Raw genomic sequence first — 136,425 nt, forward strand, 5'->3', positions numbered from 1 at the left:
TAGTTATTGTCGGCTTGACTTGATAATAGCTTGCTCTAAGCTGTGTTTATCGCGCGTACCGTAACCCTTTATTACTGTAATGTATTATTAATTTCGCTTAATTTTAAGCTCTGTTATTTAAATTAATTGAAAAATTAAAGGGACCTGAAATAAAAATTATGCGGTACTTAATAGTAAATATAATATTATTACTATGCTTCCTAAATGATAAAGTACTTTTATAAAGAGCAAAGTACATTAGATGTTTTTGTTTGTTGTAAAGAAGAAGAAATTTAGTTAATAATATCTTATATAATAAATGTTAACTAATTATCTATAAAAAGTTTATAGAACTTCTAAATTATTCAGATAAATTGTATTTACTTTGTAAACATTTCAGAGTATAAAAAACTATATTGCTCTACCTTCTACCAATGATAATTATTAAGACATCGACAACTCCACGTACCTAGTTAGTTTCATGTTTTTAAGAAATTAAAATGTGCCAATGCACCGAACCGTCCAAATTCTTATCACCTAAACTCCTGCAGCTCATAGCATACGCAGCCTCAAACACATTCGCTACATTACAAAAATTACATCATCTGAAAATATTTTGGCGGTCAACAACCGGGTCTCGGTCGACGTGCTCTACAAGAACTATATTACTTTCACTTCTCCCAATTGCGATTTTAAAATCAATAGTAGGTACGTGATTGGTGTGATGTGTGTCTGACCGTACGTTACTACGCTCATCAGCAGGAAACAATTTCAATGAAGATAATGCGCCATCTGTTATCAAGTAGGGAAATTCTTGCGGTAAACTTCTCGGGCTCTAAAATATTATAGGTACTTTAAGTTTTTTTAATATTTTAAACTATAAATACTTTATAATGGCAAAATCCGATCCACCTCAGAAGTTTTTCAGACAGTTTTTGCTAGGACCAATAATTATTAATTATTAGATGAAGTATCCAGGAAAAAAATATCTTTGTTCAGGAGACTAATTTGAATGTTATTAATTTACTTACTCCGTATTTAAATTAATAATATGACAATAATTAAGTAAATTAAATAATTTAATTTGAATTAATCTATTTTAAATTCAATTATTCAATATAAAATAATTGACTACCTAGTAAACTTTAACGGATCATTAATTTAGCATCATTACGATATGTCAGGATGGCCGAGCGGTCTAAGGCGCTGCGTTCAGGTCGCAGTCCACTTCTGTGGGCGTGGGTTCGAATCCCACTTCTGACAAGAACTTTTTGTCTGTGTATTATACCGAACGTACTGTACATTTCCCTATTTTCACGTTTGACTTAATGCTTAGTTTTGAATTTAATTCATGAGGCCGCAAGCGGTCACACCGCGATAACAATAGATAAGCTATTGTGTCTCGTTTTTCCGCAATCCAAAGGCTTTTCAAACTTTACTTAAATAATATCTCTATAACCATCTACACGAATTTATACATTTACTCCATGCTATCACGGAGTAAAATTTTACTCCGTGCTCTCTGACTGAAAAAATATGTTATTTACTCTGTCAAGAAAGTGAAGAAATTAAAAAGTGGCAACATCGTGGCAACAAATCAATCTAAAGTTGTTATTGAAGAATCATGATGTGAATCATAATATGATTCATTTTTCTAAAATCGCAAAATGCAATTCTGCTTGCAATTCATTTCTGTATTTTTGTACTGATTTGACATTTGTCACTTTGACAGTTTTGACAATTCATTTGCTGAATTGATTGAGAGGAATTGCTAAATGTGACCATTTTAGCCCTGCTGAACTCCTGACTGACTAAATCAGTGTTGCCAGATGGTTTCAACCTTTTATTGTATTAAAGTCTACGAATAATAAAAACTAAGGGATCGTAACTCCCATACTATTACCGTTTTAAATTTGGTTCCTTTTGATCTGTCATGTAACGTCAGCCCAGTACCGCTCAAGGTCACCTAAATTTTTTTTTTTTTTTTTTTTTTAATGAAATAAGGGGGCAAACGAGCAAACGGGTCACCTGATGGAAAGCAACTTCCGTCGCCCATGGACACTCGCAGCATCAGAGAAGAGCTGCAAGTGCGTTGCCGGCCTTTTAAGAGGGAATAGGTTAATAGGGTAAGGAAGGGAAGGGAATAGGGGAGGGTAGGGAAGGGAAGGGAATAGGGGAGGGTAGATAGGGGAATAGGGTAGGGGATTGGGCCTCCGGTAAACTCACTCACTCGTCGAAACACAGCGCAAGCGCTGTTTCACGCCGGTTTTCTGTGAGAACGTGGTATTTCTCCGGTCGAGCCGGCCCATTCGTGCCGAAGCATGGCTCTCCCACGTATTGCAAATGTATTGAAATGTGTACCTAAAGTACACTTTTTTGACAAGTATTGTGGAGCATGTATTTTGATGGAGTTACTTTTCCTATAGTTTTTATTATTCGTAGATTAAAGTCAATATATATATGGCATCCATTCGTAGGCAATTTCTAAAGTCTGCTGGTTCCAAGTTCCAAGTAGTTCAGAAAGTTCATAATTCATAATTTTTCGTGGAGCAAAAATTCTTTCAACCATCTTTTTCGCCTTTTATTTATTTTGATTTTCATTGAGCCAACAGCTCTAAGACTATGAGAAGACCAATTTTTTGTTGCTTTGACATTTGGAGCCATTAAGAAGACGGCTGGCCAAAATCGCCGCATCGTAACAACTGATTTAGTTACTAAATTATTACAAGTGGATTAAGATTTTAAGAAGCTTCTAATTAATCTTCTTTTTAGGATTCTAATTAGAATTTCTAAATTCAGTCAAATGGAATAGGTAACAACTTTAGAAAAAAGGGATAAACTACGATGTTGCCACTTTTTAATTTCTTCACTTTCTTGACGGACTATATTTTGTAGCTGTTCTATGCTGTGCACATAAAAAAAAACATCTGTGGACTGTCACTGCTGACAGTGACTTTGACAGTGTCAAAGATCAAAACACCGTTGTTCACATTCCAAATTCCAACTTGGATAATAAATTTATTTAATTACTTCCAGTTTAAATTGCATTTACCTTATCTTTTCTAGTACTTAATATAAAAGTATGACGATTATCAAAGTATCAAATGAGCAAGAAATTATTAAGAAGTTATCATCTTACATAGAAAAAATTGCGAATGACTCTATACTCAACCGGGGGAAATTTTACGTTGGACTTTCAGGTACAAAATAACATTGTTATTTTATGTAAAGATCATACAAACTTGTAAATTAATTTACTGCACCCAAAGGCCAAAACTATGACTGAAACTATAGCAGATCATTCCCGTTTCTTATATTTTATTTTTTGTTCTTGGCTGAATTTGCTTAATTTTAATAGTTCTAGAAGGACGAAGAAAGGTTAAATGGTGATAATATTGAGGACACTATTAAATATACGGTATCAAATTAATTTTAAATTCTACTTCCTATTTAATACTTACTAATTTTATAAAATTAGTGTTAAATTTTATGATATATCATAAAATTTAGTTTTTTAAAATAGGAGTTTGGGAAAAGTTGTTTGACATTATTAATTTCCAGGTGGTTCTGTTGTGAAATACCTCTGTGAAGGATTACCAGAATTGGAAACAGACTGGTCCAAATGGGTGCTTGCATTTTGTGATGAGAGAGTGGTGCCAGAAGATAGTGAGGACTCAACATTTGGCACTTACTGCAAACAGCTAATACCAAAGACACCGCTGGATAAAAGTCAATTTATTGCCATCAAGCAGGGAGTCTCAGGTAATGCTTTTTATAAATTATAATATAATATCACTGTTAATCACAACTCATGCATGATTTTGTGGTGGATTAGAAAAATCTATTTATTGGTTGTGTTTGGTTTTATTGCTGATGATAGGAATAATATATTTTTTAATCTTACAGCTGCAGAAGCTGCAGTTGATTACACTGACAAATTAGAAAAGGCCTTTGGAAGTCAAGAGTTCAAATTTGACCTACTGCTATTGGGGATGGGTCCAGATGGTCATACCTGCTCGCTATTCCCTGGGCATGAGCTACTCAGTGAGACCAATTTGAAGGTGGCTCCCATCACCGACTCACCAAAACCACCACCAGAGAGAGTCACTCTCACCTTCCCAGTCATAAACAATGCTAGAAACTGTATATTCGCTGCTAGTGGGTCGGGCAAAGCAGATATGATAAAAGTGAGAGCTAGTATTCTTTTAAAATTACTGTACTCATTGACATTAACCAATTCCTGTGACGCACCTAGTGCGACATAAAGAAACCTTAAGGGCATAAACTGCGTTAAGCGGGCACCCGCGCGGTTTCATACAAAAGTGACCCGTCGCGGGAAGCCGCGCGGCGAACCGTCGCGGGCAGGCGGGCCCCGCGCCCGCGCAACGGAGCCCGTCTCCCCGCGCGACGGTTCCCGTTGCGGGGGCAGGCGCGGGGCGCGCCGAAAGGAGCACGCGCGGGCTAGTTCAGTTAATGACGCTATACGTTACGCCTACGGGCCGCACGCGCTTAGTAGCATATTATGCTTTCAGTTCTTAAAACAACCCCGAAACCCCCAAACATGTATCTTCAAGGAGGTTGGAGTTCTGTTCACCGCCTTCGGACCATGGTATAATAAATCTTGGTGCAAAATCTTACTTTTTGGTAAGATTTACTTGGAATACTTCATTATTTATCCAAAATCACTATAAGTTTCCATTTGAAATACTTACTTCAGATTATGAATCGAAATCACAATATCAGCCAGATAAATATGCGGTTTTAGTAAAGATAGCGAGGAATTCCCTCAATTACTTATGGATCCCATCATGAAGTCACCTTTTTTATGAACATAGTACCAAATTCGGGTTAAACCCGATACAATAGCGAAAAAATCTTGAAAATCGGTCCACAATCGGCGAAGTGATCGTTGATCATACAAAAAAATAACATATAACCTCCTCCTCCTTTATGGAAGTCGGTTAAAAAAATACAAATAAATAATCGGCCAAGTGCGAGTCGGACTCGCGCACGAAGTGTTCAGTACCGCTACATAGCAAAAATATGCCAAAAATTGTGATGAGGGGGGAGCCCCCTTAGTTTTTTATTTTATTATAATATTATTATTAATTAATTAAGTACACATATAATTAAGGCCTTGGCGAAAATTTCAAGTGCCTACCTGTTGCCATTATTGAGATAGAGCAAAAAAAGCCAAAAAATCACGTTTATTGTATGGGGCCCGCGCGGCGCAGTTGTGATATGACGTCACACCGTAACCGGGCTCCCGCGTCGTACAGTTACAACTTATTTTGCTTATAAATCAGAAACTAAAGTAATTCTTTCACTATATTTATTTTTTCTTTCACTATTCTTTATTTTTGACAGAGAATGTGGACTGATAATAATCAAAATTAGGTAACATTCTCCATTGACTTAAACTTTACAACAAATTCAACGCATAGCAACCTAGATTCAACGAAAGAGCTCACTGGTTGTCTTTTTTTTGCTAGTCGTCGTTTTGCTAAGTAATAATATATTAAGTTCTCCATCAATACGACTGTACATGCACAATGTTAAAATTAAACTGGAGACACTGCGTAAGTCGGGTCTCCGCGACGGGTCCCGCGACGGGGACCGCTGCGTGTTCACGCGCGTGTTCAAGCGACGTGCGCCCGTCGCGGGTGCCCGCTTAACGCAGTTTATGCCCTTAAGACCAACTCGCGCGGGCGCACGCCTCGCGTGTGTATAATGAAAAATAGTATGAGCAGCGCAGGCGCGTGCGGCGGTCGACGGAGCGCGGACGCGGGCAACGGACTGTCACACCTTGACCTTAATAACCTAGTATTCAAAAGAGAAATTACAAAGTGGTTTGCAGAAAAAAGTTTTTATAGTATCCAAGAATATATGAATTATAATTGAATTTATTACTGTAATTTTGACATTATTTTGACTTCTAATGGATAATTATAATTGAATTTATTACTGTAATTTTGACATTTTGCTACTTATTTTTTATGAATTTTACTTATTTTGACTTCTAATGGATATTTTAATGCTAATTTAATAATTACGAACTTCGTTTTGTAATCGATTCTAATTTTGTAATTCTATAAATTAATTTTCAATATTATATTAAATGTTTACTTTGACTTTTGCACGCCACCGTTGTTTAGAACAGTATTTTTAATTTGAAGACCTATGTAATGTACTACATTCTTGCAATAAATATATTTCATATTTCATTTCATATTTCACACGCTCGACGGACGGGCGGGCACACGGCGTGGGCGCACGGTTTTCGCAATCGACATTGTTTCCGTTGACGTCCTTTTTACCAAATAATAAATAATACATGGTAATCTACTGGACACAATTGTACACGCTCGAGATAAAAATTATACTAGCAGCGCTAAATGAGATGGACGCACGCGACGGGTGCCCGCCCGTCCGTCGAGCGTGTGACAGTCCGTTGCCCGCGTCCGCGCTCCGTCGACCGCCGCACGCGCCTGCGCTGCTCATACTATTTTTCATTATACACATGCGAGGCGTGCGCCCGCGCGAGTTGACCTTAAAGGTTTCTTTATGTCGCACTAGGTGCGTCACAGGAATTGGTTAACGCCCGCCCGTTTATTCGATTTTAACCAAAAATCCGTTTATTTTATATAAAAAATAACACATCAGAGGCATAGCATCAGTGGCCACGTGATTAATTTAGAAAGTTAAATTGTCAGGTATCTTCAACCATATTATAGTATATTTGTTTATTCATTCATCCATAAAATTATTCACACACTAAAATATTAAAAATGTCTAATAAAATGCCATCTACCGAGCTCCTTTATAGTGCATATTTATTTTAATTCAAAATGCATAAATAATTTGTGACAATAATAATATAACCAATTTACTAAAATATTTACTACATGCAATAATATTTAGCTCATCAAGTTCAAGAACTAATAATCGGGGTTCTAGAATTTTTTCCTGCCCAAAAAAGGTATATTAAATTATTGTCGATTTTTTAAAATAAAATGGAGAACACTTCTCTTGTACTATCTTTAGCAGTGCAGGGGTGGTCAGCTCCCTACTTTAGCCTATCACGAAACGGGGGCTAGACCTGGGATGCCAATGTAATGGAATATATTTTCGTTTTCTTATACCGTTTTTAATTATTGGGGCCGGGGCGAATAGGCTCGAAAAATAAAGGTGGCAAGGAATCGGTTAACAGTAACAGCACAGCAATGAAGTACACTAGTACAGTCACAGCAAAATATATCTTTAGGATACTCAGGTTACAAGTTTTAAAACGCCTTTTGTAGTACTATACACATAATATTATATTCTGACTTTTTAATAGAAAATTTTTCAGGATCATGGAAAGTGTAATAAATAATAATTGTATTATATTTGATTTTAGCGCATACTCAAAGACAAGGAAGATCTCCCAGCAGCCAGGGTCAAGCCAGAAGGTGCTCTCTTTTGGATACTGGATGAAGCCTCAGCGAAACTCTTATAAGACTAAGAAAATGCCCAGTTACTTGATAAAAAAGTGTAATTTTATATTTATAATGCTCAATTTTAAATAATTATACACAACAAAATGTGCGTGCTAATCAAGTATTCAAAAGAAATTCCAACACTGAAAAAGATAAGTGATTCATCTTAAACTATGTTTTGCAACGAATTATAGTTAGAATAAATGGAAAATTACATAATATTATTTAAATTGTTTATAAATAACTCAGTTTGTAGCATTTTTTTATATTTTTATTTATTTAAAAGTTTAGATGGCTACACAAAATATTATGTGTGTGTATAGCACAAAACGCAATTAATGATTTTTTAATTGTTTTTGAATTATACTACTTAAGTTTTATAAATTAAATATTTTATAAATTTGAACTATTAAATGTTTTTGATTGGTGAATAGAGCAAACCCCTAAATAAACTTTTCCATGTTCATTCCAATAATGTAAAAAGTACATTTAATGTTTTATATATATTATATTTTATTAAAAGAACCTGCTTTTTATTTACACCATAAAAACAACCATATTATTAAACAGCACGAGTGGTAAAAATATACATTTAATAGATTATTGTAGGGTCTTATAAGTCAGCTGCAGCCTGCAGCCAATGGCTGTAGCAAACTCAAGGCTAAGAGCCTGTCCATGAGGCGTTTTACGCGCTAGTGAGCGATTCTCGCGTAACCGAGATGCCTACGCGCGTTTTCTTACTCGCGCGTAAAACGCTTGCAATGAGCGGAACTCTCGACTCACCCGTAAAACGCGCGAGTCCAGATACTTGGGTGCCATTGCAGCGCCCAGAACTACGCGCGAGTCCGTTGCGAATGGTCGTATTTGATTGGAGCGTGATAACTTCGAGTCCATGTTTGTAGCGTAATAACGCGCCTAAAACGCGGTATTTGGATGCAATAGAAATTGAAACGCGCGTCTGAACTTCTCGCATAAAATCCTCATCTGGACAGGCACTAACTATATTCTGCATAAGCGAGCTGAAAAGTAGCGTAAAGAAAGAAAAGCCCAAATATTTTTTCGAATGTGTGTATTTTTTCCCACGTACGTAACGCCAAGGATCTCAGCATTCATTCACAATAAAGACAGTCGACGGTTCAGTACAAATAACTAACATCATAATTATTTACTTTCTTTTAATTAATGTAATTACAAAAGTTCGACAACTAAATACAAAATATCCGGCGCGCATAGCGTACCAAATGCTTACATACATAAACATATTTATAATATATATATTAATGTAAAAGTAGCACTAGTTAATTTAAACCAATATCGAACTTAACTGACCTACGAGAGTTTCGGGGCGAAGCGAGGTGTGTCTATACAGTAACGAGCGGCCAGCACCGCCAAATAATTACTACCTAACCTAATCTTGCGAGTCAACGCTTCCGAAATGCAGCACCCCGACGCTATACACTATTCAATTTCTCTTTAAAAAACATAAAAATAAATTTATTAACAAATTTATCTTTAATTTAACGAGTTCCGTTTAATTTTTACATGTTACAAGTTAAATAGATACAGACAATATGTATATTGTAGACGCGCAATCGACCGGCCAGCGCCGCCGAACGTCGCGCGGCCTTATCTAAATACGAATATAAAAAGGGGGAGACATTTACAAATTTACTATACACTAACATTATGTATGCAATTATTTCGTTACAAATTGACACGTTCGACGGACGAGGCGCCGGTGCGGTTCATGTATTTACAGTATCCGTAAACACGACACCGGGTGCAATACTGGTCCGATATCACTTGGTGGCCGGGGGCCGAGAGCAGAGTGCGTGGTGGGGAACGGTCGCCGCGCTATGTACAGCTGACTACTGACGCGAGCCGAGAACCTGCAAACGATAATACCTCTTATTAGGTACATACTAGTTACAAATGCTTATCGTTAAAAATTTAGTCAAAAAAATTAAATAGCTAAGAGTGAAATAAAATGTATTATCTAATCACTAAATTACATGTATGTTGCTTTCTATTCTCATTTAGAAATAGAAGTAAATGACTCATATTTATTGAGAAAAGATGGTAAGGCTCATATTCGTAATGCAGTTATTTCATTAAATCTTTTAGTTTGGTTACTCTATGAAGAATGTTACAATATCTCAGATTAATTTTGCACATGCACTTGTAGCAAAAACAGCCGATGATGTTAGTTGGCAATAAAACATATTAATTTCAAACTTTCCCTTATCAAGTGATGTATAAAGCGAATATACCCCAAAATCTGCTTCACCAGTATACGCAAGGTGCGAGCCAGATATGAAGCGTCCCCGATGTCTTATATTCCACAAATTTATTTCTATACTTAATGAATGACTAACATTGTTTCTTCTGACAGTTCCAGATTTAAATAGTGTTTTTTCCTATCTATCTGAAAACTTTTCTTTCTTACTAACGCGTCTGTCCTAACTCCTAGATAGCTATAATATGTATGTAGTGTCCTATACCATAGTGTGTATCGTAGATATCTTGTTGGTATTAACTCACAGCGTGCGGAGCTAGTTGGGGGTCCAGTATGACTGCGAGTAGGCGGGCTTGGAGTTGGCCGGCTTGGCCGCAGACCGCGACCCGCTGCCGCTCTCCTGCGGGACACACTCACTGTACCCACTAACGCTCGTCTAACTCATTGCCTCCACTACGCTCGTCCTCATTGAGTCCACTAAAGTCATCTAACTCAGGGCTGACCAAGCCGAGGTACACAAAATCTTTTGTCTTTAATTAGTTTAAAGGAAATCTTTTAGAGAGGATAATTATTATTTTTGTTGTGTTTCTTATCCCAAATAAGTTAATGAGTCAATTTTCTCTCCTGGCAACAAAATTTAAATGACAAACTAAAAATTTGTATTGAACTATAAATTTAATGATATCAAATATTCACATTTTTCCTGTTTTATTTTTTAATAGACTACAGAGTCTCCAACATACTCTGAGTTCTGACAGACTATTACTTCTACATTTATTGATTGAATATACAATCTAGTTTGGGCAGCCCTGGGGGGCTAAAATGGTCGCTTTGGAGAATCATATTATGAATCATAATATGATTCATTTCTTTAAAATCGCAAAATGCAAGCCTGCTTGCAATTCATGTTTACAGCTCGACAAGGCTTTAAATGAACGTGGCGAAAAAAGGAACTAACGATGCCATCATACAAAAACGTCATTTTTGACAGTTCCCCTTCTTCAGCAGCGCCCCCGCCCACGTTCATTTAAAGCCTTGTCGCACTTTAGTAATTCGTACCAATTTCACATTTATCAGATTGACAGTTTTGACATTTCATTTGCTGAATTGATTGAGAGGAATTGCTATGTGACCATTTTAGCCCCGCTGGTCTCACTCGACGAGTTCACTACACTCGTCGTTTAACTCGTTGCGGTCGCTACACTATTGCTGTAGCCGCTACATAATATCATGGTGTGGAATAGAGTGCGAGCCGAGTAACGAAAGAAACATCAGGCCGTGAGCGCTAGAGTGAAATAACTGATACCCCCACTTCAATTTTTTATTTGAACCTGTATCGACATTATTTTTTTAAACCCTTACCGATACTATCTCTTAGCGAAAACCTAGACAGTTTATTTTTCAGGTTATCGTTAAACAGTTAGTCCACACACTCACTCAAGGCCCAATGGTTAATTTCACTTAGTTCTTTTGTATTAGTATTACTAAAATGAAAGTATTTTGCCAAAAAAATAAATGAATAGTTTCGGTATAACAAAGTTCTAACTAGGAAAAGATTGACTTTGTCGTGTGAGAAAGCTATCTAGCATAATATATTTTACTAGCATGGGGGGAGCATTAGCAAAGTAGTCATAACCAGTTAATGTGCACTTAATTTGTTATTCTTCATAAGTAGGTACATAGTGGTTTTGATAAGCAATATGCGGAAGCAAATTCTATACCAATTAATTTCACGATTAACAACCTTTATGCTGTCAATAAAACAATTTTACAAAGTGTTAAGGGTAATCGTTTCTAGAATAAAGCTTTTAAGTTGCATACATAGAGTGTTTATAAGATTATTGCAAGCTTATAACAGAAGAAATGTGTGATTAGTGATTACCACCCTGTTGCAACTTGGGTAGAGTTTTTGTTTGGATGGTGGTAGTTAGAATTTATAAAAATTATAATTACCAATAAGTTGTTTCGATTATTTCTCCCTAAAGATTCTATTGATTTGTTATTGTCATACAAAATATTTTACCTAAGAGAATATACCAATGCGTTGATAAAAGCATTATATAATTAACGCAAAAATCATGCACAGTTGCACACACTGGCGGGTAAAGCGTATAAACATACACATATAGATATATGAATGTAATACATACGATGTAATACATACATAGATATGGCACAACATAAAAACGCCGTGATAAACATATTATGTCACTCACCCGCCTATTATGACTACTGTTCACCCGACCATCCATCTACAAACGAAAGCAAACTCTAAGAATGTAAAAATAAAATTCAAACTCGTCCGACATGCTCTCGGTGTGATCGCTATAGGCCGTACATGATCACATACTAATGCCAAAAAACTAGATCCATGATGAAGTGAACCATGGATTCGCCTTAAATATTACTGTGTGTGCATTCTCTGTGGTGTTCGTGTAATTTGTGGGGTTGGGTGAATATTTTTTTTATTTTTTAAGCTGCTCTAATGGTGTTAAATGTTAATATTTGTTATTATATTATTGTTTGTAATAAAAAGATTTTTTTAACATTTACATTAACACCTTTACCTCTCAACAATAACTATGATTAAACTTATTAGTCATTTTATACCAACAGGCTAACATTTATTTTCTAAATATACTCACTGACTACTTCCAAAGTAATATTATTATATTAGTCTGAAAATTTAGTCAACATGCAGTCATTTTGATGAATCATTTTAATGTTTGAGCAGAAACTTACCACAATTTCGTACACAAATAATTGCTACTTGTCTCAATGGATTGATGCTGTGCTTTTTTGTATGTTTTTAAAAAGCTAATAGGCTTACTTGAGGTCTTTTTCCTTAAGGCTTAGAAAGCTTAGAATCTATGCTATCGAGTACCATAAAATTTTGTTTTACATTTTTTTTTTTAAGATATAGTCTCAGCGCTAAGTTGCGCAGTGTTTTAGTGTGTGGTAGTGACTCGTGTAGTTGTAACCTTTGCGTGGTTGACATTTATAGTAGTTACGGGTGTCATGTGGTTCTATTGGCTGGTGGTGGTGGCATGTAGCAGTGGTGAGTATGGTTGTGGTGGTGGCGCTCACCTGGTGCTGCTGATGATGGTGGGGATGGTGGTGGGGCGGCGCGGGGATGTAGAGGTGTGAGCCGGCGCCAAATGGCGGCGGTGTCCCGCTGTGGAAGCCCGCCTTCTCGTAGCTCTGCACATGCACACACGCTGTAGTCTCATGCTCACCACGATATATGGCTTGTCAAAAAAGAGTAGACGCCGAACACTATTTTAAAATTACATAAAATATTGAAAAACTTTATGAAACCAAATATAAACCGTGCCAGAATTAAGATATTTCAAGTGTAAAAACGTTGTCAGTGAGAATACGAGGCGAAAAAACCACCATTCGATACTGACAACGGTTAGAAAATTTAGTTCAGCGTCTACTCTTTTTTGACCGACTGTAATATGCATAAAATACATAATACACTATCAGGGTGTTTGATCTTAGCGAGCAGATTGTAGGAATGTATGTAGTCACTACTACAGTGTATTTATTGTCACTGAAATAAAGTAAAATTATTATAGTCTATTCGAGTTTACAAAATCGCGAGTTCGCTACTAATTAAATTACATATTATGTTGGTGAACATACATCATTGTTGCATTAATTTTGAATAGAAATGATGTCATGGAATTTAGAACATTTTTACCACTATCTCTCGTTTCAATGCTATAAAATTGGTAGTAAACCTCTACACGCAGAGTAACATTGGCAATTTATATTATATATTGTGTAATGTTTAAAAACATACAAAGAGTTTTCGGTCTTACACAGACAGAAAAGTACTTACGGTTATTTGATACTGAACCAAATGATCAATCTGCTAAAAGATCAACCCTGACAGTACAATAAACTAAAATAGATAAAACTAAATAAGTAAATAAACTAAAAAAAAACTACAATAATAAAATATTGCATACATCTACGTAAAATCGACACAGTAATTAGTAATACACAACTTTTATAAATGTAAAGCGAAAACATTCTTGATTATGTTAACCTAGGACACAGACATATTTTACCTACATTCGCTGCGCAAACTGCAGAAAGTGCAGCATAGACTGTCTTTTCGATATAAAAATTATTTAGCTTATTATGTCTTTCTTAACATAATATAGATGAAGTAGTTTAGGAATATGCGTGGCGGCCGCAAAGGAAAATCTTAAAAACCGAGCGAGATGATACATGCTCGGTCTGGTCGAAGCTCGCTGATGTGTGTGATTACAGACATTCTATATAACTTGTCGTTCTCAGAAACTTTGATAGCGCGAGGAGTTGCGGTTACTGCCACAGTAGTATCTGCCTAGGTAGCTATACTCCACTCGGTTTATCTTGTTGCTAGCGGTCATTAACTCCCTGTCAAAAACTTGTCATTTTCCATATAAAACCACGATTGGCAATATCTGACACTTCATTGTCAATCGCGGTTTATATGGAAAATGACAAGTTTTTGACAGGGAGTCAACGACCGCTAGCGACAAGTTAGACCGAGTGGAGTATAGACCACTCTACGCGAGAATAGAAATAGGGACGGTAGTAAGGATAAAAGGTATTCATCCTGTCATTTTGTCTCAATTTCCGTAGGCAGAAACCATTTCATAGGGGGAGCAAGAGGGGATTTCGCAACATGCTCGAGCGTGTCAGAATAAGCTTGTATAGGCTTCAGACATGTGTCTATTTATCAGGATATAGAAATCAGATTTCTCACATGATGGGATAAATAATAAGTTATTTTCGAGTATTGAAATTTCATCGGATCTGTCAGATTAAAATAGGGGATTTAAGTTGACCCCAAAGAATCTTTCACATAAAGCACTGATGATTTAAAGGTTAGGTGAGCCTGTAGGGACATTTTAAAATATAAAAAAATAAAGCTTCATAGTTTCCTAACTAAGCTTCGCAAATATTTTATGTTGCACTAAACTAAATGATTTAGTCCTTGCTGTCTATAATCTGGTTATAATTTACCTAAATAAGCAATTTTCTGAATATATTTTCTTTATCATAACTTTAAAATGGCTGCAGTTTCTAAACTCACCGCTAAAATAAAAAACGCTCTTATTAACCTAACGTAAAAACCTACTAGGTCTCCATTACGCTCGAGTAACTACACGACTAGCACTCTGGGTTCCTCTACTACATGGCTATATCGCGGTATTATAGTCTGTGGGGGTGTACTTACATTAACCTTGTTGAGCGTGACGTGAGTCTTGGCGTACATGGCGCTGGTGAGATCGGCCGCCGCGGCGCCGCCGGCCTTGCTACCGGTGCCCGTGTACGCGCCGCCTGCTAGAAATTGTATGCCTTTGTTTGTATTGACCGATTAAATAAAATTATCCCTATACTTGTGTGTTTGTTCAATGAAGCCCACCTAATTCACAATGCGTAATTCGACTCGGATTCGGAAACTTCATCACATAAACGTTTGCCGACGGCGGGCGAGTCGCCGCGCTAGGCATTGACCAGTGACCGCACGGTTCCGAATTCGTGTCGAACGGTAATCGTGAATCGCCCTGCAGATCAGCGACGAACGAGTAATTTTATATTGGCGAAATGTACACTTTACATAAGTAGACTTTATCTACCCTGACTTATAACAAACGTAATAAAGTAGGCAGCATTTAAAGCTTTTACAATCTCCTAAAAATGGTGACAAACCGTTTATCCGGGAATTAACAACAAGTTGCAACTCTCATGCTCCAAAACTCTGCAATAATCTAATCGTTCAGAAATGTATTCTGCAATGTCTCGAAACGGCATAATCCTGCATTCTATGATAAAACAGTGAGACCTAAAATGAAACCTTTTTGCTTAACTTGAACAATTTTCTTCACTTTGCTTCTACACAACTACATAGCTGTAAAACTTGAAGGTAACCTACCCGTCTTGTATGTGTCCTGAGCGTCGTATGGCGGCTGCGTCTGCTGCGAGTATCCCGACACCTTGCCACCGCCCACGCCGCCGACTCCGCCCACTCCGCCCACGTTTGAGCCGCCTCCGTACTGTAAGAGATTGGTGCCGTATGATATTATTTGCATTAATGTTATGATATAGTTGTGGTCGCCCGATTCTCGTCAAGTGTTTGACAATCATAATGTTTCATAAATCACCATACATTTCCGATAAAAAGCGATCGTTGTGCTGTACTGTGTGTTTAAAAGTGCGCTCTCCCAAATATTTTTTTTAATCAAAAAGTTTAGGATACACTCTAATTTTAATAAACGTGAATATTTACCGTAGGATAGACGCCATACTGATAGGTGGTGGGTGGTGGCTGGTAGAAGTACGCGTAGCCGGGGGGTAACGCGGCAGGCACCTGAAACATTTATCAGCATTATGAATCAACCTTATGGACTCCCGCAACTTCGTTGCGCTAAAACTCGTTTATCGCGCGGAAACCGTATATTTTCCGGGATAAAAAGTATCCTATGTCCTTTCCCGGGACTCAGTCGGAACTTTGAACAGAACGAAACTTTGGCATGGGGTAAAGTAAAATCGGTTCAGTGGTTTGGGGGCGATGAGGTAACAGACATTTATAATTCATCGCATTTATAATATTAGTGTGGAAGTATGGATAAATATCCAAACCATAATTGGTTGGGCTAATTGTGCCACGAAAATATTCTTTGAGATTATCAGTGAGATCACCAGCACTTATTCAATAGTGTAAAGCGAGAAAAAAGTGATAAAGGAGAAAATTGTTATGTATTCAATACCTACCTACACTATTATTATAAAATATTATGTGAATGAATATGTGTCTGATATGTCTGATACCTCTTCATAATTAAGCCAATGAACCGATTTGGATGACATTCAATATTATGTCCTGGTGAGGGACACAACTACACAAGACAGCTGTTTATGTCCACAAAATATTTACAGTTCATGTGCGCGATAAACGTATTTTCCCGCAACAAAGTTACATGCAACATGTATCACATGACAATTTACCTGTTGCGGTGAGGCGGCGTCTGTCCGGCCGAACCTCTCGCCCGCGCCCAGGCCGAATGTGCCCTCCCTCGCGCCGTACCCGACTTCGTAGTATCCACCCTGAAGTAAGAAGAGAAATAAGTTTATTATGCAACATTCGTTTTGCAATTCATATATTTTATCCCAATGGGCAGCATCTTTTTTCATTAGACATCTCACCAATAATACCACAACGCTAATTGCGCTTGATTGGCTGATAAGCGAAGATAAACTTAGTTTCTTACAAATCAGAAATATTATTGACACATTACTGTGACGGACTGTCACCACTGCATCGCGTTATCCAAGTTTTCATATTACGGCCATATATTATTATATACGACAACTGAAATTAATATAGTGCAGCCTTTCCCAAAGTGGGCACCCCCTTGTGGGCGATGAAGGTCTGAAGGAGGGCGGTGTGGGACCCAGAAAAAAATGGGGGCGTTGTGTAGAGGCTTGGGGGTGATTTGTTTCATCAGGATGCATTTTAAATTGAAACGAAGGGGGCGCTAAAATATAATTTGTTCTCCAAGTGGCCAGTAGACAAAATAAGTTTGGGAACCTCTGATATAGTGGGCCGATACCACTTCACTCTGACGAAAGATCTTCTGTTAGTAAGTTAGATGTCCCCTTTATACTAGTAGTAGCAGTAAGTTAGATGTCCCCTTTATGCTAGTAATGGGAATTTAATGCTATTTTCTATTAGTTTCATTCACATGCTAATTTTCATGACATAGCATACTACGTGCTATTGCTTGGCTATTTGCTAAAATCGCGGCATCGTGAACTCTCGGTTCGCATGGCACCGCTCGCGTCGAGTATTATTTCGCATCGAGTGAAATATAGCAAGTTCAATAGCAATTAGCGCTGCGGTACGTAACAGCGCGGACGTTTTTTCATATTTTTTTTTTATCATCGCAGACTATTGCTGCGCACGATAATATTAGCAATCGTATTTTTTAGCAAGTACGAATAATTTAACTAATACTAATGGGCATTTAAATATTATATACCGTACTGACCATGTGGTGGGGTAGCGTGCCCCGCATGAGCTGCTCGTCGTACGCGTACGCGCCGCCGTAGAGCGCGCCGCCCGCGTACCCGCCGCCAGCCCCGCCCGCTGCGGTCGCGCTCGTCGACGCCGCGCCAGCCGCGCCCGCCGCTCCGGCGTTCACGCCGCCGCTTACTGATTATATAAAATATATTTTGTTACACGTAATGCGGATATAGTGGGAGTGCCTCCGCTGCCGGCGCCGTTTTCCGAAGTTTGCCGAAGTCACGTGATGTTTGCCGAATAGGCAGGCTTCCGGCGCCTATTCGGAAAACATCGCTTGTCAAAAGACAGAATAATGATCAAAAACATCAGTCTTGAGATAAAGGACTATGAAAAGTATCAATAATAAATCATTATCACTATCATTAAAATGCATATTTTAATGGTAGTGATAATGATGATAATTAATGTGATCTGCATAGTAGCATATTTATTACCTTTGTTTCTTTAAGCAACGCTGAACCTCTCAAACATGTATGAAGAGTCTGAAGTTCTGTTCAGCACCTTCGGAACCGTGGTATACTGTGTTGCAAAATCTTACTTTTTGGTAGAATTTGATCAAAATGCATCACAAAAAACTCAAATATCCACAGCCGAACATATTACCTCCACCTTTGGAAGTTGGTTAAAAAGTCGAATATTTGAGGTTAAGTATATGTATTTCTTTTTAAAATTTGTTTACCGGCACTGGAATCCAGCGTTTTACGCATTTTCACCGGTTCCCATTTTGAGTGCCAACGCCGGCAGCCGTTGTTTTATATCTCGGCTGCCAGCAGTATACTTACCGCCGGGTCCCATTACTGATATTTTTGGGAGCCGACGCCGGCAGTCGGGTAACAAAATAATTACCTGTGGTTGTTGTGACTTTGGCAGTGGAGGTCTGTGTGGTGGACGTGCTCGTTAGACTGTTGCTGGCCGCTACCGAGCTGTCGTACTGGAACAACGGAAACAAACGTAAATATCTCAATGTTTATTTTCATTCCGAAAAGTGATGGCAATAATAGTAAGTTGTTTAACTTTGCGTTTTTAATCTTCCGAACGAAACAAGAACGAAATGCCTTCTTAACTCTGTGTGTTTGGGTCAGTTTAGTGTTTACAATGCAACGCGACAAGGCGATGCGATAGCCTTTTCGTGCTTTTAAAATCAAACTTTAACTTCACATTAAATTTTCAAGACTTGCCGCATGTAGGGTTGTCTATTTCAATTTTAAAGGATCTTTAAAAAATCGCGTTGCAATATAAATTACTTTTGTCTCTTACACCTGTAATCTGACCTATCGGAGCAATATCGATCCGTCCGATAAGATTGGTGTTCTCTGACCAAGATCCGTCAGTTTCCCGAGTAGTAGCTGCCGTATGAGTCCTAGGCCCAATTCCAAAATTCTAGTCACATCGTGACGCAAAACAGCATATCGGTTGCTACCTGTGCGTCCTTGTGTGGTTTGGCGGGCTGCGGTGCGGGCTGGTAGGGCGCGGTGTACGGCGCCGCCGTGTATAACGCGCTACCACCGTATACGCCACCCGATGACGACGTCTGCTGCACAACACATCATAATATTAATTAAATGCTTTAGCACACCTCGAGCCACACAATAGGAGAAGAAATTCACGGAGACGGTATGAAAAATACTAATGCTAATTCATAGTATAATTTTTTTTATAAGTACCTGGTATGAGTTGATCATGGGTTGGTACTGAGTGAGCGTGACGCTGGACGGGTACGCTGTTGCGGTCATCGCCGACGCGCCCGTAAGCGACGCGTTCGTCGAGTTCACCTAAGGAAATATACGTGATAAATAATTTATTAAAAATAAGCATAAATTTTTAATACTGAATGCATAGCGAAAATTGCCAGATGTTAAAAACTACTAGACGTAGTTTTGATTGGTAGTAAAATATTATGCATTCTTGTCGGTTAACTTTTCATCTGGCGTTTTTTTATGTTAAACTTATAATAATTTGTCTGGAATGTGACATTTCCAGAGCGACTCCAAAAATAACTTTAGTAATAATAATAATAAACAATAATTAAACAATATTAAGAATGTATGACTAGTACATCTCCGCCGCTTCAAGCAAAGCAGTAGACCGGGGGAACTCAGAACTAAAAATTTATTTCGCTCGTTCGTGCGTCAACTTCGGTACCACACCTCGTTGCTTTAGCAACGATCGTTCGAGCAAAATTGTAACACAATTTTAAAAGTTTTGCTCCCAGGACGTGATTCCAAGTAGATTTTGACAAAAAATATAACGGTTTAGTTCTCAAAGTAACAACAATATTAAAATAGAATTTACCTGTGGCGCGTAGACATTAGCTCCGTATACTGGTGGGTGGTGTGATGCAGGATGGTGCGTCGCGTACACATTCTGCTGCTGACCGACTGTCTGTGAATATTTATTACGAGTATTAGTATCGACGCATAGTAAAAGTGGCATTGAAAATAAAACAGTAGGTTGATTTTTGTGTAATGCATTGGAACATTGTGTGATACACAACATTGTGTCGCCGTTGACCAGATGTCGCCGTTAAACAGAGAGAATTGTTTAATATGAACAATATGTAGTCGTTTCGCATACTAAATTTTTTGTAGTAAAGAACAAGTAGTGGATACTCCATATCTACATCTTAGATTCGTACACACGCACACTGTGAATACTGACTTTAATCATATATTTTACAGTTAAGGCGATAACGTTATGTGTCAAAATATTTTTAGTCATCAAGTCGAAAAGATAAAGCTCTTTACATCAATTAACCACACATAAAATTCCTCTGACCGTGTTCTGCCTCTCATTAACAAAACACTTATTTCCTAAGCTGAAAGACCATAAAGAGCAAGAACTGAATGCATACAAGCACGAGACGGTTTACCTTGGGTCGGTGGTGGGCGTAATGGTGGTGCGGCTGCGGCTGCGGCGCGCTGTCCGCAGTCGTTGCGGCCGCGGACACCGCCGCCGTGACGCCGCTCACCGCCGACACGCCTGAAACGCCGAGTTGCTTCATCGACGCCGACAACTTGTCTAGTGCTGTAATGTACCGTCATTTATTAAGTATAGTTCTAGTCCACAAAATTCGAAAGAGACTAGAACCTAACCTTTTAAATTCATATTAATCTAATTCTGTAATCAAAGCTCAGAATTGGCTAATATAAGGCTACAAATATATACCGCGAAAAAATGGCACTCAAAATTATTGAGTTCAATGTAACAGCTGAAAATTGATTGTAGTTTAAAAAAAACTTCAACAAGACATCTATCACCTTACGGCCGTTTTCAATATCCTATCTATAATACTTGCTACTAAAATACTTGCTACTAAAGATAGGCAAATCTATATTTTTGTCCATACTTGCATATTAATAACGTACTGGTCTGACAGATAGCATTACCCATCCCAGTTGCCTATCTATCGGCGGGAGGACGGATAGTGTCCTATCGTTGATTGTGAAACGCAAATTACGGATAGACAGCAGCTTACTGTTGATCGAGGATAGCTATCTATCTACAGTGTAGATACGTTATTGAAAACGGCCGTTAGTCCATCCGTGACCAAGGTCGATGCAAAGTAGTCGAAACATCGGGAACAACAGCGCTCCTCGAAACATTCCGATGTTTACTCGCCTTCCCTGCCCAACAGGGCTGAATATAAACGACGCATAAGTTATAAAAGCTACCCAAGTTGTACCAAAATGTCTGATCTACGTGGTAATAAATATTATAATATATACTTACATGTGGTGTTATTTGTGACGGTGGCCTCGGACGTGACGATCGGTTGACTCGTCGGCGTTGGCTCCACCGCAGTTAAGTTTTCATTGAGCTGGGGAACAAAAGATAAACAGTCTCAATAATGTTACATCAAAATTCAGAGAAATTCAGAACAAATTTTTCATATTATATTTTGTTATTTTTTAAACTATATTCGTATTTTAGGGCTTCATAATATTGCAAAATTGTAAAACTGAAATGGTTATAAATTGTAATTGAAATAATATACTATATGGGGAAGGTAGATTAAAGATACTTACCATACTGTTTGTGTTAGCATAATTACTACTAGGAGTTTCTGTGGCAGTCTCATGGTTGTTCGCTACAGGCGTCGTCTCCGCTTGAGTCGTCGGCTACAATTAAACAATATTAATTACAAATATTATTAATGTGTCTACTTCTCGCTATGTTTTCACTAACTGCCGCACTCAGAGACAAATATTAATTAAATAATTGTAATTAAGTAAATATAAAAAAAGCTCACCTGCTTGGCCTGTGGCATTGGATGGTGAGCGGGTTGGTGCGTCTGATGCGTCTGGTGCGTCTGATGCGTCTGGTGCGTCTGATGCGGCTGATGCGGCTGGTGAGTCTGATGCGGCTGGTGGGTCTGATGGGGCTGATGCGTCTGGTGCGGCGTATGCGGCTGATGCGGCGTATGCGGCTGCGTCTGGTGCGGCGTGTGCGGCTGGTGCTGCGGCGGCGTGTCGTCGGGGTCGAGCGCGCCGAACTGCACGTCCAGGAACATGCCGCCGCCGCCCTCCGCGCCGCCCGGCATCTCCACCGCCGATGACGGAATCTAACAACACCACCATAATTAGTAGCAACTGTATAAAGTTATTTAGACTGCTTATTTAAGCCGTTAAAAAACTGATTTGTTTACATGTTTACCGGTTCATTTTGTTTACGTGTTTAGTTGTTTTGTGTTTATTGTGGTACATGCTCGAGCCTCCTAGAAAGTTCCAACGCTTGTTTACCTGTTTACATGTATCGGGAACTTTCTGGAATTCGTCTCGCCATATAAAAAGCCGCAGGTAAACGGCCCGACAGTTCAGTTCGGTTCGCGCGATCATCAAGGCGATTTCGGAGTGACAACAAGACGTGATCAATAGTGAGTGAACCAGTGAAACCTTCGACTTGGCTACGACCTAGGACAGTGATTGGACCTAGTGATTAGTGTTTGGACTTAGTGCTAAGTGTTGTGACCTAGTGTGTGCTTGTGTGACCTAGACTTAGTGAATAAAGTCTTCAAGAGAGTCAGCAGGTCTTTCTCTCCAAATCCTTCGAACCCTAGCACGTAACATTAACATACCTTGGACGGAGGCGGTACCCGGACCCTCTGCGTCTTCCTCTGAGTCGTCATGTCGGACGAGCCGTACACACCGTAGTTACTAGTATATACACCTGGTGACAAATGAAATTTTATATAGTAATTACTTAAACATCGTATTTTATGCAATAGGGAAGATGCGATATTTTTATTTATGTGTTTATTTTAAAGAACTCAATGTAGAATAGACCACAAATATATAAAAAAATTAAAATACTGGAATTTACTGCAAAAAATGCAGTTTAAAATTGTCAAAATTTTGTCGCCAAAACGGATCCCGGTTTTGATCGTTTTAACGCTAAATGGAACGCGGGGATAGCAGCTGTGACGTCACTGAACGCTGTTTAGTGTTTTGAAAAAAAAATCCGTTTCAAGTTACATACTTTCAATTCGTATTTTTTGGAAAAAAAAACAATATTTTATAAAATTCTAGCTGTCCCGGCAACGTTTCTTTGCCATATAAAGTATTTCACCCGTATTATTTTATTGAAGACGTGACTAAATAAGTATGTCACGCTAACGGCTATCGCTATCCCGTCGCACAAACAATGGTCGCCGTCAGTCTCGAGTTGTAATAATTTACTATTATTTATACAACAAATGCACTTATCAATATAAAAAGTACCCAGTAGCCGATTGTCAGACCCACTGAATATGCTTATAAAATTTGGTTAAAATCAGTAAAGCCGTTTCGGAGGAGTACGCGGACTAACATTGTGACACGAAAATTTTATATATAAGATTAAGCTTACTGTGGCCCTTCTTTTATTTATATTTTTACAATTTTTTATAGCAAAATTTTCATAAATATTATATTTGCATGTTCCCTATTGCGTGCTTGTTTCAAGTTTCTCTTTCATTCAATGATGTACATCAGGAAAAAGTTTGTGTGAGACAGTACCTGTTTTCCTATTGTAGAACTAGAGTACATTTTGCGCCATAATGATTAACGTTTAACGTTTTTAACTTAAGTTAATTAACTTAAGCTTAGGCACGCTTCGGCACTAAGTCGCATTGTGCTTTGCACTACTAATTGGAAAACAAGTGGTAGTAATATCAACTACGTATTTTCGGGCTGCGGTATCAGTGTAAGAGAACTCACTGGTGTCGTGTCGCTGCGCCTGCTGCGTCAACTGCGACAAATACTGAGACTGTGCCGCGCTCAGGCTGCCCGACATACCCATCGGCTGAAACAAACATTGGAATATTAATCTAGATTCTATATCTAGATAATATAGAGTAAAGATTTCTCACCTGTTGATAAGTTAGATATTTAAGGGGGTATCAAAGTTTGAAATACCAAATTATTATATACAAAAAGGACAGCCAAGTGCGAGTTGGTCTCGCGCACCAAGGGTTCCGTACTATTATATAGCAAAAATAGGTTAAAAGTGTATATTTTTGTATGGGATCCCCCCTTAATTTATTTTATTTAAATTTTTATATTATTATTATATTATCAATACAATTGAGTATTTTGTGAACATTTCAGTGCCTACCTATTTCTATTATTGATATCGAGCAAAAAATAGCAAAAAAAAATACGTGTTGTATGGGAGCCCCCTTAAATATTTAATTTATTTTGTTTTTAGTATTTGTTCAGATATACACAACGTGTGAAAATTTCAATCTAGCTATAGCCATTCTTAAGATACAGACAGACAGACAGACAGACAGACATCGAAGTCTTAGTAATAGGATCACGTTTTTACCCTTTGGGTACGGAACCCTAAAAAATATCCACAGCCGAACATATTATAACCTTCTCCTTTTTGGAAGTCGGTTAAAAATAAAAAAACAGCATAGCATAATAACCTACGAAAAATAAAGTTTGGATAGTGACATAACACTAGCACCTAGCGAACATTATAATAATTATAATTATTATTATATTAGCAACGAGCTTTTGCCCGCGGCTTCGCTCGCGTTAAGAACTATTATAATATACAAACTTCCATCCCCTATTTGAACCCCTTGGGGTCGGAATTTATCAAAATCCTTTCTTAGCGGATGCCTACGTCATAACATCTACCTTCATGCCAAATTTCAGCCCGATCGGTCCAGTAGTTTGGGCTGTGCGTTGATAGATCACTATGTCAATCAGTCAGTCAGTCACCTTTGAGTTTTATATATATAGATATTATACTATGTATTTCATATTATGGCTTCTTTAACTGTTTTTTTTTAAATCAGTAAGTTCTCCAAAAAATTAATAAAATATAATGAAAGCATAATAGATTCTATCTTAAAATAAAAATGATATAAATTTAGTTTTCCTCGTTAATGAGTGTAACAATATTTAAAAGTCTACACTCTACAGTTCCAGAGCGTCTACACTCTACAGCGAGTGCCGCCGCATCAGCTTACCTGGGTGTTAGGAAGCGGTGCATGGTGGGCCAGCTGGTGGTAATCCGGAGTGGGCTCGGTCTTGGCCGCCGCGGGGGGAGACGCGCCCGCCGCCCCCGCGACTCCGCCCACACCCGCGACGCCTGCGACGCCCGCCGCGCCGCCCATCTGCTGTAATGTAGTCGAGTTAAAGTAATACTTTGAAAGCAGATCCTGTGCTAAGGTTTTTTTATTATAAAATACGGGGGCAAACGAGCAATCGGTTCACCTGATAGAAAGCAACTACCGTCGCTCATGGACACTCGCAACATTAAAAGAGCTGCTGGTGCGATGCCGGCCTTTTAAGAGGGAATACGCTCTCTTCTTGAAGGTTTGCCGGCAGTATCATACTGAGCAGCTGGATCAAGAACGCAGCTTAGCAGCTAAGGGTGAATTTCTACTAAAAGCTGCATTGCGAAAAAAGTGTTTTTGAGAACCATTACAATCGCTTCACTTATAGTCGTACTCCTCACAACGTCGCTCCGATGGAAACGCAACTAAATCCTATGTTTAAATGTTATCTGTTAATTTGTATACTAAAACTATGGTATGGTTATATTACAAGACAAGTCATACTGCAAGAGTACTTTGGGGTGTGGCCAAAATCAAATCTCTTCTAAAGAATTTCACTTGAGATGATAACTTCACTACCACACCCTCCTGTCCATCTTATACCAACTCAAAAAGTCCATGCAGGACTGTGCCTCACCTCTAGGATGGAAGGATGATGGTGCTGCTGGGTGTTGTGGTAGGTGTATGTGGGGATGTGCTCCGCGGGGCCGTTCGCCTCCGTCGGCGCGTCCCAGTCCTCCTGTACATTATAATTTATTTTACACAACATTAAACGACTAATAACTAATGCTGCTAACATACTAGGCGATCATACGCGAGTCGCGACCCTGTCAATATCCTTAGATTCGGCCGATATCCAATAACAAAAATTGACGTCATCAAATCGAGGAGGCGGCAACAAAATGACGTCAAGTCTCAAGATAATGGGACAATGTGACGTCAAGTCTTAAGATATTTAATTTTGTAGTGACAATAATAAACTCACCGCAGCAGCGGGGGCGGAGTCCGCGGGGGCGGCGGCGGCGCTGGGCGTGAACACCTGCGGGACCACCATCTACAGTTACACGTCACACTCACACATACAGCATCATTAGTCTCGTTATTATTGTTAGTGTGACACTGTCCACTCCGATTTTTAATCTCAGTACAACAGCCAAAGATATTAGATTGGCTAATGAAAAATAAAGAAATTAAAGCTTTTATTGGCCGAGATTATAAATCAGAGTACATAATAATAAGAGAGATTAATAAGCTGTAGCTTTTATTGGTAAGTCAATGTCAGTTATAGTAAAGAGTACTTTGCTTAATTAAAAAAAATACGAACACAAAAAATAACAGAGAAACTCTTCTTCAAGGTACTATAATTTCATTATATGGCATAACTACTACTATAACTAAAAATTATAGAATGGATTGAAATGACTTTTAAAATTTATTTGTAAGTAAGAAATATCATTTAGGTTTAGGCTGCCTTTCCACCAGAGCTGAGTGGAGCTGTGTTGCGAGGAATGTGTTTTTGAAAACCAATAGAATCGCTTCAATGACGTGACTTTGCCATGACATCGCTCAGCGCGGCGATGCTATTGGTTCTCAAAAACACAATCCTCGCAGCACAGCTCCGCTCAGCTCTGGTGGAAACGCAGCCTTAACCTGAAGCAAAAAAGATCCACACTGTGACACATATGGTAATGTGACACACAATATGCTGGCTCATAGATTCGCTCGCTGTACATTGAACGTTAAGCTCACATTGTTTAAAGCATATTGCCAAAGCTTTTACACGAGTGGTCTATGGGTCAACTATACACAGAGAACCTATAATGCACTCAGAGTGCAATATAATAACATTTTCAGGGCGTTGGTGCGATTACCCCGGTACTGTAGTGCCTCAGGCATGTTTGCAGATGCTCACATTGATGATTTTTATGGTATCATGAGGAAGAAAAGTTAAGGGGTAGTTGCAACATCATCCTGGAAATGATAGCAGGGAGGCTGGACTCAGCAGTTTTGGGTCGTTTCACTGAGTTGCATGTGAGAGGTGCAACTGGGTGACTTGACTCACCTGAGTCGTCTCTGGTCTTTTTGTTTTCCTTTTTATTTAAAATCTTAACTAACATAGGATAAGTTTTATGCTACCCACTAACAAATATGGACTGTAATTGTCTGAAATAAATAAATTTTAATAATTTAATAATATATTCTCCTCATTTGTCCATGTCCTCATTTTTGAGTATATTACACAAAGGACAAAACAAAATATTATGTACAACAATATAACGTCTGCACTATACCAGGCCTGTCTCACTCGTGCGTGTAGGTATCTTACTGTAAGTACCACCCGCAGGTGGCAAAACATAGGGGGCTCACAAGCGAGCGGTGACGCACGCGCAAGATTTTTTGTCGCGTATTTACTGTTTACTGATTATAGAGGAATTTAATTCATGATACTGATTTAACCGCTGTGAGAAAATCGTTATAAATCTTATAAAAATGAACAATTAAAAAAGGCCAATGAAATATGTATTTGAATAAGGTATTTAAATACAAAAAGTAAATAAAAACTATACAAACATAGCAAATAAACCAATTTCATACGAACAAACACACAAACTACACAGAAATAAACACAAGTTACTATGTTTAAATTGTAAAATTTTCCTGCACTATAATAAAATATATGAAACTACTATAAAATATAGGTTGGATTACTAAAATTTATATTACTATAAAAAGGTTGGCTATTCGTACCAATAGTAATAAAAAAAATATATTTTGTTTTCTAAAAGGCGAAAACCTTGATTTCGTCAGAAAAGGTACGAGTTATGCGATAGAAAGACAGCGGACATGTAGGTAAATATAATTGTAGGCACCTAGCACTGCGCGATCGGAATTAGAACTTTATGGTATGGTAGCATGAGTCGTTATTTCTTTAAACGGGTTTCGCTAGTGGGAATTCTGTTGGTACTACTAATCTATATTCTGTGACTATACAGTGTGGATCTTTTGTTCATTCATGTGATAAAGCCATTTAAATCTTACCTTGGTGTCTGAAAGAGAGCCTGACCATTCCTCATTATCCCAATCTTCTGTGGCGGGGAAGTTGTCGGTACCACCTGAAAAATATTGTAAATGTAAATAAAAGGAACTTATGTACTATTTAAGCTCACTTTATAAAAATGGTAAATTAAATAAATTGTAGGAATTAAAATAACTAAAAATACTAGTAATTATATAGTAATGGTTACATTTAATCGAAACACAGTAAAAATGTAAAATTAAAACAAAGTTAACTACTAATATAATTTTCTCTATTCCTATTTTAATTTCTATACTGAATGCACCAGCTACAGGTAAAAAACCGGCCAAGTGCGAGTTGCACTCGCCCATGAAGGGGTCCACAGCAGCAATACGGTTTATTTTTATGAAATTAAAAGGTTTTTGATTTATTTTTATATTTCAGTTGATTTAATGAAAGTTAAATTAATGTTTACCATCTATCTATACTAATATTACTAGCTGTTTGAGACTCGGTATCCGATGAAAATGACATTTTCTAGAAATGATTCCTAGCTAGATCGATTTATCGCCCCCGAAACCCCCTATATACTATATATATATATATATATATATATATATATATATATATATATATATATATATATATATATATATACTAGATGTCCCGCGCGGCTTCGCCCGCGTAAATTTGAAATTTTACAGAATCCGTAGGTACATTTTCCCATAAAAAATATTTCCCCCGTTTTTCCCACATTTTCCTGAGTTTCTTCTGTCGTATTAGTCTTAGAGTAATAATATAATATAACCTTCTCGATAAATGATGAGTCTTACTCGATAAATGATCTATCTAACACTGAGATAAGTTTTTAAATCGGACCTGTAGTTTCTGAGATTGACGCGTTCAAGCAAACATACTCTTCAGGTTTATAATATTAGGTAGATATAGATTTTTTTTAAGTATCGCTTGACAAACTCGAGTCTCGATCTAAAAGACTATGAAATGGTATAATATGGTAGTGATGATGATGATGATGATGATGAAGAATGTAATTTGCATAGTAGCATATGCTTTCTGTTCTTAAAACAACGCCGAAACTCCCAAACTTGTATCTATAAAGAATCAGGAGTTCTCTCAGCACCTTCCGAACCACGGTATACCAGGTATATCTCGGTGCAAAATCTTACTTGTTGGTAGCATATGCTTAGAATACTTCTCACGAAACCGAAGTCACCATATGTTTCCCTATAAGTTTTGAGGAGTTCCCTCGATTACTTATGGATCCTTCATCAGATCACCACTTTTCTGAATATAATACCAAATTGGGACGATACCCTATATACCAAAAGAAAAATTTTGAAAATCGGTTAACAAACGGCGGAGTAATCGTTGAATATAAGAAAACGAACATAACACCTCCCCCATTTTGAAAGTCGGTTAAAATTGTAGCCTATGTGTTATTTATTTAATATTTTAATCAGCACATGAATTGAATAACAAAATTTTTTTCAAATTAATCGTAGCACCATCTGTCAGGACAAACTAAAATTGAAATAGAATAATATTGAATGCGATGATAGCGCCGTCCGCCGGATCTAATGTAAAACATTCCAAAATCAACAACTCCTTATAAATAAGAAATTCATTAAAAAAACATTTTCCAGTAGACCAAACTGTAAATCTAAACCATTCTCGAATCTCCACGAACACACACAAAAAATTTCATCAAAATTGGTCCAGTCGTTTAGGAGGAGTTCAGTCACATACACACGCACACAAGAAATATATATATTAAGATATATATATATATATATATATATATATATATATATATATATATATATATATATATATATATATATATATATATATATATATATATATATATATATATATATATATATATATATATATATATATATATAACAGAAAAAATATAGAAACAGTTATAGCTCAAAAGTTTGATATTCTTTTAAGATTTTATTAATTGATCTAAACAGTGTCTTAAAAGCCCTACGATAACGAAAAACATCCAGGCTTTATTTGTTCAAGATAACGTATTTATGACTGATTTTGTAAGTTTATGTTTTAATTTTTTTTACGCCATGTCTTTTCATATTTGGATTTGAAACTAAGACTGAAATATTCTTTTTATTGTTACTTATAACCCAAAAAAATGGGATCTAAATGAGGCGGGGCACTGGAGTTATTCAATTTTATATTATTTTGGATAGCGTTGTTACCGTATAGTTGAATAATATTTGAAGTAGGTTTTTATATTATGCTCATTTTTCTAATGAAGTTCATAACTTCAACAAAACAAATGTAAGTCATTTTTTACTTACTAGCTACTGCCCCCGACTACGCCCGCGTAAAAATTCATTATGTTATCCACAGTTTACATTTTCTTCGCGTTATACTTAACTACTCTGCTCACCTTTGCTTCAATGCTGTTCCACTCTTTATATTGAGTTTTGAAGTCAGTCAAAAAATCTAACATAGTAACATGCCATGAATATACTTAAATACTTAATATAAATAAGTATAAATATATTGTCTTGTTTGCATGTACTAGTCGAAACACTGTGTGTTTGGTAGAGTATTATTTCAGGAATTTCAAGTGAAAACATAGTTTTATTCAATTACCTAGTTGTTGCGCGCGGCTTCGCTCGCGTGACATTCAATTTCTCTGGATCTTAATTTGATCGTTTTGGTATCACAAACAGACACTTATTTTTGTAATACTAAAGATTTATTTTAAGTCCAATGAAAGTATGATAATTTTTTATATTTTCTATACAAATTATTATTAGGCGTCGTCGTAAATACCTAATATTTTACTTGTTATAATACGTTACCCAATAAAATTATTTAAAATGTTCATTTTTTTTAATTGGAACCCGGACACCTGGTTCACGTGACAAAACATTCAAAAAAAAGGACCAGAATAAAATCCGAAACCGGAACCGGCTACCTATTAAACAATAAATTTCCGGTTATAGTTAAATCTATATGAGACCATTTTATACCGGAAATATAATTATGAAAGATTTTAAATGTCTCACCATGTATACATTAGAAAAGTTTTAATTTGTAAAAAAATTCAAGTTAGTATAATATATTGTAGGATTCAAATTAATATGAAAACTGCAAAGCTTTTGTAATAGCATATTGCTTTACTGAAGTATTTTTATATTTAAAAACTACAATAAAAGTAACCGTTTTAAGCTATCGCGTTGCATTATAATTAAAACTTACTAATCGGGACTTACTACTAGAATAAGTCGCGTTAAGTCCCGATTAATAAGTTTTGAAAAGTAGCCGTTTTTTTTTGTTTCTGCTCAAAAATATTTCATGGCATTAATAAAATATTTTCTCGATTTATCCAGTTACTTTAGTGACTCAATGTAGTTTCTCTAACCTTCTGTTTAATATGAGACAGGAAAAAAAAAATTCAAATGAATAAAAAATTTGGTATAGAAATATTGATAACCCTAAAACCATAGTTACCATAGAAAACTTTGGAAACCTCTAACTTCGGTGCCCTTTATTATTTGGATCAAATTTTTTTTAAAACGAATTCTAGTACATTTAAGTAACAATTCTGTATAAAAATGAAATCCAAATAATTATAAATACGTTCATAAAAAATTAAAGAAAAAAAAACATAAATCGTAAATAAGTCTTTAAAAACTTGTTTGAGAAATATGTAAATTTGGTTAAATTGTGTGTTTTTTTATTATTCTCGATCAGAATAATCAAGAAGACAATTAAGTAAATGTTTAAAAAGTTATGGCCATTTTTAACTTTTTTGAAAAAAATAATTAAAGTGAATTTTTATTGTTCATAATAAGAAATTAATGCATGTAAATACTAATAAATTATTTACATAACATTTCTGTATGAGATTTCCAAAAAAAAAAGGCATGGCCAATTTTTTGGACAAAAAATACACTGTGCAGTATTAGCATCAGTTTCAGCATCTATACTGTACTCGGCGAAACATGGCGGTAGCGGTCATTGACCTTTTTAGGCGAGGCGCTAAATGAAAAATGCTCGCACTATATTTAAAATATTTAAATATTTTGACCTCTTATAAAGACACAGATTATTACAGATTTATCGGAAAACCTCTAGGTAACTCTTGGAATGATAATCTCTAACTCTTTATGAGTTCTAAGTGATATGCGTCATATTCAGTTCACATCGAGTATGTAAAAACGATATCGCCCTTTACTAGGAACATCTATACTTCATTGTCAATTGCGGTTTATATAGAAAATGACAAGTTTTTGACAGGGAGTCAATAACCGCAGACCGCAGTACTGTCTCGATTAGCAGCACTATCATCAGTAGCATTATCACTACCAGCAGTCCCTACAATCCTCACCGGTATCAGGATCGGCGCTGTTGGTCCAGTCGTTGTTGTCCCGCTCCAGCGGGGGGCGGGGCGGGCCGCGACGCGCGCCGCGACCGCCGCCCCGCCCACCGCGCCCGCCTCCCCGTCCGCGCCCGCCGCCGCGACCGCGACCGCCCTCGCCTTCACCGCGTCCTAAACAACGAAACGTATAGACTATAGAGGGTGAATTTTATAGTACAACACGTGCAAGATTAACTGTGCAGTGTGCACTCTGCTGGAATTTTTGCAAACGGTACCAGACAACACAGCACGAGGTGTACAGTTAACTCGCACGTGTCGTACAGGATTCACCCTGCACTATAAAACTCTTTACAACTATACAATTCATTGCCTAGTTATAAAGAATGAATTGTTAAAAAAGTCAGGCGACATCAAAAACCATATTATCATAATGTCTTGAAACTAAAAAGAGTATGCAATAGTATGTACTTACTGGGTCTGGGGCCAGAGCGAGAGCGCGTGTGTTCGCGGTCTCTCTCCCTATCCACCTCGCCGTTGCCGGCACTGGCAGCTGGCTTCTTGTTCTTTTTCTTCTCCGTAGTCTGCCATTGGCCCTATAAAATTAAATGTTTAATTCTACGTAATATCAGATTCTGTCTTCACCCCTACCATAAACATAAACGCTGAAAAAGCGTTATCGAAACGCGCGTACACAAACATGTAAATTGCTCTGCCATGTTTGTTCTCCTTTCCACCACTTTCTTTGCTTTTTGGGGTGTCATATGGCTCAGAACTTGTGTCTTAAGGCTGACCTCACATTAGGCGTGCGCGTTCTTCGAGCGTACGAGCGAAGCGCACGCCGCATGCGGTGGTCTTTCGTTCACACGCCCGAGGAATGCGCACGCCTAATGTGGGGGACGCCTTATGTCACAGTAGGCATGGTGACTATTTTTTTTTATATTGGTAATTAAAAGACCTCTCAAATATAGAAACGACTTTGATATGACTACTAGAATGACTTTGATAGCTTAAATATTCTTCAAGATATGACAATTCAAAAATCACGTAAAACAGACCTTCGAACGTTTGCTCCATACAAAGTTCCTAGTAGGTATTAGATTCACGATCGGATTATATGCACGATTAAAGTGCCGAAATATGCATGCAAATATGGCGAAATATGCACGAAAAATGGCCAAAATATGCACAAAATATGCACAATCAAGAGTCACTTATTATTAAAAGTCGGGAGACCGCGACGCTGCCGCTATTCATGCGGTGCCAACGAAGCGCGGTCAGTCGCGCCCAGTGCCCACACGTCCACCCCGCCGCCTAAAATTGACAACTTAGGGTTGTCAATTTTAGGCGGCGGGCGGGACAGTAGGTTATTATATCGCGGATTGGGCCGGAGTTAACCTACTTCCCCTCCTTTAACCTTTTACCATGCAAAGGCTTTATATTTAATACCCGTGATAAGCCGGGGCGGGTCGCTAGTAATTTAAAAAAAGAACTGCTAATGTTTGACGTTGTCAAATCCCAGTTACCTGTGTCCGCAGCGTGTCCTCGAGCAGCAGGTTACAGGCGAGCTCGACGTCGTTGTCAGCGTCGTGCAGCGCCGAGCACACCTCCTCTTCCGTGCGGTGCGTTGTCTCCATGAGGGTTGTCACCTGCAGGCACAGAGGGGGATAAACTGTTAGGAGCAGGACTTCCCAACCACTGAACCAGAAACTTGAAATTTGTCATACATGGTCCTTTATCAGAATAAAGGATAAAGTAGGCATCCACAAAAGATTTTTTTTTTAATTCTACCCCTCAGGGGTAGAATTACAAAAAAATCCATGGGCGCCGGCAAAAATAATTTCCAAGGGGTGCAGATTTTAGTTTTCTTTCTTTTCTTTTTACTTTTTACGAACAAAAGTGACTGTCTATTTACGTCCACAGAAAACACTTAGTGTAGAAACATTACGAACTTGCCTTGTACGGCATGGTAATAGTGTTACAAAATGCTTTTTATTTCAATAATTCCTGGTGATCCCGAGATTCCCAAGGGGTGCAAGCGCACCCCCTGGCACCCCCCTGCCGGCGCCCATGCCTGAGGCCTCAGCCTCGAATTTTGCGGGCAGCGGGGCAGGAGGAACGCGCCTTTATTATACATATAAACTTCTTTTGCAGCAGTAAAGAATTTTATTTTTTGTTACGTTTTAATTTATTATCTGTAATAATTGATAAGTATTGTTGTTAAAACACACGCTATCAGTGACGTGAGTTGAGTCAGAGCAACAACCTTCACATGTAAACAAACTGCATAATGACACAAACATCAACTTCAACCTAAAACTTTCATGATACCCTTAGTTTTAAAATATATCTCATACTCGCTACTTATTATTGATAATGTAAGTATAGAAAAACAATTGAATACGACCAGATTAAACTATAAAAGGAGTTATTGAAGAATTACTTACCTTCTTTCGCACATCAGAGATATCTTCACTCGGACGGTCAATCATGTTTGCCATACGCAGCTGTTCAGTTGTGGCCTAGGGACAAAAAAACCAATGATATTATTTGATATTCTACAACAGAAATATACGACTATTTTCTAATATGAACCTCATTTGGCTCTTCACTGAAGATATAATTAGCTGTTTGACCGAGCTTCGCTCGGTATCCAAAGAAAATGTCATATATATATATATATATATATATATATATATATATATAATATATATATATATATATATATATATATATATATATATACACAAGAATTGCTCGTTTAAAGATATAAGATATTTAAGAAATAACTGTTTCTTAATTTTTTTACCTGTGGTTTTGTTTTCTCTTTAGGTTGTGGTTTTTCTGTTGTTTTACCCTTCTCCTGCTTCCCCTCCTTACCCTTCGCACCACCCTTGGTGGCGCGCGCACCCAAACTCATATTTATCTGCTAATATTTACAGCCTCTATTTACAAGCAGCTGAAACAAAAAAAAAATTGGATGTTAGCCATCATTGATAAGAATAAGATGGCAATATTAAGGTGTGCCATCTCTTTCTGTCAATCCAGACAGCGCAAGGCGCGTAAGCGCCTTTATCAGCGAATTTTTAACAATTTAAAGTTTATAAAAAACTAAATAAAACTACTAAGCTCTCTATAATTATTAGTGTCCGAAGCTTCGGCTTCGGCCGCCTTCGGCCAAAAAAACCACCTTCGGCGAAACCTTCGGCTTCGGCCTAAAACCCGGCCGAAGGCAAAGCCGAACTTCGGCTTTGCCGAAGGTCCGATCAACCGTCGAAATTGAACGAAGGACTGAGTGACTCGTGAGAGAGCGACGGACCGGTCGTGTATGCAGAGGCCACTGGGACTCACTGTCAAATACAATAAACAAACACTAACTTCTTAATCGACTTCCGGTTCGGCTTCTGTCAAGTAACATCGTGTCGTAACTTCAGTGCGGGATTTAAACTAATTTCTGTGAAAATACCGCTGTAAACCACAAGGACTAAACAAAAGTGCAGTGCAAGAACCCGTGAAAAGGATAAGCCATAAGTTTTAACTATTCTCGTATGATTTCGAGCATAAAACAGTGAAATAAGGACGAAAGCATATATACGTATACATATATAGCTACCTACAAAGCGCCAACGTTTTCATACGTCAAATTGACAACTTATAAACGTCAAGTCAACCGACGTTTTCCGGTACAGTGACAGTTGACAGACAGAGCGGCAACCTAAAGGTGATACGGTAAACATGGAAAAACAAATGGAAGATTTTATAAAAGATATCGGCGTAAAGATGAACGAAACGATAAAGGAAATTAAGAACGAGTTTAAACGGCAAACAACAATTCTGACGGAAAATTTTGCTAAATCTATGGCACTTACGATTGATGAGAAATTGAAACCTTTCTTCGAAGAAAAAAAGAAACTCCAAGAAGAAGTGAACATGTTAAAACAGAAAGTTCGACACCTAGAGAAAAGCAATAGAAAGAATAATATCATACTTCACGGGATCGAAGAGAAAGAACAAAAAAGAACAGACTTACTGGACTTAGTGTTAGAAGTCTTAAATACAATGGCAGAACAAGCAGACATCACCAGCTTTGACAAATGGGAAATCAGCGAAGTCCATAGACTGGGCAATAAGAACATCAACAAAACTAGACCTATCCTAATAAGACTTACCCTGGAATGCAGAAAATACGACATTCTACAAAATAACAAGAAATTTATAACACCTACTTACGCCACTGAGGATTACCCACCTGAAGTTTTGAAAACGAGAAAAGAACTGAAAAGCAGACAGAAAGAAGAAAACGAGAAAGGTAATGTAGCTATAATTAAATATGATAAACTCATAATAAAGCCACGGGTAAACCAGAAAACTGGCAATGACAAAAGAAAACGGTCCCCATCAAAAACACCATCAAAAAATCTAGACCAATCTGGCAGCAGCAACACAGCTACAAAAATAAATAAAACTAACGCATTTCAAAACATGAACCGCGCAAGAACAAATGTCGCCTCCAATAGCAACCAACTATGTTTTTAAATACTAAGAGAAAAGGTCTCAATCCGGTTGGTCCCCGTGAGACGTCAGACCATCACCCTTCAACGAACAAGAAAAGATGCAAAAGTCTCCAAATTAAAACTTTGAACACTAGAACTCTTTAGAATATTATAGTATTTGTAGGAATCACTGACATACTAGAACTTAGCAATCCTTCTACAATCAAAAATTGTCACAGGCTGTCAGAGAAACACAGACATACACATATTATCTTACTTACGAGAGAATTTAAAACACAAACTGGAGACAGCTTCCAAAAGAATTAAAATAGTTAAAGTCGTTGAAGGAGGCCTATGCCGCGAGGCACACTGTGTTAAATCTAATAAATCAAACTTTTGACACTGATTATATATTTTGATGTGAACAATTAAACCAAAAAACTTGTAAAGAAAACTTGTAAACACAGAATAAAGGGCTATTTTATTCATTTATTTATTTAACTTCTTAATAAATCATTTAATTATTATTTATACGTGGGAGAGCCATGCTTCGGCACGAATGGGCCGGCTCGACCGAATAAATACCACATTCTCACAGAAAACCGGCGTGAAACAGCGATTGCGCTGTGTTTCGCCGAGTGAGTGAGTCTACCGGAGGCCCAATTCCCTTCCCGATCCTCCCCTTTTCCCTTCCCTTCCCATCCCTACCCTCCCCTATTACCCTATTCCCTCGTAAAAGGCCGGCAACGCACCTGCAGCTCTTCTGATGCTGCGAGTGTCCATGGGCGACGGAAGTTGCTTTCCATCAGGTGACCCGTTTGCTCGTTTGCCCCCTTATTTCATAAAAAAAATTTATTAAGAAGTTTCAAGTTAGTATTTGTTTATTTTATTTATTACTCTAGTTTTGGTCTAGTCGACTAAAACAAAGACTGATTGATTGGTCTAATTATTGTTATTTGTGAAATAACTATGAAATTATTATTTTTTACAATAGTTCAGTCAATAAAGTAGTTGTAGAATGCGTGAGCGGGAACCTAAGAGATTTCTGCTGGAACTTATTCAGGGTGCTTAGGGACAAAACATACTAAAAGTCCTGAAGTCTAGGAGGTGAGCTGGAGTGAGGGGAGAGTGACAAAAGTCTCAATTGTAGGTTTTTGGCCAAAAAACTAAAAAACGATGCGTTGTAGCAAAAAACATTCTGAGATGAAAAAAAAAACTTATTAAATTCTCTATAATTTTGATTCTATTTTCACTTCATTCATTTTTTCCGAATTCTCATCCGTTTTCGAACTACACATTGAGTCATTCCTTAAACTTAATTATTTGCAATCCACAAATTATTAAGTAACAGATAAATCACGAAATCACAAACTTTTATTACCATCTCTAAAGCAACTTCTCTATGAGACAGTCAATATTATATTAGTAAACCTTCATTATTGAAGTACTTAATTAATTGTAGCTTGTAGGCATATTGAATATAACTGTATTTTAAAAAGACAAAACCGACTTCAAAATTATATGTTATTGAGAATTAAAACTCCGTATCTCCCAAACTACTGAAGCGATTTTGATTAAACTTACATTATTCCCTAAGTAGAACAATACCTAGTACAACAAAAAAAGAATTACTGAAATCGGAATGGTAGTTCCGGAGACATGCGAACACAAACATAGAAACATACATACATACATACACTTGTAATTTGGCACATTTGTTCAAACACTGATACATATTACAGACTAACATATACGAAAATTGGGCAGTTCTGAAAATATTACATACATATGTGTCGAATTGATAACCTCCTTTTTTTAAGTCGGTTAAAAATTAATTACTGAGAATCGTGCGATTAAGATTATAAACCTTCGGCTTCGGCTTCGGCCGAAGGTTGTAGCGATTGCCGATTAATCGGCTTCGGCTTTGGCCAAAAATAGACCTTCAGTCGGACACTATTAATTATTATGAAAATGTTAACCTTAATAATTAAGGTACTCTGTTAATTATTAACAGAGTACTCTTTGTGGAGAAAGCAAAGACTTTGTCTTAGGGGGATATTAGATTATCATATATATTGGATCCGAGATCATTGAGTCAATGATTTTGGATAATGTAATTTAGACATATGATTCATTTCTTCCTTGATCATAGATTTTTGACATTTGCTGAGAGATTGGATCCAATACGGTCATAGAAATAGGTGTTGCCAGTTATTTAATATAAAAAAGAGTTTTTAATTTCTTGTTCGTTAATATGTTTCAAATAATGTAATGTAATTATTTTTCTAATTATATACTTGGATAATCTTGCTGAAATAACAAAAAACAAGCCATATTAAAAATGACGATGTCTATTGACACATCGAATTCTCTGAGATCTAGTAACCCTGACGTCAATACCTTTCAGCGTTAGAGCTCTCCATTGGCTTTTGAAACCACATATGACGTAAAATAGGATCAATGAAATATGATAATGTAATACGCAGATATGATCAAATGATCATATATATTGGATCCTATATATGATCATAGAAATGATCCAATATAAATGATAATGTAATACCCCCCTTATGAAAAAACATTACTACAATCAGCTGTTTGAAGTCAATGACCATCAAATTAGCAGCACTACGCTTATCTTACCTAAAAACACTTGCTACTTTCTGAAAAGGGGGAAACGTAAAATGGAAATTTAAGGTTTCGTTTTTTAGTATTTCCTTATTGCGGTTCTATAGCTACCTAAACTGAACTGAGGAACATTTACATGGATAATTAGAGTATGAGGCCCTTCTCATTCAAGAACTAATGCAATAAAAGATGATGTAAGTAAAAGTTTTACAAACACTTAATTTTATTTCTAATAATTTTCGTTAAGATTTCGTTAGATAAAATAGAAGAATTAGGGAACCTAAGGAAGCAACTTATGAATTCCTACCTAATAAAATGTTATGAACAATCAAGACAGTTTACTAGATCATTTTTCCAAAATAACTGAGCCAAATCAGCTGAGCCAAAATAACAGAAAACAAAAGGCGTGAAAGAACAACACAGCATAAATATATTAAAAGATACAATCTGTAGACTAGTTCATAGAAGAGAGCTTACTGACCAAAAGACATTAGATTTATAACCCTTTGAGAACTAATTAACAACTAACAAGCTTGCTTTGGCAAAATAAGAACAAAACCATAATATCAAAATTTATCATTTTGATATTATGGTTTTGTTCTTATTTTCTTTCTTTCTTTCTGAGATTTAGGAACCATGAAACGAGGAGTTCCAAAAGAAGATGCATAAGTTTTTACTTATTGTGTATTAGAATGTAAATGTTTATGTAATTATTAGACATAGGTATATTATTAGAATACTAGAGATCGCCCAATGGTCGAAATTCGACCTTAGTTTCAACGGCATTAGGACTACTACATATATTTTGTAAAAAATATTGACTTCAATTTTTTTTCAACTCTTGTCTCTGTGACTTAGCTGATCTCAGACTGGCCGTGTAAGCATTGTCTAATAATATCTTAGATTCAATAAAAAAAACTATAATCCAATTTCAATTTGTCACCTTGTTGTCAACAGACTTCAACCATAAATAAAAGAGTATAATTCGTATGTATAGGCTTGTCACTCAAAAATCTGTCATTTCTCATGTGTGTATGTTGTAGTGTGTGTAATGTTTTATTTGTTAAAAAAATGTATGATAAAAGCATAATTTCAAAATAATATTAGTTCGATGCACTCCTTCACCATATGAACTATAACCAGAGTAGACAGAATGATAGAGTATGCCGACTTAGAACTGATGTTAAAATTTTTAAATTTGACGTATTATGACGAAAATCGTCGCTAGGGTTGTTAACTTGTTACCTACGAATTTAAAAATATGACATATTCGCTGGACGTGTTCCTCTTTGGTCGCATTGTTGTTTGTGTTTTGGCACATACGATTAAAATTGTCAGAATCCAATTTTGAAATCTTTATTTTAAATATTTAAAAATAAATTATATCAGCCAGCGCGAGGCACATTCCGTTCATAATCCTAGTGAAACCCGACGAATTTGACAGATATTAAAACCTGTCCGTTTCTTTGCAGTCGAACTACTGGTCGTTATGTCTATTGTGCTATAACTGTGCAAAATTTCATACACCTGCATTTTTCGTAAAAAGGGTTACAAAGTTTTTCGTTCGCGTATTAATATTATGATAAGTTAAGTAGTTGTTAAGTTTCAATACTTATAGTTTTTATTAGTGCACAGTATACCCTAAGTTAATTATTATTGTACCCCTATAGATACCAAAGGTTGCTTGGAAGAAATTGCTCAATAGCATGCTTTATTGCTATTAAGCAATGTCTTCCAAGCTTTTTTTAATTTAAGTATGTATTGTACAATGTCTTAAACGCAATAAAGTATATTCTATTCTATTCTAACATGGATATATTATACTTGGTGGTGTAACATAATAATAATATTATATAGGTGGTAAATAAACTTTAAAAAATTACAAGGCAATGCTGATAGTTAAATGTCAATAATAAAATCAAGAAATGAGGTTATTTAATGATGATTAAGAAATTTTTAAATTTAAGTTAACCTAGAAGAAAATATAGAACTTAAAAGTTTAAACGCCTGCCACAAAAAGCTACAAATAGTCTATTTAATCTTAGAAGAATTGTTCTCACAGCTCAAGCTAAACAATTGTGTGAAAGTAGTTGATGTTAATAACTGTAATTTTATGGCATTACTGAATCCAAATTTGTTAGTTATATTTTTTAATACTGTATAATATTGTGCATTATGTATAATGTGTATAACATGCTTAACATTTTTATTTATTTATGATTTTTATGCTTAGGTTTACTATATTAGTAACTCTGATTTGAAGTATTGGCAATACTAAAAAAATCTAATACATCAGCCTACTAGCAATTTATAATTTTAATGCTATTTATTACACATCATCTGCAGGTGGTGCATGGTCACCATAAAAAGGTTTATTCTTATGGTAAAGTAGAAAAAGTGATAGAGTAACAAAGAAAAGCTGTCAGTTTCTTTGCAAAACTGTCAGCGTTTCTATTCTTTTGCATTTCTACTGTGGCCATGCTTAGCCTGCTGGTCCGTTTGTCATGACTGACACTTAATACAGAGCTGATAATCATTTTTATTTAAAAATAGAAAGGTTTGTATGTTGCATTTGCATTAAAGTATTATTTGCCATTTATACTAGGTTATGAGTATGTTATGGTGACAAAATTACTCATATTTTGCATTGGAACTATCACTCGCATACAAAAATAGATAGTAGGTATATATTTACTAGCTTTTAACCTAAGACGGTATTCCAATTAGATTTTTTATAATTTCTTCTAATACCCTCACTGTAAACATTACCGCATTATACGGTCAATGGGCCTTCAATAACAATACTCGTCATTTTAAACGATGCAAACGGAAGCGCTGATTGCACTGATTAACGGAAAACAGGTAAACAAAACATTAGTCTACTTGCTAAGGAAAACATATTTAAGTCGTAACGCAAAGGAAGTTGAATTATAACGAATAAATGTGTACTACATTTTTTAAGATTTAAAATCATACTTTCTCGTAATTTTGCACAAACGGAGACAATGAATCACTACAGCAAATCGGAACACTAGATTCAATCGGAACTCGAAAACGGCTTGGGTTTCGGAAGAAAACGTTGGAGATATACGAAAATGCACATCCTCACGTACAGACCGCGGTAACGTCATCAATTCTACGTGCATTATAGCCAGGCGAAATTCAATAGGCGGCACATGTGGGGGACGCCATTCTTGAAGCACCCTTCTTGGTATCAAAATGACAGTCTTTGTTATCGAATTATTCGAAAAGAACACAAACTCACAAACTGCTTTTAAACACCCCAGCACTCGATTTTTAAAGAGACTTAATTTTTACCTTAAAACTATTGAATTATCCAAATTTAAACACTATTTCAATTGGAATTTACTAATTTCCATACCTGTGAATGCGCTCTCAAACGCAAGCTGGTCACGTGACCTGACAGACAAAATGTTGCCAACATAGTTGCCAAATTTTAATGAAGAATTTTATTTAAAAAAAAAAGTGGAAATGAAAGGTGCCTCTTACACGGCCAAATCTTTGATATAATATAATATAAGCTTGTCAAGAAAGCGAAGAAAGTAAAAAGTGGCAACATCGTAGTGTCGTCCGTTTCAAATCAAAAAGGAAAAAGGAATGACACTACGATGTTGCCACTTTTTAATTTCTTCACTTTCTTGACAGACTATACCTAGGTCACTGACTTTTATAGAGTAGACTAGGCATAATGGTCTATAGAGTCTGGCTAGATACCAAATCAAAATACTGTGGCCGGTCCGCCATTTTATGATTCGGTTCTCCAAGGTACATAAACTGTCAAAATGTCGTATTATTAAACTAAAATAGATGATTATTGGAAATTTCATAGATATTTCTGTTTAATTCTTGTATACAGGGTTACCTCGTAAGTCGACCTAGATCCTTTAAGGGGCTATAATTTAGATCATTTCTGACTGATTTGACTATGAAACACCCTATCCTAAATCCAATGGTTTTCGAGATAAACTAATTTTAAGTATTTTTCATAAAAAGTCCATTTTTTGCCTTTTGTTGTATCTCCTTTTTGTAATCTGAGGCTCTGGTATGTTTGTTTATACGTTTTATTTTAGAAGATAAATTGCTTTATCCATTACAATAAAAAAAAAATACAATTGCAGAATAAAATGAGTCGTAAAAGATGGAGAAAAGTGATAAATCAAACAAGAAAAAAACCTAAGATGTGTCTTTCTTTAAGCGATACTTAAAAAAAATCTATGGAAGTCTGTTTGCAGATGAGCTTAAAAACATCTCCGTTTTGTCAGCTATCCAAAAAGGTATAACATTATAGGGTAATAGCAGTTTTTATTACAAAAAACTCAGATGATAGCCTCCCCGGGCATTGAAATAAAAATATTAGTTAGTTCTAAAAATTAAACAAAAAAATGTAAACAGTAAATATTTATTAAATTTTGTTTTTACAGTTCATTTTCTACGTGTCCGCCTCTGTTTCGGACACAAATTCGCATTCTTTTTCTCAAAGCACTTTTAACTACTCCAGTTGTTAGTGTAGTTCGCATTTTATCGGCTGCATCAATAATCTTTTGGCGTAAAACTTCTACACTCGTTATGGGATTGGGGTCGTCATACACCAAAGTCTTCATGTGTCCCCATACGTAATAGTCCATGGGGGTTAAGTCGGGACTTCTGGCTGGCCATGGTGTAGGTCCACCTCTCCCAATCCACTTATTGGGATACGTCGTATCTAGCAATTGTCGGACTGATCTTCGGTAATGTGCAGGACAACCGTCGTGTTGAAACCACATATTTTGGGTGATTTCCGCCGGTAAGTCCTGCAATAGTTGTGGTAATTCTTCAGTCAAAAAGTTTTCATATGTTTCTCCATTTAAATTTTCGGGTAGAAAATATGGGCCAATTAAATGGTTACAAACTATACCCATCCACACATTCAAACTAAATCGCCTCTGGGATCCCTTTGCTCTTTTCTTTTTTGGATTTCCGTCTGCCTTTGAGGCCCAATAGTGAGCATTGTGGTAATTTGTTATACCATCTTTGTCAAATTTGGACTCATCAGTCCACAAAATGCGTTTAAAAAAATTTGGGTCTTCTAAATCGGCATGCAGCATAAATCTGCAGAAATCCAATCTCCTCACAGGATCGCCTTCTTCGATGACTTGTACGGGCGTGTAATGGTATGGGTATAAGCCAGCTGTATGGACGGTGGACCACACTTTCCACTGCGAGCATCCAAGATCTCGGGCAACAACACTCGTTGTTGTAGTTGGATCTGATCTAAATCGTTGTACTATATCGTTATCTTGTTCGTCGTCATCATTAACACGTGGACGACCCAGGTCAGACCGTCGTCTTGAAACTGAACCAGTCTCTCTAATTCGTCGGTAAACTCCATCAAACACACTGACATCTGGGGCGCGGCGGTTAGGAAACCGTCGTGTGTATTCGGCACGAGCTCTTGATGATACACCATCGCAATATCCGTAACACAATAACATGTCAGCATATTGTCCACAAAGCAAGCACAGGTAGTCACGAAGATAAAACGGGATCAGTCCAGAAATACAAGCCGAGTCAAAAAACAGAGAGAGCACAGAGCAAGAATCGCATCTACCACGGACGAATCGCATGAGCAGACTAAGCTAAATCTTTTGTTTAGTCATCCAAACTCCAAAGTAACTCAAACTATCTTTTTTCTCACTCCCACATACACAAAACGTATCTCATCTCGCTCGCACGTATCCTATTTCAAACAAGGATACTTAACAAAAGACCGGAATTTTTGCTACCTGTGGGCCTTTTAACAAAGTTTTTTTTATGAGGTTTTGATGTTACCCTATAATGTTATACCTTTTTGGATAGCTGACAAAATGGAGATGTTTTTAAGCTTATCTGCAAACAGACTTCCATAGATTTTTTTTAAGTATCGCTTAAAGAAAGACACATCTTAGGTTTTATTTTTGTTTGATTTTTCACTTTTCACCATCTTTTACGACTCATTTTATTCTGAAATTGTATTTTTTTTTATTGTTATGGATAGAGCAATTCATTTTCTAAAATAAAACGTATAAACAAACATACCAGAGCCTCAGAATAAAAAAAGGAGATACAACAAAAGGCAAAAAATAGACTGTTTATGAAAAATACTTAAAATTAGATTATCTCGAAAACCATTGGATTTAGGATAGGGTGTTTCATAGTCAAATCAGTCAGAAATTATCTTAACTATAGCCCCTTAAAGGATCTAGGTCGACTTACGAGGTAACCCTGTATAGTGATTACGGACAAGAAAATACATAATGCCTAAGTGCATGTTGTTGAATGTGGCTCAAGAAAAACGGAAAACCAAAAAAGTTTGTCCATGAATCGGTATGTTTATATTTTTACTAAAATGTTTGTTATATTACTGATGGCTTGACTTTGTATGTGCTAATTTAGTTAATAATTAGATTATTTAGATATTAAATAAGATTTGTGACAGAATAGAATATAACATGGCTTGATTTTCGATATTTAATCAACATAGAAATTAGTAGATTTGACGTTTAGTGATGTACTTTTTATCGAATTAAAAAAAATATAAGATGAAGAATCTGATCATTTATTTTAAAAGATTTAAGATTTTAACCTTAATCCGCCTCTTATCTGTTTGACAACACATAATCATAACAAAATCAATGTAATTTCAATAGTCACTTTGTTTTCATTCTAATAATAATTTTACTCATGTAAACATCAAACTTCTATAACCCAAATTAAAAGTGATGCAGCAGTTTATTTAAAGCATCGCTGTACTATAGTGTTTGATGTTAATTATTACTAGCTATTTGACCGAGCTTTGCTCGGTATTCGATAAAACACGAATAAAATGATATTTTCTAAAAATTATTCCTAGCAATCATACATCCATTTATCGCCCCCGAAACCCCCTATATACTAAATTTCATGAAATATATATACATTTATATATAAAAATGTAACTTCACTTTGAATGCAGATTAAAACTTCATAAAAAATAAAAATCTTGTTTACAGAAACGAACTCAAATCAAGAAGTTAGAGAAAAAGTGTCTTAAAAGTAAAATAAGGACATGGAATGAAAAAGTTCGCGGGCAAAAGTAATAAAAAAAATAGCAAATTTTAAAAATATTATAAAAGATTTGCAGGAGAGATTTGATGAATAATGAAAATTTCTGGAAGCATGTGCGGATCCTGCGCGTTGTTGAGTGACCTAAATTAAGTGCAGTGTGCCCAAATACCCGTTAGATTTCGAGGCTAAGAAAGTGACTGAAGCTAAGTTCGATTCCATGTTCTCGTTTATAATTTTCTATTTTTAATTTTAAATAAATTTGTTTTTTTTATATTTATCTTTTATTTATCTCCACATTCATTTTATCTTTATTGTAAAAATATAAAGAAAAGTTCAGTACCCAAAGAGTAAAACGGGACCCTATTACTGACTTCGATGTCTGTCTATCCAGGCAGTATCTTATTAACCACTATAGATAGACTTCTGAAATGTTCACAAATTGTGTAAATCTATTCCCGCTATAACAAAAAATACTTAAAACAAAATAAATTAAATATTTAAGGGAGCCCCAAAATAAGCGTGATTTTTTGCTATTTTTTGCTTGATATCAGTAATGCCAAAAGGTAGGAACTTGAAATGTTCACAAAATACTCACTATACATACTTTAATAACAATAATAATTGATGGTAAAATTAAAGTAAACTGTAAACCCTTCGTGCGCGAGTACAACTCGTATTTGTCCGATTTTTTGGTAATTTTTGCCCGATATCAATAATGGCAACTTAAATAATAATTAATAAACTTAAAATAAATTAAATAGTTTTATTAAAATTAAGGAGGCTCCTATATAAAAAACCATATTTGCCTATTTTTAACCCCCGACAAAAAAGAGGGGTGTTATAAGTTTGACGTGTCTGTCTGTCGGTCGGTCTGTCTGTCTGTCTGTCTGTGGCATCGTAGCATCCAAACGGGTGGACCGATTTTGATCTAGTTTTTTTTGTTTGAAAGCTGACTTAATTGAGAGTGTTCTTAGCTATAGTTCATCATCATCAGCCTGCTCCATGCTGAAAAATCGTGGTTCACCTGGTTCGTGAAAGGCTGATTAGCAACTTGCAGTCGTTTGGTGGATTTTATTGCATTCTTGTTTGTGACATTTATGAATATTTACACATTAATGGAAAGTTGACCTGGTGCTGCAGCATCACCTGGTAATCAATAGAATACCCAACTCCTCACCAACTTAGAGCAATGGTTTCGTGTTTGGGCTCATTTTAATTGCGACAACTAGTAAGATGTAGATAACCAATAAATGTTTGCATGCTGCTGCTGCAGTATCACCTGGATTCTATAGGAGCCAAGCTCTATATGAACCCAAAGTGGATGTTTCATGTTTGGACTCATATTGACGGACTCATCTAAAAGGACATTCCAAGATGGTATTCATTGGAATATAATATGATCCTGTTGATAGGAATTATTCTGCACTATTACCAACACAAATTTAAAAAGCATGAAATAAAATTAAATTAAGAAATTTAAAAAAACCCCGCCAAACAACTTTAAAAAGTAATGAAATAATATATTTTACTGACTTTAAGGGTCAGTTTTCAGCGAACCAAATCAAGAAATAATCAGTGATATGGCGATACAAAATGCAAAAGACACTGTTGGCGGTCCCCCGACACACCGTGAGAACTTTACACTTTACACTTAGGAATTATTTAAACTAAAAGTCAGTAAAATATATTATTTCATTACTTTTTAAAGTTGTTTGGCGGGGTTTTTTTTTTAATTTCTTAATGTCTCTATGTACATGCTATGTACTATAATACATAGAGACAATCCCCGCGTTCCAGATGACGTTAGAAACGCTCACGCTCAAGACCGTAGTTTTTCCCGTTCCACTAGCATGTGAGCGTCAGTGATACAAACCCAAGTGGAACGGATTATGGGTCGTTTTGAGCGTTTTGAGAAAAGTTTAAAAAAAGAACTATTTATTTTTATACATAGGTACATTGAACCGAACTTGGATATTACGATCCTTTTCTTCAAGTCGTAAATAAAATTAATTTTATTGTTTATAGTTACATTTATTTTACAAATAAAATACATAATATTATATTTGTTTCGTTTTTAGTATTACATTTTTTTTACTTAAGTAATCATATTTTAATATACTTAGATAAACTTTTATTATATTTGAGTTTTCATATTGAATCATATTTTAATAACAAAACCACATACTTTGAATATTGACTATTGTCACAATATACATGTAAACGTTAGGTAACAGTACCGCTTAATGCTTAGTCAAGTACGAGTAAGTCAACAGGTATATGAGAGATGAAAATTAATATTAATTATTATATTTTATAAGAAATCATTTGACCTTTCATTTAAAACAATTTATTTGCCAATCAAAATATTTCATTAAGTGTTATTTAATTTATTTAATTAAAATATTATTTGTAATGAAATAATATTATAAAGTTTTTTTGTCTCTACTCTCTCCTGAACACTTTCCGAACATGGCTTTCGCGATATAGTTACGTTAAAATTAAAAAAACAAAACTAGAACGCCCACTTTGACCCATCTTCGTCAAGGGTCGTTTTGAGCGAAAATGATGACGTCATGAGTGACGTCATAGCCGCGATCAAAACGACCCCGGTCGCCAAAGGGAACGGCAGAAGGGGACGTTTTGAGCGTTTTGGTCAAAATTAACGTCATCTGGAACGCAGCCAAAATAGGCAAAAATGATTTTTTTATATAATATAAAATCCCATCAAAAACATCCTGTAAAAAAACCAAGTCTCGCAATTCAGTTTTTATACCGTAAAAATTTATGAGATCCATGCAATACCAAGTCGGTTAATTTATTCAGCCCCTACCTAGGGGACCTTCTATCTCAAGTTATTACGTAAGTTATTGTCATATCAATATTAAAAATATTACGTTTTAAATAAATAGATCAACTTAGACATCGCATGGGGCGCAATAGACTAAGCAATCTATAATAATTATAATAATTATGTATTTAAATTGTAAGATACATTGTGTTTACATGCGATGTCATAGTCGATCTATTTATTTAGATCTGTGAGTTGTGACTCCAGAGGGGTTAGTGCGAGTTTTATTCGATCATACGCATCGAGCACGTTAACGCGAATTTATATGGAATCAAAGCAGCGCCATCTACTGGCTGATGTGGATACTGCTTAGATCTATAGTGATGGGACACTCGGTTGATATTTGTCGAGGACATCGATAAACTAACATGTTATAAGTGAGCGTCCTGTTATATTATATACTAGCTGTTACCCGCGACTTCGTCCGCATCAACAAAATGTAAAATACATAGGTAAAAAATAAAAAAGTAAAAATATGTCCTCCTCCTTTTTGGAAGTCGGTTAAAAAGTAGCCTAAGTTACTCCTTATTACATCAGCTTATTACATCAGCATACGTGGGAGAGCCATGCTTCGGCACGAATGGGCCGGCCCGACCGGATAAATACCACGTTCTCACAGAAAACCGGCGTGAAATAGTGCTTGCGCTGTGTTTCGCCGAGTGAGTGAGTTTACCGGAGGCCCAATCCCCTAACCCCTACCCTATTCCCTTCCCTACCCTCAACTATTCCCTTCCCTACCCTCCCCTATTAATCTATTCCCTCTTAAAAGGCCGGCAACGCACTTGCAGCTCTTCTGATGCTGCGAGTGTCCATGGGCGACGGAAGTTGCTTTCCATCAGGTGACCCATTTGCTCGTTTGCCCCCTTATTTCATAAAAAAAAAGCTATCTGCCAATAAAAGTCCCGTCAAAATCGGTCCAGCCATTTCGGAGATTAGCCAGAACAAACAGACAGACATACAGACAGACAAAAATTCTAAAAATTGTAATTTTGATGTAAGTACCGTCTAAATATTCATATGCATGTAGTAAAAAACGGTTATTTTAATATTACAAACAGACACTCCAATTTTATTTATATTGATATCAAAATTTTTTTTTTATCTATACATATAAATAAAATTGAAGACGTGTCTGTTTGTAACATTGAAAGAACCGTTTTTTACTACATTCATATGAATGTACTTACGATACATATACCAAAATAGCATTTTTTACAATTTTTGTCTGTCTGTATGTCTGTCTGTTTGTTCCGGCTAATCTCCGAAACGGCTGGGGCGATTTTGACGGGACTTTTTTTGGCAGATAGCTGATGTAATAAGGAGTAACTTAGGCTACTTTTTAACAGACTTTCAATAAAGGAGGAGGATATATTTTATTTTTTTATATATTTTGTTCGGAAAAATTCTCTCTTTTTTATAATCTTCATCATCACATTTTGCTGACGCGGACGAAGTCGCGGGCAACAGCTAGTATTATATAAAAATATCATTTTTGCCTATTTTGTCTCTATGTATTATAGTACATAGAGACAAAATAGGCAAATATGGTTTTTTTTATATAGGAGCCTCCTTAATTTTAATAAAACTATTTAATTTATTTTAAGTTTATTAATTATTATTTAAGTTGCCATTATTGATATCGGGCAAAAATTACCAAAAAATCGGACAAATACTAGTTGTATTCGCGCACGAAGTGTTTACAGTTTATTTTAATTTTACCATCAATTATTATTATTATTAAAGTAAGTATGTATCATCATCATCATCATCATATCAGCCTATAGTCGTCCACTGCTGGACATAGGCCTCTCTCAATGAACGCCAAGATGACGCTTCTGCTACTCGCATCCAACATGGGCCTGCAACTAAGCGGAGATCGTCGTCCGTTGTACGTCGCCAGGTCCAGTTGGTGGTAGCGATCCGTAGCCCGGAGATTCTTAGCACCCCTCGCAGTGCCGTTACCATGGCCGCTACCGTGGCCAGGAATAGTACCGCTAACGGGAACTAGGGGCCATCTTTTTCTGGTGCGTTTCATAAGAGGCAATTGCTCATAATTGCCACGCGGAGCACGCGGATTGGCAATCTGACATGGGGCCAATGAATCAAACCATCAATGCTGCAGCCCATTGATGACCATGGATTTCTTCACTGGCCCTATCGTTGATGGTTTTACCGCCATCCTTCGGTTGACTAACTGCGCTTGATGTTAAATCCATCCCACACTAATTATTGTGAGACAGAACTACCATCAGGCGGGCGGTGGGGTCGTCACATCCCTACGCCTACAAATATATGTATACAACTGAGTATTTTGTGAACATTTCAAGTGGCTATTTTTTTCGCGATATATAGAGACCGATATTGATATATTTTTCAAATATCGATGTATCGATATATCGATATTTTCTTTCAATTTCGACATCCCTATAATACGACACTCTGACAGTATAAGTACCTCGGAGAACCGGAACATAAAATGGCGGACCGGCCACAGTATTTTGATTTGGTAGAGACCATTATAATGCCGAGTCCACTTATAAAAGTCAATGCTCCAGTATATAATAAAGTACTCTGTGTACACAGATTACTAGTATATATGCTCTGTGTATAATAAAGTACCAGTACTCTGTGGTTGTGACGTTGCTGACAAATGACAGTGCACAAAAATTATTAACCGCCAAAAATATTTTGTTTTATGTTTTGGTTGATTTTTGTTGATTTTTTAAATTAAGTTTTTCTGATTTCTCAACCAGCAAGCAAGTATATTAAAATAAACAAATATATAACTGTACCGGGTTCAGTTCGTTTGGCTCAGTGCAGGAAATTACGCTTGGTATAGCTGTATAGTTATCGAAGTAAAATTCTGCCTATTTATTATTGTTTCTTTATTATTTTCTATAAAGTATAATGTCATTATTGGAAGATATATTTTTGGGAGATGAGGCAAATGAAGCTCAAGAACTGGAAAGAGTTATAGAGGGTGAAGAGTTTGAAGAAAGGGCACGATCAGACAGCGACGACAACAGTGAGAAAGAAGATGAAGCTGGTATGTTAAATATTTGTTTTCTATATAAACCCTAAACTCTTGACTTTGAATCTGACGACCTCTGTGGCTCAGTGGTGAGCGCGTCGGTAGCTCAAGCCGGGGGTCGCGGGTTCGAATCCCGCCGACGGAACAAAAAGTTTTCAATGTTCCCGGGTCTGGATGTGTATTAAATATATGTATGATATAATAAAAATCTTAAATATATGTATAGTATAAAGTATTAAATATATTTCCGTTGTCTGGTACCTGTAACACAAGTCCTTTAGGTACTTAGCACGGGGCCAGACTGACGTGGTGTGAAGCGTCCATAGATATTATATTATTATTATTATTATAATGTTTTTACTTTGCCGGCTTCTAACTTTCACTTTACTATTACAAAACATTTAATTGTCGAGTTGTTAACTGGCTAATTAATTCATAATATATGCAATAGTGGCTACTTCTTATACCAAAATTTAATCGTTATTACAGAGGAAGATATAAGAAGAGTTGATCCTAACACCACTAAAACAAAGCGAGTTGTGAGAAACCCCCGGTTTGTACTAAATCCAGCCCGCCTCACTGGACCACGGGGCATACAAGTTATACCAGAACATTTTAAAGATTTTAAGTTTAAAGGTAAATAGTAATGATTTCTATACACTATACATCTAAACTTATATAATGAAACTTACTGTGAATTAGATAAACATGTCATTATAATACGCTACTTACTAATAAAAACATATATTTTCTTTAGGTAAAGGACATGAAAAAGAAGACTTAGATTTAATATTGAAGAAGCTAGAGCACTGGGCCTACAGGCTTTATCCAAAATTTCAGTTTGAAGATTGTTTGAAGAAAATCGAAACTCTTGGAAAGAAAAGGCCAGTTATGGTATGAGTACTTCATATTTAAAAAAAAAAATATTTTGTGAATCAGATAAAGTTCACTATATTATACCAAACTAACATATTTTCAGGTTCATCTTACAAAAATAAGATCAGGTCAGCTGTTATTGGATGAAACAGTTGTGCAGAAGGATTCCAGTGATGAAGAGACTCCAGCCGCTGAACCAGAAGAGGATGAGTTTGACAGGCTCCTGCAGCAGCAGATAGAGCTGGCTCGTGCAACTCCCGCACCCAACTCTGCTAAGAAACCTCCTCCAATTCATAGTCCAATTGAAAACAGGTAAACAATACTCAGTTATGAACATTTTGTCCATTTCTTGAATATCTTTGTGGAAATAAATTGCTGTTTCTTCATAAGATAATATAATGTAACCTAACATTTTGTGTTATATTTCACCAGGCTAGTAACAATACCAAAAGCAACATCATCACCATCCATAAATGAAGAACAGAGGGAAAGAATGCTAAGAAGTAAAAAGTTAGCAGAAGAGAAAAGACTTGCAAGATTGAAGAATAAGTCAATGGAATCTGCTGAAGCTACAATAATTGTTAATAACGTGATTGATGATAAAGAAGAAAGTGTACCTATTAATGATAAAGAAATTATTGAAGTTGATGATACAGAAATAGGAAAAATAAAGAGGCACAATAAATTTAATGTAATTGATAGCTCTGATGAAGAAGATGCTGCTGTGACTTGTGTAAATGAATCGATAACTGTGGATATACATTCTAATCATGAAATTAAACAAAAAGAATATAATGCTAAGGAAAAAGAAAATGTAGAAGAAAATACAATAAATGATATAGAAGTGATGGGGGATATTGAAGGTGATAGAGACAATTTAGAGAATCGTTATAATGTTGTGACAGAGCACCTAAAAGAAGTGAGCAATACTAATGATAACATTGATAAAGAAAGTGAAATGGTAGAAGCAGAAAGTGACATTGAAGATTATAATAGACATGGTTTAGAGAATCCTAATGTTGTGACAGACCACCCAACAGTAGTGAGCAATACTAATGATAACATTGATAAAGAAAGTGAAATGGTAGAAGCAGAAAGTGACATTGAAGATAATAGACATGGTTTAGAGAATCCTAATGTTGTGACAGAGCACCCAACAGTAGTGAGCAATACTAATGATAACATTGATAAAGAAAGTGAAATGGTAGAAGCAGAAAATTGTAATGATCATGGTAAAGGCCCAGCACTAGAAGAAACAAACACAAATTATGTAGGCATAGAAGAAAGTGAAGGAAACAAAAGCCAGGAAGTTATTGACAAAGAGACAGACAATTCTGAAGTAAGCAAAACTGTTCACTGTGTTGTAGATGGGGATATGGCAAATGATAAAATAGGTAATAAAGAACAAAATGGTTCAGAAGTCTGTGAAATGATGGATGTTGATTTTAGTGAAGACTTTTAATTTATGTTTTAAATTTTATTAGGTTAAAGCAGGCTTTTATTATAGAACAAATTTGCTAACACATTTGATATAGGCAGTCTTGTCTTCTGTGATAAACTCACTTAACTCGCGCACGAAGGGTTCCGTACCATTATAGAGCAAAAATAGTGAAAAATGTGCTTTTGCCCCCCTGAATTATTTATTTTATTTAAATTTTATTATTAATTATTAAAGTATAAATACAGCTGAGTATGTTGTACATACATTCCAAGTGCCTACCTATTGTCATCATTGATACCGAGCAAAAAATGTTTGAAAAATCTCGTTTGTTGAATGGGAGCATTCTTAAAATATATTTAATTTATTATTTGTTTTTAGTATTTGTTGTTATAGCGGCAACAGAAATACATAATCTGTGAAAATTTCAACTCTCTAGCTATTACCGTTCTTGAGTTACAGCCTGGAGACGGACAGATATTGAAGTCTCAGTAACAGGGTCCCATTTTTACCCTTTGGGTACAGAACCCTAAAACAGTAAGAAATGAAAAATATTGTTAAATCCGCTGTGAAATATCGTTCAACTGTTTCTGATCAGAAATGTACAATGTGCGGCCGGTCTAAAAGTAAGCGTCCACAGGTCGGTATCGTACGCGGCTCTTATAGAATTTTCGGCGCAAGTGAAAGAGCTAAGTAGGCGACAGGTCAAAAGTCTATGTACGGTATTTGGTACATAAAGAAATGAAGGCAAATACTTCATTTCGTTTCTTCATAAATGTATTACATGCTAAGTGGTTTTAAATTATATGGAAAATATTGAAATACAGTTTATCAATAGTTTATTTAAGATGCAACCAAAACACTATCTTATCACAGTAAATTATATGTCTAATATAACTAGCTTTACAAAATGCATGAATCTTTGTATGAACTCTAATGATAGAAACAATCCCCACCTTGCCACCAAGAAGACACCAAATTTTAGTAACAACAAATAAAATCTATCAAATAAAAACAATGTATAAAGGAATATTTCCTTTTAAACGTAGTTTAAAAGGAAATATTCCTTTATACTTAATAGTCAGGAGTCAGGACCATTAATACTTATGACTTCAAGCAAGTAAGACCTTGTATAAAATAATACAAAATCCAGTTACATTCAGGAAATACAAACTTATTCCAGAAATAGTATATGTAGGTAGGTAATTTTGTTGACCTTCTATATTTCATACATATTTAAATATATTGTACGGTTGAGAAAAATAATGTTTAGCAATTCCATAACTCAGTCTTTATGAATCATATTAGGCCTGGAGATACTGACACCAACTGACACAAAATTCTTGGTCATTTGTACCAGTATGACGGTTCTACAGGGGTATAATTACGTAAAGGCAAAAAGGAAAATGATGGTCATAGCGCTCGCACCGACAGCCCAAACGCGTGGGCGTTAATCGAACGTTGTCGGATAAATAAAGAGTGTCGAACGATTTGTTCCACAAAAATGCTTGTATTTTCAGATAGTCTAAAAAAAAATAGGTAGGCGAAATCGTAATGCGATACTTGTCGGGTCCGGCTTACAGCCCGCCATACCGACGCGAATACGTTAATTTTAATAAGAAAATTGAACCATTTGTACAAGGCTAATTTTTGCATAGCCAATCATCGTCGAGTAGCCATTCACGAAAATCACCTTACCATACTTTTCGACAGGTCCCAATGGCTGCCATACCACTGCAAATGTGTAATTTTTTTCTTCGCCAAACGTAATTATACCCCTGTTTTTGCCTTTACGTAATTTTATACCACTGTAGAACCGCCATACTGGCACAAATAACCAAGAATTTTGTGTCAGTATCTCCAGGCCTATAATATTATTATGTTCGTAATAAAATAAACGTAGCGTTATTGTCGTCAGTCCATATCTGCTGGAATGTAGCTCAAGTCAATTTCTGTAGCATGTCAAATTGCTAAACATTAATTTTCCTCGAGTATACCGCAACAAAATTGGCAAGATCTATTAACGTAAAATTTTCATATTTGCAGAGTAATACTAAGTTATTAGAAAGTTTGACACAATACTCCGTATTATATCAAGTAGAGTTCGCGTACAACTTAAAGATTTAACAAAGGGAAAACTTTGAAAAGGCGGTGCACGCACTCTATCGGTAGAGATGGTTCCTTGTTGGTAAATCGCGATTAAACACGTTGCGATACATGCGCCTATCCCTTCCGTTATGCAAACATCTTAAAATTGTGCGCGACCCATACAGAACCTTTGTTATAGACCATACACTATACATCAATTTCCTAATACAACAAGACAGGTAAATTCTGTCCACAATTTTTTAACTTTTAAACTCTAAATATTTACAATTAGTATTTGGTTTAACACTGGATTCATATAACATTTAAAATCCATTAATCTGAGAATCTATATTAATACATTTACTAATCACATTAATATGAGTTGTAACATTAAAAAAAGTATATTGTTTTCATCTGGATTGTTGTGACATTTACAAGATTTTCCATAAAGAATTATTTGGGTATCAGTAAATTACTATGTACCATTATACCAGAAAAAATAATTCATAGGCAGATGACGGACCACTTTTTTTTTGTCAGACTATGTCAAGTCTGATATTCCAACCAAATAGCAGTGACATTTTATAAATCAAATTTTGTGATAGTACCTCTTATCAATTATACTTTATACAGTAGGGCCTCGGTAATCCGGACTCCCGCTTGTTCGGTGATTGCAGTAATCCCGCTGGCCGGAGCTTTAAACGCTGCTTTAAAATGGGCTGAAGATAACGAATTTGATAGCCACGAAGTTATGTTTTTCCGTCAACTTAGAGACTGGGCTTTCGTAATGAAATGCGAAAATCATAAATATAGTTGTAATAATTATTATGAACATATACATTTTGTCTTTTTGTTATAATTTAAAAATTGATTAAAGAAATTAAGTTTAAACACATATTGTGTTTTATTGACATTAAATTTTGCATACTATAATCCAGACGCCTCGATAATTCGAAAAGGGTCTTGTTTTGCCTCTCTGGATTAACGAGACCCTACTGTAGTCCCTAACACATTCAAATACATAATTACCTTTTGCCCCTCTGCAACCCAAGAATTTAATTTTCTTTTGTAAATAATTAAAGAAAACAATGTGAAACATGAAAAATCTTAAATATATGTATTAAATATATTTCCGGTGTCTGGTACCTGTAACACAAGTTCTTCAGGTACTTAGCACGGGGCCAAACTGACGTGGTGTGAAGGGTCCATAGATATTATTAAAAAATAAATAAATAATAATGTGACCTAATTTTATAGCCTCTATCTAAGAGAGGTACTGCCAAATACCCTGGCATGGTACATTCTTATGAACATAATAAGAAAATATGGTAAATGTAAACACCAATCATGATAACACAGTGTGTTTTGCAGGAACTTATAGAAGCATTTTATTTACAAAATGATGACCCACAAATTTGCATTTGGACATGTTGTAACAGCAGCATATTTATGGCTTTTACATTTAGTTTGTATCTGGTATTAACGAGGTAAAAAATGTCGTAAATATCATCCATGTGACAGCGAGTAGAGAGGGCTGGTCGTTTTCGTTGGCAGGTTCATTTGTTTGTTGCTCCTGTCTGTTGCCATTTTGTTCGGCGCGGGGCTCCTCATTACCGTCATTGTCGGGCTGGTCATTACGTTCGCCTGCGTTCTGCGCCTCATTGCGAGCGTCATTGTTAGCGAGGTTGCGTAGATCGCGGAAGAATCCAACTTGATGTCTGAAACATACATTTAATGTAATAAAAATAGTATTTTACGTGGGAGAGCCATGCTTCGGCACGAATGGGCCGGCTCGACCGGAGAAATACTACGGCCTCACAGAAAACCGGCGTGAAACAGCGCTTGCGCTGTGTTTCGCCGAGTGAGTGAGTTTACCGGAGGCCCAATCCCCTACCCTTTTCCCTTCTCTACCCTCTCCTATTTCCTTCCCTACCCTCCCCTATTCCCTTTTAAAAGGCCGGCAACGCACCTGCAGCTCTTCTGATGCTGCGAGTGTCCATGGGCGACGGAAGTTGCTTTCCATCAGGTGACCCGTTTGCTGCCCTTTACATAAAAAAAAAAAAAAAATATGACTACAGCTGGGTGTTGCCCACTTCTTTGTAGCCCAGCAATTATTCCCTATTTAAATTATTAGTAGAGTTAGTCTAAAGAAACAGAATAATTTCGCATTCACATTATTAGTATGAATAATACATTCTTATTATAGAAATAATAACTCATTTTTTTAACTTACAAGTAGGCCATTGCAGCTAGAATGATAACCAGGAGCAGTCTAGCCGGGCTGCCGTACACGTACAGCAGTGAGATCAATATTGCGAATCGTGAGGCGGAGTATATGTGGTCCAGCCAATCCCTGGCCTGTCGTCCTTCATCTGCCTCGGGTTCTCGAACCGGGGCTGGTTGTGGTGGTGTCTCTACCGGTGGTGGAGTGGCCGCTGCTTCAGCTGTTGCTTGCCACCTGAAAAGGGCCAAAGTAGAACAAAAATCAGCTTTAAGAAGTGTCTGTGCTTGATGTATTATAACAATATCAGGAGCCTATTTCAGCAGGGAGAAAACAGGGTAGTAAAATCATCAAAAATGTTCAACGGATTATATGATGGATGCCTTAACACATAATTGTAGACCTGTGTAAGCATATTAAATATAATTAATATACTTTGAATAAATAGCTGTAGATTTAAGTATGTGCACTTTACTGAAGTATCAGAACAAACATTGACATAGTTAGCACAGGAAATATTATGTTTGTGTGTTCTGATAACTATTATCCTCCACAAATATTAACTTACATGTTAGCATACTGCTGCATGTACTGCATGTAGGCCTGCTGCATCATCATCATGTGGTTTGCCATCGAAGCAGGATCACTAGGCACCGGCAGATAACCCTGGCCCAGGTTATAATTAGGGTAGGGAGGAACTCTCCCATAGTTGTTCACGAACGAACTGAGATAGTTCTGCATTTCAACTGTATGATTTTGATCATTCTGTCGCACTTCAGGACGAGCGGGTTCTGGCGGGTTTGGGTTTTCTCCCACATTCCTGTGCCTTATCCCGTCTGTGTTGGGTTCGGTTTTCTCAGCCTCATTCCTTTTCTCAGTCATAATATTTCTCTTTGGTGCACAAACTAAGTGCATAGTATGTGTGAACTGGTCTTCATAATTTCGAAGGATGTCTTTGATGACAGCATTGTCGTCTAACAGTCGGCCAGAGTAAATTATTTTCTGTTCCTCTTTAGTCTGCAAAAATAAAATATTATTTGAGATAAAAACCAAATGCTGTGTTTTCCTGTTAAAACATCTATTTAACAGGAAAGTACAGTTAGAAACATATAAGGAATTTTTTTTATATTTATTTATTTATTTAAATCAGGCTACCTAGGCTATGATAGTATTCAAGTAAATACTATACTACTGTAATGAAAAGCTTATGTTTAATGACCCTGAACTTAGCAGACAAAATAAAATTTCAGATAAGGATATGTAGCAGCGTTGCCAGATTTTGTTTGTGTGTGATATCATCTTTAGACAACCAAAAATTGAGCATATTTGTAAATTTTTATAAAATTTCAACAATAAAAATTGCTTGAGAGCTTCCCAAAATTTTATTTTTAAAATAGAAAAATTTTCAGAACTTAAAAATTTTTTTGTTTAGTATCACCTGTAGACAATTCAGCGACAAACAATTCCCATTTTGTTAAATTAAAAAAAAAAAATTTAGCTCGTACATATCGTTAACTGAAGTTTTATTTTGTCTGCTGTCTGCTAAGTTCAGGGTTATTAAACATAAGCTTTTCATTATATTATATAAACCTATTTTTAACTCCCGACAAAAAAGAGGGGTGTTATAAGTTTGACGTGTCTGTCTGTCGGTCTGTCTATCTGTCTGTCTGTCTGTGGCATCGTAGCATCCAAACGGGTGGACCGATTTTGATCTAGTTTTTTTTGTTTGAAAGCTGACTTAATTGAGAGTGTTCTTAGCTATAGTTCATCATCATCAGCCTGCTCCGTGCTGAAAAATCGCAGTTCATCTGGTTCGTGAAGGGCCGATTAGCAACTTGCAGTCGTTTGTTGGGCTTTATTGCATTCTAGGTCGTGACATTCATGAATATTTACACATTAAGGGAAAGTTGACCTGGTGCTGCAGTATCACCTGGTAATCAATAGAATACCCAACTTAGAGCAATGGTTTCGTGTTTGGGCTCATTTTAATTGCGACAATTAGTAAGACGTAGATAAAATTTTTGCATGCTGCTGCTGCAGCATCACCTGGGTTGTATAGGAACCCAAAGTGGAGGTTTCATGTTTGGACTCATATTGACGCGTGACGGCCTCATCCAAAAGGACATTCCTAGATGGTATTCATTGGGATATAATATGATCCTGTTGATAGGAATTATTTTGCACTATAACTTTATTTTACTGACTTTAAGTTTAAATAATTCCTAAGTGATATTTTAGTCCATTAGTGTTGTCAAGGTGTGTCGGGGGATCGCTAATGTAGATGTTTGATTTCACAAAACATTATAGTATCGAGACAATCAGTGACATGGCGATACAAAATGCAAAAGACACTGTTGGCGGTCCCCCGACACACCGTGACAACAATTATTATGGGCTAAAATATCACTTTACACTTAGGAATTATTTAAACTTGAAGTCAGTAAAATATATTATTTCATTACTTTTTAAAGTTATTTGGCGGGGGTTTTTTTAAATTTCTTAATTTTATTATTTATAAAAAGGATTTTGGTATTATATTTCTATACAGAGATACTATTATCTTTCCTGTTATTTATGTTATTGTCATAATTATCTGTTAATAACATAATATTCAGGCTACAAAGTTTATTAGCACTTTTAAAACAGCATCCAAAATGAATCCTCAAGTCTAACAATATTGATATGAGCAAATAAAATGAACATTTACATCATAAAAGTGAAATGTACAAACTGTTAAAATTGTTAATTGGCAGTTACTGCTATAAGATAAAGTATAATGGACTATAGGTGTCCCGCGCGGCTTCGCCCGCGTAAATTAGGAATTTTACAGAAACCGTACATTTTCCCATAAAAAATAGCTTATATCTGTGCTTAATATTGCCATAAAAATTGCTCCAGTAATTGGTAATTTCTTATATTTCCTCCGTTTTTCCCACATTTTCCTGAGTTTATTCGGTTGTATTAGTCTTAGCGTGATAATATTTAGCCTATAGTCTTACTCGATAAATGAGCTATCTAACACTGAAATAAGTTTTTAAATCGGACCTGTAGTTCCTGAGATTAACGCGTTCAAGCAAACATACTCTTGAGTTTTATAATATTAGGTAGGTATAGATTTTTTTTTAATTATCGCTTGACAAACTCGAGTCTCCATCTAGAAGACTATGAAAAGTACCAATAACAGGGTCATTATAGGCTCATAAGTCATAACCATGGGACGATGCATGGTATAATATGGTAGTGATGATGATGATGATGATTAATGTAATTTGCATAGTAGCATATGCTTTCCGTTCTTAAAACAACGCCGAAACTCCCAAACTTGTATCTATAAAGAATCAGGAGTTCTCTCAGCACCTTCCGAACTACGGTATACCTCGGTGCAAAATCTTACTTGTTGGTAGCATATGCTTAGAATACTTTTCACGAAACCGAAGTCACCACATGTTTCCCTATAAATTTTGAGGAGTTCCCTCGATTACTTATTATGGATCCTTCATCAGATCACCACTTTTGTGAATATAATACCAAATTGGGATGATACCCTGGCCTATATAAGTAAATGAAATATAACCAAAACAAAAATTTTGAAAATCGGTTAATCGGTAACATAAGAAAACGAACATAACACCTTCCCCATTTTGAAAGTCGGTTAAAATTGTAGCCTATGTGTTATTCTGATGTATAAGCTATATTGTTGTAAAGTTTCTTTAAAATCCGTTCAATAGTTTTTGCGTGAAAGAGTAACAAACATCCATACATCCACACATCCATACATATATGCATCCAAACAAACATACTCTTCGTTCTTACAATTTTCGTGACTCTTACAGAAAGGGAATTTTATTTAGGTGTCTTTTAACACCAGAAACATTCAGAGCAATATTTAAGGGTTTTTTAAAAAACACAATTTTTGGCCTAAAATAAAATTTTGAGTAGATTCACCCGCCGCCGGGGATGCTTAAGCGCATTTCCCGTCTTAAAAAAAAAAAGGGCGGTCGCCGGCTGCTACCGCAGCACGCTCGCTGCGCTCGCTCGGCTCCCTCTGTGTTGTGGTCTAAGTTCTAACCTAACCAACTTTTGGACTTTCTAGATTGTGTTTGTTTTTGTTTTGACAAGGGGGCTGCGCCCCCCGAGCCCCCCTTTCGGGGTGGCTGCGTCCATCTATTTCATAATCCCGTAATTTCTCCTCGAATATTTGTTGAAATTTTGATTCACTCATATGTGCCTCCACAATTTTTGTCTCTTTAATAAGTTAATAACACCTGTAACTTTTATTAACTACTTTCTTTCCGAAAAACAACCACAAACACCAACAAACACCTGCTAGCTGACGCCATATTGTAAAGAAAACGCACCTAGCGCCGCAGCGGTGCGTGCTGAACTACTTCAATTAGACGGCGGCTTTTGAATCAGCTGTAGTGTTGAACGTTTTGAGCGACTAAAATATTCAATATAAAAGCTAGACGTATGATTGAATGGCGTTGTTCAGTCAAAGGGCTAGCTGTTTGATTGAACGGCTATTTAAACCATCGGCTGCGACATATAGTACCTCAATGGTAAACACCGCGAGATTATAATATGACGAAGTGATGGATTGTAAACAACCAGTTTTCCGGTCATTTTAAATAATTATTTCGTATTTAAAATAACTTCATATATATTTGGAATTTAGGTCAGAATCTTTGAATTTATAAATGTTATATACATCCTTAAAACTCAAAGTTCGATTTTCATTTTGTGAAAATTAATTTTAGCAACTCCTACAAAAATTGTAAATTATGTGGATTAATTATTGGAAAACGAAAGGTAAGCCATTGTAAAATGTAAATATAACCGTAAATTGATAAATTGAAGCAAAACATAACTATGTCAAACCGTGTTCTAATATCAAATCATCCTACGACATCGTAGGATGATTTGATAAATCGAATTTTCGCGAAAATTCTAGGGATTTCGCGAAAACACGGATTTATCAAATCATCCTACGACATATATAAGAAATTATGGGATTATGAGTAGTACGGCCACCAAGGGAAACTCTTCTGATCAAGTGAGGTGGTATGCAGCTGGCCTGAGCCCGCGTGATAGATTTCAGCTGTTGTATACAGGGTGTAAAAAAACAAAGTAATAATACTTAAGTGTGTATGTATATTTGTATAAAGGTATCCACTGGATAGGAATAGGAGTGTAGGCAGCGGACGATTTGTTGCTTTACAAATATGTATGGTAGCAGTAGCAGGTCCAGTGCACACAGTAGTCAACTGTGTGCACTGGACCTGGTGGACAGGACTGATGGAAAAGCTGCGCGCTTTAATCCCCCCCGCTAGAGTAGCATAGACAGCTATTCTATTTATAAATAAAATACATAAAACTGTACTGTAATATTATAATATTGAATATTATATAGGAATGAAAAAAAGCTTGTGGATTACTTAAATCTGTTTTATTGTTTTGTGTTTATTTAGCTATGTACAATATTTTTTATTGAAATAAAACATTATTTGAGCTCATTTCTTTTTTATTTAATTTTTGGTATGTTTAGAGTGAAAGGTTTTGCACTTAAAATTTTTAACTTAAGCTTCAATAAAAAATAATAAATGTTAATTTTTTCTTCTAAGGGCGGATTTGACCAAACTGGAGTAAAATTTTACTCGAGTATAACTGTCTCCTAATCTAAGACTAAGCTGGTTTTGCGTTGTTCCAACTTCTAATCCAAGAATGAGGAAATTACATGGGAGTAAATATTTACATGGGCTATTTTGGTGGAGTAAATATTAAACTGAGAATAGTTCTTCTTCTTTTTTATTAATGGCTCCTTTGTGAGTTGCCAGTATCAGAGTGTTGCACAACAGGGTTCAACTGTCACGGTCGGTGTCATTGTGAACTATAATTGACATTTTATTTCATACTCTTTGAGTAACTTGGTAAAATGCAAACGATAATACCTTCGAGTAAATTAAAGGAGTAAAATTATTCTCATGATAGTTATACTTGTGTAACTTCAAGTTTGGTTGAATCGGGCCTTAGTCTGACCTCTTGTTACATATGATATCCTCTTTGGTATTTACAACTTTTACTGACCAATTTTACTATTAAAATCTGTATTTTATTCTCATTAATATAATATTTAAAATGAGCAAGCATTAGCCAGACATTTACAGACCAACTTTTAAATATTGAAAGTTATTAAAATTTTGAGTTACTTGCCAAAAAAACACTTATTTGTTTCACTATTTCAAATATTTGCGTATATGACTTGCATGCAAATAAGAGTAAGTAGTAGAATTAAGGATAGGGAAATAAATTAATTGAACCAAAAATAAGCTAAAAACGCAGAACAATGTAGAACTAAAAATTATGTCATAAAATGTCAACTGAGTGTTTGTTTTATTAATTTCGTGTTATGCAACAAACATAAGATGAACTTTGGAAATAAAAAACACGTGATTTATGATCGATTTATTGTGTGATGTAGGCGTATTATATTGATCTCACCGGTTTGCTGGGATACACTTCGGAAAGATGCCCCTTCAGTTCTCCAACCGTCCAGGACATACGGCACTGGATATTCTGATCCTCAATTTGTTGATTGGGAGCTTTAACGATCAATGTAACGTTATCTGTCATCATTTTTATTCATTCGATAAAACCTAACAAATAAATATAAAAGAATAGGTTTGTCGTCAATATTTAAACTTGATCTAGATTCTAGACCACACTGGTCGCACTTTTTCACTACAATTGTCCAACACAATACACCTCAAATATTGCACCGTTCCCGATTTTTATGTTTTGTGGCTGATTGATAATGGATTCTGCGTAAATAAATACTTGTTACGTGAGTTATCACGGCCCCGCACTTGACAATCTAACATAAAATTATCTGTCGAATTTTCATTGGTCCAACATTCCAACTCTCTATAACCTCTATATGTATTATCTATGATTTCAACATTATGGTCATGTGGGTCAAGTGTGCGCAGCGTGTAAGTGTACGCATTGTAAATATCTCGAAAAATATACGACGCTAAGGAACGGCAACCCCCCTCTTCTAGGACGCCCTACGAAGCGCTCGCGTCCCAAAAGCTGCGCGCGCGCCTTTTTGGATTAACAGATAAATGAGGATTTTTGCTCAAATATTTACGATATTTTGTAATTTTTAATGCGTAATCTTTTGAAGTCATGTATTTTGTTTCTAAATAATCTTTTTGCTATCAAGTGAAACATTCAAGTTTGTTATTTGCCAGTGTTTAGGATATTATGATGATGCAGGAATTATAGCATCTAAATGCGCACACTTGACCCACAAGACTCTAGTCTCTACTGTTCGAATGCGAACTTCGACAAGGATGCCATGAACGTCATTTTTGACAGTTCTCCTTTACCAGCAGCGCCAAAGCAGCGCACATTGACTGACATTGACACATTCAAATAAAAGCCTTGTCGAACTGTAGACAATATTTATCATGATAATATCGGCTTTTGAGTTTTGCATTCCCTTGATTTTTCTAGTATATAATGGGAGTGACTGTGTATGTATTTATAGATGATTAACAAATTAGACTCTTATATTCTTTACTCATAATATATTATAATATTTACAGCCTTCAACAGTATCCTGTTCCGGAAAACAAAACCGGCACATATGTAATAGAGTTATTGACGAAGAGAATTCTTGCACTTGGAGCGACTCAACAGGGCCAATTTTTAGTAGACTGCGAAAGTTACCTCTCCCACCCGCAAATGGGTAAGATTAATCTCTGCTCATTTAACATTTCAGTCTATGCACACAAATCACAATCTAACCATAGTGTCCTAAAGTAGAGCTTGTTTAACTTCAATTTATAACGCACGAGGGGTGCGTTAGTACAGTAAAAAATCCGTTTTTATCAGCTTGTGAAGTAATAGTGCTGAAGTAAATAAATTGAAACATAATGAAGGACTTAATATTGTGATTGAAATTAATGTTTTTGCTTACTTTAATTTACTTAAATGGTACATAAGGTGTACTTACTTTTGTTTATGTTTTTAAGGTCTAAATGTCTATCCTTCAGGTACAACTAAGACTGTGCACATTCTTCATAATTCTGAGCAACCTGCCTCGGTATTTTCTATCTTAGAAAGTGGCACAAAGAATATACATGTTATTGCGGACGGATTATTTGATTTGTTGATGATGAAGCTTTCACAACATTACACATCCAAGAAACAAACTAAAATAGAAAGTAAGGGACCTAAATTTGAACTTGGAGACTTTTGTGTGAAGCTAGGATCTGTTACCATGAATCAGAATTTTAAAGGAGTTTTAATTGAGGTAAATATTCAATTTTCCTCCCTTAGTATTTTATCCACACTCATAAGCCATAATAAAGTGGGATGATTTTACTGTTTGAAGTGCAAGAATAGTGTATAATTTTTACTGAGAAACATGAATTTCCACCAAGAAGTTACTGTATGATCAATATCATCAATCTGTATACTAAACAAGGTACTGTTAAACATAAATATGTTTATTTAAATTATTTATGTTTACAGGTGGAATATCGTCCATGTGTGATGGCAAATGCAGTCTGGGGCCTACTCCGGGAATTTCTCCAAGGTCTTCTCGGACCATCAATACCTATACAACCTCCCCAACACCTACTGAGTCGGATGAATGAGATATACACACCAATAGACACAATATATCAGTACTTAGAACATTTTAGTGCATACAGAAAGACTACAGGCTTAAGGAGTGCGTGATTTAGTTATATTAAGTTATTATGTGGTTGCTGGAATGAATGCTTTTTTACTGATAATAGTTTTTTTATTCCTGTAGCACCTTCATCGTGGGTATCGCAGACACAATAGATTTTCAATTGTTTGATGGGTTAAAAAAGGTAAAAGTTCAAATTTCTATAAATATTATTCTTTACTTTATAAATGTTCTGAGCTTGTTTTGATAAGAATTAAGATTACCTCTCTTACACTTGTATTCTAAGTCATTTCCTCAAATCTGCCTTGACTCAACCTCAACTAAACTCTCCTCAAATTTGGTATTCCTAAATGTTTTATACATAATATTTATATTCATATTAGCCGTATGCATCCTGACCACTGGGCAAAGATCGCCACAGACTGGGTACCTGATGATGGACGACGCCGCCGCGGTCGACCTCGCAAAAGATGGCGTGATGAACTTGACACATACAAGCCAGGTTGGCCGACGGTGGCGATGGATCGGGATGAATGAAAGGACTTGGGGGAGGCCTTTGCCCAGCAGTGGGACAGCATAGGCTCTTAAAAAAAACAAAAAAAAGTATATTCTTGCATTGAAACCTTAATAATAAAAATATGAAGTTTATAAAAGTAAATAAGAATATTGTTACTCATAATAATAAACTAGCTATTTGACTGAGCTTTGCTCGGTATTCGATAAAACACGAATAAAATGACATTTCCTAAAAATGATTCCTATCTAGATCGATTTATCGCCCTCGAAACCCTCTATATACTAAATTTCATGAAAATCGTTGAAGCCGATTCCAAGAAATGCTCGTTTAAAGATTAAGATATAAACCAGAAATAGTTGAAAATGTTTACCTTTTCTGCCCACTCTGCATCAATTGGCTTTAAAAATGTATTGAAATAAGATTACTATCTCAAGCTTCCTAAAACATTAATCATAATAATTGAGATGTATAACATTGTTATAACAACAAACTTAATGCAACAAATATTATTATTTATTTTATTGAGGCAACAACAACAATGCTACATAATATTTATTGTAAATCAAACAAGACGATCTAACCATGTTTATAAGTAGTATAAATAACTTTTTACTCTCCAAAACTATTTTGCAACAGTAACAAGTGTTTGAGAATGTTATGTTGGAGTTTTATTCTATTGTTTGGTAAGTATTATTTTATAATTTTCATAACACTTTGGGATGGAATAGTTTTCTCTTTTACCACTGCAGTTGCATTGCGTAATGCGTTTAATCCCGTTTCTCAATTGGTCTAAGTATGGTTACACTTTACAGCTCGTCTAATGCCTACTGACTACTGAGCTAGTTAATATAAAGGGGAAATTTTGTATTGTAAATCTTCCTAGGACTATTATGGCTTATGTCTTATCATGCAATAGAACTGTTTACAGTAGAATATGTTCGTACTAAAGCAGTGGTCCCCAACCTTATTTTTCATGCGGGCCACAAACATGTTTTGTTCTTGGTGTCGCGGGCCGCAAAAAAAAATTTTAAGGGGTTAAAAAATAACATTCTTCAAAATTAACGATTTAATAGTGGAAAAAATTTAACGACTATCACGTAGACTTTACGTTATTTTGCCGGTGGGCGTGAATTTCCAAATTGCTTAACATCACGCGGGCAACAAATAAAGTCCCGGCGGGCCGCGGGTTGGGGATAGCGGTACTAGAGTCTAGACCAACCGAATCGGGCGTACACAAATGTAAAAATGATTAAAACGTCTGAAATCAAGCTTCAGATCACTTGAAGAAGCAGAAAGATTAGAGAGAGTTTGGTTGAAAATTCAAGTTCCTTAATATGGTTATGTCGCATGGTACGTTGCGTGTTGTAGCTGCACAGGCGCACGGCGTGACGATAGACAACGTGAACTGCGGCGTGGACAACGACAACGACGTCCACGAGGGTGATGTGGACATCGAGCGGTATCCTTGGCTTGGTGTACTGTATTACTCATATGGTATGTATTGTGAATAGGTAAAAAGGAAGAGATGGTTGAGCGATTTTTGTCCATAGGCTTAGCATTACTAATTATAGTAATGCTTAGCCCATGGGCCCACAGAGTAGGGAGAAGTAAGAGAGAGAGCTAGCAATTTTTATTCATGTATGCAGATAAACTGTACTGAACAGTATAGGTAGGTATACTGTCTTAGCAGTCTAAACACACTGTTCGTCACAGTTGTAAAAAATGTAATCTCGGCCTTTAGCTTTTTCTCACAGATATGTCCGCGAAAATATTTTGTATGATACATTCTTTTTCTACAAACAAAACTTAGAAATGTCGTTTCTTCCAACGATAAAATTAAACCAACCACTAACCAAAGTCAAAACTCTAAACGACTGGTCTATATAGTAACTCTGATGGTGATGATTACAGAGGGTGAAGATGGCGAGGCGCGAGCGGTGACGACGGTGTCGCTCATACACGCCGAGTTCGTCATCGCGCCAGCAGCAGACCTCGGACCCATGCCGAAGGATGATTTCAGGTATGTTGCTAATAATAACTCCCACACCGGTTTCGGTGACGGTGGCCGGCTTAATTGAAACTAAGCTAAAAAACGGTTTAATACAAATTAAGCCAGTTAGGCAGGAGTAAAATTTATAGTGCCCAAGTGTGTGCGCAGTACACAAGAGCACTCTCTCTTCCATTACTCTCATAACCCAGTGGGACGGACGACCGACACGACTGGCAAGTGGTAAGGAACAGGATCGGCCGACATGCCTATCCGACGCATGGATCATCTTTATACTTGTCAGACGATCAGGTGATCAGCCTGCATTGTCCTAACCAAACTTGGAAATAACATGTTTCCAACGCGGGAATCTACCCCACGACCACCGAGTCAAGATCCACGCTCTGAACCACTGGACCACACTGACGTTGTTGCTAATAGATACCATATCGATGATGGTGCAGACAAGTTTCAATGAGACCGTCGTTCCTAAAGTAATCAAAATACGTAATAATATCTATGTCCGCTTATCACAACATGACAGTCTGGTCCCGTGCGTGGTAAACTGAAGGACTTGTGTTGCAGGTACCAGAGTCCAGACAACGGAAATACCGAGAATGCATTTTATCGGCACAGGACTTTCCTATATTGTAAAGTTTTTTCTTAGAGCGTTTCTTTTGTATCTACATGTACATGTTGCTATGTACTATCAGATATGTTGATTCCTAGGCAGATGGCGGACCTAAGTAATTTGGTCGCGTTAAGTCAAACCCATCAGACCAGTGACCTCCATTATACAAGATAATGGAGGTCAGTCAGTCAGTCAGGAGCATCAGACCGATCACAATTCACAGCTAACATTGAATTGACATAAGCCGACCAACTGACGTACTTCTGCCAACTGCGTAGGAAACAAGTAGGAATCAATTTCCTTGATGGTAAATGTTGCATATTTTTTTATCAGGAGTCGCACGCGCGTACTTCTCGGCGAGGATTGGGGCGGGGAGGGGCGGCGCGTACGCAACTACGTGCTGCACCCCGAGTACGACGAGACGTACAACACCGTCGCTCTGGTGCAGCTCGCCACTACAGTGCGGGATAGTATGTATATTATATCACTTATACCCAGTTTCACAGGAAACGTGTGCTACTCAGCGAGGGGTGAGGCGGGGAGGGGCGACGCGTATGCAACAACGTGTTGCAGGTGATTACTTTTCTCAACACAATATGTTTGACGTCACAAGTCAGTAAAAATTTTATTACTATTTCTATTACAACCTGGGAAAATACCTTAAAATAATAGTATTAATGAATACAATATTGTTTTGCAGTTAAAATCAAGCCGCTATGCCCCCCGCCAGAACGTCTGCGGAATCCAGACTTCTATATTGTCAAGTTTGCAGAAGGTAAATAAAAATATTATTTTGTTCAAGTATAACTTTTAGTATAAACAAGTCGCTACTTCACAGTTGCGACTTGTTTATACTAAAAGCTGGAAAGTAGAAATTACTTAAAATTGAACTTTATTTACTCTGCAAGAAAGTTCTCCTCTTATTGCAAGCAGCGCCGCGCTACGCAGCCTGTACCTTGAAACTGCTGTTTTCAGACTACAACACCCTGCAGAAACAAGTAATTCCCGTTACCCACGTGCCAGCTAGTCTCTGCAAGGAGTTCTATGTTAGAGCCAATGTAAGTTGAAATAACTGACATAATTAAAAATTATACTTTTTGAGACTTTTCACATCAAGTCCGATTTTGGTTTTGGTTGTCAATGCCCAATAAAGCCAAGGGAAAGTAGCTACTTACCAGAATTCGTTTTATCCCGAAAAATGTACGGTTCCCTCGCTATAAACGTATTTTGCCGCAGCGGAGTTACGGGCGTCATCTAGTATGTACCTCTAGAGTCTAGATTGTAATTAAACTAGGTACATCTGCAGTCTGCACCAATTTTGAGAGGCTACTAGAGCAAATGCATAGTTTTTTGCCAACTTTGTATAGACCTCACTCATTCGTTAACATATTTTGATGGAGTTTTGACATTGCAGCTGTACGCACGGCGCATGCGGCCGCCGCACGTGGCGTGCGCGGTGACGCTGGAGGCGCGCGTGTGCGTGTGGGACGCCGGCGCCGCGCTCGTCGCCCGCGATGTCTGGGGGCGCTGGCAGCTGGTAACACACTAGTATAATAATTACGCTGGCAGATGGTAACACACAAGTATAATAAGTCCGCTGGCAGCTGGTAACACGCATACACACATACATAACATACGCTGATAACTGACACGTTCGGATGCACGCATGTGTGTCCGCAATTCGCACACAACTGAGTATAAACACGTACTTTCACGGACGCAGATTCGTGTACGCATCTAAGATTCTTACAGCAATATTTTACCTCGCTGTGTCTAATGTCTATGTAGTGCCTAGGTAGAAGGTGTAAGAGTTCTGTCGGAGGTAAATTAATTCTGAAAGCATTGTACAGCAAAACATCTTAAATCGTGATCTAAAAATCACGATCCGTCATCCGTCTAGTCACCTACCAACGACTCGGACGTCCACTGCACTGCGCACGCCGCGCTCACTTCTTACCCCAATAAAGAGATCAACAAAGTCAATCAATGCGCCTTATCCTTTCAATTTCCTCATGCGATCTTAATACCTCGATCGTGGGAATCGCAGACAATAGATTTTCAATTGATTTGCGACAGTCGGGTGCCGCTTGGGGATTGATGGGTTAAATATCTTCTTTTATCTCCTTGCTCTGTTTTCAGCTGGGTCTAGGAGTACGCGGGCCGGGGTGCGGCGCGCCGTCCCGCTACCTGGACATGATGAGCTACTACCCCTGGATCATCGCCAGCCTCGACAACTTCCGTCGCATCACCATCTCCAAGATCTCGCAGCAGAAGTATGTGCTCAGAAGTAAGTATATTACTCAGGTCCGTCGGTCGTCTTCATACCTAGCTTATACACGCCAGGTATGAAGGCTTTATTTTATTTGTATTGCACGCACAATCGTGTGAACTGTTGATATGGACTGTTTACATTCAGCCCTGTCGGGCAGGGAAGTGATTAGTCACTACTCACTCCCGTTTATATTCTACCCTGTCGGGCACAGGCGCGGTCGCAGCCTGAAGTTTGGGGGGTCTTTTTTTTTTAATATATAATTTCCTGCTGCTCTTGCCTTTTTCAAATTCTTGTTACTTTGAATTCCAAATTTGGAAGTTTGGGGGGTCACTCACTAGTCACTACACCAATTTTTTTTTTAATCTGCGCCCTCGGTCGGTTCTGGGTAGACAGCTGTCTAAGGTCGGACGCAGTGGTGGTTAGGGGATAGTTAGAAATTTTCTTTTATTATTTGGCAAGATTTTGAGATTTTTCAATTTGACCTTACATCTGGGGGGGGGGTCATGTCCGCTGTGGACCCCCCCCTTCCCCCCTTCGGACCGCGCCTGGTCGGGCTGAGAAGTGGGCAGCGCAGAATCTAAATAGTCACCCGAGCTGCCGCTGCCCGACGCGGCAGGTATGCAGAGGTCTGAGAGTCACTCACTCTCTACGTTGCCGCCGCAGAAGTATTCAGGGTAATATTGCCGGCAGTGGCTGAATATAAACGTCCCACCAATAGAAGATATATTTTTCAACATTGTAATTAAGCAATTCTCGTTGCAATAAATAGTTGTCTATATCGGGCAAATATGTATATTTTTGTTATTACAGCTGGGCAGGTGTACCAGCGGTTCGGGAACTGCGACGAGGAGGAGAAGACGAACCTGTTGTACCGCGACCGCATCTACCTCACCACCGACAACAACCTCTACCAGTTCCTCACCTACAACGTAATGTCAGCCTTATGAGGCGATAAGTTAACCATCTCAATTTTGCAATCACAAGTCTGCTTCTCAGTAAAATAAATCTTATGCCTCCTCTACATACCGGCGGATGCGTCGGGAGATGCATCCGCAACCATATCTGCGGATAAATTGCGATCCGTCCACACATCTGTGAGTTAATCAGTCTGTGCTCAATCGTGAAAGACGTAACTCGTGCCGCAAAAAATGGATATAGAGACAGTAGCGGCTGCTTCTATATACTTAATTAGCACCTATAATTATTACCTAAAAGTGCACTGCAGTAGAGTAATAAAAAAAATGGTGGAGCAAAAGAAGGTGGTGGATGCTGTCTATACATAAAAACAGAACAAAGTAATTGAAAGTATATTCGAAATAAATATTTTGGCAATATTAACTTATATACTTAATACTTACTTACTACGATGGCTCAGCGACCCAAAGTGGATCTTGGCCTCCGACACGAGTTTGCGCCACTTGTCTCGGTCTTGCGCAGTTTCTTGCCACTCTGTGACTTGAAGATCGCGCAGGTCCGACTCCACGACATCTAGCCACCGGTGCCGTGGACGGCCGACAGGTCGTCGCCCGATCGGACGCCCAAGAAACGAAATTTTAGTGGCACGATCCTCCCCCACTCTTGCAACGTGACCGAGCCATCGGAGTCGCTGGGCTTTTGTTATTAAATTGGGCTCGGCCATGAGGTCTTCAACTTCGGCGTTGGTTCGGATTCTAGTTCCTCCGTCTTCTGTCTTCACCGGGCCCAAGACCTTGCGGAGGATTTTTCTTTCGGCAACCAGTAATTTATTCTCTTCATCGAGTGTAAGCGTCCAGGTCTCGCATCCGTACATAAGTATTGGCCTTATTACAGACTTGTAAATGGCGATCTTACTTTTTCTACTTAGGAGATTGGACACTAACACTCCATGAAGTGCCGCGTCGTAAGGTGTTTTGGATGCGGGTGTTTATTTCCTCCTGTCTCGTGTTGGTGTCGGTAATGGTGCAGCCTAAGTGTTTAAATTTGTCCGTCCCTTTATAAGAAATCCCTCTCACATTCAGGTCTTCTCGTTTTGTGCGCGTGTTTTTATAGCGTTTAATGTGGAGGTATTCTGTTTTCTCGCGGTTTATACTTAGGCCTACCTTAAGGGCTTCGTTTTCTAAGACTTCGACCGCGCTGGCCACTTCCTCTGGAGTTTCACCCAGTAATGCCAGGTCGTCGGCATACCCTATCAACCTATGTTTCCCATTCAGTTGTAGCCCTACATCTAGTGCAATCACTTCTTTCAGGACATATTCCAGAACTAAATTGAAAAGCACAGGTGACAGCGCACCTCCTTGTTTAAGTCCTGTGACCACTGCGAACTCGTCCGTAAGCTCTTTAGCAACCCTCACTCTCATTTTGCTTTCCTTAGTGGCGACCATTATCATGTCAACTAGTTTTTTAGGGATGTTGAAGTTCCTTAAGATCGTGTATAACGAATTACGGTCGATGCTGTCATAGGCTTTTTTAAAATCGACAAATAACGCGTGTATGCTTTGGGCGTTGAGAAATAAACGATCTATATACTTAATAATAATATTTATTTAATTTTGATTAGGGCGAACTGAAATGTTGCTCATTGGTCATTTTAGCCATTTCGACGACAAACACACACGTCCACTCCCACTCCGTCGAATACTGATACATCGGCAGACGTGTGGACAGGCGCCTTGCATTCGCGCTCAATCCCTTTGATCCGTGTCGAAAAACCGACACCAAACGGATGTGTGGCAGATGCATCGGCCGACGTCAAATACCTACCACAGACAAGCAAAAACCGCCGTCTACACATCGGCGGACGCATCCGCAGTTACAATCTGCCGACGCGTCCGACGATATGTAGAGGAGACTTTAAGCTAACGCAACAAGATCGCATTTCCAGATGACGATAAAGGAGAACGTGTCTCCATCTCTCTTGTAAATAACTTGTGTGAAGCAAAATAGCTCCTAAGCCAACACCTCAAGGTCGTATTTCAGATGACGATAAAGGAGAACGTGGAGTTCACGTGCCTGACGCTGCAGCTGGTGAACGCGTCGGGGGTGTCGGAGATGCGCGTGCACCACTACTGCCGGCGCGAGAGCCGCGGCCCGCCTTGCTACTACTACCACGGTATTATGGTTTACAAGTTTTTTGCAAATTTGTGACTTCACACTAGGGAGGGGGTCACAATAATGGTCCTCACCTATGACAAGGAGGGAGGGGGGTTCTAAAATTCATGAATATCGTGTGACGTACTTTATGGACGGTCTATGCATAAGGCGTTGATTACACCCTACACCTAACTAGAAGAGTGGCAAGTAAGTGACGAAACTCTTGACGAAACAGTGCAAACAGACAATATGATTGGCCGAGGGCAGTCTCGCTACTCGGTAGGTGTGACAAGGCCCTGACTAATAATAATCCTTATTCAATTAAATACTTTAAATACATTGTTTATTTTAATATAAGTCTATATGGCCCTTTACAGCTTAGATTTAAATGAATATTTTCGAAGATATTACAGATTAAAAAATTGCGGGACGTAGCTTTTGCGGCGGTACCGACAATTATGGCGGGCCACGGGTAGTAATGATTAATGAATATAAATCAAAACTACTGAATCGATTTTAAATTTTAATAATTTTTTCAGTGAGTAACATAGGCTACATATTTTATACCCGTGCGAAGCCGGGGCGGGTCGCTAGTATATCTATAACGGGATGTGAAGTGTCGCGTCGCCCGCTGCAGCGTTATATCGCGGTCGCTTTTACTGATTTAAAAATGTGTAGTACAGCGTATAACATGGTATAACTATCCAAGATATTGTGCTTATCTTTTTTTTGGTTCAGATGCTTAAGTTTTTACTAGTCATGGCTTAATCGAAAACGACTATACGATTCGTTGCAACTTTTTCACGATTCGTTCCTAACATACCATCGAAGAAATTGATTCATAGGCAGTTGACGGACATATTATGCCAACTTACGGTCAATTCAGACCGCTACGTGACGCGTAGATGCATTTCTAAATTTGTATGGATTTGACAGTTTTTCATGACGTCTCACGCGATTAAAATCTGTCAAATCAATACAAATTTAGAAATGCATCCACGCGTCGCGTTGCGGTCTGAATCAACCCATGTTAGTCGTGAATGGTGATCTGTCGGCTGGGTTTAACAATCACGTAGGTCCTTCCTATGAAACAACTTGTCTGATACTACATTCTAACGACATCCCAGGCACTGTGTTCGAGATATCGGTATATCTGGTGTTCTCCGATTCGTGTCTGTTCGAGATGGTGGGGTGGGGGTTCAAGAAGAGTCTCAAGCTGCTCGACATACAGGAGTGGAAGTGGGAGGAGGGAACTTACTACGAAGATTTCAGCATGACGCCAGAGGTAGGTATTGGCAATCATCCGTGCAAAAGTGGTGTAGATTAGTAAATATCTGTGTAGGTTGCTAAACCTTTCGGCCTTTAGATATATTGTTAAAAATAAAAATACACGATTTTTTTCTTTTATAATCGCTCAGTACTAAAATGTTGAGAAATAGCTTCCGAAAGTTATCCTACAAAACACCACAAAATATGGACACTATGCGCCACACCGAACTCCCGCTTATCCGTATTTCATTGATAACAATAATTCATGATATCATAAGTTGCGAATTTTCCTTTCATACTTTGACGGGCTTAAAAACGTTTAGAATAAAATTAATTGATACACTCACATCAAAAGAAAGGAAAAATTACAACTTTTTAATTACGAACAATAAGCACTTTAGAAATTTATAATAAAATATCTTTTACTTACATTATTCTATGAGAGGCCGGGCCGGCCTCTCATAGAAAACAAGCAATCTAAAACATATCCAACACGGCTTTTTACTTTAACGCGGCGTCACCTTAAGTAATGAAAGCTATAATAAAAATGTATCCTACCCATTCCAGGAGTACCGGGGCCCGTCGTACCAAACGGAGTTCGGGTTCGAGCCGCTGGACATCGGCATGTGGGTGCCCGATTTCGACGTGTGGGCCACCACCCCCGCACCGGGGGCCAGCTCCACCGTCGTCCGCGTGGCTACAGGTGAGTTATAACTTATGAGCTATTCCGGGTTATAAGCTATTCAGTAAAACTCTAGAACGAACTGTCGCCAGCAGTATTTCTAGACCAATACGACCTGCAAACCTTCAAGAAGAGAGCGTATTCCCTTTTAAAACGCTGGCAACTCGCCTGCGTTTTAAAAGGGAATATAGTTCTGATATTGCGAGTGTCCATGGGTGGCGGTAGTTGCTTTCCATCAGATGACCCGTTTGCTCGATTGCCCTCCTAATTTTATATAAAAAAAAACTATATAGATTCCCGGTTAGAAAATAAGGAAACATATTTTTTACGGGTTAAAAACTATACTATTTCCCAGGGTTTATTTGTCCATTCTCATCCAAATCGGCAGGTTATGTAATTTGCGACGGCAAAGCTACATAAATTATGAAAATCGTTCGTTTGCCCCTAATTTTACTAAAAAAATATATATTTCCAGCGGGAACCCCTCCTCCCGCGGTGGACTGGGCCTACCTGCCCGCGTACACGGAGGTATGGACGACGCCGCCCACGTTGGAGCCCGCCTGGCTGGACTACATGGCCGGCGTCACCAACTTCGCCCGACCTACAACACCGCCTACCACGGAAGCCGCCAATGTTACTACGACTACCAACAGTCCTTAGGTGTACACTTTATGTTATGGTCTATAATGCGCGCATCTGTCGCTAAACACGACGAGGAAGGAAAGAGAGGCGGGAAACGACTCAGAAAGCCACGTTCATTTAAAGCATTGTCTTGTCGCACTATAAGTATGAAAACATTCGTGAATGTCACTGCAAAGACTACAAAGTTACTAACAATAACTTTATTGGACTTGATTTGGAATATAATACTGTATATCGCGTTATATTTTGAATGAACGTTTTGGCCCTTTGAAATGAGTAAAATGTGTTGTTAAAGTACAAAATAAGTTTTTAATTTTAGAAATCCTAACAGATATTGGTTGTGTAACTTAAAATGTTGTGTAAAGTTTTTTCAATTATGACGCAACAAAACTATGATAAAAATCAAAACTTTATTCAATAAAAAATCATTACATGTTATATAAAACTGACATGGTAAAGACACAACATTCGAGATAATGTGGCACCATTAATATTATCTTGCAAAATAATCTTACTCCAAATTACCTGTAAAACAAAGATACTTACTAAAAATCAAGGCTACTATGACTATAAATATACTATGTAGTATTCTTTATCGGCCTGACTCTTTACTGCGTACAGTTAAAATGTGCAATTAATTATGTCTTTTATACACATAACCATCTTATAGTTAAAATTGATTTTTACAAAATATGATAGACAAATTGTAAGTATTGAAAGCTGTGGTAGACATTCTTAAAGTAGAAATACAATTTTCTGTAAACATCAGAAAAACTTATTTTTACACTTTGATTGTAAATATCAATCAATTGAAAATAAATATTATTGAGATACTTTGAGTCCTGTTCTTAAAGCTAAAAATGTACGATTTCAGAGATTTTGTTGTTTGTGTAATCTATATCGCTGTCTAGTTTATATAAAACCCCTGTCGACGCAGTGAACCACGTTGTTAGCTTCCCTCAGCCGCCCCTCTTTAGTCTTAAACGGCTGCATCTGCCAAAAGTCGTCGATATTCTTTTTCTCGTCGCCCTGAAAAGAGATAGTTATTTACACTATCACGTCATCATAATGCGAGGGCTGCCTTTTAAGTTATGTCGTATGTAAACTTCCCGCGATCATTGAAAAAAAATCTATCTATCACGTCATCTTAATACGATTCAGAGGAGTACTGCAAAGCACACAATACTCGTATTATTGTGTGCTTTGCAGTACTCCTCTGAAAAGTTGAAGTAGTCTTTCTTTGTTCCACAACTTTTTTTTAAATTAATGCCTATAAAATTAATAAAGTCTTTTAAAATATATACCGTATGTTTTTTTTATTTTGTATCTATGGACAAATGACAAGGCCAGTAAGACTTAAGTGTAACTTAATTTAAATAGCTATTAGGTATAATTAGTAATCTATTGGGCCTATTATTATACGTGGGAGAGCCATGCTTCGGCACGAATGGGCCGGCTCGACCGGAGAAATACCACGTTCTCACAGAAAACCGGCGTGAAACAGCGCTTGCGCTGTGTTTCACCGAGTGAGTGAGTTTACCGGAGGCCCAATTCCCTTCCCTATCCTCCCCTATTCCCTTCCCTTCCCATCCCTACCCTCCCCTATTACCCTATTCCCTCTTAAAAGGCCGGCAACGCACCTGCAGCTCTTCTGATGCTGCGAGTGTCCATGGGCGACGGAAGTTGCTTTCCATCAGGTGACCCGTTTGCTCGTTTGCCCCCTTCTTTCATAAAAAAAAATCATACCTCCATTTCCATATTGACCGCGTCTTCGGGCGCTAAAACAATGAACGGCGTGGATTCGAAGCTAAACGCTAGACCAAAGTACGAATACTTCTTGATTTCAGCCAAAAACGTCTCCTTTGAATACACTTTGTTTGCGTCACTTCCCAAATTCCTTATATGAGTGGACAGAGAATCATAATAATACTGAAGAAGATTATCGTAATGTGCCTGTCTCAGTTTGTCGTCCGTGCAAGCGTATATAAAGAAGGACAAATCCAAAACCGGACTAGCACATCTCGTTAGCTGAAAGTCGATCAGCTTCGCATCGACGGGAGTTCCATTAACGTATTTGTATAAGAAATTGTTTGTCCAGCAGTCGCCGTGACTAAGAACTCCGTTAGTCTGGTCCTCCACCGCTTTAATCATGTCCTTATAACGTTCGGGAACTGCGAACTCTTTTATTTTGTCAGCATAAATGGTGTTAGGATACTCTTTTACAACTGCGTCGACAGCAATGCCGCAGATTCGGTACCAGAACTTCTGGTACCAATCCCAGAGTCTCGGATGGTAGTATTCCTCTTCGATCAGATCTTTGATAGCATTAAATGTCTTTGGGTCCTGGTCTCTCATCGCAAAGGATAAAGCGTGGTATTTGGCAAGGGATTTCAGAGTGACCTTGCAGTGGGAAATATCTATGCCCTCCTGTCTTACAGCACTCCCGAAGTCCTCCAAAGAAGCGTCTTCGAGGCATATCACATCATTTACACCATCCATGTAAGTCAAAAAGAGTTTCGTGTAGTTGTCAAACGGTTCCAGAATATTCTTCTTAGCTTGAAACTTTAGTAATTCGGGCAGTACTTTTTCGTAGAATATTATTTCGTTTCTGAAGAAATCGTGGCTTCGGAACGTAAGACGTCTGCATACGTTTTTGGGAATAGTCTTCAGGACCACTTGAACGTGTTTCGAAGTGCCGTTTAAGTCTCCGTATATCTTAATGCGGATGACTTCGCTTAGATAAGAGTCACCTTTTCCAGTTTCACTCACGTACTGAAATAAAATTATATTTATGTAGAACTACACAAAATCACAATGTTTGATACGTCTAATTTAAGTTTATCTTTTACCCTGGACAATGTTTTGTTTTATGCAGTAAATAATAATTAGTAGATACAAATTTCAAAAAATTTAAAGAATGCCCGGTTTCTTTAATTTTTACATAAACTCTGAGCCCCCGCAGACTACCTACTTGTCGGCCGATAGTTGGCGTTTCAGTATGTACCATCGAGGAAGTTGATTCCTATGCAATCGATAGACCAACGTTATTTGGACGAATATGTCAATTCAATGTTAATTGTGATCTGTCAGCTGGGTTTGACGTAACGCAACCAAACTACTTAGGTCCCTGATTTGCATAGGAATCATCTTCTCTGATAGTACATTATCGGCCGATACAAAACGTTTAGTGTGCGCACTTTCATACTTCTTCGTACTGATTAAGCTTTCGATCAGCAGATAAGTCTGCAGTCTGCGGGGGCTCTAAATAAACCAATCTATACTAATATTATAAATGCGAAAGTATCTCTGTCTGTCTGTCTGTCTGTCTCGCTTTCACGCCAAAACTACCGAACCGATTGTAATGAAATTTTGTATACAGATAGTCTAAAGCCTGAGAAAGGACATAGGCTACTTTTTTACTGGAAAAAAGGGTTGAAAGGGGGTGAAAATACGAAAATTTGTTCAAATTAAGTTAGTTCCAAAAATCATACTAGATGGCGCCGTGCGTCTCTTACATCGCGCTAACGCTTGCCTAACATCTTTCTATAAAAGGTGGTATCATTTTTCGATTTTTTTTTCGATTGTTATTTCTTTTTTATGTTATTTAATAAGTCAGTACTTTATATTATATACAGTGACGTAACCCTATAAAAAACCTATCAATGATAATTAGTTTATGGGTAAAGTTGTGTAATTGGGGGGCTAAATAAGCTTTAAAATTTGGCATAAAATATAAAGTTTAATTTAAAAAAATGAAATATTATGTGCAAATTGCACAGCTGTTTTGATTGAAGGGGTACCAGGGTTTTTTTTATAAAAGCTTTTGACACCAATTTTGTTGACATCGCGTGCTATAAACTGAAGTCCACGCGGACGAAGTCGCGGGCAACAGCTAGTAATTTTATAAAACCAAGTTCGTCTAACGAAGAGTCCCAAAAGCGCCATCTAGTGCTGAGTAGATGAGGCATTTCCAAATTCGTTAAATTAGCTCAGGTGTTTTATGTTCTTTATTCCGTCAAATATGTTATTAGGTACTTTATGAAGCTAAAATACTGAGAAACCTACTTAATATTATGTTATCGACAAAAAAAACAATATTTTTTTATTATGTTTCTTTCGTGACAGCGACATCTTATGGAAACGCTTAGAAACTTTGAGTTTTCTAGCCGCTTAAAAATAGGCGATCCATTCGCTCGTTATCTTGTATATCTAAGTTTTAAAGTGGGATAACCACGGTCCACGATAGCATATCTCAACCCGATAAACACCACGGCCTCACAGAAACCCTCACAACAAGATTGGTACACGTTTAATGGTGTCAAACTGCTGTCATATTATGTCACGATATAGCTGTCATGTGTCACGATAGTATTATAAATGCCTATTTGATAGACCCTAAGGCCACATAGGGGCATGGTGGCAAAAAGAATTTCAATTTTCCAACACCCTCATTGATAGCCTTGCCGCTCGCGGTAAATAAAAAACATCGCTTCACATTACAATAAAAACGTATAGTCTGTCAAGAAAGTGAAGACGCGCACGAAAATTTTCTAAACAATCACGCAAAAAGTGTTTTTTTTCATTGTATTTTCACAGAGAACGCTTATTAGTTATTACTTATTACATTTTAAATATTGTCACCTTGCACATTTTTATCTCGAATTAAGTAAGTAATAAAGTTCTCATATTTTTATTTCATTTAAAAATTTTCGCGCGCGTCTTTACTTTCTTGACAGACTATTTATCTTATGGTAAGGTGGTAGTTACCTCCCAATGGGTGAAGGTGGCTGTTTCCCCGAACCATTTGGTGAGAGCTCGGTTGACATACTCCTGGGTCAGCCCGGGAGACACCTCGATCATTGTACCAAACTCTTCGTATAAATCAGACATCGCTGAAAAAAGGTCGTATTTTTTATATCCTAAACAAATACAAAATGTTAAAACAATCATTACAAATCTATTGACACTATTCAACTTGTTAAAATCGAACTAATAGTTTAGCTGCTACGAGAGCACAAACATACATACCGTACTCTGTTAGCCTGCCAAAATTACCACGTTCCCTTTTACAAGTTAATTACTTAAATGCAAAAAAAAAACAAACACCTTTATCTGAAAATCTTTGCAAATAAAAAGACTAACAATATTTTCTGTAAGTTTAATTATGAATAATATGAATGATTAATATTAATTTTGGAATGAATTTACTTAATAAATATACGTACCTCTCTTTTATAAGAATAAACTTTGTGTAATATTTTATTTCGTAACCTAATTTTTGGATTTAATAGCACGAATGTTACGTAGTATATGACATTCTCTTTGAGCACGAATTCGACACCCAGCGCGGCAGCCGGCACTAGCAAACTTTGAATTTCGAATGCTGTGACGGCCTACGGTGCTAAAATAAATCAGCGTTTTAATTTAGCAAGTGCTTTGAAGCGTCGACCTTCTGAAATTGGTAGCGCTACCTTCAACGTCAGAAGTTCCAACTCACCCCGTTTCCGTTTCCTGATACATTTCTGTTTACGCATACAGCGCGCACTTAAATTTAAAATATTAAATATGTTTACTTAACTTCAATTTCATTAAGAGTTTGGAGTTTACACTATTCTCAAGATTTCAAATGAAAGTAACCATAAAATGCTACCGTTAGCCATTGCCACTACGATGTTGATTAAATGTTGCTCATGTTCCTTGCATTCCATTCACGATGATAGACATGTGATAACGTTATTTTCATTCTGTCACATAATATAAAAATAGCCACCGTTAAAATCAATAAGGATTTAGCAAAAACGGTGTATCCAGGAGTCTGGACCTCTCTCGTCTCGGAGGCAAATCGCGAGCGTATTCATGTTTTAGTTCTGGAATACAATCAAAGATGGCGCTATATTTATTTTCATACAAAGACTAGACCGACTACGATGTTTTGGCGCGTGAATGACATTGTAATTTGTTATTATAAGTAACTTATAAGTTATGACTGTCTCTTAAAATGACTAACGATTTACGAATTAAATATAAAAGTAGATAAATACCAGAAACCTATTCTCAAGCCTAACGAATGCACATACTTACAAAATTTCATTAAAATCAGATAACTGTTTGAGTTGCCATTTTGGAGGAGTTCGCGCACAAACACTGCACGCAGCACGGCAAGAGAATTTTATAACTAGGGATTGCAATCCGGATACTTCGAAATCCGAAAAATCCGGATAATCCGGATTTTTTAAGCCTCTGAAACATCCGGATTTTTATTTTTCAAAATCCGGATTTTCGGTTTTTTCGAATAGTAGATAAAATTATGAAAAATAAGCTTTTACGTAATATAAAATTAATTTAAATGTATCCTGTAATATCTGACATACAAATTCACATTTGTTTAAAGGCGCTATCATAACTTTGCGTGGTCTACATGTACCAAAGTCAGAAGTTCGTATGTCTAACATTCCACTGTGTAGTTATTTGTTGGTTGTAATTAATTTCTTAACATTTTTTAAAAGAAATAACGACAATATTTTAATTTCTTATAACCTAGATCTTATTTTACTATATTATTATGTTTTCTATATCCATACTAATATTATAAATGCGAAAGTATCTCTGTCTGTCTGTCTGTCTGTCTGTCTTGCTTTCACGCCAAAACTACTGAACCGATTGCAATGAAATTTTGTATACAGTTATTCTAGAGTCTGAGAAAGGACATAGGCTACATTTTGATGTGGGAAAATATCTTATTTCCATGAAAATTTCGATGAAAATGAATTCGCATTGCGCGTGGCCAGCGCTCATCCCGGGGGTCCTGGGTTCGAGTCCCGCAGGCGGAACAAAAAGTTTTCAATTTTCCTGGGTCTTGGATGTGTATTAAAATAAAATTTCAAAAATCTTAAACATATTTTATGTATAATATTATAAAAAATCCAGAAATATATCAATGGAATGAACATTTTAGTTCTAATACGATTCAACAGATGGCGTTTTATTTTTTACTTTATTGTAACATAGAACTAATCATACTTATTAGTTAGTACGTTTTTGTTTATAGTTTTTAATACGTTAGAATATGATGTTTAATAATATTATAATCCATACTATACTAATATTATAAATGCGAAAGTATCTCTGTCTGTCTGTCTGTCTTGCTTTCACGCCAAAACTACTGAACCGATTGCAATGAAATTTTGTATACAGTTATTCTAGAGTCTGAGAAAGGACATAGGCTACATTTTGATGTGGGAAAATATCTTATTTCCATGAAAATTTCGATGAAAATGAATTCGCATTGCGCGTGGCCAGCGCTCATCCCGGGGGTCCTGGGTTCGAGTCCCGCAGGCGGAACAAAAAGTTTTCAATTTTCCTGGGTCTTGGATGTGTATTAAAATAAAATTTCAAAAATCTTAAACATATTTTATGTATAATATTATAAAAAATCCAGAAATATATCAATGGAATGAACATTTTAGTTCTAATACGATTCAACAGATGGCGTTTTATTTTTTACTTTATTGTAACATAGAACTAATCATACTTATTAGTTAGTACGTTTTTGTTTATAGTTTTTAATACGTTAGAATATGATGTTTAATAATATTATAATCCATACTATACTAATATTATAAATGCGAAAGTATCTCTGTCTGTCTGTCTGTCTGTCTGTCTTGCTTTCACGCCAAAACTACTGAACCGATTGCAATGAAATTTTGTATACAGTTATTCTAGAGTCTGAGAAAGGACATAGGCTACATTTTGATGTGGGAAAATATCTTATTTCCATGAAAATTTCGATGAAAATGAATTCGCATTGCGCGTGGCCAGCGCTCATCCCGGGGGTCCTGGGTTCGAGTCCCGCAGGCGGAACAAAAAGTTTTCAATTTTCCTGGGTCTTGGATGTGTATTAAAATAAAATTTCAAAAATCTTAAGCATATTTTATGTATAATATTATAAAAAATCCAGAAATATATCGATGGAATGAACATTTTAGTTCTAATACGATTCAACAGATGGCGTTTTATTTTTTACTTTATTGTAACATAGAACTAATCATACTTATTAGTTAGTATGTTTTTGTTTATAGTTTTTAATACGTTAGAATATGATGTTTAATAATATTATAATAATATTATATATATACTAGCTGTTGCCCGCGACTTCGTCCGCGTGGACTTTAGTTTATAGCGCGCGGTGTCAACAAAATTTGTGTCAAATTTAAAAACTTTTTAAAACCCTGGTAAGTGGTACCCCTCTTAGGGCCGCGCTACACCGGAATGGCAGCGCTGAAAGTGCTCGCCTCGCCGCTGCCATTCCGGTGTAGCGCGGCCCTTAATTAATCAAAATACCCAAAAACAGCTGTGCAGTGTGCACATAATCTATACTAATATTATAAATGCGAAAGTATCTCTGTCTGTCTGTCAGTCTCGCTTTCACGCCAAACGCCAAAACTACCGAACCGATTGTAATGAAATTTTGTATACAGATAGTCTAAAGCCTGAGAAAGGACATAGGCTACTTTTTTACTGGAAAAAAAGGGTTGTAAGGGTCGTAAATTTGTTCAAAAAATTCATAATAGATGGCGCCGTGCGTCTTCTACATCGCGCTGACGCTTGCTCAAAAGTCTTTCTATAAGAGGTGGTATCATCTTACATTTAAGTCTCGATTTTTTTCGATTGTTATATGATATCTATTCTACGGTATTAAATAACTCAATACTTTATCTGTGCAGGCAGTGACGTAACCTTAAGACCAAATTTCACCAACGACTGTTAAAGTTAATGATCGAATTAGTATCACGTTAGCTGTTTCGTTTTTCATATGAATGAAAGAGAAGACAGGACATTTTAACAAGCTGTTAACACTAACAGACGTTGGTGAAATTGGGGCTAAACCTATCAATGATAAATAGTTTATGGGTAAAGTTGTGTAATTGGGGGGCTAAATATGCTTTGAAATTTGGCATAAAATATAAAGTTTAATATAAAAAATAAAGTACTTATTGTGTGCACACTACACAGCTGTATTGATTTAAGGGGTACCAGGGTTTTTTTATAAAAGCTTTTGACACCAATTTTGTTGACATCGCGCGCTATAAACTGAAGTCCACGCGGACGAAGTCGCGGGAAACAGCTAGTGACAATATAAATGCAATGATGATAAAGGGGTATGAAGATTTTTGTATGAAGCCTGGCCGACCTACTGTCCGCCATTGTGTTTTTCCGCGTTCACGAATATTTTTTTTCAAAAATGCATAGCTAACATCAATACAAACAAAAAATAATCTTGGACAAAACCGCGTAAAGTGTCACATTTCGAAGATTTGAGCTGCCAAAGTTGCAATATCTAAAGTTAATAAATAATTTTAGTATATATAAATATTTTGTTTTTGTTTACATTGAGGTTACAATTATCCTACTACTTAATATTATAAATAAGTCATTATTCTGTGCAATAGCCTTAATATAAATATAATATCCAACTGGTAGGCAATGGCGCCGCCTGAATCTTTCACTTATCTTGCTCCAGCGTCACCGTTTACCAGCCCAGCTGGTATGTCTCCAGTGGGGACTTTATTACCGTGTTCTAGGCTAAAGTCTTCGCAATCCTTGTTTCCTGATTGGTAACGTAACCGCTGACGAGTTGGCAATTAAGAAAAAAAAAATAGAATCCTTACCAGAAGCATAACTGGATAATGAAAGCTCAACAAGCACCTTTACAGAATAGATGTTAATAGCATTACGACCTGCAGATTCTGTGACACACCTATTCACCTTCTACTTGACTCTACTGCTCTACTACAGAGCAAAAACTCTCCTAATTTACCAAAGACGAAAATTGTAGCACCAATCCCAATCACATCGTTAAATATTTTATGAGCAGCACTGGGATGGGGATGGTACTTTAATACGAAAGATTCACAGTAGATCCTCAAGGATCGTCGTTACGTCAGGATTACCTTCGGAGGAAAAAAAAAACACCTCCAGAGCATAACGCCCATATTTCTTAGGCCTAGATACCCACTCAGTAGATATCCAGCCTAGATTTATGCGGACAACGTGACCAGCCCAATGCCACTTAAGCTTGGCCGTCTTGATTCCTACGTCTCTGATTCTAGTTTGGGAGCACATTATGATTTTTTGTTTTGTTGAGATTTGAGCTATATTGCTCTTTGGCAGACCCCAAGTTGGAAGTTTTGTAAATCGTAAATCGGTCAATGATAGAGTTTGCGCATCTTTGGTTATGACGAGCGAAATACACATATCAACGAGTCTAGGTAGGTCACCATTCTTCATGGACCAGTTTTTCTGCCTTTCTCTGATGGCAGATTTTCAAAAAATATCCGTGATCATTGGATATTTTTTTATATTTCACACACAAAACAAGCCGGTATTAGGGAAAAAAGGACCAAATGTTTTATTCCAATTAACCCGGTATTGATAGAGTCAATTTCTTTTCTCACTTTTTGCCATCAGATCCTGGCAGACCTATAATTGGCCCAAGTACAGGTACTCGTTGACATAGTGAATTCCTTGCTCGTCTACCTCGACCCCACGTATCGTACTGTAGATCATTGTTCGTGTCTTTGACCTATTTTTTGTCAGTTCCACCTTTAGGCTTGCAGATCTTGGAGCATAATTTGATGATGTGCGGCTGACGGATGTACGCGCAAAAATTAAGAAGTCGTCCATAAAGCGGAGGTTGCATAGGATTTTCTTGTTAACTAAAATTTTACATTTTTAAATAGGTAATCAAATCAAGATACATTTAAGTTGTTAATAATATTTAAAGTACCAGATACTGTTATTTTAATCTCTTCCTTTTTACACCCATGTGAAAATCTCTAACGAAAAATGTTAATTTTTTAAGACGTTTTATTTTGAATTTATTTTAAAATTAATGTTAAATAAAGAAATAATAAGAAAATAACATTTAAAGATGTTTATCCAAAATATTCATAAAATTTTCAAAAAATCCGGATTATCCGGATAATCCGGATTTGAGGATGAAAAAATCTGGAAATCCGGATTTTTTTCAAAATCCGTTTTTTGCAATCCCTATTTATAACTATACTTATTAGATTTAAAAGTGACCATTGACCTAAATAGAAAATTGACGTTTTATCATGGTTTAGATTCCCGGATATCGGCACTCGCTGAATCTTTTGTTGTTTATTTCTTCATTACATCACATCTATACTTCTATACCAATATTATAAAGAGGTAAACTTTGTTTGTTTGTTTGTTTGTTTGTTTGTTTGTTTAATTGTAATGAATAGGCTCAAAAACTACTGGACCGATTTTAAAAATACTTTCACCATTCGAAAGCTACATTACTTACGAGTAACATAGGCTACTTTTTATTTTGGAAAATATAAGGTTCCGTAAGATATTTCAGTTTTTCGGAAACAACCAGAAAATTTACTTATTTTGCGAACGCTGCCTAAACTATAAAAGATAGAACTATACAATGTTCTAAGTAAATGTAGATCTTATAAATTTCCACAAAAATGTCCGCGACACACTATACCTATCTATGTCAAGTGAGGCACAACAACCATTTTTTTATTGAAAAATCTTGATTTTTATTGGACTACATTTAAACGGATTTATTTTACTCATGCTAATAATCCTTATCAAAATAAATTATTTCATCACTAAGTACAGTTTATGTAGAATATATTTGGTTTTTGAATTATTAAAATTTGATGTTTGGTTTAGAAGTTATGGCGAAATTAAAATATTGCGATGTACGCCCGTTTCGAAGTGGGCGCTACCAAAGCGGCGATGCGCTCGCGGGAAGGGTATCACTATACATCGCCCGCGTAATTTAGGAATGTCACGGAAACCGTACATTTTTCCGCAAAAAAGAAACCTATGTCCTTTCACGTGGTCTATTCCTCATGTAAATAATTTAATAAGTATTTTACACATTGAAAAGGTCTACAGAAAACTCCGCGATGGTATATTATACGTATAAGGATATCCCACAATAACTTTTTTTTGTCATTTACTTTTAACTTTAAATAATGGCTAATTTTCGAAGCGATTTTAACCAATATGGCAATAATCTTTATTCAATTAAATACTTTCAATACATTATTGATTATGGCTCTTTAGAGAATTTTTTTTTTGAAATAAGGGAGCAAACGAGCAAACGGGTCACCTGATGGAAAGCAACTTTCGTCGCCCATGGACACTCGCGGCATCAGAAGAGCTGCAGGTGCGTTGCCTACCTTTTAAGAGGGAACAGGGGAGGGTAGGGGAGGGAAGGGAAGGGAATAGGGGAGGGTAGGGAAGGGAATAGGGTAGGGGATTGGGCCTCCGGTAAACTCACTCACTCAGCGAAACACAGCGCAAGCGCTGTTTCACGCCCGTTTTCTGTGAGAGCATGGTATGAGCCGGCTCATTCGTGCCGAAGTATGGCTCTCCCACGTATGAAAGCGTGTAAAGCATATTATGATTTAAAATTTAAATGAATATTTTCGAAGATATTACAGATTTAAAAATTGCGGGACGTAGCTTTTGCCGCAGTAGGTACCGACCAATGCGGGCCACGGGTAGTAATGAATATAAATTATTTATCTAAACTACTGAATCGACTTTAATATTTTTTTAGTTACATAGATCGTAATATATTTGATACCCGTGCGAAGCCGGGGCGGGTCGCTAGTAAGATTAATATACCTGCGATACGTCATATTACTGATATTTCTTGTGCTTTGATTATTATTGATATAATATTAAACATATTTTGTTTTGTAAGGAATTTGCGATTTATGAGGTAAAGGCATTCAAAACAAGTTTCTTCAAGATGGCGGAAGCGCTTTGTTTTGGCTGGAAAAGACGCGCGAAATCCTTGATTCAGAGCCTTCGGCAATATGACGTCTACTTTTTGCAATACAAAATAATGCACAACCCTAATTTTGTGCTGTGCTATTTCGAACTTTACCTCGTGGCAATAGGGTTTATTTGAAGCGTGCCGGTTTTTCGAGGTATGTTTTCAAGTTGGCGGTCTTGTACAAGACTGATTGTGGCGCCGGAAACCCCGTGGGTCTTTGTAGTTGGCACCTCGCAGGTACTGCAGCTTTGCTGGATTGAAAAATCTTTTTATTCTTTGATCGCCTTTAGACTTAAAAACTACACAATTTTTTTGATTTTGTTCAGTTCACGAACGTAATTTATTTACTTATGTCGATTTAGGTTGGGTTGCACCAGAGGCGTGGTTAAAGTTAAAGTTATGGCGTCCTTTAGCTTTAACTTTAACCGGAGAAATTCACAGATGCCTGTTTCGTTTATTTATTTTTATTGAAGCTACAGGTAACGGGATTGAGGGTATAAAAAATTGAATTATCCGCAAAAATCGACAGGAAAAATATAACAATGTAAAACATAGTCAATTTTCAGGTATTACGTATGAGCGGAGGTTAAATATGGCGTCCTTGATTTGATATTTTGCACTGTAGTTATAGTCAAAGTTAGTTGGTGCAACCCAACCTTAATAAATAATTCCCACAGCATTAATGGTAGTGTTAACGTGGTGTTAACTGTGTAGATTGCGTAATGCGTTGCGTTGTGTGAATTGGTATAAAAATCTTATCGCTTAATTCTAATGCAAATGTTGTTTCACTCGAAACCTACCGATAACATTATTGCTTTGCACTTGCAAGCCTTCGGGTAATGCAGATCACACGCTGTGCATAAACAATTAGCTAAGGCTTCCCGACTACATGAGCTCATATTTTATAGTTTTACCTCTACCTTTATCTCTATGTATTAAGGATCAGTTTTGATAAAGTCCAAGGGAGAATAACTCGGAACAGCCATCGACTAGCCGTCTGGGGCTATAATGCTGCTAAATTGTAAATGACCGTAGACCGGGGACGGGCGAGGTACGAAACTCACTATTTAATTTATTCACGTGAAATTGGCAGCGCGCCAGACTTGCGGTCCGATGAATATTTCGCATTAATATTTGCTTTAAGATTTCAAAGTGGATTTCGCAAATTCAATAAAATTTTAGTTCAATTACTTAGTAGGATTTAAAAACAAAAATACTCCCTCTCACCGATTTTGATATCGAATGCCTGTGACGGATTTGATCTAAACCAAGCCTTTATTTTTAGGGTTCCGTAGTCAACAAGGAACCCTTATAGTTTCGGTCTGTCCGTCCGTCTGTCCGTCCGTCTGTCCGTCAGCTGTCTGTCTGTCTATCTGTCCGCGGTTTTGCTCAGAGACTATAGGGCCCACAAATGGGATACTGATGGGAGCTATAAGGCTCCACGGTTCCTCCTCCACTTTCAGTATGGCTGATCTAAAGTATAAACTCTAATAACAACTTGCTAAACCATGCACATGCGCGCACTCAGTGGCAGATTTAAACCAGGGGCAGTCGGGGCTAGTGCCGGGCTAGGGCGGCAAACTTTTTAGGGCGGAAAAACTCGGAAAGTAGAGAAAAATTTTTAGTGTCACCTTAATTTAGATATTATCTTTTTTTTTTAACTAATCATATTAAAGTTTTTTAAGATATCTTCTAACTGCACAATTACTTTTAGTCATTATTTTAATGATGGAACGGCATTTACGGTAGTTAGTGCCCAAGGGCGCCAAAAGTTTAAATTCGGCTCTGCGTGTACTCATTATCGTAATACTTGTGGTTATTTTCGCGGGATATAGCTAGAATTAATTATGTACTAAAATGTATTCATTGTATATCCTGTATGAGGTGTAATTTCGTGATAATGTAGCCTATCGCACCAGATCTGGCGGACAATAGGTTGTTACGGGGTCACCGGGTACTGCAAATTGCGTCCGCCATGTTGTAAAATGGCCGCGGATATTTATATTGTTATTTCTAGAGCAAATTAATCGGGTTAGGTTGTTTACAAATTAAAAATGCCCCAGGAAGTTGGCCGCTATTGGTCTAATATCTATACCTATAACTTGATAGGTATTAAAAAATTAATACCACTAATATGTTGTGCTTTCTATGAGTACTTAATTAAAAGATACTACACCCCTTACCAGCCTTGGCTGCTGGTGGGCAATAGCAAATTTTATAAAAATACTAGCTGTCCCGGCAAACGTTGTTTTGCCATATATATTTTTTTTGGTATGAAAAATAGATGTTGGCCGATTCTCAGACCTACTCAATATGCTCACAAAATTTCATCATAATCGGTCAAGCCGTTTCGGAGGAGTATGGCAACGAAAACTGTGACACGAGAATTTTATATATTAGATATTTTCTGGTCGCCGTCATACTATCCTAGAATAGAACCATTTATGGTTTGCTTAGAATAATTCAACAGAAAACAGTTTTCCTATCTTGTGCTCCAATAAACTAAAATGTATAAGTTACTCTCTGAAATCTGGATGAAAAGGATCTCAATGAAAAGTATTAAAAATACCACAATTTATGTCCATCGAGGCGTAAAAATACTTGTAATTAAGAATATCTGTGTTGAAGTAAGAGATTATTTTTAGCTGCGATTTGAAAGGATTGCCGTCGTGATCGGAAAAGAGGAACTAATCTATTGGAAACGTACTTAGCCCAGGTTGGACGGTAGTGAGGTGAAATGTTTTTTATTTTTCTGATCGATATTTTATTTTAGTTGTAATTCTTATAATTATGGTATTTTAATGTTTAAAAATTATGCTTTGTTAAATAATAAAAGGAAATGTTATAGAAACAATGAAATTCAGACGGTTAAAACAAAAACTTAGCCTAACGAAAAAATGATAGGTATTAAAAACCCACATTGAAATTCATACCTAACTTAAAATGTTTAAAAGCTTTACAAGTTTAGTTGCAGTTAATGATAGAAACAATAATATCAAAGGATATTAGATTAATTATATTTAATTTTTAATTTGGCTTCATTTTACATACAATTAATGTCAACAAAGATAATGCACATTACATTATTTATTAGGATGTACGGATAGAGAAGTCAGCCTCATCCATATCTGTGTATATACATACAGCTACTGTAAATACAACTGTTTGACTCTAAATAGTTCAAATGCCTCTAGCCCGCAGCTCACAAGTGCGCCACAAACATCGCCACAATGTATCGACATTCGACTATCGACTATCGCATATCGACAGTAACACAGCACTAGGCCAAGTGTCCTCTCGGCGACAAAGCCAAAAGCGTCTCTCGACGCTCTTTAGCGAAGTATTTTTTATAGCAGATAAAATCGTTAATGAGAAACGCTTAGCTATTCTCGACTATGCCTTCCATTTTATTTTAAAAGTTTTTTTTAATTAAATAAAGGGCATTTTAAAATGCAAGTACAGATTTAGAAATTAGTTGACAAACATGTGATTTCAAGTTTTTTTATAGTAAGTAAATAATATGTAAGTATTAGTTTGCAAGACGTGAACGATTTAGAACTAAAGTTAGATTGGCCTAAATTGCGTGGAGCGTACACAAATACTGTGGCTCCGCTTCGCGATACCATGCGATACACTCTAAATGCTGGAGGTGTGTGTGAACCACGGAGCTAATACAAGGGTCTTCGGGGTCTCTTGGTTATTCACGATGTTGCGGAGCTTGACACCCCCTCACCCTGCAAATTGTCACGCGTCGTTTCTTAAGGAAATTCGATTTCAACACTTCCCATTTGTTTTAGCTCCGTGGTGTGAACCATGTACCTAGCTAGTAAAATTCCGTCCTCACTTTTTGTTAGATAAAACTCTACCTTCACTTTTATATTCTTGTGAGGATGACCAAAGGTAAAGTTAGGTGCTATAGTAAACTGTAAATCCTTGTCGATGTGTACCAAACACAGTTTATAATATGCCGTTGTATTCTGTAACTATATTAAGCGTAGTTGAAGCACTAGAATCAAGCGTAGGTTGAGCCGCTCTATTGCGAGTTCGGAACAGCATTACAACTGTTTGTTTCACAGTTTTCAAAGCGTTCCCACTTTGTCGATGCACTTTGAACCTTATGGCCCTACAATAAAGGCTATAAGTGTCGCAGGCCTCGTCAAAGTGGTGTATAACGAGGCTGCGACCGAACATCTGAGTGTTTCCTCCCAAACTGTCTCTGCGTAAACGAAGCCAACTGCCTCTAGGGCTGTCGCGTGCATATATCACAGAGATTCATCATCGGTAGCGGCATCAGATCATGCTTATAACCCATCAATTCCCATGCGGCACCCAGGTGCTGCATAACAATTGAAAATCTATTGTGTCTAAGATTCCCACGATCAAGGTATTAAAAGAAATCTTGAGGAATGATTTAAAGGAAATCGCAGCACCTCCATCGTGGGCATCGCAGACAATAGATTGACAATAGATTGTTGAAATGCAGCCGGCTGCCGCTTGGGGATTGATGGGTTAAGGAAAGTTAATGTTATTTTATCGGTTATTCAATGACTACTCCACTAATATCTGCACTCTACAGGTATGTAGGCAGCTTAGGTATAACCAACTATTCAAATATATTATTCTTTATTAATAAATGTGACTTTTTGAATGTGTTTTTCAAGACAAGTATCTCGATTCTCGCTATATAAATAATAATATTTGAATAAGAATGTGGGTTTATTGAAAGTTATTTATTTACCAATCATCATGATATTTGCTCATTTTTTATGAACTCTAGGGTGACTACAAAAACTTATTCATGAACAACAATCCTATAAGTTTGTCCTTTATTAAGTTACCTTTATGTAAAAAAAATCAGCAAGTTTATTTTGAGCCGAGTTTCCTAAATAACTTTAGAGCACTTTTTTCGTGTCAGCCCTGAGTGCAGGTCATTAGCGGGTTGAAAGCTTCCTGTCGATAGTTCAGTAACGTTTTACCGCTTTCCACCTCCGCGTCCGCTACTACAACTCGGCAAATTTAATAATCCGCTTCCCGCTACCCGCTGCGCTCATAAAACTAGCAAATTGATATTATTGATGTATGTTTAGTTTATAATACGATGTTCGAAGGATGTCGCAATTCAGAAAATTTTAAAACACATAATCATAATATTATAGTTGTCGCTAGCCGATGCGTCTATCAAACTACCTACCTACTAGCAAATTGATTTATTATAGGTAAGTACCGGATGCCCAAATGATGAGGTTCTAAAGTGGCAGGTGTTGCTGTTCGTTTCCTAGTCACATAATAATATCGTACCTAAAGGAAAAAATATATATATTTGTTTCTATTTAATAGATAATACTACTGATCTGATTTTGACCGGTATAAAAGTTTAGGCTCTAGATTAACACAGTTATTATATTCCGTTAAAGTACAGTGTTCTATGTAATTACTAGCTTTTGTATTATCAAAATGTTTTGGCTGTATTCGACTTAATTACTTTTAGCATTAATTAATAAAATAATAAAATCATAGGTAATTACAGGGTGTAACTAAATGATTTAGTTTGTAACACATCCGCTTTCCGCTCCCGCGCCCGCTCCGCTCGTGAAGCTCGGCAAATTGTTTTAACTCAATGCATTTAATATGTTACTGCGTCCAGGGCTGCCTCCGCAGAGTTCTGAAGTTAGTTTCAAGTTGTAGCGACGACCGAGGATCGACATATTGGCTATATAATGAAGTATACACGAAACTTGGTTAGAGTAGACATTCCAACCTTGGTTGGTTAAATTAAATGTGTATTTACTTACCACCTAAGTGTTTATTATTTTTGTATCTATATTTTAAGAAACCTACTTTTTATGAACGTATGTATTTTTTGGCAGGAACCTAAAGCCGAAATTAGTACGCCGTCGTTCTGTAAAGCAGTTTTTTAACGTTTTCTATGATGCGACCCCCTTTGCTTTTTATCAAGTTCTAGATGAGCCCGCAATACTGTTTCATCAAAATTCGCTCATCGCGCGGAAACTGTGCGTTTTTCCGGGATAAAAAGTATCCTATGCCCTTTCCCGGGATTCAAAGTAACTACATATCAGCAAAATTGGTTCAGCGGTTTTGCTCTTTTTTCCATCTACGCGAGCCCTCATGTCGACTGTGGCGGTCATCCAAGTATCATATTGTATATATTTTTTCTTTATTTTAAGGCTTGTATCGAGACCGTATTGTTGCAACATAAGATTTATCGCTGGCTATCGTTATTTTGCGTGATAACAATTTGCATCCTCGTCGGCATGAGTTCAAGCAACGAACCATTCTTGTAGGTCTGTATTAACGCAATATGCGAAGCCATCAGTTGAAGACAATTAGGCGCTGAATGCTGATCGACGCGCAACACAAAGGACAGTGGAATAAAAATATTGCTTTCGCGGGTTCATTGTTTATTTCCAAAACGAGTTCCGTGTAACAAACGTGACAATATTGAAATGCGCTTCCGGCTCAGGGTGGGTGCCCCTGCACACTCCCGGAAAGTATTTACTTAAAAGAAAAATACTGGAATTTTCCGCATAAACATTTCCGGTTTAATGTAAAGTTGGTGACAAAAATACTTTTGAGATGATTGTACTGTTTGTCTGGGTACTGTTATATTTACAGTTTGTTGTGGTTGCATTTTTGTCATCGTATAAGAGAAAGATAAGTTTTAGTTCCAACTATCATAGTCTACTCTTATAATAATAATAATAAAAACTCTTTATTGCACACCAAATACATACACAATATGAATGATAAATTAATAAATAGTATACTTATTGATGTACAAAAGGCGAACTTATTGCTACTAAGCAATCTCTACCAGTCAACCTTTTGTAGACAAGATTTAAAATAGAGATAAGAGAAAATCGTGTAGGTGCACAAATTAACTAATCTTAGTGTTTATACTATAACTAGAACTAGGACAATATATACAGTAGTAATGATAATCGGCAGTTAACTATGTTGATGGTCACAAAGCAACGATATAAAATTAATGAACTAGGGCATATTAAGGAAGTAAAATTTAAGTTTACGTTTAAAAATGTTTATTGAACCGGCTTGTCGAATGTCTAGAGGCAAAGAGTTATATTATTATATATATAACCCATATTTTATTACTAAACTGAGGAAGATGTTATGTAAATAGCAAGCGTTATAGACGCCAAAGTGAGTGCAAACTGCGAACATTCGGGGAAACCAAACAGACTTGTGGGAGTGTCTCCTACATTCAAGTTTATTAAGCTTCTGAAGCAACGTATTTTAATACAAAACTAAGCTTAAATGGCTAAATCTTGTGTAGATTTTAGCTAATAGTATAGATTGTTAAAATTTTCAAAAGAGAAAATGTTTTTTTGTTCGAGTCAAATAATAATATAAAAACCGTTTTTTATTATTTGATTTGGCAGAAGACCAGAGCGAACATAGAAAATGTGTGCGTTTTGACTCAGCAAAAACTTATCAGCTTTTTTAATCCATCGGTACATTTACTGGGCAAGAAGGAGATATTTTATTAGTCTGGGGTATTCTTTCGACATTTTTCAATATCTGTAATAGTTTTTGCTAGCGAGTTACAAAATTCACTCTAAAAGCGAGGCTCCATTGCCAGATTGCATTGCGCCGTTGGGATAACGCGTTGTATACCGGTATCAGCGTTTCGTCAACGCGACAAATAATGTACCACGTTGTTGCTAAAATATTACCCCTGCACCAATTTAACGCCTCCGTGGTCTAGTGGTATAGAGCGCGGCTCTTGACTCGGAGGTCGTGGGTTCGATTCCCGCGTTGGAAACATGTTATTTCCAAGTTTGGTTAGGACAATGCAGGCTGATCACCTGATTGTCTGACAAGTAAGATGATCCATGCGTCGGATGGGCATGTAAAAAGTCGGTCCTGCGCCTGATCTCTCGGCAGTCGTGTCGGTCTTCCGTCCCACTGGGTTATGAGAGTAAAAGGAATAGAGAGTGCTCTTGTGTACTGCGCACACACTTGGGCACTATAAAATTACTCCTGCGTACCTGGCCTGGTTTCAATGAAACCGGCCACCGTCACCGAAACCGGTGTGGGAGCTATTATTACCCCTGCAATAGCCGCGAAATCACAAGAGTGTCGGCCAATCAAAGCGCACCATCTTTCTTTCCGCTTTCTTTTTTCGTAAAATTTTCAAAACATCGATTGTGGCATACCCTAAAATATAATATAGAGGTAATGTTGGTAAAACGAGAAAGCGCTTACGCTGCGACAACGCAACGAATGAAGCAATGTGGCTTCAGCATCGCTTAATGCATGTAGCATATCGTAAAATATAAGCATGTAAAACGAAGTGTTTACGCTGCGACGACGCAACCGAAGAAAATGACTGTAAGTGTACTTCCGCGCGTGTAGAACCAGGCCTAGTAGTTTGCAAGTACATACATAATGAACAATGAAGTCTACGAACAAGTAGTGAGGCTTATAACTTGTGGTGCCCGGGGGAAAAATAACTTGGCTGATTGTGTTCAAGCGCGGGAAATGTTAAGCTCTACTTATGTGATAGTAAACGGTTTGACTTTCTTTTGTACTCCACTCCAAGGTACTTATTTATACAACAAAGCATGTTGATAAGTACGTTATTTTAAATATTATACAATCTTTTTCTTTAGGTACTTACTTAAATTATAATTGCGAAACTGTGAGTGCCTGTTATGTTTCCTAACTATGATAGCTTAAACCACAATTCACAAACAATTCAAATTTTCTATATACATACTGTAAGTCACGAACAAGATCATCAGATAGTTATTATACCGAAAAAATATACAGTTCTGGCGTGACCATCAAAATTCGGTTCAACAAAATTGCAGGCAGCATCAGTAAATAAAATGTTCTTTAAACCCTTCAAGGATTGAAAGGTAGAAAGAATATTAAATACTTATATAAAATTCTCCTCTTCAAGAATGAATCTGGAGAATTTTCTTGAAGTTGTCAAGGTCAATATCGGCATTGCTTCATAAAGTAGATGACCAAACAACAATAATAATGATATTTATAGACAGGGTCCTTGTACCGGGAAGGCCCGAGGGAGGAGGTTTAATTACACTATCCGGGCACCGCCGGATATCCGTTGTGTCCGGAACACACAAAAAGATGAAATTATGTAAATACACTCCACCTTATCCGTCTTTTGCCGTAATAAAATATGTATCTACTTATCAAGGTTTAGTGATGTGGTGTTGTAAGGTCGATATTTGAAATATGTTTCGTTTTAACTCTTTGTGGAATTTCAATAAACTTTATTTAACACTTAATTTAACAATCTTCCGACACTGTTAGTAGTTACCACTGTAACTATTTTCTGTATAATATAGTTTACTTTAAGTATATATCTATTGTTTTTCAACAGAATGAGAGAGTATTTACCAGATCTAGGCCTCGATTCTTTGCATTTTCCATGTCTTGACTTTTATTCCTTGCCAGAAATGTTCAAAAGTCTAAAAGTGAGAACTTTCAATTGGTTCCTTCAGATTTTGAAAATCGACAATCATATTATTTAGTTTCGTATCACATTTTTTATTTAACTAACTTTATAAAATTACTATCGACATGTAGTCGATAATTTTATTTTATCGATATCGATACTATGCGATGCGGACAGCGGATATCCGCTTCGCTTTAACAGAATCAATTACGATCAGCGCTGAGTTCTTCAGCATAGGGTTGGCAAATAACTGCTTTACCACTATTTTATTTTCAACAAACATCGAACGTTGGTTGAATAAAGTATTTTTTTTATGCTTCACCAGTGTTATGTATTAAGGTGCCGGTTGGCAGCGGGTGACATGAAGCAACCGCAGACGACGTGTCGCAGCGACACTACTGGTTTCTATGTATTTCTATGAATGAGTGTTGCTAGCTGAGGGTACATAGAAATACATACAAACCAGTAGTGTCGCTGCGACACGTCGTCTGTGGTTATTTCATGTCGCCCGCTGCCAATCGGCACCTTTAGTTTAGTACAAGCGACTTATGTCGCCAACAGGCGAAAAAAACATTTTTGATTACGCATAAGAAACGCTCTATACGTGCCCCGGGTTGGGGATGTGCCTCAGTTAAGCTGGAGCACACCGGGAGTATGTAGGTCTGGCCGATAAGAAGCGCCAGCCGCCCACTATAACCGCAGGCGGTTATGGTGAGCGGCTGGCGCTTCTTAGGCCTACGATTTGCGATCAACAACGACTTATGTCGCCCTGGGTTTTGGTACGATATGGTAATTTTCTGTAATTACTGGGGTAGGAGAGTGAAAGAAAGAGAAAGAGAGTACCCCTGCGTAGTTTTTTATAAAACTGTAATGTTTTAACGATAGAGGCAGCACCAGCTGCAACAACGAACAACAAGTTTTGTTTGACGTTTGACAACGTTTCTGTCAAATTTCTATATTTTATCATGTGCAAAATGTCGGGTTTTGGTCGGATTATTTAGCATATGTGCTAGTAGCCCCCTTTGCTCCCACCTTTACATAATATTTCCTATTATTAGTCTAGTTCAGTAAGCTAATATTATATTTCCGTTAACTGTATGTTCGATATCCGGTATTAATATATAAGTACCTTATGATATAACATAATATAATATACCTAGCAAATAATCCCGGGCTAGCTCTGCATTTGTATGTCGGCTATATTAGCTTGACCTCGTATTCAATCTGCTAATACAAGTTGTAGGCTGAAGCGATTAGCATAATGTAAGTGGTAAGCTGAAGCGATAGTATTATTGAGTTTGTATAGAGTATAAGAGTTGATATTGACGCTTGCTTTGCAGAACTACCTAGAGGCTCAGCAAGGGTTGTGGTCACTCAAGCATGGCCTCGATAAAAGTTTCCTAGGACAAAGGATGTTGCGGTAAGTTCTATCGTAGCCGACACTCTGCCTTAAGCGGAGAAGGGAGCACCGTGGGGTCCGTGGGGTTTTAGAGGGCAGACCATTCGCCAGGGGAGTCCCACATACCTCGGCCGATATCTCCAATCCGACGGGGATGCGTAAAGCATTTCAGCATGTACAAAAGGATAGTACAAAAGGATCTGTATAACGTATATTTGAACCGACTTCTAAGGTAAAAACAATATTCTTAAAAATATGATCTAAAAAGTATGAAATAATTCTTATTCTTCATTAGCGCCTTTTTCGAAATTCGACTAAATCTCAAGCAATTCTGTCTCGATTTTCATTCGTTTCAAGTCGATACCAGCCCAGATACTTGACATATAAATTGGCCGGTACCGACTTCAAAAGAATGAAAATTGAGAACAGAATTGCTTGATATTTAGTCGAATTTCGAAAAAGGCGCTAATGAAGAATAAGAATTATTTCATACTTTTTAGATCATATTTTAAGAATATTGTTTTTACCTTGGAAGTTGGTTCAAATTTTTTGTTAAAAAATAATAATTTTACTCTTTTTAGTTATCTACAACTACCTATACAACACAAAAATAATTTTGTAAATCGGATCATAAACGGCTGATCATAAATCGGATCATAATTGTTGAACATACAAAAAAAAGATACATACCTACAGCCGAACGTATTACTCCTCCTTTTTGGAAGTCGGTCAAAAATCGTCAAAACATCTAGTTCTATAAGAAATATGTCCCTCGTATTCGTTGTTCTAAACGTCGTCCATTAATTTAATTCGAAATACCTTTATCGAGTTGCGCATTTCAACCGGTGTACAAAACAAACAACCTGTATATCGGTGTACAGGATGTTCAGTTTTCGTTCCGGGATGTTCGTTTTTTTCGTCCGTTCCCCGGCCGCGTCAAAACTAATAAAATCGTTTTAGTATTTTATACATGGCACTAAATATTTGATGTCCTGTCTGTTGGAATTTTACGGCGAAATAAAAGTTTAAAATGTTCTGTTTTTTGAAGAATATAGCAATTAAATCTGTTTTACGTACCTGTAAAAGCGTACATTTTAGATACTTAATTTAGCTTAATTTAGAGTTTTCTACACACAAGTTTGAAATCTTGTAAGTTTCGTAGCAACCGCTACGCGTCGTAGCACGCTCTACGAAAGTGGCCACAAAGTAAAAATTATGGCTACATTATTATTTTCTGTTTTTAAAAGTTTATTTAGTTGCCGCGACTTCGTCCGCGTCAACAAAATGTAAAATACATAGGTAAAAAATAAAAAAGTAAAAATATGTCCTCCTCCTTTTTGGAAGTCGGTTAAAAATTAGCCTAAATTACTCCTTATTACATCAGCTATCTGCCAATAAAAGTCCCGTCAAAATCGGTCCAGCCATTTCGGAGATTAGCCAGAACAAACAGACAGACATACAGACAGACAAAAATTCTAAAAATTGTTATTTTGGTGTAAGTACCGTATAAATATTCATATGCATGTAGAAAAAAACGGTTATTTTAATATTACAAACAGACACTCCAATTTTATTTATATGTATGTATAGATGTATAGATTTACCATTGTGTAAACCATAAACCTATAATGCTATTAAGTTTAGCGTGGAAAAATCTTGTCATTTTATGTTCTTTTCATCTGGAAATCAAAATATACGGTACAAGAACATTAAAAACTAACTTAATTAAAGACCTAACTTTTTATACAATATTTTAAATAACACAAATTGTGTGTGTTCAGATATTTTTGTTCGTATGTTTTTATTCGGAGCTCCATTCAAACAATTTCATCAAAAGTATGAAAACGCTTTTAAAAATATTTCCCTACTTAAATTCCTGTTGTAACATTTTTGTGCTTTGATGTACAACAGGTTTGCATGGCTTTTGTTTGAAAGAGCTTTTGAAATAACTTTAATGATATTTGCTGCTGCAATACCTCTTATTTTTTGAAGAATTTCAAATTTCGACATTATGTGTTGCCTTTACTAATATTATAAAGCTGAAGAGTTTGTTTGAACGCGCAAATCTCGAACTACAGGATCGATTCTTATGTAATTTGCTACAGACTTAGGGTAAGTCACGGGTAACATTACACATAATTTTATACTAACGTACATTTTCCCTTAGAAAGGGTTTTCTTGAAAAAATTGTACGGTTTCCTCTGAATTTCATCTTTCATCCAATCTTTGTTTTGAAGTCTTCGGCCTATATGTTGGATGCTGTCGCTTCAATAGATCACAAGTCACAACATCGTTTTAGACTAGAATAAGAATAGGAATCATTTATTTGCAGAAGTATTGTTAGTTGTTAGTTAGGCCCTAGTATTGTTAGAACTATTGTAGTGTGCGACACGTCCATAAATTATCGTAACTCAATAGTCGCGGGCAGGACTGAAAGAAAGAGCACTAAGGGTGTACCCAAAAGGGATTTTAAGTATTCAAGAATGTTTAAATTGTAACCGGTACGAATAAAACAAAAATCCAACACTACTTCGACATTTTGACGGTTTACTTTTATGCTGAACAAGATGTCGCCCGTAAATTTGCCCGCCGCCCGCCGTTGCGCTAAATTTCATTTATCGCGCAGGAACCGTACATTTTTCGGGATAAAAAGTACTATGCCATCACGAATCACGATTATTGATCTGGTAGTGAAGGGGTCGGACAGACACACTTTCGTATTTATAATATGACAATGTAAGTATGGATGATTTCATTTCAATTGGTCATAACGGCGTTTTAGCCTACTAGTAGGACTATTGTAGTGCGCGCTACGTCCATAAATTATCGCAACCCAATAGTCTGGGGCAGGACGGAGTTGTTTGCGCGAGCCGCCGCTAATCGCTCCACAATCGGTTCGAGACAATGCTCTATTAATTTATGGGCGCAACTTTCTCGATTGTTCCGAAGACGTTTCTTTCGAGATTTATTCGTTTCGAGTTAATATTGTTTACGAGTTTGTTATTTACGGCGCTCGTTAAAATATGCTCGGATTGCTTTTGAATTTGTTTTATTAATTTTATTGGCTATTTGAGGCATTAATCTTGGGGTATTTGTAAAATATGGCGGGAGTAATTTCGATGTCTTAATTGGTTTTGTGTTACTTGGGCATGACGTACTCGGGAACATGAATAGAACTTATAGCATGGCCACGTACAAAATAATACTGCACTGCGCAGATTGTCTGCATGAGTCTTTTATTTTATTAATATAACTAGCTGTTACCCGCGACATCGTCCGCGTTAACAAAATGTGAAAAGTTGATAACAAAGACAGAAAATTTTCTACTCTATTACAAAGACGCAGCAGCCTGTCTGTATGTCCATCTCTAGGCTGTATCTCTAGAACCGCGCTAGCTAGACAGTTGGCATTTTCATAAACTACGTTTTTCTATTGCCGCTAAAACTTAATTAAAAACAAAGTAACGTATATATTTGAAGGAGGCTTCCATAAATTTAGGAGGCCTTTATTCACGGATTTTTATGCACTTTTCACCAATCGATATAATGATTCCTCGGGAGGTTCAGGCATATAATTTGTTGAGTTTATATGTGCATTTGATTAAAAAATATTAACATTTGTCAGAGGTGTCGGAAAAAATTAAGCCATCTTTTGACGAAAACGCTGTCTAAGCGCTATGAGATGTGACGTAACAAAACAATACAGGGACGAAATATTCCCCTTTTCGAAATCTACAAAAATATCGCTCGCTATACAATATTGTCTATCCTTGTAGGTGCTATGTTTATTATAGATTTCAGAAAATTAGTTATGTATAATGCGGTAAATTGCACATAGAACTTACGCTGAAGTTAGCTGGTACCGACTAAACAAATATGAAGATTGATCAAAGATTTACTTGAGGTGTCTATGTGTGTCCCAAAAAAAGATCCAAGAGTTCCAATCAAATCACCACTTTCGTAAGCATGGTACCTACCAAATTCAGGTTATACGTCTTATACCCTATACAGCAACAAAATAATTTTGAAAATCAGTCAACAAACGGAGAAAAATAATAAAGGCACGCGTTTTGAAGTAAAATACTATGGGAAATACCGTTAATAAGTTTATAATGTGACGATGCATGGCATAATTATAGTGATGATGATGACGAATAATATAATTGATACATTTACTTTATAGGTAATATGCTTTAAGTTGTTGAAACAATATCGAAATTCCCGAATATATATCTATAAGGATTCAATAGTTCTAAACAGCACCTTCGGAACCAGGGTATACTTCAGTGCAAATTCTTATTTTTTGGTAGTGTATGCTTGAAATCTTTCTCAAAAATTAAAATCACGATGTTTCCATATAAATTTCAAGGAGTCCCCTCGATTTCTCATGGATTACATCATCAGATCACCACTTTTATGAACATGATAATTGATATCTAATTTGGACCATTTCTTATGCAACAACAAAAGAATTTCCAAAATCGGTCCACAAACGGCGGAGTAAAATACATAGGTAAAACATAAAAAAAGTAAAAACTATCCTCCTCCTTTTTGGAAGTCGGTTAAAAAGTAGCCTAAGTTACTCCTTATTACATCAGCTATCTGCCAATAAAAGTCCCGTCAAAATCGGTCCAGCCATTACGAAGATTAGCCGGAACAAACAGACAGACATACAGACAGACAAAAATTCTAAAAATTGTTATTTTGGTGTCTGTACCATCTAAATATTCATATGCATGTAGTAAAAAACGGTTATTTCAATATGACAAACAGACACTCTAATTTTATTTATATGTATAGATAAATAAACGTGTACCTACTAACATCGAAAAACAGTTTTGCATGGTTGCTTTTTTTTTAATTAGTGAGGGAGCCCTAGAACAATTTTTTTTATGATTACTAAGAAGCTAATTTTTTGTGAGTAGCTAAATTTTGATAAGACGAACAACATTTTTAGTTTCGAAAAATCTCGAAAGTGGTAGCTAACAGAGATATAAAGAATTTTATACTTTGACATTTTAGGGTACCGTAGTCAACCAAGTTTTGTTGATTACAAAACCCTAAAACGGAACCCTAACCAGCAGATTTTTTGTATATTGGTAGGTTAATAATTATATAATTTAAGAGTAACCTTGTCCTACAAATAAAACAATCCATATTGTAGGACCATCAAGTCGAAGTATGAAATCCTTTCTATCTCTGTTAGCTACCACTTTCGAGATTTTTCAAAAATAACAATGATGTTCGTCTTATCAAAATGTAGCTACTCACAAAAAAATAGCTTGTTAGTAATCACAAAAAAAAAATTGTTCTAGGGCTCCCGTACTAGATTGTCAATTTGTAAATAACGAACACGTCACAAGCATGTTGTCCTTCAGCGGAAAACAGTAGAAACTACTGTTAGTATGCTTGGGGACCATCCATAGAATTCTATTTAAAGTTTAAATAGAAGTCTTTGGGACCATCCATAACATCGCACGTCACACGATTTTTATAATTTTTAGACCCTCTCCCCCCTGTCGCAGGTGGTCACCCCCCCCCCCCCTAGTGTGACGACATAAATTTACAATTTTATATCTAAAAATTAAAACCACCCCAATATTATAAATTTCGCAATTGAACTTATTAAAATGTGATGTCACAAAACTCAGAACCCTTTGTATTTTAGTTTATTCATTGCTTTTACATTTGATTGATTGTTTCTGGCTGACTACTCGCGGCGAGTTGATCTCTTCCTGAGAAGAGTAACCTATACCTTTAACTTTATATTCTGAAATATAAAGTTAAAGGTATACTCGATACTTCCAAGTGGATTTCCAAGAAAACTGAAAAGAGAAAAAATAATATCAAGTTTCTTTGCAAAAACGTTATGCTTCATATAATGTTACAAATTTAGAAACAGCAGGTTGCCTTTCGGGACTAGCCATAGTAGTAAAACGAAACAGCAGAATCAGGCACACATTTAAGCCGCACGACAGATAATGAAGGGGATAATTGAGTGACCGAAATTTGCCATTAAAAGTGATCGCACATTTGTCCGCACCGTACGCACCGGAGATCCCAGAATTTGTTGTGCGGACAAAATATATAAGTTTAATAGTTACCTAGCAAAGACCTTTTATACGTGGGAGAGCCATGCTTCGGCACGAATGGGCCGGCTCGACCGGATAAATACCACGTTCTCACAGAAAACCGGCGTGAAACAGCGCTTGCGCTGTGTTTCGCCGAGTGAGTGAGTTTACCGGAGGCCCAATCCCCTAACCCCTACCCTATTCCCTTCCCTACCCTCAACTATTCCCTTCCCTTCCCTTCCCTACCCTCCCTTATTACCCTATTCCCTCTTAAAAGGTCGGCAACGCACTTGCAGCTCTTCTGATGCTGCGAGTGTCCATGGGCGATGGAAGTTGCTTTCCATCAGGTGACCCGTTTGCTCGTTTGCCCCCTTATTTCATAAAAAAAAAAGTATAATATAGTACAAACTAAAATGTAGGCACGACATAAACTGTATATGTGTTGAATTTTATTATATGTCTGTACTTTAGTAAAGTTTAATTACAATGATCCAAACGTGCATCCATTGTGCATAGACAAAGGTAAGGGGTGGTTATGTGAATTTGATCAGCGCATCGCTAATTGTCGAACTAATGATAGTTTCCAACTGTAATGGCGGAACTGCAAGGCGGCAGGCGCTCAGCGAAGCGAAAGATGGGCGAGAGTTGGCAAATTCTTGTAAAGATTGCTATGGAAAATGAAATATTAATAATAATACTTAAAAATAAAAGTTTTCATTTTGGTCTATGGATATTATAGTGTTACAAAATTTTTACTTACGAGTATGTGCTATGTTAAATGGAATACAAACATACAAGCTCACACACTCACAGACTTTTGCCTTTATCTTATATCTTTAAACGAGCAATTCTTGTATATATATAAATATATAATTGGAATCTCGGAATCGGCTCCAACGATTTTCATGAAATTTAGTATATAGGGGGTTTCGGGGGCGATAAATCGATCTAGCTAGGAATCATTTTTAGAAAATGTCATTTTATTCGTGTTTTGTTGAATACCGAGCAAAGCTCGGTCAAATAGCTAGTAATATTATAAAGGCGAAAGTTTGTGAGTATGTGTAGTGTATGTAGTGTATTGATAAATAAAGATATGCCCAGCCTATTTGGGTAGGTTATAGTGGGGAGAGTAGTAGTGGTCGCTCGACTTAGGTATGACGATCACTTCTTCTATCATCCACGAGCCAGTCGAGTGGAGAGAGGTAGTGCAGAGTGATACAGTATTCCGTGTTTAATTTACTCCAGGGGACCTATTATGAGCTCTTAATCCATTCACTTTACGTCTTTATACAGTCAGATAAGGACGTGAAAAGAATGGATTTAAGAGCTCATGATAGAGGCCCAGGAGGAAATTAAACACAGAAGTACTCTTGTAGGAACAAGAGTGTACAAATTGTACAGTGTAGTAGGATCGATCCTATCGACCATTTGTATCACCATGACATGGTGATACAAATGGTCGATAGGATTTTTTCCAGGCAACCATGTGAGTGATACACAATGTGTATCACTCACATGGTTGCCTAAAAAAAAGGTTGTTACCTGAATATCCGCGAGCAAGTAGAATATTGACCGAATTCCTATGTGTTCGTTGACTGAGCCTCGACATAAATTCTGAAAGCGGCTAAAATTGTTTAGCCGTTAGCGCTATCGCTAAAATCTGTCCATACTAATATAATTAGAAGACCATGTGAACTTCGTATCACTTTCCTTGTAATACAAATCTTCCCAGGACTTCCATGAACATTTCAATACTAAAATTAGTCAAATCGGTTGAGCCGTTCTTTAGTTTTAACTACATTGACAAAATCAAAAATTTATTTAATTAATAAAAACCTGTTTCGCTACTGCTTCACGTCTAATACTGCTGAACCGATTTTAATTAAACCTGGTATGGTGGTACTTTCAGGCTCAGAAAAGGACATAGAGTAGTTTATAATGTGGCATAATGTATGGAGTTGCAGCCATCTACAAGTTGACATATTATGTGGCTCGTATTATAATAAACCCCACCCCCAGAAAAAACATAACTCGACATATTCATTGTTAAGTAATGTGGGGGTACCCACAATTAGCGCCACATTCCTGTATCGCGCTATCTAAGTTTTCTAGATGCGTCGTATATAATACGAGTACGACAACTGAAATGTATCACGAGGGCTCTGGCCTGATCGAGCATACCGCCTCGCTCGGTCGCAAGATCTTCCTTTGTGGCCATCACAAATATCCCACAGTAATTTATAGTCTTTAATAATATAATAATATTTATAGACGCTTCACACCACGTCAGTCTGGCCCCGTGCTAAGTACCTGAAGGACTTGTGTTACGGGTACCAGACAACGGAAATATATGATGTAATACTTTTATACTATACATATATTTAAGATTTTTATTATATGATACAAATATTTTATACACATCCATGACCCAGGAACTGTGAACACTTTTGGTTCCGTCGGCGGGATTCGAACCCGCGACCCCCGGCTTGAGCTACCGACGCGCTCACCACTGAGCCACAGAGGTCATTACATTGTAAGTTACATAACTTCGAACCTTGACAAACTAAATAGGTTACGATAACCCGCTTAAACAATCTCCGATTAAAAAGTTATCATCTAAGCATTTATCGAACGTCCTCGAGTGGGGACGTGCCGCGGGAGGCGCGCGAACAAAGCCACTCCGGTCGAGGGCCCTCAGATACTGGGGCAATGCGCTCAGAAAATTCCACGTCAAAATTACAACACCACTCGAAATTGTGACGGGAAAAGGCGAAGGCGTTTATTGCGATTATTTCGACGAGATTCCGAGTTTGGGGGAGTCCGTTTTAAGTTTAGAAGAAACGTGGGATTGTGGCGATGTTTGCTCGCTTTTTGCTCTATTATGTTGATGCAATTCTCAGTTATAGCTAAAATAATTCGAAAGAAGACTTAATGTACTCTGTTCTGTTTCAAATAAAATTCATGTTACCTTCATCTTCTATATATTAAAACGTGAGCCAAAAACTTTGTATCCCTTTTGACGAAAAATGGGGAAACATAGGTGAATGAAATTTTGCACAGTTATAGTTTATATGGTGAAGAAATGCAACAAGCTAATATTATTTTGAAATTATGTTTTTATCATACATTTTTTAACAAATAAAACATTACACACACTGCAACACACACACTAGGAAAAATGACAGATTTTTGAGTGACAAGCCTGTACATACGAATTATACTAATACTCTTTTATCTATGGTTGAAGTCTGTTGACAACAAGGTGACAAATTGAAAATGGATTATAGTTTTTTTTATTGAATCTGAGATACTATAAGACAATACTTACACAGCCATTCTGAGATCAGCTGAGTCCCAGAGACAAGGGTTGAAAAAATATTATGATAAAGTCAATATTTTTTTACAAAATATAGGTAGTAGTACTAATGCCGTTGAAACTAAGGTCGAATTTCGACCATTGGGCGATCTCTAGTTCAGTTTAAATTCAATAAAATGACAAATAGGTAAGAGGTACTTATTCATATGTAATTTGATATTGTTAAGGCCAATAGAAATTAAAAGTAATATAATAATATAATACTCGTATCTATGGACGCTTCACACCACGTCTGTCTGGCCCTGTGCTAAGTACCTGATGGACTTGTGTTACAGGTACCAGACAACGGAAATACATTTAATACTTTTATACTATACATTTAAGATTTTTATTATATTATACACAAATCTTTGAAAACAATTTGCTCCATCCTCGGGATTCGAACCCGTGACCCCCGGCTAGAGCTGCCACGCGCTCTTAACCATTGAGCTACTGAGGTCGTCTCATAATAATTAAGACTTGGCCCTTACTAATAAATATATTTACGCAGCGTATAACTCAAGGCCCTCTGTCTCATTATCGGTCATTTGTCAAGCGACTTCTCCAATGAGAAAAAAACAAGTAGAACTTTTACATAATACATAATATACTCTTTTGTTGTGTAAATATATCCTTAGTAATAAGGGGGATAAAGAAATATACGGAAACAATAACGAGCATTATGACGCAACTCGTGCAATTATTTTTAGGTGAGTGAAACATCGTGTCGGGTGTCCTGTCACGGGTTTTCCGGGGAAATCCCGGGTGTAACGGGAATTAACAAGACATTATCCGGACGGTAATGAGACACGTTTCGGATGCGGCCGTCGTGCCGCGTTACACTAATCAGTGTCACGGAAAAATCTACGTTACATAGCGACAGCAAATTAGTATGGAATTATCTTTTGTAGTTTCATAAAATATAATAATACCTCAAACATAATAATAGCTCCCACACCGATTTCGGTGACGGTGGCCGGTGTCATTGAAACCAGGCCAGCTACGCAGGAGTAATTTTATAGTGCCCAAGTGTGTGCGCAGTACCCAAGAGCACTCTCTATTCCTTTACTCTCATAACCCAGTGGGACGGAAGACCGACACGACTGGCGAGAGATCAGGCGCAGGACCGACTTTTTACATGCCCATCCGACGCATGGATAATCTTACTTGTCAGACAATCAGGTGATCAGCCTGCATTGTCCTAACCAAACTTGAAAATAACATGTTTCCAACGCAGGAATCGAACCCACGACCTCCGAGTCAAGAGCCGCGCTCTGTACCACTAGACCACGGAGGCGTTAAACCTCAAACATAACTAACTATATAGCCATATAGGCCTCACTTGTCATGTTTCGAATGCTGGTTTAACGAATGTGTTTTACAAGACTTTTACATTCGACAATATTGTGTTGTTGTTGTTGTTGTTGTAGCATTAACAACACCGGCTAAATACTTGAGAGGTATTAAGGTAAGGTATATAAATGACATGTTTTCATATTGTGACAAAAATATGATAGCAGAAGGTTCCTCGCCAAATAATAATTTAATCGTAGAATTTAATCCTCTATAGTCTAATAAAATAAAAAAATCTACTACTCAATATTGATACCTATAATATGCCAATACTCAATCTTAGCATCATCAAGTAGTATCATCAATAGTTTAATCATTGCTGTAAAATTAATACGCTGTCTGTACCTGGATATCAATATTCCCTGCATGGTGACGTCACAATAAGATTTATTATTATTTATAACCTTCTCCTCTCCCCTTGTTACACACACGCGGATATTATATCTAATCAAATCAAAATAATTTTTATTCAGAACTAGCTGTCCCGGTGAACTTCGTGTCACTTAAAAACCTTCCCTGGACTTCTACGAATATTTTAAGACTAAAATTAGCCCAATCCGTTCAGCCGTTCTCGACTTTTGCGCTTAGCAACACATTCAGCGACTCATTTTTATATTATAGATAATTTTTAACAAAAATGTTTCCGAACTAATTTTGCCTCTCTACCCGGAGGCTGCAACAAAAATATTATACAAAAATGTTTTTTCTAAATTGATGATTAAAAAGAATTTAAATTATCTACTATTTGATTAGCGAGCTAGTGACACGCGTTGTAGCGACGTTGCGCCCGAAAAATATTTGTAGGGGGGTAAAAAAAACAAAGAATTCTATTTAATCTTTGAAAAAAAAAACGTGGCGGTATAAGACTATTGGCATCGCCCAAGAATTAAGATAAACAAGATTGCCTAGAATTGACATGTTGTATATTTATAGCTGACGGCCCATTCATATTATGCTCGTCAAGCTATGTAGCAAGCATTTTCAACATCAGCAATTACACTATAATGAAAGAAAATATTTCATTATCGACCAAAGAAAGTGGCGTTTGGTGAAAAACGTTCAATCAGACACGACGCTCGTTTCGTCCGCGCGCGGACGAATAGCTTGTTTAGCGAACATCCACTTCGTACATCTACTAGTGTTGTGTTTGTATCGATACTTTTTTAACCGAATTTCGAAATGGAGGAGGTGTTTCAATTCGATCGATGGAATAAGAATCATGTATTACTTTTCGTTCATTCATAGGAATTTTATTATTGTTTTTACGGTAGAAGTCGGATTCAATTTTTTGTTTAAAAATTATTATTATCTTTTTTCGCTGTTGTGGCAACAATTAGTAGAATAGTTTATTTAATAAACTTATTAACTAATAGCGAAAATAGTGTACAGAATAAATTCCTTGTCAGTTTGTTGAAATTTTTGGCACCAAATACCAATATGATGCATTTTTATTCAAAAGCGCTTGGTAAATAAGTGAGAAATAGCCAAGTGCTTTAAATTCGATTTATGAACAATTAATTAATTAAAGGATAGCAAATTAAATGACGCCAGATTAACATTCTAAAATACCACTGTCCAAACAATTTAATGCTTTAAGTTTGTTGAAACGGAGTATAATATATTTATCTATATTTCGATAGTTGTTTCCCCTTCCTAGCCGATACGTGGAGGAAAATTCGCGTAAGATGAAGGGTTTATCTGTGAAATGAAATACAATATTATTTACTTGTGATATTGGGGTCGGCTATCTATTACGTCGAAGATTTTCGGATCACACCCAATTCCATCGACCGGAATTCAATTTTTTCTGATTTTTACCGGCATATTCACGTTACTTTGGCATTGGAGTATATTCTTAAGGATTTTTGGGTTTTATAGAGAGAATATGTTTGAAATAATGATTTTTCAAAAGACATTCTTATGTAATGTATATCATACGGCATCATATCGATAGATAGTATGGTATTACGAAGGAAAGACAACCGTGCGGGAGCCGGATTTTACGGAGGCAGGCCACCAAAAGGCAAATACGCCTGTTTGGGAGAGTTTGCGACCATGTTTCAGGCTGAAGTTTTCGCTATCCTCGGTTGTTCACTAGAAAGCCTGGAGATGGCCCTAGTTACTAAAACATTTTTATCTTCTCCGATAGTCAATTTGCACTTAAAGCACTGACTGCCGCAGAAGTCTCGTTCAAATTAGTTGTGGAATGCATTGAGAGGCTAAAGATGCTGGGAAGGAACAACAACATCCGCCTAGTATGGGTCCCGGGCCACAGTAACGTCCCCGGCAATGAAATTGCTGACGAACTGGCTAGACTTGAAGCCGAGAGTCTCATATATGGCCCAGAACCAGTCTGTGGTATACCTCGCAGTACCACAAAGCAAGTGCTCAAGGAATAGGGTCACAGACTATGCAGGAAGCAATGGGCTGAGATCCCTGGCCTTGAACATTCCAAGGCACTAATTCCTGGCTTCAACAAGAAACTATCAGAATTAGTGCTCACCTTGGGCAGGAACCAATTAAGAATCCTTACCAGAAGCCTAACTGGGCACTGCAAGCTCAACAAACACCTAAAGAGAATGGTTATTTGTAGCATAACGACTTGCAGATTCTGTGAGGAGGAGGATGAAACACCTATTCACCTTCTCCTCGACTGTTCTGCTCTACTACAGAGCAAGAACAGGTACCTTGGTCGTCACGAATACTCATCCACAGAGGAAATTCGTGGCACCAACCCCAACCATACCTTTGAATTTATGACCAATATTCGGTTAGGGATGATACTCTAGTGCGAAGGAGTCACAAATGATAAAAGATCCTCATTGGTCGCAGTGACGCCAGGGCTACAGCGACCTGCCTTCTTTAAAAAAAATGGTATTACGATGGTGCTATCATTGTCATTACACATACCTAATATAGCCTATAAAAAGTAAATTCTAAAATGTTTACAGAAAAAACTTCACAGGGAACCAAAGCAAATAAGATTCGAAAACGACAAACAATTTTTTGGGATATTTGGTGTGTAAGCTATTTCCATATAAATTAATAATAAAATGTGTATCTGTTTCTTACCTGTCTCGTCTTCCGTTGTCCGGAGAAAAACAATTTTAATAACATCCCGGTATTTAATAACGTGGGTATTTAAAGTATGTACAAATCACGTTTCGCGCTGGAAATGTATTCTCGTGGGCGGGAAAATGTCCGCTGCCATTTTGTATAATCATATTTACACGAAATGGCGTTAGAGTTGACATCCCACCTAATTGATCTAGACGTCGCGTTAGTAACTATAACGCGGCGAGACAGATATTTAGATGAACTTTATCCTTTGTAAAAGATGTTTCAATACTAGAGGGGATGCGCGGTGCATCCTGAAACAGATAGAAATTTGGATAATATCTAACATTACTTTATTTGTGTACGTAGTTAAAAAGTGCATTTCAGTCGCTATCTTAAACACCGCGGCACCGCAGTCCGCAAAAAGTGCAAAAGTTCGGAAAAGTGGTGTCTGGACGCAATATTCAGGAAATTATACGTGGTTTCTGGACAAATTAACATTAAAATGAAGACATGAGTGGAAGAAGCTGGCAAGTTAAAAAAAATGCCGTTTTTTTACATTTAAGGCCGGGAAAAAGATTTGAAATCAAAAATATGTCGATTTTATATATGTACTTATAGCCAGATATATTATCCAGATGATGTGGTAAGTTACAAAGTTTCTTTAAATTATAAGAGAAAAATTAGTAATTGTCCTTATGTTATAAAATGTTAGTTATAATATGGTTCTTCCACTCACGTCTTTATTAACGTTATTATCTATTGAATAGTTAAACTTGGTTTTTTAAACTTGGTAGTGACGATAATGATGACGTGAGGGGTCGAAAAAGGTCCCACCTGTGTACGTGTTCAAGTGAGACGCGCCACATCAAAGGGACTCAAGTTGTGTTGTCGCTGGAACTTACACACAGCGTTACTCGAGATATTGATGAGATAGTATTATTTACGGGACGTAAACAAACGATACATTTCCGTCAACTTAGATCAGCTGATCTTCAAATAATGAAAGATAATTTCAAGACGCTAAAATTATTTTAAAATTTAATTATATTGTAGACTGATCTCTTGATTGTCCGACAAGTAATACTATCCATGCGTCGAATAGGCATATATAAAAAGCGGGTCTGCGCCTGATATCACACCAGTAATTATTGTTTAAAAGAGCGTGATCTTGAATACTGTCCACTCACTAATCACTTTTTTTTTTTTTTTTTTTTTTTATTAGCCTATGCTATCCCACTGCTGGGCAAAGGCCTCCCCCAGGGTCTTCCACTTGTCTCGCTCCAGCGCCACCGTTGGCCAGCCCGGCTGGTACGCCTCCAGTTCATTGCGCCATCTTTTCCTAGGCCGGCCACGGTTGCGTCTTCCATCTTCAGGTACCCACTCTGTCGATATCTTTGCCCAGCGGTCGGGATGCATACGGCCAACGTGGCCAGCCCAATCCCACTTTAGCTTAGCCGCCTTAACTCCTACGTCCGTGATTTTTGTTTGTGAGCGCAGTATTGTGTTCCTTATTTTGTCCAGAAGACTTACTCCCAACATACTGCGCTCCATTGCTCTTTGGCAAACCCCGAGAGGCACTAATCACTATTGACCATAATATATTAAATTACTTCTTCACTCTTTATTGAAATGATAGAATATCCGTCATTCGAATACAGCTTCATATTCAAATGAAGCGAGCTAAACAAGCCGTATGCTTGGCGAGTGACGAGTGTCACGTAAGACACGGTGTAGTAAGTTATGATGTCACGGGACACGTACTAAGTGGCCTGCCGCCGACACCCAATTCTGCTTGTATCATACTCTACTCCATCAAAATTTTGTACACTGCGACGAATGTGTCAACTGTGGGTTGGGATATTGTGAGTCAAAATGGTCGTTCTATATCAGCTATTTATGTAATCTTTTTGTTGAATTTAAAATGCACTGAGTGTTATCGTTTATCCTTGGATGTAAGTATAATTTGCGTTACAGAGTGTCCATCCAATCTAACAATAGTGTAAAAGGGTTAGTTCACATATTATGAGCCATAATTGGAATAATGCTCCAATACTGTTTTATTAATTAAATTTACAGCCTACCACCGTAGGCTGTAAATTTAATGTGTACGTTTTTTAGAAGTAAGGTGTGATTTTTAACCGACTTCCAAAAAACGAGGAGGTTATATGTTTGGCTGTGGGTTTTTTTATATTTTTTTTTGCATCGCATCGCATCGCCTCGTCCCGTTACATTATAAACTGAGAGTAAAAATGAGTATTGCAGTTCGCGGGAGTTGGTACTACTAAGTACTAATCCTACCCTGGTATCAATTTTCTCGAAGTTTCTCAGCCAACGTTTAATTCAGGTCACGCGGACGTACCGTCACGTAAATTCACGGCGACTGTACTACGGTCTACGGACTGACGAGCCTGACAAACTCCGCTTATTAATCGTGATGCTACACCGTAAACCAATATCCAAACTTCCATATTGGAAACTACCCTTGCGAAGCAATTTTAACCCTTTAAAAAAAGGTCAAATGAAAAATTCATTTATTTAATACAGTTTTTCATACTCATAAACTGTTTAGAGTGAAATACTTGGTATACATTTAAGTACAAATATACTACTTATTCCTATTGGAAGCTTTTCCAGTAGATCTGATAGAGGAAATTTAAAAAATCGGCCAAGTGCGAGTCGAACTCGCGTACGAAGGGTTCCGTACCGTTAGAGCCATACCTCACCGGGATGCCACGTTGACGTGGCCAGTGACGTTACTATAGCAATGTCTGGCGTCTCTACTAACCTAATTATTCAATTATCTGAGAATATCATTGAAATCAGTTAGAGAGTAGGCAAAATTGTGTTTTTTTTTTAATATTTATTTTATTTCAATTTTTAATTTTATTTTTAATTATTGAAATAAAAATATAGTTAAGGATTTTGTGAGTAATTCAAGTGTCTACTTGTTGCCATTATTGGTTACGAGCAAAATAGGCCAAAAAATCAAGATTGTTGTATGGGAGCCCTCCTTTAATATTATTTTTATTTTGTTTTAAGTATTTGTTGTTATAGCGGCAACAGAAATACACAATCTGTGAAAATTTTACTAGTCCAGCTATAGTGGTTTTTGAGATACAGCACGGAGACAGACGGACAGACGGACACGACAATTGTATTTCATGTGTATTATCCCACATAAAAATACGTATTCAGTTATTAATGCAGCTATGTTCTTTATATCATTTAGAACATGAATGCATTCATAACTCAACAATTTAGTGGGTTAATACAGAAATTCTTAACAGCGACCAATTATATTTAGTTCAAAACAATGCCTAAATTTTATTATCTTCTAAAATAATGAATATCATCAGAAATAATGAAAACGTTATTAATAACGATAAAGTTTCGATACTAATCTTTTAAAGGTTCAAACGACTGTAGGCGGGTGCCCACGCCTTATTATAATACCTTCATTATGCGTACACAATCATTTGACTTGAAAATTTTGGAAACTTTAGTTCCAAAACTTACTTCATAGTGTATAACAAACTTTATTGCTATCTCTGCCTATCAAATAGTCTATAATTTATATTTAGAACTTTAAAACTTCACGATCGATTTTGCTGCCGTTTCTTTTTAATACTTACAGTGATTCAAGAGGAATATTAAAATGTATTAATTAACACGCTTAATTCCTAAATTTTATATATAAGATATACCTCTGCGTAAAGTTTTGATTTTGGACGACAGAGCCTCTCACCTAGCGGAAACTTAAATTTTGTATGATTACCGAGCAAGAAGGTGATGATGACCAATAGACCATCACGCTGTTTCTCAAACAATAATTAACATATTACTTAAACATACCCCTGCACCAAAATATTGCTTTCCACACGAAAATAATACAATTTCTGAAAAGCTAGTGAGCACGATTGGATTCAGTGTGAGCAAAAACTAGCTGAATACCGGCACAAAGAAGACTGCTAAATGAATTTACCTCTTTTGAAATTCCCCTTTGATAATGCATCCATACAACTTTTTTTTTATTTGAATAAATTGTCTATGGATTGCGGTGAGCCAGCCACTTTGAAACTGGCGTTCGGAATTTAAATTATCTATTTGTATGTGTATTCTATAATCAATATTAGTATCTTATGCACACGTTATACGAAGATAGGATGAAAACGAAAATATGTATGAAAATAATTCTCCTGCATTATCTAGAATACGAAATACATATTAAAGATATTGAGCCGAATTTCCACGAAAAGCGATAGTATATTTTTATGATTACTTATCAGTAATTAGTTAATTAACATAACAAATTAGTAAATTTGTAAAGGATAGTCAACAGATTCGAAAATGAAGAAGTTATAAAAAATATTTTATAATCCACCTTGCAGTGCTTTAGTATGTTTCCAAAATAGAAGGAGTGAAGAATAAAGACGATTTTAAGTAGGTTAACATTTTATTACCAAACTTATTTATATTCCGCATAAAAATAACGACGATGAAAATAAATATTCCAAATCGTATAAAACAAAAAGAGTATTATCGATAAAATGATATATTAGCCAAGTGCGAGTGTTGGGGAGGGAAGACTTAGTCGCATTTATCACGCGCTCGGGGAACTGCGCCGAGCCTCCCTGGGTAGGCCGGGTGCTGTACGCGGATTAGCCCACCGATATGTAACCTGATAGAGATCAGTCAAAATCAGTTTTGAGTGCCGAATAACAATGTTGTTATAGTAATAATGTTAATTTAGTTGTTATTATATATATCTATAATTGGGACGACAATATGTGCGAAGTGTTTTTTGTTCATTGGTAATGTAATTACCAAAGCTTAGATCCATTCTTAGTTCGCAAATACGTATTACATTATACGACATAGTTTTTATTATTCGTAGATACGACATTATTAAGATAAAAGTGGCCATAAGGTACAAAAAAAACTTTGAGAAAAATTCAAATAAAAAATTACATTTTGGAGATTATTGATACTGATAAGATAAGGATATTTTTTTATAGTTCAATCTATTTTTAATTATAAATTTCATAATCTTTTTTATTAAGTATTTACACAAAAACCTTTAGAATATAACATAATTTTTATTTTAAACACAATATGCTGAATAATAAAATATTATGATGTTACCCCTCGGCCTATGCTCTCAAGCGAATTTAACGGTAACAAATTGGTAAAAATTCTTACACATGTACCTTTCAGTTAAGTTTGGGAGTTATACAACTTGTGAGGTTTGATGTACGAGCCTCTATTTGTCAAGGGCCAATACAACTTTGATTCCTTTTGCTTTGTATGAAAAGGGAAGCCACGTTGCTTGTTGCGCTGCGGTGTGACGTGACTTAATACTTTGTCAGCCACATCTGCTTTGGCGATGCGCGAAAATGCAAGTACAGCGTTTTATTTGGAGTAAGATCAGAAATTAAACCCAGTACACTGGCTAGTGCTTATAACGTCTAGAATCGACGCCACATTTGATTCGTTCCGAAATACACGCTAGTGCATTGACGTATATGATACTTTATCTCCTTTTAAAATATAACATAATACCATAAAAAAATTATGTAAAACCTCAGACCGTCGCACCGCAACGCAGTCTTTGTGGGCCTAGTTCTTGAATCGAACTTATAAGTGACCCCTTTTTATTTGATGTTTACGACCTTTACATTTCAATACAAGCCCAATACCAGCCAATACTTAAATTATTCTACCAAAGGCATAAGCTTTTTTATATTTTTTCTTTATATTCTTTACTCGAATTTGAAAGTTAGTTTCGTTTCCCATGAACCGGAAATAAACGTAAATACAAATACCATTTCTGTTTGTGGAATCTCGAAGCGTCTATCAATGCGAATGTCTTGGTCACATTCATTCGAACCCAATCAAAATCTAATCAGTGGCTGCTTTTCCACTTACCGGCATCGCAAACACCTGACAGGAGCCGAAGTATGATACAATACTGGTTGCTCAAGCTCGCGGGAACCGTTATTGTTCGTCCAAGGAACGTGTCGTTTTCCGATACGGCTTTGGAAATACATATATTTCAATAAATAAGTCCAACGTTTTAAGATATTATTAGATGTCAAACATATTTTGTTTTTCTTGGAAAATATTTCTATTTTTGTCCATTGATTGATAAAAGTAATCTTGCTCCAAATAAATCTACCCTTGACGGTTAATGTTTGAGATATACAGTGCTATTGCGACCTGCAAGATTTTGGAAATCGTAGTTTTTTAAACTTAATTTAACCTTTTTATGTTCATCAAAATCCAAATGGTCGTTATTCTTACTGTGCGCTGTAGTGCGCATTATTTCTATACAATTCCAAAGTAATAATAATTAAAACAAACTCGCTATTTTATGTATTTAACCCATCAATCCCCAAACAGCAGGAGGTTGCCGCATGCCAATTAAAAATCTATTGTGTCTACGATACCCACGATGGAAGTGCTAAAAAACGATTGCTAACTTTTTCTGTTTTTGTCGTAAAAATATTTTATTGCACTATAATATGAATTTAACCGTAATATTAATATCTTGCCCCTAAACCCCTAAAGTGTTAACCTGAATAATCGTGATCGATTTTAATCAAGATGATTGAAAATGCCGATACTTGTGCATAGTTGTGAAACTCGCGTCTTATGAGCGACATGTGCGAAGAGCCTGAGATACTCCGGGAATTTCAGTATTATACTCCAAAGAATGTCTCAATATCGCATACACGAGTTGCGCCGTTTAATCGATATAATATGTATAGCGATTATTATTGGTTGTTAGATATAAGTGTCTATATACCTGCCAATCTCTCACACATCTGTTGGGAGAGATGAAGAGAGAAGTACTTCAAATAATCTAGTGATTATTTTGGGTTTTTACACTACTAAAATCATGTTATAAATATAAATATACTGTAAAATAAAATATTATAATAATAATATCATGTCTATTAATTTAAAATCATTAAAATCAATTAAATGCTCTTCGGTATACAATTTTGTTTGCCACTGTATCTCTTCTAAAAGACCACACGTTGTTCTCATGGTTAATATTCTAAGCCGCCTGTACAACTAAAAATTAATTACCTCGTGATCTCATGTCATTTATAACCCTAAAAGCCATTCTCTGTTGCTCCACGAGTTGCCGTCAAATTGGCCGAGTCAGTCTGCGGCGACGTCAAGTGTCTTTCGATATAAACTGACAGCGGAGGGTTAATTAAAGAGCGGGATAGCTGTACTCAATCTTGAGGATAGAGCGAGATAGCATGCGTGGCTCTAGTTTCAATTCCCTGTTCACTCGGGCCGGGATAAGTAATTTGACATGAAGATTATTGTTAAACAATATAATGGATGTTTCAGCTGAGCGCCGAGGCTGCCGCGTCGTACGTGATAGTGTTACGTTGACGATACCTATTAGTTTGGCTGTTTGATTGAACCTTTATCAATATTATGAGCTTTCACGTTTATGCAAAACGTAACATACTTAATAATAATAGGAGTAATCGGGTTTTTATATGCGTCGTAATGAAATGTAACTCTCCGCGTTCTTCTGTTTTGCTCTAGAACATTCTCTGGTCGTAGATGTCGTCACGAGATCGCTTAAACCATAGTTTTCATAGGACTGAAAGGGCTGAAAAAGATATAGAGCGACGCACAAACACGCGCAAAGCACATACATATTTTAAAGATGAATGCAATTTTTTCGCGACTTTTTAAAATACATCAAGTAAATTGTGTTTATTCAAGAACCGTATACTTTCTTATGCACACAACGCATTGAAATAGTTTCCAGTAATCAACGTGCTTAAATAACAATTTCTAAGGGTTGATTCAGACCGCAACGCGACGCGTAGATGCATTTCTAAATTTATATGGATTTGACAGATTCGCAAGACGTCTCACGCAATTGAAATCTGTCAAATCCATACAAATTTAAATTTAAAATACAACGGCGGCGGCGCGGCGTAGCGGTGTGTAGCACGTCGTAGCGCGGCGTACCTCGGCGTAGCGGCGCGGCGTAGAAGCAACGTAGTGCAATAATTACGTACTTTTTAGGGTTTCGTATTATACATATAACTAAATGCTGCCAGCAACTTAGTTGGTGCAGAAATTATTAGGCATACGACGCATGGAAAGACAAACAGAAATACTTTTGCGTTTTTAAAGATAATATTTTTTACAATTTATAATATGTAGTAATAATAATATCTATGGACGCTATTATTATTATTATTTAAAGATAATATTTATTACAATTTATATTTAAACTAACGGTTACATTATTATTTATTAGCAATCTGATCTGTGTCTCAACTTACAACATTAGGAAGTGACACACTAAAAGGGTAGAAAGCAAGCCGGTGTAAAATGCTCGGTATAATTTATTACCGATATAACGGCGGGAATAAATAATAAAGGTAAATCCCGGAGCGGAATACGAAATGGGACTACTTCGCGCCGAGTTAGAAAGGTATGGTGACCGCGCACACTGGGAACTTCGTGTTCCAAGTTCGGCATGGTCTAAGCGACATAATTAAAAAAATCATATTGGTCGTCTAAAATTTGATATTATATATTTTGTTTATAAAATAAAACGGCAAACGAGCAAACGGGTCACCTGATTTAAAGCAATTTCCGTCCCCCATGGAACCTCGCAACATAAGAAGAGCTACAGGTGCGTTTCCAGCCTTTTAAGAGGGAATAGGGTAAAAGGGTAAGGATAAGGGAGGGTAGGGAGGAGAATAGGGTAAGGGATTGGGCCTCTGGTAAACACACTCACTCGGCGAAACACAGCTCAAGCGCTGTTTCACGTCGGTTTTCTATGAGCCCGGGGTACCCTCTCTTCTAGCCATTTTGTTGTATAGACTAAGAACAAAAAGATAGGGATAGTGACATTAAACCTACGAATAATAAAAACTAAGGAAAAGTAACTCCGTCAAAAAACATGCTCCACAATACTTGTCAAAAAAGTGTACCTTAGGTACACATTTCAATACATTTGCAATATTTAGGTGAACTTGAGCGGTACTAGGCTGACGTTACATGACAGATCAATAGGAACCAAATTTAAAACGGTAATAGTATGGGAGTTACCACAGAAATAGACTATATCAATTTCTGTGGGAGTTACGATTCCTTAGTTTTTATTATTCGTAGCATTAAACTCAATAATGTCTCAAGTCCACGGTGTTCGCGGGCACATGCTGTCGATATCAGGTGCAAAGTTCCACAGGGGTCGAACTGCGAACCCCACAGTGTTGGTGTAAATAAGACTCATATTTGCAATGAAATGAAAGAGTGATATGTTGTAACGAATGTAGCAATGATGTAATATTGTGCCTTTTACACTTGTATTACATTTGTTTTAAAAGGTCTAAAATGATTTTGTTAGGCGCAAATATAGACTAGACCGCAGATAAGGCTATTTTTTTTTGTACTAAAATTGCGCGTAAAAAGTCGAGGAAGCTGATAGTTTTTAAGAAATAGTACTTAATTCACTTTCCTTATTAAAAATACTTCCTAACTAATTGCAACAAACGTATTTTAGAATACTTTGTACACATAGCCAAAGAGGAGACAATCTTATTAAACTTGTCATTACTAGCAAGATTGAGGGAAGTAACCATCCGTTGTTCTAAACAAATAAATAAATAAAATGAAAATAAAAATTAATAAAGAAGCAAATATTTTCAGAAAGTCTATGATATGGTGCCTATTACCGGTTTGGGAACTAACCCGGTCAAAAGCACCGGCATCAGAAATTCGCACGGGCCAACTTTTTACAAAAAAAGTGAGAAAAACTTATCTTTTTAAAATAAGGTGAATTTTTTTCCACTTTTTGGTAAAAAGTATACCCAAATCTGCACCACACTTGAGTCCACCGTCTATTCTCTGAGTGCCTGAAGACAGGAAAAGCTGGCGCAATATCTTGGGCCCTGAAGAACACGATATTTTAACAGTCTGTAATAAATTACATCAACAAACACCTCAGTGTTACCTTAAGTAAAACAGCCATTTGTAATCCCGGCCGGCTGAAGAGACCAATTAAAACCTACTGATTGGGCCGTGTGTCAATGTCTCTTACATCACTGCCGTTCATCGCAACTGAAAATGAACCTTAATGTGTTGCGATAAGGTTTAATTTATCGTGTGATATCAGAAAGAAATAATTTGAAAGTGACCTATACCACCGCCTGCGCCTCAACCAAAAATGAACTGTAAGGTGTCAGGATAAGGTTTATTTTACCGTATGCGGGAAGGACTAATTTAAAAGTGACACATTCAAAATTAGTTGAGTACGATTGGCTACTGTTTGTCTGCCATTATTGTGATTGCGAATTGATTTTTTTACGTTTACATTGGGCTGTCCTTTACTTGACTTTAACTTTAAGTCCTTCTTATAAATTACTCTGACAGCGAACACTACACGTTGCCTGCTACTTTTAATATTTTTTTGTGATTGAAAGTAGCAAAGTAGTAAAGTATTTATAAAATATGACTCCGAAAATCAGAACATTTCTACACAGAACTTCAAAATCCATTCAGTGGTTTAATCATGAAGACAGAACAGATAAAGACAGACACAATATGTATTTACTTTCGATTTAAATATTAGTTTCGGACAGCTTTTTTTTTTTTTTTTTTTTTTTTTTTTTTTTTTTTTTTTTTTTTTTATGAAATAAGGGGGCAAACGAGCAAACGGGTCACCTGATGGAAAGCAACTTCCGTCGCCCATGGACACTCGCAGCATCAGAAGAGCTGCAAGTGCGTTGCCGGCCTTTTAAGAGGGAATAGGGTAATAGGGGAGGGTAGGGAAGGGAAGGGAATAGTTGAGCGTAGGGAAAGGAATAGGGTAGGGGTTAGGGGATTGGGCCTCCGGTAAACTCACTCACTCGGCGAAACACAGCGCAAGCGCTGCTTCACGCCGGTTTTCTGTGAGAACATGGTATTTATCCGGTCGAGCCGGCCCATTCGTGCTGAAGCATGGCTCTCCCACGTATATTTTGCATATTCTCCAATTGTATGTACTAGATTCTAGAACAATGCAGGTACTAGACACTAGTGTGTAAATAGTAACAAAATATGTTTTGTATGGTACCTATTAAATTGCTTAGCATTGTCTCGAATCCTTGCACGTTGTACCTAATAAACTTCGTCACCGTTAGCAGTGGTCGAAAGTCGAAACTCATACTTGGTACACCTAAAGGTTTGAAACGTAAAGAAAGATTCCTTTAAAGTACTTAGTTTAAAGATTACGACATGCTCAACATAAGCTCAAAGTTCTAAAATAGTAATAATGATGAAAGCAAAAAACGTCATATCATTATAAATAGATCCTAATATCGTGCGAAATACCCTCGGGTATTTACCGAATTCGTGGAAATAGGGCGTATTGTCCGAGTGTTTGTCACGTAATATTAGTAAACCATCGCCAAACGACCGTGTCCGAATGTCCCTAATGTATTTTTTCTCTCTAATAGCCAATCTTCGGAAGATTATCGATCCTCTTTATATGATGCGATATGATATATACCAAAGAATAGTTACAAACGATTTAAAAACATAGAATAAGATTATCTTATATACAAAATTCTCGTCTCACAATGTTAGATAGCGTACTCCTCCGAAACGGCTTTACTGATTTTTACCAAATTTTACATGCATATTTAGTAGGTCTGCGAATCGGCTACTGGGTATTTTTTATATTGATAAGTACATTTGTTGAATAAATAATAGTAAATTATTACAACTCGAGACTGACGGCGACTATTGTTTGTGCGACGGGATAGCGATGTACTTTGCCATGATGACATACTTATTTAGTCACTTCAATAAAATAATAAGGGCGAAATACTTATATGGCAAAGAAACATTTGCCGGAACAACTAGTATTTTATAAAAACATTTTTTTTTAACTTTTTTGAGTACCTACGCTATTTATTAAACTTTTTGACGTATGACGTACAAAACGTATTTGAATTAATAATACAGTATGATATTTTACGTTGCACCACTAGCTGGGACTATACATTTACTAAATCCTAAGCTCATGTAACTACCACGTTAGTATTCTTTTTTAAGATCTAAATTAGAACTACTTGAAACGAAACAAACAATATACCTATCAGGAAATGATATTTCATCCAGTAACAAGATAATATAATTTAAAAAATATTTATATTAGAGTACGAGTACCAAAAAAATATATATCTAAGATTTGACTCCTTAAACGGGCTTCGGAATGCGATATTGTCATACGATCCCATGCAATGTCGTATCGTGTAAACGATCCGCGACATAATCCTCAATCTTCAGCTCGATATTGTTTTTGCTCGCAGCCGTAATTGGCATGGCTACTTAGCGACATTTCGTACCCTGGCTTAAAACTACATAATAATATTATTCTTAACTACATTTGAAAATTAGTATTGTTTTCGCAATAATTTTGAGTTTTTTAAATAAAATCTTAAATATTTATATAATATATTGAAAACCATGTTGGAGACAGTTTTCGACCATTTTTGATACTCTTTCGAAAGGATAATATTATGCTCATCTTTCTTATCAGAACAAAAAGTGATCTTTTTCCTTCCTGCATTGTCCTAACCGAGCTTGGAAACTTTTTTTAACACAGGAATCGAACCCGCAACCTCTGAATTAAGAGCCTCGCTCAGAACCCTGGATTAGAGAGTCGTTATCAGATGCTTGTACGCGTCACAAGAAGAGGGAGATGAAAAACATTTCAGTAAGAGCAAGCGACAGCCAGACTTTCGTTTTATAAAAGCTGGCCTGTGTCCACTATAGAGGTAAGAACGTCTAATGCTTTTCGATACTTTAAGGGTGTCTGGTGGTGTAAGCAACTGTTAAAAATGTCTGACAGTGGAAGACGAGATTTCCACAGTCATAGCGAAGAAAGTAAGATAAAAAAATTAGCTTTATGCTTTATCGAAGGTCAAGTAGATCTTCAGAACTGGATACCTCTTAAAGTAACAGCGATCAAAACTCCACAGTTGCTGGTCGTTCTTACCTCTATAGGAGTGATATACAGGAAAACTTTCAGCTTTTATAAAATGGCGAAAGTCTGACTGTCGCAGGCTCTTGGGCCATTTTACCCGTATCATTTTATTGCACGTAACCGATACGCGTTATTATTATGAATGGGGTTAAGTGGGGTCGTATTAATTTACGAGCTGGGGACAGGATTAAGGCCGTTAACGCGGATACATCGCCACCCGCTAATTGGAGGTGCAGTTACACTGTTTTGCCTCAACACTTCTGCCGTATGATTTTGGGCTAATCGATAGTGATCATTTTATATTTTTATTAAGATTATTTTTGGCTATAAGTCATAAAAACAGAGAGTGAGTAAGTGCTTTTATTAAACATTTTTAGGGTTTTGACTCACGGTAAAGTGAATTTCATTTTCGAATTGTTCGGAGTGTGAGAAAACTAAATAATAATACTTAAGAATCTCTCCGGGACCCTATACAGAGTTCACTTATTATTTTGAAATGATATTTTGTCCGTACCATACGGGCTAGTTCTTATATTAAAAATCATTAAGAGGAGTCCACACCGCCGTTTTTCCATACAAACGTTGTCCCCTATTTCCTCCCTGGATAATGCCGGTAGAGTTATGATTTTTTTCCTGAATATCTATGGCCACTATTAGCATGTCCCTATGTTTTCGTTTTTTTCATAATTTTATTATTAAAAAAGATAAGAACGTCCAAAAACCCAAAAAAAATGGCCAGATTTTCCTCTGTGTTCAAATACTCAGAAAACAAAACTGGCTAAAATATACAAAAATAAAACATAGGAAATTGATGAATCTTCGGGTAGTTGAAGAACTTCAATAAATTGGACGCCTGTCACCTCAGTCCACCCGTGACCACGGCCGCTGTAAAGTAGCCGAACGTCGGGATGAATAAAAGTGCTCCGCGACAGAATCCGTAAGTGGTTGAACCTTGCTATATAATGAGTGATACTCGCGTAAACCTAAGAAATCATTATGTAAAACATAGGAACACAGCTTAAGCCTTGCTTTAATTCTTAATGAAAAAAGTATTTAAATCGGTTAAGTTTTGGAGAAGGAATCAGCGGACATTCTGTTCTTTTATTAGAACTTTTGTCGTGTTGTCTTTATCGCGATCTGCGGTGGGAGACTTGAGATTGGTGAAACAGCAATACATTTTCAAATACCTATTTTCAATTTCTCTCGCCCCTGGTGTATCCTCTTAAGGGATTTATCATAGAAACATAGAATCAAAAGTAACTCTTTTGACGACTTTTTTCAAGTTGAGGCTGGTTGCTAAATATCTAAATATGCTAAATAGGTTGATTAAAAATTCAACTTAGCACATCACTAAACTTAATAGAGTGGTTATCGTAATGAAATATGAAGTAAATAATCGGATTTAGTGTTGCGCTGAGCTCGATCTACGGTCTCGTATTACTGTCCGTAAGTCCAGTTTAGCGGTATTTTATACTGCAATTTATATTTATCATTATTTATTCCTACTATTAAGTATCGGACGAGTTTGAATTATTAAACTGTATTAACTTAACATCTTTGCATTTGTCATCTTGTTATTTTAAGATGTATTTATCCATGTCTTGTTCGCTAAATCTTCTCTCATCTTCAATTCTCTTTAATATCTCTAGAAGATAATATACATTGTTTGTTCTATGTAATTCAATAGTTTGATCTATCGGATAGGCTTGACAATGACCCAACAAAATTACATTGGTCAGCAAATGAATCTCTGATTGAACAAAACACTTTATTAAACACTGAATTTTTATTTCTTCACTTTACTTTTACATCCTCACTTTAGATTTTAATTCACATCAATAATTATTGTACCTCTCTCATCTCCAAAGATGAGACAGTACATATTTTTATAAAATAAGGGGGTTAACGAGCAAATTGGTCACCTGATAGAAAGCAAATAGCGTCGCCCAATGGACACTGGCAACATCAGAAGAGCTGCGCGTATATTATGTTATTTTCTTGTCTATAACTAGATTTTACACTGATAGCGTATTGCGAGCTGGGATACCATGATCATAAAATTATTCCCCACCTGGATAACTTAATGTTATTACATTATTAATGCAGAATAAAACATGGCGGCTCATTGAGAACGAAACGGTTCAACACAAAAGCTCTATTCACTTTAAACGTGAAAGGCTGCACAGAGCAGCGCGGGGGAGAGCCTGCAGATATTGTCTGCATAGTCCAAGAGTCAGCTCTCTGTCAAATTAGTACTTATTCTTTCTACGAAAATCTGTTTTTGTCTAATTACATAGAAATCAATTGAGTGTTTTTTTACTACAGTTGTAGTTTATGTAGCAATGCATCTTTGTACTCAGTCCGCTTCCTATCAAACTAATATTATGTAATTCTCATTAAATGGCAAACTAAGGATCGATTTCTATGCGTCCGCCTTTAAACTGTTACACTACGAGATTGCAGGCAATTGTATGAAAATAGGGGCGTAACCGTGCCATTATTATATTTCCCCTTTTGACGAAAAATGCGGAAACGTAGGTGAATGAAATTTTGCAAAGTTAAAGTTTATAAGGTGAAGAAGTGCATCGAGCTAATATTATTTTGAAATTATGCTTTTATCATACATTTTTTAAACAAATAAAACATCACTGATCACACACACACTACGACGCTCACACTACCATGTTTTGACTGACAAGCCTATACACACGAATACTCTTTTGTTTATAGTTAAAGTCTGTTATCAAATTAAAAATGGATTGTTGTTTTTTTTATTAAATAAATACTTTAAACGGGGAGCCAAAAGAAGATGATAATTAAATTTAAGGTCGAATTCGACCATTGGGCAATCTCTAGTACTAATAAACTTCTATTAAAACGACATTTAAATTGAGCATTCAACCCGATATCCAAAGTTTAACATCTCAGTATTAAAAATACTGGAATGCTTTCAATATCTTACCTTTACCTGTTCAAGTTGGTCTGTGGAAATTAATGCAGAAGCTCATTCCTTAGCTTCCCGGATCAGATTTTGCTTTCACACCGAGAGTCGCAAGACGCCACCTTTCTGGTTTGTATGATTTTAAATAAATTCCTTATCTCCGACCACCGTCCAATCACAGAAATGGACTATCTGATTCAACTGACGTTGGATGGATATTAATTTGTTATTAGATATTTTCATTTCTGTTTGAGGCTCCTGCGAGATGTTTATTTAACTTAAAAGCAGAAACGCACTTAAAATTATTGAGAGTACTACTGTCTTATAAGTACGGTGTACCTATAGTAAATTAATTATAAGTTCGTAGAGACTTATATTATTTTTTAAATGCATATGTCATGGTCGTTGCGATTATGCTAAAGTAATAATGTTACAAATTCAATTCAAATCAAATTCAAATCATTTATTTCGGGCATCAGTGGCCCATATAACAAATACCTTAAAACTAACATACATATCAATTATATAATAAATACAACTAAGCATTTGTATTTCAGACCAAATTTGATTTTTAGTTAGAGTATACCTACTAATTAATATATATCATTTATATCAATAATATTGGCGACACAATAATTTTTCATGAAATTTTTGGGGTACCATCTTGAGGAAAAAGCTGTCATATTAAAAATCAATTCGTTTTATTGCTTCGGTACCATCTGTTTTCATTTTAATATTTTCAGACAATTAAGGCTGCAGCCTATTTGATGATTATGTGAATTGGAAAGATCTTAGAGACGTGTGTAGCAGAGAGATTTGTTTTAAATACCTAAAGCTCAATTCACACCGGAATGGCAGAGGCGAGGCGAGTAGTTTCAGTGTCATATGATTTTAAACTTTATCTTTATTATTGTAATACATAGTATTGCTTGAGAACGCGCGTCGCCGGCGGCCACAAGAGGCCACGAGCGGCCACGAGCGTCCACGGGCGGCCGTAGATTTATCAAGCGATACTACGTATTACAATAATGAAGATAAAGTTTATAATCATATGACACTGAAACTGCTCGCCTTGCCTCTGCCATTCCGGTGTGAATTGAGCCTTAAAGTTGTTAAATAAATTTAGTACTTTTTTTCGCTTATCACTTGCACATAATATTATCTAGGTCGAAGTTGGTTCAATATCATGGTGTCTCTTTCTCTTTATACAATAAAATATAATGTAATATGAACAAATTAGAGCATCAATGTTTTTCGCAGATTATAGTTAAGATTACTCAAGAAAATCTGAGCAGAAATGAAATCGTGCTTATTTTCCACTCAAATCGGCTTCGTTGTAAGTACCTTTTACATTAATTTGAGAGTCTGCAGGCTAACGAGAGTAATATCGCGGTAATGGATATAGCCTTGAAGAAGGGAAGAAGTACAGTCCACCTTTTCTATTACTAGAAGGAGCTACTCAGCCAAGCGAGAGAGAATAGGCGAAAATAAAATACGTATTTAGCGCGAAGCGGGCAAGGAGCAAATCAGCGATAGTCATGCGTCCTGCGTAAAAGCATCGATCAGACTACTGCGCGAGCGCCCGGCCGGCGGGGCGAGGGCCGGCCGCCCGGCCGAACCGGTTCCGCGCGCGCGCGCCACGGAATGTTACAGCTAGTGTGCGAATTTCTGTACACTGCAACATACATTGCGAGTAATTGCCGACTTGCCTAATTTGTTCGCTGCCCGTTATTATTTATTTAACTTAGAATTCTACTTTACAATTCTTATTCTAGTTTATGTAAGTAGTTATTTAATTTATAACACTAGTTGTAAATAATCTATAATTTTGTTGTAACTAAGTTTAGGTTTAATAGTAGTTATAGAATACAATATAGATAAATGACTAGATGTTATCAGTCGTTAAATTAATAAAGTATAGTTGTATAAAAAAGTGTAAATATAAAATCAACTTTTGTAAATATGTAAAAACTATTTTTGTCAATATAACTTTTGTAAAAGGTATAATCTAATGTTGTAAATACAATTTTGATAAAATTTGTAAAAACCTACTTCTAAAACTTATTTAAATGTAAATTTAGGAACGATAAATTTTGACAAAATAAAATAAACTTTGCTACAATAATAGAATAAGTGACTGAGGTCACTACACCAGCCCCCCCTTGAGACCGTCAAGGGCGATAATAATCGGGAAATCTAACTGTACGTCCGGATCTCGTTCTATAGGCAACTCTTTCGCGATCCGGTGGACTCTCATTCTCCGGTAGTGTCACGTGTGTATTTTTCTGACTTTTGGGCTGTTGTGTTTGTGGTGTATGTGTGTGTAGCGTGGTGTCTGGGTCACTAAGTATGTAGGCCGGTTTGACCCGGTCTATCGATACCGTGACTTTCTTGCCATTTACCAGTATAGTGAAAACTTTGTCGTCACGTTGCAGAACCTCGTGAGGTCCAGAATAAGCGGGTTTTAAGGCGCCACCAACAGTACAATCACGCAAGAATACGTGAGTGCAAGTGGCTAACTCCTTGAAAACGAATGTCGGACGTTTCCCGTGGTGACGAGACCCAGGTGAAGGCTTCAGGCTCTGGACTATGCCTCGTAGTCTTGACGTGAACTCAGTCAAGTCTAGAGGACAGTCAGGCTCTGAATCGAAAAATTCACCAGGTAGACGCAAGGGTTCGCCATACACCAGTTCAGCTGAAGTGGTCTGCAGGTCTTCCTTAAATGAGCTGCGAACGCCAAGCAGCACAAGAGGAAGTGACTCCACCCAGTTGCTGTCACCGTGACAGATTATGGCAGCTTTTAGCTGTCTATGAAATCTTTCCACGAGACCATTGCTAGATGGGTGATACGAAGTGGTTCGGTGATGCGTGAATCCAGCGATCCGAGAAAGATTTCGGAACAGCGCCGACTCAAACTGCCTGCCACGATCTGTCACGATGTCAGCAGGACAACCAAACCTTGAGATCCATCCACTTACGAGGGCTCCCGCTACGGCTTCAGCCGTCATCTCTTCTATTGGTATTGCCTCAGGCCAACGCGTGAAACGGTCGATTGCGGTGAGGCAATATCTGAAGCCCTGGGATGGAGGCAAAGGACCTATCAGGTCGATATGAACAAATTTGAAACGGGACGAAGGAAGGTGGAAGTTGCCAAGTGGAGCGCTGGTATGGCGAGTAATCTTGGACTTCTGACATGCTAAGCATGCCCGTGTCCAGTTCCTACAGTCCCGTCTAACTCCAGGCCATACGTATCGCTCGGAAACCAGCTTAACAGTAGCACTGGCACCAGGGTGACTAAGACTATGCAGACTTTCGAACACCCTTTTGCGCAGCACCCTGGGTACATAAGGCCTCCTGACGCCCGTACTGACGTCGCAAAACAGTTCCGTCTTCGCACCTTGAAATTGGATTTTTTCGATGCGTAGCGACGTCGTGCCTTCCGCGAGTTGTTTCAGCTCTGGATCGGACAGTTGAGCAGCGGCCAGCTGTTCAAGATCAATCGGCTGGGCAATCTCCTCAACTCGCGAAAGAGTGTCAGCTACCACATTGTCTTTACCAGATATGTGGCGAATATCGGTGGTAAACTGCGCGATCAGATCCAAATGACGGAACTGTCTTGGCGAGCAGTTTTCCTTCCGATTGTGAAACGCGAAGGTCAGAGGCTTGTGATCGGTGTAGACTGTGAAGTCCCGGGCCTCGAGCATGTGCCTGAAATATTTAATGCTCT

At 36.9% G+C, this 136,425-nt stretch overlaps 7 protein-coding genes, 2 long non-coding RNA genes and 1 other non-coding gene across 24 annotated transcripts; 6 read left to right on the forward strand and 4 right to left on the reverse strand.

Moving 5' to 3' along the window:
• Nucleotides 1-1,158: 1,158 nt before the first annotated feature.
• Trnal-cag lies at nucleotides 1,159-1,242 on the forward strand. Its single transcript has one exon. It is a non-coding gene; the product is annotated as a tRNA-Leu (tRNA).
• Nucleotides 1,243-2,959: 1,717 nt separating this feature from the next.
• LOC121727572 (6-phosphogluconolactonase) lies at nucleotides 2,960-7,672 on the forward strand. Its single transcript, XM_042115478.1, has 4 exons — nucleotides 2,960-3,179; nucleotides 3,541-3,741; nucleotides 3,886-4,166; nucleotides 7,379-7,672. Exons 1-4 carry the CDS (start codon nucleotides 3,062-3,064, stop codon nucleotides 7,475-7,477), a joined length of 699 nt encoding a protein of 232 aa, XP_041971412.1. The 5' UTR covers nucleotides 2,960-3,061; the 3' UTR covers nucleotides 7,478-7,672.
• An 846-nt stretch (nucleotides 7,673-8,518) lies between these two features.
• On the reverse strand, nucleotides 8,519-43,284 carry LOC121727566 (protein lingerer-like). 12 transcript variants are annotated; one of them, XM_042115469.1, is made up of 29 exons: nucleotides 43,229-43,284; nucleotides 35,535-35,684; nucleotides 35,173-35,247; nucleotides 34,252-34,374; nucleotides 33,201-33,321; nucleotides 32,738-32,899; nucleotides 28,371-28,444; nucleotides 26,317-26,370; nucleotides 25,969-26,070; nucleotides 25,242-25,391; nucleotides 23,977-24,061; nucleotides 22,857-22,948; nucleotides 22,032-22,343; nucleotides 21,808-21,900; nucleotides 21,512-21,599; nucleotides 20,652-20,806; nucleotides 20,075-20,164; nucleotides 19,447-19,554; nucleotides 19,203-19,313; nucleotides 18,629-18,713; nucleotides 17,748-17,911; nucleotides 16,705-16,803; nucleotides 15,986-16,066; nucleotides 15,632-15,752; nucleotides 14,933-15,036; nucleotides 12,781-12,894; nucleotides 11,910-11,945; nucleotides 9,999-10,093; nucleotides 9,209-9,346 (listed from the first exon to the last, which is right to left on the reverse strand). In XM_042115469.1, the coding sequence occupies exons 2-28, from the start codon at nucleotides 35,643-35,645 to the stop codon at nucleotides 10,010-10,012; spliced, it is 2,994 nt and encodes a 997-aa protein (XP_041971403.1). In that variant the 5' UTR covers nucleotides 35,646-35,684; nucleotides 43,229-43,284; the 3' UTR covers nucleotides 9,209-9,346; nucleotides 9,999-10,009. The 12 variants fall into 12 exon arrangements, with proteins under 12 accessions (XP_041971401.1, XP_041971402.1, XP_041971403.1 ...); XM_042115458.1 differs by having other exon boundaries at nucleotides 14,933-15,039; nucleotides 19,203-19,316; nucleotides 26,317-26,385; XM_042115459.1 differs by having other exon boundaries at nucleotides 14,933-15,039; nucleotides 19,203-19,316; nucleotides 26,317-26,385; nucleotides 43,165-43,248.
• On the forward strand, nucleotides 11,680-17,560 carry LOC121727574. The gene is made up of 3 exons (XR_006035697.1): nucleotides 11,680-11,691; nucleotides 14,625-14,631; nucleotides 17,432-17,560. It is a non-coding gene; the product is annotated as an uncharacterized LOC121727574 (long non-coding RNA).
• A 9,233-nt stretch (nucleotides 43,285-52,517) lies between the features above and the next one.
• Nucleotides 52,518-55,214, forward strand: LOC121728269. 3 transcript variants are annotated; one of them, XM_042116412.1, is made up of 6 exons: nucleotides 52,518-52,823; nucleotides 53,298-53,444; nucleotides 53,566-53,702; nucleotides 53,788-53,996; nucleotides 54,117-54,682; nucleotides 54,803-55,214. In XM_042116412.1, the coding sequence occupies exons 1-6, from the start codon at nucleotides 52,685-52,687 to the stop codon at nucleotides 55,144-55,146; spliced, it is 1,542 nt and encodes a 513-aa protein (XP_041972346.1). In that variant the 5' UTR covers nucleotides 52,518-52,684; the 3' UTR covers nucleotides 55,147-55,214. The 3 variants fall into 3 exon arrangements, with proteins under 3 accessions (XP_041972346.1, XP_041972347.1, XP_041972345.1); XM_042116413.1 differs by having other exon boundaries at nucleotides 54,117-54,558; nucleotides 54,685-55,214; XM_042116411.1 differs by having other exon boundaries at nucleotides 54,117-55,214.
• Nucleotides 55,215-58,579: 3,365 nt separating this feature from the next.
• On the reverse strand, nucleotides 58,580-66,336 carry LOC121727657 (homocysteine-responsive endoplasmic reticulum-resident ubiquitin-like domain member 2 protein). The gene is made up of 4 exons (XM_042115618.1): nucleotides 65,930-66,336; nucleotides 60,000-60,448; nucleotides 59,444-59,668; nucleotides 58,580-58,928 (listed from the first exon to the last, which is right to left on the reverse strand). The coding sequence occupies exons 1-4, from the start codon at nucleotides 66,062-66,064 to the stop codon at nucleotides 58,673-58,675; spliced, it is 1,065 nt and encodes a 354-aa protein (XP_041971552.1). The 5' UTR covers nucleotides 66,065-66,336; the 3' UTR covers nucleotides 58,580-58,672.
• Nucleotides 66,337-66,875: 539 nt separating this feature from the next.
• LOC121727658 (mediator of RNA polymerase II transcription subunit 20) lies at nucleotides 66,876-68,232 on the forward strand. Of its 2 annotated transcripts, none has more exons than XM_042115619.1 (4): nucleotides 66,876-66,966; nucleotides 67,039-67,181; nucleotides 67,468-67,748; nucleotides 67,970-68,232. In XM_042115619.1, the coding sequence occupies exons 1-4, from the start codon at nucleotides 66,953-66,955 to the stop codon at nucleotides 68,177-68,179; spliced, it is 648 nt and encodes a 215-aa protein (XP_041971553.1). In that variant the 5' UTR covers nucleotides 66,876-66,952; the 3' UTR covers nucleotides 68,180-68,232. The 2 variants fall into 2 exon arrangements, with proteins under 2 accessions (XP_041971553.1, XP_041971554.1); XM_042115620.1 differs by having other exon boundaries at nucleotides 66,878-66,966; nucleotides 67,489-67,748.
• Nucleotides 68,233-69,983: 1,751 nt separating this feature from the next.
• Nucleotides 69,984-79,292, forward strand: LOC121728047. Its single transcript, XM_042116143.1, has 12 exons — nucleotides 69,984-70,143; nucleotides 70,561-70,669; nucleotides 71,601-71,737; nucleotides 71,968-72,042; nucleotides 72,243-72,325; nucleotides 72,682-72,804; nucleotides 73,407-73,554; nucleotides 74,350-74,468; nucleotides 76,495-76,627; nucleotides 77,736-77,893; nucleotides 78,445-78,580; nucleotides 79,035-79,292. The coding sequence occupies exons 1-12, from the start codon at nucleotides 69,984-69,986 to the stop codon at nucleotides 79,217-79,219; spliced, it is 1,566 nt and encodes a 521-aa protein (XP_041972077.1). The 3' UTR covers nucleotides 79,220-79,292.
• A 749-nt stretch (nucleotides 79,293-80,041) lies between these two features.
• LOC121727656 lies at nucleotides 80,042-84,499 on the reverse strand. The gene is made up of 4 exons (XM_042115617.1): nucleotides 84,427-84,499; nucleotides 83,969-84,093; nucleotides 80,948-81,973; nucleotides 80,042-80,230 (listed from the first exon to the last, which is right to left on the reverse strand). The coding sequence occupies exons 2-4, from the start codon at nucleotides 84,089-84,091 to the stop codon at nucleotides 80,114-80,116; spliced, it is 1,266 nt and encodes a 421-aa protein (XP_041971551.1). The 5' UTR covers nucleotides 84,092-84,093; nucleotides 84,427-84,499; the 3' UTR covers nucleotides 80,042-80,113.
• A 4,675-nt stretch (nucleotides 84,500-89,174) lies between these two features.
• On the reverse strand, nucleotides 89,175-102,094 carry LOC121727659. The gene is made up of 3 exons (XR_006035707.1): nucleotides 102,084-102,094; nucleotides 91,711-91,714; nucleotides 89,175-89,510 (listed from the first exon to the last, which is right to left on the reverse strand). It is a non-coding gene; the product is annotated as an uncharacterized LOC121727659 (long non-coding RNA).
• Between the last annotated feature and the right edge of the window lie 34,331 nt (nucleotides 102,095-136,425).

Source organism: Aricia agestis, chromosome 6 (assembly GCF_905147365.1).
Source record: "Aricia agestis chromosome 6, ilAriAges1.1, whole genome shotgun sequence".
Classification (NCBI taxonomy): Eukaryota; Metazoa; Arthropoda; class Insecta; order Lepidoptera; family Lycaenidae; genus Aricia; species Aricia agestis.

Coding starts and splice junctions, on each gene's coding strand:
- LOC121728269 (XM_042116411.1), top strand. CDS start 52,685: ATGTCATTATTGGAAGATATATTTTTGGGAGATGAGGCAAATGAAGCT. Junction 53,445..53,565: donor TAAAGATTTTAAGTTTAAAG/GTAAATAGTAAT, acceptor TATTTTCTTTAG/GTAAAGGACATGAAAAAGAA. Junction 53,997..54,116: donor CATAGTCCAATTGAAAACAG/GTAAACAATACT, acceptor ATATTTCACCAG/GCTAGTAACAATACCAAAAG.
- LOC121727657 (XM_042115618.1), bottom strand. CDS start 66,064: ATGATGACAGATAACGTTACATTGATCGTTAAAGCTCCCAATCAACAA. Junction 60,449..65,929: donor AAGTGTATCCCAGCAAACCG/GTGAGATCAATA, acceptor TTATTTTTGCAG/ACTAAAGAGGAACAGAAAAT. Junction 58,929..59,443: donor CTAGCTGCAATGGCCTACTT/GTAAGTTAAAAA, acceptor TGTATGTTTCAG/ACATCAAGTTGGATTCTTCC.
- LOC121727572 (XM_042115478.1), top strand. CDS start 3,062: ATGACGATTATCAAAGTATCAAATGAGCAAGAAATTATTAAGAAGTTA. Junction 3,180..3,540: donor ATTTTACGTTGGACTTTCAG/GTACAAAATAAC, acceptor ATTAATTTCCAG/GTGGTTCTGTTGTGAAATAC. Junction 4,167..7,378: donor GCAAAGCAGATATGATAAAA/GTGAGAGCTAGT, acceptor ATTTGATTTTAG/CGCATACTCAAAGACAAGGA.
- LOC121727566 (XM_042115458.1), bottom strand. CDS start 35,645: ATGAGTTTGGGTGCGCGCGCCACCAAGGGTGGTGCGAAGGGTAAGGAG. Junction 25,392..25,968: donor ATCATCCTTCCATCCTAGAG/GTGAGGCACAGT, acceptor ACTACATTACAG/CAGATGGGCGGCGCGGCGGG. Junction 15,040..15,631: donor TCAGGACACATACAAGACGG/GTAGGTTACCTT, acceptor TACAATTTCTAG/CAGGCGGCGCGTACACGGGC.
- LOC121727656 (XM_042115617.1), bottom strand. CDS start 84,091: ATGTCTGATTTATACGAAGAGTTTGGTACAATGATCGAGGTGTCTCCC. Junction 81,974..83,968: donor CCACCTTCACCCATTGGGAG/GTAACTACCACC, acceptor ATTTTATTTCAG/TACGTGAGTGAAACTGGAAA. Junction 80,231..80,947: donor CGGTCAATATGGAAATGGAG/GTATGATTTTTT, acceptor ATCTCTTTTCAG/GGCGACGAGAAAAAGAATAT.
- LOC121727658 (XM_042115619.1), top strand. Junction 67,182..67,467: donor CCTCTCCCACCCGCAAATGG/GTAAGATTAATC, acceptor TATGTTTTTAAG/GTCTAAATGTCTATCCTTCA. Junction 67,749..67,969: donor TTAAAGGAGTTTTAATTGAG/GTAAATATTCAA, acceptor TTATGTTTACAG/GTGGAATATCGTCCATGTGT.
- LOC121728047 (XM_042116143.1), top strand. CDS start 69,984: ATGGTTATGTCGCATGGTACGTTGCGTGTTGTAGCTGCACAGGCGCAC. Junction 72,043..72,242: donor TATTGTCAAGTTTGCAGAAG/GTAAATAAAAAT, acceptor TGCTGTTTTCAG/ACTACAACACCCTGCAGAAA. Junction 73,555..74,349: donor GCAGAAGTATGTGCTCAGAA/GTAAGTATATTA, acceptor TTGTTATTACAG/CTGGGCAGGTGTACCAGCGG.